Here is a 144,179-nt window from a genome sequence, read left to right as displayed (position 1 = left end):
AGTTAATATAAATTTTAAGTTCCAATATTATGAAAACTCATGATATTCCATTTTTAAGGTCACAACCAAGCCAAACACCAAATTCTTGTATGAGACCTCCTTGTTTGTGGGATAAGGGACTCAATATTATGAAAACTCATGATATTCCATTTTAGGTAATTAAAGGCCTCCCTATTCGCCGAAGTTCTGCTTACAACTATTATGGATCACAGAAGCCTCAATTCAATAATTGATTCCCTGCACGGGAAAGCCATTGCTTCTAAGGTTCATCATTTCGAACGGGCACGCTTGTAGGTCTCGAAGTTGAAGACAGATCTAGCTTTTCTTAAAAGATGCAAGGATTCCGCGGTTATCCCGGTCTTCGCTCATATTAGTCACCGCCTCCACACTCCTTCTAACCATGGGGTGTTCTTAAAAGCCAGTGTAGCGCTTTTGAGATTTGAGATTAATCGGGTCAGAAGAGACCTCGATCGATTCTCTCAGGAGCTTCTAAATGTGCACTTGGTTCTTTCGAACTTGGTCTCCCCCTCCCTGTGGGCCAGAATAGATGCATGCTCTGCACTAAAATCGTTACCTTTAGAGGAGATCAAGGGACAAAAAAAAGCTGCCAAGTTTCAGTTGTTAGCTCAGAAATCGGTGGGAGGTGGATCAGTGGATGAGGTTTCCCGTAGCCGCATTTCTATGTCTCAGAAATTGGCCCTCCATTCTTGGGCTTCTTCCATCCAGTCGATTGGATCGTCCTCCTCCCCCCTGCTTGTCTAGAGATCTCTGGGGATCGCTCTGCTGCACCCACGCCTTCTTTCAGGCAGCCTGCCCCCTATTGCAAAGGTAGGCCTGCCCCAGTGTCGGATTATGTTGCATAAGCTTCAGGTGATTCTAGCGTGCCCACGGTTTCTCCTAGTCCACCCTCAACCCAGCGTTTTGGCTCATCTGAGCCTCTCCATATGACTGACCAGGTTTCCTTGTCAGCAGACAAGGAGGTTTGTGCTTCGGCTCCCTCTTGTTCCCCGTGGCAGCATAAGAGCCAGAGCATTTCTGCTAACCTGCGTTTGATCTCTCCTTCCCTTGATCAGAATTCACAACATAGCCTCGCTCGTGGTTCTCCGATTCAGTCGGGGGACAATTGCTTGATTGCCAAGAGGAATTGCGTGACTGACCAGGGAGAAGGTGCGATTTCTCCATCAAACGCTCAGGGTTTGAGTTCAGAATATATGAGGCCGGCTGGTATCGTTTCTGAATCATCTGTTGATCAGAGCTCGCTGCTGATCAGTGCTCTCGGGATTCCTATTCAGCTGGAGAGCAGTTGCGCTGATACAATGAGGAGTAGCGCTGCGGTTTCTCCCTCAAGCGATCTTGGACGGTTCTCCACGTGCAGAAAACCAGCGGGTGTCACTCGTGAGTCTCTCGTTGGTTTTCATAGCGCGCGCTCGAATGGTTTCAATTTTAATACTATCAGTAAGAAGAGTAGGTATGAATTGAATGGTTTACATAATTATAACAATATTATCGTTAATAATGCTAGGGATGAGTTAGATAATAATAATGATACCATTATTAATAATAAGGATTTTTATAATTTTAATAATATTCACAAGAATAACCATTATAATAATAATATTAATATGATGTATACGAATAATAGGAATATTTGTAAGATTAATAATTATAATATTAATAATAATAAGATTAGTAATAAGAATTTATTTAAGCATAGTATTAAGCATAAGAATAATAACAATATTTTGGATAATATTAAGGTTAATTTATGTGACATTAATAATAATACTTTATACCCTAAGGACAAAGATTCTTTTAATAATAACATTGATGTTGGTATTAATATTAATAACCATAACATTGAGAATTTGATTTTGAATCAGGTTCATTCTCCCCCTTCTTCCCTGGATAAAAGAGTGGTTAACCTCTCTAGTTGTTCTTTTTCCCCTTCTGTTTTTAGTCTTTTAGGCAAAGGTTTAAACTTTGCCCTTGCCCCCAGAAGAATCCCGGTGGATGACATTATTTGCGACGTGGAATACGGGATTAGGGATCTTCCGGACAATATCAAGGACACTATTAGGCAGGATTGTGCTGTCATCCTTAGGAAGGCTAAGCCCCCTCGGAAGAACCTTAGCAAGGAGGAATTCTCTGCCCTTAAATCATTAAATTAGAACCAAGACATTGTCGTTCTGAAGGCTGACAAAGGAGGGGCTAGAGTCATCCTTAACAAGGATGATTACCGTAAGAAGATGTTAGATCATCTTTACAGTAGTGGCAGTTATACAAAACTGCCCAAGAACCCTCTTAAGAAAGTTTCTAGGACTGTGGCTCTTGCCATCAAGTCCAGTAGTTCTGTGGGCTCTCTAGGCCACAAACTCATTAAGAGCAGTCCCCTTACTCCTAGGATCTATGGGTTACCTAAGATTCACAAAGAAGGGGTCCCTCTGAGGCCTATCGTCAATACCATTGGTGGTCCGACCTACCTTCTAGCTAAGTTCCTCGCCCTGAAACTTAAGCCCCTGGTTGGCCGCACTGAGTCCTTCGTGAAAGACTCTGCATCCTTCATTAAGGAGCTTAAAGATATTAAACTTGACCCTGATGACATCCTGGTCAGCTTTGATGTGGTCTCCCTTTATACCTACATCCCTATAAAGGAGGCCTTGGAAGTGATCTATCGCCTAACGGATCCCGATACCGCGCATCTGGTTGAGATCTGTCTCACTTCCACTTTCTTCTGTTTCGAGGGTGAGTTCTTTGAACAGACTTGTGGTGTTGCCATGGGCTCCCCCCTTTCCCCTATTGTCGCCAATATCTTTATGGAAGATTTCGAAGCCAAAGCTCTAACCTTAGCTCGTCTCTTTCCTAAGCTTTGGAGAAGGTATGTAGATGACACTAATGTCATCTGGTCCCATGGCCAAGAGGAGCTGGATTGCTTCTTCAATCACCTCAACTGTCAGTCCTCTGCCATTAAGTTCACCACGGAAAAAGAGGTCAATGGTTGCCTCCCTTTCCTGGATATTCTTATTTCTAAGAGTATGGATGGCTCTCTCCCACTCAGTATTCCGAAAGAAAATGCATACTGAGCAGTATCTTCATGCAGATTCCCATCATTTCCCTACTCAAAAGATGGGTGTTCTTAACACCCTTGCTACTCGTGCCCTGAGGATTTCTGATAATAAGAGCTTTGATAAGGAGAGATCCCATCTCCTTAATGTCTTTGTGGAGAATCGCTATAGTAGGCGCCTAGATCAAAAGGCTTTCCTTAAAGCCTCTAAAAATGCGATAATTAATAAAGAACCGAAGGAGCGTCGACTAGGGGTCCATCTTCCCTATGTTCAAGGAACCACAAACAAAATTGCTCGGATCCTTAAGAGGAATGATATCCCCTCTACTTTTAGGCCCCTCAACACCATTCATAAATCCCTCCGATCGGTGAAAGATCCTGTTGACCCTATGGACATGAAGGGTGTCTACTTGATCCCTTGTTCATGTGGAACCCCCTATATCGGGGAAACAGGACGCTCCATCCATTAGAGGATAAGCGAACATGCAGCTGACCTAAGACATGGGAGAACCAAGTCTTCAACATTAGCAGAGCATGTGGAAAAGACCAAGCATCAGGTTTGTATTGAGGAGGCCAAGGTTGTTGCTAAGATTGCTCAATTCCATCATCGTAAATTCAGGGAAGCTATTGAGATTGAAAGAAGGCCTAACAATCTTAATAGAGATGACGGCTGGAAAATCAGTAGCTATTGGATCTCTGTCCTGTCGTCTTAGTCTTTCTCTTCCCCCCCCCTTTTTTTTGCTAGCTTTCTGTGTTCCCCCTGGAGCCTTCCTTCCTCCTGGGGTTGATCTATTTTGCTCTGTGGTTTCTATGGGTCTTTTTCCTGTCCCTCCCCCTTTTATTTTTTGTCGTTCTCTCTGTTTTATTTTTATTTATTTATTTATATACCTTATATTTACATGTATTTATTATTATTATTATATTTATTTATTATTATTATTATTATTTTTTAATATTTTAATTAATTGATTAATTTATTAAGTAATAAATAAATAAATAAATTATTATTATTATTTATTTATTTATCTATTTATTTTTTTTATTCCTTTTTCAACTATCTTTTACCTTACTTTTATTTTTTACCTAACTTTTATCTCGATAACCAAATATTATAACTTTAATATAATATTTCGTTATCAAGATAAAAGTTAGGTAAAAAATAAAAGTAAGGTAAAAGATAGTTGAAAAAGAATAAAAAAATAAATAGATAATTAATTAATTTTTTAATAATTAATTAAAAAAATATTTTTTTTGATAATTAATTATTATTATTATTTTTTTTATCTATTTTTTTTATTCCTTTTTCAACTATCTTTTACCTTACTTTTATTTTTTACCTAGCTTTTATCTTGATAACCAAATATTATAACTTTAATATAATATTTGGTTATCAAGATAATATTTTGACATTTACATCGATAAGCTCGAAGGCTATTTAGAGGAAGCAGGATGTGATGGCATGATCTTAGCTGGGATAGTCGTCATCCTTCTTCTTTATGCTGACGATATTGTTCTTTTGGCAAGGTGCCCATCTGATCTTAATAAGCAACTCAGGCTTCTTAAGGATTTCTGCTCTACCATGGGTATGACTGTTAACACTGACAAAACAAAAGTTATGATTATCAAATCCAAGAAGGACATTTACGCTAATTTTATGTATGACAATAATAACTTGGAGGAAGTGTATTCTTACAAGTACCTAGGAATTGATATTCATCACAAGCTGAACTGGAACCATAGCATTGAGAAAAGGATTAATGGGGGGTGGAAAGCTTACTTTGGTCTTGAAAATAATTGTAAAATAGCAAACCTAATGTGGGATAAAAAGAAGTTCCTCTTTGAAACTTTAGTCACTCCTGTTATCTTATATGGCTGTGAGGTTTGGGGTTGTAGCATCTCCAGAGAATCATGGAGAAAGATTGAGCAAGTCCAGAAGCGTTTTATAACTTATAACCTGAAAATTAAAAGTAATACACCCTATCCTATTCTCCTTATAGAAGCAGGTCTTTCCCCTATTGAAAGCCTAGCTATGCTTAGGTTTCTGTTGTACAAGCACAAAATCAGTAACATAGACGATCATAGACTTCCTAAGCTAGCTTTAAATTCTAGCCAAAACCACCTAAGGCTCAATCGATGGTGGCATAAAGACACAAGGGCCTGGTTAAACTATTGGGAGATCAACGAAAATGATGCATTGCAAAACATAAATAACATTAAAGAAATTGTTACTTCTAAGTTCAAAGAAAAAATGTGGTGTGAAAAAGACTTAGCGACTAAAAGAAAATTAAGTTATTATAAGAAGGTCATCAACCCCACCCTAGAAGATCAAAAGTATCTCTCTATTTTAACTAGCTCAAAGAAGAAAATTAATATAGCAACGATTAGAAGGAATTCTCATGAGCTCCATAGTGAAACAGGTCGTTGGGCAGTTCCTAAAACGCCATGGACGGAAAGGATCTGCCGTATATGTGAGAATAGGAACATCGAGGATGAAAACCACTTCCTCTTAGAGTGCCCCGCATATAACCACATTAGATCTCAGTTTCATAATCTTTGTTACAATACTGACCTTCCTAGCCTTTTAAAATGTCAAAATTATAGTGAGCTCGGGAGGCTTCTCTCCAAGCTTTTTGAGCATAGAAATAAAATCTTAAATCAAAATAGATAATTTGTTTCTTTAGGTCCGATAGACCATTATTTGGTCTCAGTGGACGTTAACCATCATCATCATCATCATCATCATATATATATATATATATATTTTGTTATTAATAAATTACTTTTTAAGATAACCATCGAAAATTTTTCTGTCCTTAACAACATATTATTATATATATTTATGTTTTATATTAACAATAATTAGTAAATAATTTAAATAAATAAGTGAATTATCTTCTTAAACTAACCACTATAAATATTTTAACAACCTAATATCATAACTTTAATATATATATATATATATATATATATATATATATATATTAATTAATTATTTTTTAAAACTAACCATTAAAAATAATTTATGTATTAATATTAAAAATAATAATAATATTAAATTAATGAATAGTAATTTGATCTGGGTCAGTAGGTCAAAATCAGCTGTTGGTCGATTTAGCCTTTGGAGTCTCTGACTATTTAACATGCTAAGCTGGATCTGTTTCTTCAACTTGTCCTGACGATGAACCACACTCGTTGGTTCGAAAGGCGTCGACAAAGGTCTTTCCTCATGTGATGCTCAGACTATTTAACATGCTAAGCTCGATCTATTTCTAGGTCTTTCCTCATGTGATGCTCAGACTATTTAACATGCTAAGCTGGATCTATTTCTTCAACTTGTCCTGACCATGAACCACATTGGTTGGTTCGAAACACGTCCACAAAGGTCTTTCCTCATGTGATTTTCGCCGAAGTTCTGCTTACAACTATTATGGATCACATAAGTCTCAATTCAATAAACTTTACTTGAGTAAGTTAATATAAATTTTAAGTTCCAATATTATGAAAACTCATGATATTCCATTTTAGGTTATTAAAGTAAACTTTACTTGATTAAGTTAATATAAATTTTAAGTTCCAATATTATGAAAACTCATGATATTTCATTTTAGGTAATTAAAGTAAACTTTACTTGATTAAGTTAATATAAATTTTAAGTTCCAATATTATGAAAACTCATGATATGATATTCCATTTTTGTTCTTTGGATGAGGGACCACTTTTAAGTCTACTAAGGCATACATACTCTACCCCTATAGTTTTGAACACCTGTGACCTTTTAGGAAGAAACACATGCTCTTAACCATTAAGCCCACTCACACTATAATATAACCATTAAACCATTACCCATAATATATACCAAATAAAAAAATTCAAATCTTAAGATAAATTTTTTTTTATATCCAAATTAGATCCTCTCTCGGCTAAATCTGGATTTTAAAATAAATGTAAACTAAGTTACTTCCAAACCTCGGCAAGTCCAACACCCGATCCCATAAAACAAACTAGCTCCCGCAAACCCTAAATCGGACACATCAAACCCTAGAGTATAGTGTAGTTGGTTAAAACCGAACGTATGCGTCGTTGGATTTCGTCATTATTTTAAAATCCTGGCTCCCACAAGCCGTAAACCCAAGCCCATCAAACCCTAACAAAAAACCCAGTTCCCGCAAACCCTTAAATCGACACATCAAATCCCTAGAGTATAGCCTAGCTCCTGCAAACCCTAAACGTGATCCAGCCAAATCTGAGAAATACGTTTAAAACGCACCCACGAAGTCAGTTTTTCCAGTGATTCATCAATGAGTAATGTGTCGCAGAGGCTGTTATGATCCTCAATATCGCCATAGGCTCTGCTGTTGTTTTCTGTTTCTGCACAGGTTGAAATGAATTGGAATTAAATGTAGATTATATAAACGGCCACCCCTATCAATGTTGACGGGGAATGCCAATTGTAGACGTTATATCATATGATCTCTGATTTAGAGTGGGTTTATCATGACTCTTTTCCTGTCTGTTGTGTAGTTTATCCTATGAATATGATAATGCTTTCTCCTTGTTAATCTGCGACTTAATTTTCTGTACATGCTTAAACGAAGTGAAATTTAGGTTCCGTCTTAGGGTTTGTCGCGATGAATGATGAATTGCGTGTGATGAGAAACTCTATAATGGGTAATTTGCGGCTGAATACCGTGATGCCACACCTTAGAGACCTGATGCCATCATTCCTTCTTTCATTTGAATTTTGCAGTCATCTCTTTCACTTTTACTGTGTTGTTTTACGCTTTATTCTGTGAAGTGTCACCTGCTGTGGTTGGGTTTTATGCGTATCTGTGGATCTGGAGGAGTGAAATGACGAGCAAATGATTCCCTATTGGTTTGATTGCCAGGATGATGGCATTCTCAGTTAGTAGTCTATCTGATCACTCTGCAGGCCGAGCATTCTATGCTTATTATTTATGGGTTTTCGTTTTAAAGGGTGCATTTAAATATTTGGGAGATTTCGGCCTCTCGTGAGTAATTTCTTTCAGGCATTTAAAGGGTGGTTTTTTACTGTGTGTTACGAAGACGGTGGATTGTGGGTAAACTCTTTCTTCAAAGCACGCAAGTATTCTGAATTAACATGTTGGAACCATCGGTTTTTATCTTTTTCCTCTGCTAAGAGGACGAGTTTGCTTGTTTTTCATGCTAGCTTTGATTTCATAGTCCATTTATTAAACGCTAAAGGTTCAGGAGGTTCTTTAGTTTATGTTTAGGCCTCCATATGTTCAGACCCAGTAATTGTTTTGGCGTTTATTGATTAAAACTATTCATATAACGAGGTAAAACTAATTTGCATTAAAGCTTTTGTGGAATGTCTCTTGCGAGAGATATTGTCGTACAGTCATAGGCTTAGTTTTACAGACTTATGAAAGGAACTCGTAGAATAAATACTCAATGATATGGTATGTGATGCAGTTGTGAAGAAATACGTTTTTACGTTTTTCTAGTTTCCAAAGCAACAATGTCCAGCCGTACATTGATATATAGATGCAGTTGTATGAAGAAATCCATTTTTTTTTTCCGAAGCAAGGTCACATTCCCTCACATGCATTTCAAGCCTGTAAAGCAGATTCAAAATATGCAGAACTGGTTCAATCATAAGCATTGGTTTTGTGGGAGCAAATAGAACCATATAACCGCCAGACCATACACTGACAAACGACAATGTCTTGCGATATTTGTCCAATGGCCTATTCATAGCCAATTAATAGCCAATTATCTATGTCTCATGGAAATGGTCATACGTTTGAATGACTTACTTAACGCAGTTGAATCCCAAAAATGATATCTAATATAATGCACTGTGTAAATCCCCATACTTAATATCTATGTCTTGTCATCTAATCTAATTTTGGGTAGATGTCTGCGGTATTCATGACCAGTCATAATTGGCGTGCAATCTTCTCCAATATACTGTTCACCAATGCCTTGTCATTTCATCTATTCATCTTATAAATGATACATACGGTTTCTTTATTGGGGATGACTTGAACTCATGGAGATGTTGCTATTGTAGGGGCAAATGTGGCAGAAACAAATTTCCTGCAATCTCACCCAATAGACGATTCCTACGGAGCAATTGATTTTTTCAAACATCTGCGCATTTTCAAACATGGTGCCCATTTTTTTTCCAGGGTAAAAATCTTCTGTTTTTCTTTATATTACAAACAGTTGTATATATATCCAGTTATCCACGAGAATGCGTCTGCCTGCCAGCAAGTCTTACTGCCTAAGCAGTTAAAAGTTTCTTTGAAGTACGAACAGTTGCATATTAATTCAGTTATATCCGCGCTAACCATAAACAAGACATCCTTTCAGGCCGCTAGCATCCTAATCCGAAACAAACAGAGTGTTTGGCCATCCTAAACACAAATGCGCAGGGTCCGTTCCTGGGGCAGAGCACAATTGAAATTAAGGCTACTGGAGGATCTGCATTAGGGGGCAAGGGAGGATACCTCGGTTCCCACAGCTTGTGATCCTCGGGCTTCCAAAGTGGGACTTTAGGTTACTGGGTTATATTTTTTCCATATTTAAGGGAAACAACACTGAAGTCTTTCTTAGTCTCATTCTTGATTAACATGCTAATGTCATTGAGTTCCTGTTCCTATTCAGAACATCCTTTCATCCTCCCTTCATCCACTCTTAAGGCCTTTGAGTTCCTATTCCTCCCTTCATCCACTCTCAATGCCTTTGAGTTTGCATAGGTTAGAATATACGGTAGCCTTGCCTTTGTGATAGATCATTGAGATTAGCTTAGGAGTTTATTATCCTTGCTTTGACAAGGACTACATGGAGAAGGTCCTCGGTATTCATTACCCGTCATAATTGGCTTGCGATCTTCTCCAATATACTGTTCACCAATGCCTTGTAATTTCATCTATTCATCTTATAGATGATTCATACGGTGTCTTTATTGGGGATGACTTGAACTCATGGAGATGTTGCTATTGTAGGGGCAAATGTGGCAGAAACTCATTTCCTGCCATCTCCCCCAATAGACGATTCCTATGGAGCAATTGATTTTTTCAAACATCTGCGCATTTTCATGTATGGTAGATATGGTGCCCATTTTTTTTTCCAGGGTAAAAATCTGTTGACTTTTTTTTTTTATGGTACAAACAGTTGTATATACATCCAGTTATATCCGTGAGAATGCGTATGCCGGCCAGCAAGTCTTCTTGCCTAAGTAGTTAAAAGTTTCGTTGAAGTACGAGTAGTTGCATATTCATTCAGTTATATCCGTGCTAACCATAAACAAGACATCATTTCAGGCTGTTAGCATCCTAATCCCAAACAAACAGAGTGTTTGGCCATCCTAAACAAAAATGCCCAGGGTCCGTTCCTGGGGCAGAGCACAACTGAAATCAAGGCTACTGGAGTATCTGCATTAGGGGGGTAAGAGAGGATACCTCGGTTCCCACAGCTTGTGATCTTCAGGCTTCCAAAGTGGGACTTCAGGTTACTGGGCTATATTTTTTCCATATTTAAGGAAAACAACACTGAAGTCTTTCTTAGTCTCATTCTTGATTAACATGCTCAGAATCCCTTCATCCATTTTTAATGCCATTGAGTGATATTCAGGACACCCTTTCATCCTCCCTTCATTCACTCTTAAGGCCTTTGAGTTCCTATTCCTCCCTTCATCTACTCTCAATGCGTTTAAGTTTGCACAGGTTAGAATATCCAGCAGCTTTCCCTTTGTGATGGATCGTTGAGATTAGCTTAGAAGTTTATTATTATTGCTTTGACAAGGACTACATGGAGGTAGTCCTCAGTATTCATAACCAGTGATAATTGGCTTACAATCTTCCCCAATATACTGTTCACCAATGCCTTGTAATTTCATCTTTATCTTATAGATGATTCATACGGTGTCTTTATCGGGGATGACTTGAACTCATGGAGATGTTGCTATTGGAGGGGCAAATGTGGCAGAAACGCATTTCCTGGGATCTCCTCCAATAGACGATTCTTATGGAGCAATTGTGTTTTTCAAACATCTGCGCATTTTCATGTATGGTTGGCGTGGCGTGGTGCCCATTTTTTTTCCAGTGTAAAAATCTTTTCTACTTTTCTTCATACTACAAACAGTTGTATATACATCCAGTTATATCCATGTGAATGCTTCTGCCGCCCAGCAAGTAGTGCCTAAGTAGTTAAATGTTTCTTAAATCTTTGAAGTACAAACAGTTGCATATTCATTCAGTTATATCCATGCTAACCATAAACACCACATTCTTTCAGGCTGTTAGCATCCTAATCCCAAACAGAGTGTTTGGCCATCCTAAACACAATCGCCCAGGTTCCATTCCTGGGGCAGAGCACAATTGAAATTAAGGCTACTGGAGGATCTGCATTAGGGGGCAAGGGAGTATACCTCAGTACCCACAGCTTGTGATCTTCAGGGTTCCAATGTGGGACTTAAGTTTATTGGGCTATATTTTTTCCATATTTAAGTCTCCTTCTTGATTAACATGCTCAGAATCTCTTCATCCACTTTTAATGCTATTAATTGATATTCAGGACATCCTTTCATCCTCCTTTCATCCACTCTTAAGGCCTTTGAGTTCCTATTCATCGGTTTATCCACTCTCAATGCCTTTGAGTTTGTACAGGTTAGAATATCCGGTAGCCTTGCCTTTGTGACGGGTCATTGAGATTAGCTTAGGAGTTTATTATTATTCCTTTGACAAGGACTAATTGGATGTAGTCCTCAGTATTCATAACCAGTCATAATTGGCTTGAAATATTCTCCAATATACTGTTCACCAATGCCTTGTAATTTCATCTATTCATCTTATAGATGATTCATACGTTGTCTTTATTGGGGATGACTTGAACTCATGCAGATGTTGCTATTGTAGGGTTAAATGTGGCAGAAACACATTCCCTGCAATCTCCCCTGATAGGCCATTCCGATGGAGCAATTGATTTTTTCAAACATTAGCAAATTTTCATGTGTGGTAGGTATGGTGCCCATTTTTTTTCCAGGGTAAAAATATTCTCTGTTTTTCTTTATAGTAGAAAAGTTGTATATACATCCAGTTATATCCATGAGAATGCGTCTGCCGGCCAGCAAGTCTTACTGCCTATTTAGTTAAAAGTTTTTTTTGAAGTACGAACAGTTGCATATTCATTCAGTTATATCCGTGCTAACCATAAACAAGACATTCTTTCAGTCTGTTAGAATCCTAATCCCAAAAAAACAGTGTTTGGCCATCCAAAACACAAATGCGCAGGGTCAGTTCCTGTGGCAGAGGGCAATTGAAATTAAGGCTACTAGAGGATCTGCATTAGGAGACAAGGGAGGATACCTCGGTTCCCACAGCTTGTGGTCTCCAGGCTTCCAAAGTGGGACTTCAGGTTACTGGGCTATATTTTTTTTCCATATTTAAGGAAAACAACGCTGAAATCTTTCTTAGTCTCATTCTTGATTAACATGCTGAGAATCCCTTCATCCACTTTTAATGCCATTGAGTGATATTCAGGACATCATTTCATCATCCCTTCATCCACTCTTAATGCCATTGAGTGATATTCAGGACATCATTTCATCATCCCTTCATCCACTCTTAAGGCCTTTGAGTTCCTATTCCTCCCTTCATCCACTCTCAATGCCTTTGAGTTTGCACAGGTTAGAATTTGTGATGGGTCATTGAGAATTTGAGATTAGCTTAGGAGTTTATTATTATTGCTTTGACAAGGACTACATTGAGGTAGTCCTCAGTGTTCATAACCAGTCATTGGCTTGCAATCTTCTCCAATACACTGTTCATCAATGCCTTCTAATTTCATCTATTCATCTTATAGATGATTCATACGGTGTCTCTATTGGGAATGACTTGAACACGTGGAGATGTTACTATTGTAGGGGCAAATGTGGCAGAAACACATTTCCTGCGATCTCCCCCAATAGACGATTCCTATGGAGCAATTGATTTTTTCAAACATCTGCCCATTTTCATGTATGGTAGGTATGGTGACCATTTTTTTCCAGGGTAAAAATCTTTTATGTTTTTCTTTATGGTACAAACAGTTGTATATATATCCAGTTATATCCGCGAGAATGCCATCAAGTCTTACTGCCTAAGTAGTTAAAAGTTTCTTTGAAGTAAGAACAGTTGCATATTTATTCAGTTATATCCGTGCTAACCATAAACAGGACATCCTTTCAGGCTGTTAGCATCCTAATCCCAAACAAACAGAGTGTTTGGCCATCCTAAACACAAACGCGCAGGTTCTTTTGGGGCAGAGCACAATTGAAATTAAGGCTACTGGAGGCTCTGCACTAGAGGGCAAGCGGCATTAGGGGGCAAGGAGGATACCTCGGTTCCCACAGCTTGTGATCTTCGGGTTTCCAAAGTGGGACTTCAGGTTACTGGGCTATATTTTTTCCATATTTAAGCAAAACAACACAGAAGTCTTTCTTAGTCTCATTCTTGATTAACATGCTCAGAATCCCTTCATCTAATTTTTATGCCATTCAGTGATATTCAGGACATCCTTTCATCCTCCCATCATCCTATTCCTCCCTTCATCCACTCTCAATGCCTTTGAGTTTGCACAGGTTAGAATATCTGGCAGCCTTGCCTTTGTGATGGGTCATTGAGATTAGCTTAGGAGTTTATTATTATTGCTTTGACAAGGACTATATGGAGGTAGTCCTCAGTATTCATAACCAGTCATAATTGGCTTGCAATCTTCTCCAATATACTGTTCACCAATGCCTTGTAATTTCATCTATTCATCTTAAAGATGATTCATACGGTGTCTTTATTGGGGATGACTTGAACTCATGGAGATGTTGCTATTGTAGGGGCAAATGTGGCAGAAACACATTTCCTGCCATCTCCCCCAATAGATGATTCCTATGGAGCAATTGATTTTTTCAAACATCTGCCCATTTTCATGTATGGTATTTATGGTGCCCATTTTTTTCCAGGGTAAAAATCTTTTCTGTTTTTCTTTATGGTACAAACAGTTGTATATACATCCAGTTATATCCACGAGAATGCCTTCAAGTCTTACTGCCTAAGTAGTTAAAAGTTTCTTTGAAGGAAGAACAGTTGCATATTTATTCAGTTATATAAGTTTTTTTGAAGGAAGAACAGTTGCATATTTATTCAGTTATATGCGTGCTAACCGCAAACAGGACATCCTTTCAGGCTATTAGCATCCTAATCCCAAACAAACAGAGTGTTTGGCCATCCTAAACACAGATGCACAGGGTCTGTTTCTGGGGCAGGGCACAATTGAAATGAAGGCCACTGGAGGCTCTGCATTAGAGGGCAAGCGGCATTAGGGGGCAAGGGAGGATACCTCGGTTCCCACAGCTTGTGATCTTTGGGTTTCCAAAGTGGGACTTCAGGTTACTGGGCTATATTTTTTCCATATTTAAGGAAAACAACACAAGTCTTTATTAGTCTCATTCTTGACTAACACCCTCAGAATCCCTTCATCTAATTTTGATGCCATTCAGTGATATTCAGGACATCCTTTCATCCTCCCATCATCCTTTTCCTCCCTTCATCCACTCTCAATGCCTTTGAGTTTGCACAGGTTAGAATATCCGGCAGCCTTGCCTTTGTGATGGGTCATTGAGATTAGCTTAGGAGTTTATTATTATTGCTTTGACAAGGACTACATGGAGGTAGTCCTTAGTATTCATAACCAGTCATAATTGGTTTGCAATCTTCTCCAATATACTGTTCACCAATGCCTTGTAATTTCATCTATTCATCTTATAGATGATTCATACGGTGTCTTTATTGGGGATGACTTGAACTCATGGAGATGTTGCTATTGTAGGGGCAAATGTGGCAGAAACACATTTCATCTTCCCCAATAGACGATTCCTATGGAGCAATTGATTTTTCAAACATCTGCACATTTTCATGTACTACTGTATGGTGCCCATTTTTTTTCCAGAGTAGAAATCTTTTCTGTTTTTCTTTATAGTACAAACAATTGTGTATACATCCAGTTATATCCATGAGAATATGTTTTGCTGACCAGCAAGTCTTACTGCCAAAGTAGTTAAAAGTTTCTTTGAAGTACGAACAGTGGCATATTCATTCAATTATATCTGTGCTAACCATAACAATACATCCTTTCAGACTGTTAGCATCCTAATCCCAAACAAACAGAGTGTTTGGCCCTCCTAAACACAAACGTGCAGGGTCCGTTCCTGGGGCAGAGCACAATTGAAATTAAGGCTACTGGAGGATCTGCATTAGGGGGCAAGGGAGGATACATTGGTACCCACAGCTTGTGATCTTCAGGCTTCCAAAGTGGGACTTCAGTTTACTGGGCTATAATTTTTCTATATTTAAGGAAAATAACACTGAAGTCTTTCTTAGTCTCATTCTTGATTAACATGCTCAGAATCCCTTCATCCACTTTTAATGCCATTAAATGATATTCAGGACATCCTTTCATCCTCCCTTCATCCCTTTTTAAGGCCTTTGAGTTCTTATTCCTCCCTTTATCCACTCTCATTGCCTTTGAGTTTGTACAGGTTAGAATATCCGGCAGCCTTGCCTTTGTGATGGGTCATTGAGATTAGCTTAGGAGTTTATTATTATTCCTTTGACAAGGACTACAAGGAGGTAGTCCTCAATATTCATAACCAGTCATAATTGGCTTAAAATATTCTCCAATACACTGTTCACCAATACCTTGTAATTTCATCTATTCATCTTATAGATGATTCATACGTTGACTTTATTGGGGATGACTTGAACTCATGCAGATGTTGCTATTGTAGGGTTAAATGTGGTAGAAACACATTTCTTGCAATCTTCCCCAATAGGTGATTCCTGTGGAGCAATTTATTTTTTCAAACATCAACACATTTTCATGTATGGTAGGTATGGTGCCCATTTTTTTTTCCGGGTAAAAATATTCTCTGTTTTTCTTTATAGTAGAAACAATTGTATATACATCCAGTTATATCCAAGAGAATGTGTCTGCTGGCCAGTAAGTCTTACTACCTAATTAGTTAAAAGTTTCTTTGAAGTACGAACAATTGCATATTCATTCAGTGTATATTCGTACTAACCATAAACAAGACATCCTTTCTGTTAATCCTAATCCCAAACAAACAATGTTTGGTTATCCTAAACATAAATGCGCAGGGTCTGTTCCTGTGGCAGAGCACAATTGAAATTAAGGCTGTTAGAGGATCTGCATTAGGAGGCAAGGGAGGATACCTCGGTTCCCACAGCGTGTGGTCTTTAGGATTCCGAAGTGGTACCTCAGTTATTGGGCTATATTTTTTCCATGTTTAAGGAAAACAATGCTGAAGTCTTTCTTAGTCTCATTCTTGATTAACATGCTGAGATCCCTTCATCCACTTTTAATGCCATTGAGTGATATTTAGGACATCCTTTCATCCTCCCTTTATCCAATCTTAAGGCCTTCGAGTTCCTATTCCTCCCTTCATCCACTCTCAATGCCTTTGAGTTTGCATAGGTTAGAATATCCGGCAGCCTTGTCTTTGTGATGAGTCATTGAGATTAGCTTAAGGGTTTATTATTATTGCTTTGACAAGAAGTACATGGAGGTAGTCCTAAGTATTCATAACCAGTCATAATTGGTTTGCAATCTTCTCCAATATACTATTCACTAATGCCTTGTAATTTCATCTATTCATTTTATAGATGATTCATACGGTATCTTTATTGGGGATGACTTTAACTCATGGAGATATTGCTATTGTAGGGCAAATGTGGCAGAAACACATTTCATTTGCCCCAATAGACGATTCGTATGGAGCAATTGATTTTTTCAAACATCTGCACATTTTCATGTACTATCGTATGGTGCTCATTTTTTTTCCAGGGTAAAAATCTTTTCTATTTTTCTTTATAGTTCAAACAATTGTATATACATCTAGTTATATCCATGAGATTGTGTTTTGTTGAACAACAAGTCTCACTGCTTGTTACGCCAGGCAGTAACTCCATAAGGCAAAAATGATTTGTGTGTTTAATTCCATCAGGTAGGTGTTTGTAATATCCATGAGATTGTGTTTTGTTGAACATCAAGTCTCACTGCCTGTCACGCCAGACAGTGACTCCATAAGGCAATGATTTGTGTGTTTAATTCCATCATATAGGTGTTCGTAATATACATGAGGGAGAGACCTGTTCAGTTCATCTCCTGATGACTGTTTATATTTCTAATTTATTTATTTACATAAATTCACCCAATCACAAGGATTAGGTGTCAACATTCCCCTCTTAATCTGAAGGGATGTTGGTGAGTCCAAGCATCATTTTGAATTGTTCAAGCTTTTCTCTTCCAAGCATCTTTGGTGAAGATGTTTGCAATTTACTCATTTGTGGAACAATGACGAAGATGGATTGTTTTGGCCTCAACATGATGTCGAATCAGATGATATTTAGTATTGATGTGTTTCGTTCGATCATGGAATTTTGGGTTTTTGGCAACTTTATTGTAGAGGTATTGTCAATCATGAGTGGAGTTGATTGTACTTGTTTTACCTGCAAATCTTCAAGAATTTTCTTAAGCCACAATTTCTTTTGTTGCTTTAGCTATTGCCACGTATTTTGCTTTTGTTGTGGAATTTGATGGAACTGATTGTTTGCATGATTTCTAGGAGACAACTCTTGATCCAAAACTCATAACATATTTTGAAGTTGATACCCTAGTTTCTTTGTCTCCATCGAAGTCTAAATCAGAGTATCCAATCAAGTTGAAGTCGTTCACCTGTGTATACTTGATTTCAAAGTCTTGAGTTCCCTTCAAGTACCTTAGAACTCTTTTTGCAGCAGATCAATGTCCCTCACAAGGTTTTTGCATAAACCTAGAGAGGATTCCAATAGCAAACGGAATGTCTGATCTGGTAGTAGTTAGGTAGTTGAGACTTCCTACAAGCTGTCTATACTTTGTTGCATCCTCAAATTCTTTTCTTTCAATAGATGTGAGCTTTAAGTTTTGTTCCATTGGAGTAGTAAGAGGATTGCACTCTGTCATGCCAAATTTGTTCCACAGATCTGCAATGTATTTTTTTTGAGAAAGAAATATGGACTTTGGATGTTGAGTTATTTCAATGCCAAGATAGTAATGAACATAGCCCAAATTAGTGATTTCAAAACTTTTCCCCAATTCCTTCTTTATGGATGGAATGTAGCTTTCATTGTTCCCCGTCATCAAAAGATCATCTACATATACCACAAGATATACAACTGTTTTGCCAACTTTCTTAACAAATAAAGTTGCATCATCAAGATCAAAATGTTTGAAATTGAGTTTCAGGAGATGCTCAGTTAGTTTTTCATACCAGGCTCGCGGTGCTTGTTTAAGGCCATACAAGGACTTCACAAGTTTTCTTACTTTATGTTTATGTCTTTTCACAACAAATCCTTCAGGCTCGGACATAAAAACATTCTCTTTTAGATCTCCATTCAAGAAAATCAGTTTTTACATCCATTTGATGGACTTTCCAACCGTTCTGCGCTGCTAGTGCAAAGAGTGTCCGGATGGTAGCTCATTTTTCTTTGGGGGCAAAAGTCTCCTCATAATTGACCCCATCTTTCTGTGCAAAACCTTTTGCCATAAGCCTAGCTTTGTGCTTGTCAAGTGAGCCATCAGTTTTATACTTGTTCTTGTAGACCCACTTGCAGCCACTTGGTTTGGTTCCTAATGGAGGATCAACCAGCTTCCAAGTGCTTTTCTTTATGAGGGCATCATACTCCTTTTGCATCGCTTCTTTCTATTCATCATGAGAAGCAACTTTTTTGAAGGAAGTTGGTTAAAAATTTGTAGACAAGTTCAATTCACAATCATAAGAAACATCCATATCAACAGGTGAATTAGAGCCATCTACATCACTTCCATTATGCCGGTTTGAATTTTTGGTTCTTGTCTTTCCAACTTCATTAGGATGAACACTTTCAAGTGTCTTTGTCAACCACTTTTGGGGACCTTTCTTAGATGGTCCAGGGAGTTGGCACTGAATCAAGATTGAATCTCACAATTTTATCAATCACATCATTTAAAGCATCATCTGTTGTTGGAGTTTCATGTGGGGAGAATGTTTCGGAAGAAAATTCCACATGTTGATTTAGTATAGGAATCCCTCTTTCAAGATGTGGAATCTGATTATCAAATTCTTGAAAGATTTTGTTTTTGCGAATCTATTTAAGCGATCAAGTTGTCACTTAACAACATTGTCAGTTTTGGATGATTCAAGAAAAATTACATCTCTAGATACAACAAACTTCTTATTTACTTCATCATAGAGTTGGTATGCTTTGAAGGTGTTTGAATACCCCACGAAGATACACTTACGACTTCTAGCACCAAGTTTGTTTATATGTACCTTTGGTATCAAGGCATAACAGGTGGAACCAAAGATCCTGAAATGCTTTACCGAAGGAACATGTCCATACCACATTTCATATGGAGTTTTGTTTCTTATAGCATTAGATGGACATCTATTCTTTATATATGCAGCACATAGAACAACATCAACCCAAAACATTATCTTTACATTTTTGAAGAAGAGCATGGATCGTACCATATTTAAGATTGTCCTATTCATTCTTTCAGCTACACCATTCTGTTGGGGATTATAAGGCACAGTTGTTTGATGTTTGATCCCATGTTGGCGAAGATATTTTTCAAATTCATTTGATGTGTATTATTTTCCATATCAGTGTGAATAGACCCAATATGAGATTGTGCATCATTTTCAATCCATTTATGAAAATTTTTGAATGTTTGAAAAGCCTCAGATTTGTTCTTCAATAAATAAATCCAACATATTCTGGTGTAGTCATCAATAAATGTCATGATATATTTATTTCCATTCGCAGAAGGAACATGGATTGGACCACATAAATCTGAATGAATGAGTACAAGTTTTCTATGTGCTCTTGGATGTCAATCATGAAAAAACTGTTTGCTATGCTTTCCTAGAATGCAAGCATCACATTGCTTAAGTTTCCTAGGAATTGTCGGCAAGCAGCAACACCATTTTTTTTCAACAAGCAGAGACTGTCATAGTTCAAATGTCCAAATCTAGCATGCCATAATAAACTTATGGAAGTGTACTTTCTTCATGATGAGAATTGTATGAAAAATGTTGTGCATGAGCAGAGGTTCCTTGCAGTTTGAGAAGCCTTTCTTCTTTTATTCCCCTCACGACAAGTGAGTGGTCAGATGCTTTTCTTACTCAAGCTTGCCATCAAACATATGAATGGAGTGACCTTGTTGGTGGATGTGGACCAAGGATAACAATTTTTTCTTGAGCTGTGGGAGATATAGAACATGATGCAGAAGAAAGTTTGGAAGACCATGCAGTTTAAGCCTGATTGTGCCAAGCCTCGATAGCTTGATTTTTGATTGATCTGCAAAGTATACTGCTCCATCAACCATTGTTAGTGAAATCTTCAAAAAAACCTTTTCTATGAGTCATGTGGCAGGTTGCTCCTGAATCATGTAACCAATCATTTTTCCAAGAAGCAAATGAAACATTAAATAAATCTTCATTTACTCCAATGTTACATTGTGTCTCAACATAGTGAACGGATTTAGGTGCTTTACCTTTGTCTGTATCATCAATTTTACCTTTCTGTTGGTTTCTTTTTTGCTCAATTTTGTCCCATGGTAACTTGCATGTAGAGGCATCATGTGATCTATTTATTTTGCAGCGTATGCAGTGCAAATTTGCCTTTTCTCCTTGAGAATGTCTGCCCCCTGCTTTTGAAATATTTTTCTCTTCCTTTTTGACCACCTCTTCCTCTTGTAGAATCTTGAGTAGGATGCTTTTCTTTATGAGCAAGGCACACAACCTCTTCAGAAGATTCAAGCGCTGTCTTCTTTCCAAAAGCTTTCTTTCTTTCAGCGAATTTTTTCACAAGAGAGTCAAAGGTTATTATATCTTTGAGATTTTCATTTTCTTGCAATGACTCAAGATAATTGGAGTAAGTAAGATAAAGTGCTTTGAGAAAAGAGATAAGATGAATATCTAATTCAACCTTAGTGGATTTGATATCATGCATTATAGACTTTACTTCGGATGCAAAAGCAAGAGGATCATCATTTTGCAGTTCAAGAGTGAAGAGTTTAATCATGAGTTGAACAACTTCAAGTGAAGAATGTGAGTCATAGAGTTCTTTCAACTTTTGTAAGGCTTCAAAGGCAGTTGAATATGACGAAATGTGGTGACTCACCTCTTCATTTACAGATGCTGTGATTAATGCATAAGCTTTGCTGTTTTTGTTTTCCCAAATGACGAGCTCTTTGCCTGAGGTAGGTTGTACTGGTTCATTGTCTCTGTCTCTGGCACACTTCTTTCCACAACTCATTGAAAATAAGGGTGTGTTTTATCATTCGGGACCATTCAGAATAGTTCTCCTTGCCAGTGAGAACTATTCCCACCATGGATATGATTGAATGCATTCTATAAAAATTATTTTTGCTAATAGAAAAATACTTCTGCTAGCAAGAAAAAAATTTGTGTACAAAAATACTTCTGCTGGCAAAAAATGTGCTTTTGTGGAAGAGATATTAGAGCAGATATCAAAGTGGGTTCGGGCCCCACGACGGTATTTACAAACAATATATTAAACACAGTGAATACACCTCCGTCTCCCCATACTACTATGTTCGTAGAATCTTTTGAATCAAGCAACGAAGAAATATTCATTGATAAAGAAAAAACTGGCGGTGAAGACCATGTTTACCTCTAAGCAATGGCTATTCCAAAACCAATTGCCTGTAGTACAACATGGGCATTGCATTGAAAATGAAGATAGTTGAGATCGACCACTATGCCAACTACAATTTTATGCCACATCGGCCAGCTCTATTACTACTGCGTATCCTTGATTTTCTTCAAAGCACCGACAAGGCTCACATTGGTCATGAAATCATGTTTTAATAGATGGGCATTGTGCTGTGAGGGGATTGTATGGTTAGAGTCCGAGCGGTGGTGGCCACACAACATTATATCCCAGGTATATGCAGAGGCATATTGGGTATATCAAAGTATGGGAATCTCTTCCTGGAGAGATAGCGGAAACCGATATTAAATCGTGGGAGAGTTTGGAAGTAAACCGTAGGAGAGTCGAGCGATATTACACGAGTAATGAACAACAGAGGCAGCGCGATATTAACCTGGAGTATTAACAACAAAGGTAGCGCGGTATTAATCTGGAGTGTGGTGAGGAGTGAATATTAACCTGGAGTATTAACAACAAAGGTAGCGCGGTATTAATCTGGAGTGTGGTGAGGAGTGATCGGACAGGACGCTGCGAGATTGATTACAATGGTGGTGTGGTGCTTAATGTTTGGAATATTTAAAAAAAATGCATATGATAGTGTAATGTGGTGAGTTATCACAGTAAAATGGAGCAAGAGAGGATATGTATGTTAACGCACAACACTTCTTTTATGAAACGTTTATGGACAGTCAGGACAATGCTTCTTTTATGAAACGTTCATGGACAGTCCAGACAGTGCAGGTAAACAACGTTTAGACCTGGTAGCGACTGTGGAGGGGCAGGTCTTTATAAATGGAATATGACAGACAAAGGGTGCAACTAATTGTATGGAGGAGCAGCGCAGGTATATGTGAGTAGACAAGGGACATAAGAGCTAAAAAAGGAGCTGGCTCTGATACCATGTCAGGCAGGCAGTAATTGCATAAAGCAAAAATGATTTGTGTTTAATTCCATCAGGGAGGTGTTCATTATATACATGAGGGAGAGACTGTTCAGTTCATCTCTTGATGGCTGTTCATATTTCTAATTTATTTATTTACATAAATTCACCCAATCGCAAGGATTAGGTGTCAACACTGCCAAAGTAGTTAAAAGTTTCTTTGAAGTACGAACATTGGCATATTCATTCAGTTAAATCCGTGCTAACCATAAACAAGACATCCTTTCAGACTATTAGCATCCTAATCCCAAACAAACAGAGTGCTTGGCCATCCTAAACACAAATGTGCAGGGTCCGTTCCTGTGGCAGAGCACAATTGAAATTAAGGCTATTGGAGGATCTGCATTAGGAGGCAAGGGAGGATACCCCGGTTCCCACAACTTGTGCTCTTAAGGCTTCCAAAGTGGTACTTAAGTTACTGGGCTATATTTTTTTCATATTTAAGGAAAACAACGCTAAAGTCTTTCTTAGTCTCATTCTTGATTAACATGTTGAGATTCCCTTCATCCACTTTTAATGCCATTAAGTGATATTCAGGACATCCTTTCATCCTCTCTTTATAAAGTCTTAAGGCCTTTGAGTTCCTATTCCCCCCTTCATCCACTCTCAATGCCTTTGAGTTTGCACAGGTTAGAATATCCGGTAGCCTTGCCTTTGTGATGGGTCATTAAGATTAGCTTAGGAGTTTATTATTATTGCTTTGACAAGGACTACATGGAGGTAGTCCTCAGTATTCATAACCAGTCATAATTGGCTTGCAATCTTCTCCAATATACTGTTCACCAATGCCTTGTAATTTCACCTATTCATCTTATAGATGATTCCTATGGTGTCTTTATTGGGGATGACTTGAACTCATGGAGATGTTGCTATTGTAGGGGCAAATGTGGCAGAAACACATTTCATCTCCCCCAATAGATGATTCCTATGGAGCAATTGATTTTTTCAAACATCTGTGCATTTTCATGTACTACTGTATGATGCCCATTTTTTTTCCAGGGTAAAAATATTTTTTGTTTTTCTTTATAGTACAAACAATTGTATATACATCCAGTTATATCCATGAGAATGTGTTTTTCCGACCAGCAAGTCTTAGTGCCAAAGTAGTTAAAAGTTTCTTTGAAGTACGAACAGTGGCATATTCATTCAGTTCTATCCGTGCTAACCATAAACAAGACATTCTTTCAGACTGGTAGCATCCTAATCCCAAACAAATAGAGTGTTTAGCCCTCCTAAACACAAATGCGCAGGGTCCGTTCCTGGGTCAGATCACAATTGAAATTAAAGCTACTGGAGGATCTGCATATGGGGTCAAGGGAGGATACATTGATACCCACAACTTGTGATCTTCAGGCTTCCAAAGTGGGACTTCAGTTCACTGGGTTATAATTTTTCCATATTTAAGGAAAACATCACTGAAGTCTTTCTTAGTCGCATTCTTGATTAACATGCTTAGAATCCCTTCATCCACTTTTAATGCCATTAAACGATATTCAGGACATCCTTTCATCCTCCCTTCATCCACTCTTAAGGCCTTTGAGTTCTTATTCCTCCCTTTATCCACTCTTAATGCCTTTGAGTTTGTACAGGTTAGAATATCCAGCAGCCTTGCCTTTGTGATGGGTCATTGAGATTAGCTTAGGAGTTTATTATTATTCCTTTGACAAGGACTACATGGAGGTAGTCCTCAATATCGATAACCAGTCATAATTGGCTTGAAATATTCACCAATATACTGTTCACCAATGCCTTGTAATTTCATCTATTCATCTTATAGATGATTCATACGTTCTCTTTATTGGGGATGACTTGAACTCATGCAGATGTTGTTATTGTAGGGTTAAATGTGGTAGAAACACATTTCCTGCAATCTCCCACAATAGGTGATTCCTATGGAGCAGTTGATTTTTTCAAACATTAGCACATTCTCATGTATGGTAGTTATGGTGCCCATTTTTTTTCTTGGGTAAAAATATTCTCTGTTTTCTTTATAGTACAAACAATTGTATATACATCCAGTTATATCCATGAGAATGTGTAGGCTGGCCAGCAAGTCTTACTGCCTAATTAGTTAAAAGTTTCTTTGAAGTACGAATAGTTGCATATTCATTCAGTGTATATCTGTGCTAACCATAAACAAGACATCCTTTTAGGCTGTTAGAATCCTAATCCCAAACAAACAGTGTTTGGCCATCCTAAACACAAATGTGCAGGGTCCATTCCTGTGGCAGAGCACAACTGAAATTAAGGCTATTAGAGGATCTACATTAGGAGGCAAGGGAGGATACCTCAGTTCCCACAGCTTGTGGGCTTCAGGGTTCCAAAGTGGTACTTCAGTTACACGGCTATATTTCTTCCATATTTAAGGAAAACAACGCTGAAGTCTTAGTCTCATTCTTGATTAACATGCTGAGAATCCCTTCATCCACTTTTAATACCATTGAATGATATTCAGGACATACTTTCATCCTCCCTTTATCCAGTCTTAAGGCCTTTGAGTTCCTATTCCTCCCTTCATCCACACTCAATGCTTTTGAGTTTGCACAGGTTAGAATATCCGGCAGCCTTGCCTTTGTGATGGGTCATTGATATTAGCTTAGGAGTTTATTATTATTGCTTTGACAAGGACTACATGGAGGTAGTCCTCAATATTCATAATCAGTCATAATTGGTTTGCAATCTTCTCCAATACACTGTTCACCAATGCCTTGTAATGTCATCTATTCATCTTCTAGATGATTCATATGATGTCTTTATTGGGGATGACTTGAACTCATGGAGATGTTGCTATTGTAGGGGCAAAAGTGGCAGAAACACATTTCATCTCCCCCAATAGACGATTCCTATGGAGCAATTGATTTTTTCAAACATATGCGCATTTTCATGTATGGTAGGTATGGTGCCCATTTCCTTTCAAGGGTAAAAATCTTTTATGTTTTTCTTTATAGTACAAACAATTGTATATACATCTTGTTATATCCATGAGGATGCGTTTTGCCGAACAACAAGTCTTATTGCCTAAGTAGTTAAAAGTTTCTTTGAAGTACGAACAATGACATATTCATTCAGTTATATCCGTGCTAACCATAAACAAGACATCCTTTTTGGCTATTAGCATCCTAATCCCAAACAGACAGAGTGTTTGGCCATCCTAAACACAAACGCGCAGGGTCCGTTCCTAGGGCGCATCTCAATTGAAATTAGGGCTACTAGAGGATCTACATTAGGGGGCAAGGGAGGACACCTCTGTTCCCATAGCTCGTGATCTTGAGGGTTCCAAAGTGGGACTTCAAGATACGAGTCTATATTTTTTCCATATTTAAGGAAAACAACATTGAAGTCTTTCTTAGTCTCATTCTTTATTTAACATGTTCTTGATTAACATGCTCAGAATCCCTTCATCCTTTCATCCTCCCTTCATCCACTCGTAAGGCCTTTGAGTTCCTATTCCTCCCTTCATCCACTCTCAATGGCTTTGAGTTTTCACAGGTTAGATTATCCAACAACCTTGCCTTTGTGATGGGTCATTGAGATTAGCTTAGGAGTTTATTATTATTGCTTTGACAAGGACTACATGGAGGTAGTCTTCAGTGTCCATAACCAGTCATAGTTGGCTTGCAATCTTCTCCAATACACTGTTCACCAATGCCTTGTAATTTCATCCATTCATCTTATAGATGATTCATACAGTGTTTTTATTGGGGATGACTTGAACTAATGGAGATTTTGCTATTGTAGGCGCAAATGTGGTAGAAGCACATTTCTTGCGATCTCCCCTAATAGATGATTCTTATGGAGCAATTGATTTTTTCAAACATTTGTGCATTTTCATGTATGCTATGTAGAAATTTCTCATTTCCCACCCTGGTTTTCAGTTTCTCCTTATTTTTCCCATATAGTTAAATGCCCTTTCCCATAACCATACATTTAACAAGCGAGAAAAAATAAATTTGCTGAAAAAAATTCTGGAAATTTTACAGCATGCTGGAAATTGCAGAAATAAAAATCTGCAGTAATAAACAGCGATTAAAACACATTTAATCACAGAGATTTTTGGTCAATGTGACCCTGGAAAAACCCCCTACAACTCTTGGGGAAAACCAGTTTGAGAGCTCTTCTTTATTTCTGGAAAATGTCTTTTTACAGTAAGAGAAATATTCAACAAAAATTAGCAAGCAAATTTTTACAACTTAGCTTAGCTTTGTTGAAACTCTGCTTTGCTGAAACTCCGCTGTACAGACTTGCTGAAACTCAGCCTTGCTGAAACTCCACCCTGCTGAAACTATGCTGTACAGACTTGCTGAAACTTCGCCCTGCTGAAACTACGCTGCTGATACTCCGCTGTTAAAACTTCGCTGCTGAAACTCCGTTGCTGATACTCCGCTGCTGAAACTCCACTGCTGATACTCCGCAGCTCACTGTCCAGAAATCTCCCTTGCTCTCTTGCTCTCCTTCTCTCAATCTGCTCATGAAAGAATTAATGACCTTTTCCTCATTTTCTTCCTTTAATCTAACTCCAAGTGACTTTTGGGTGATCCCTAAATCCAATGGCTGAAATAGATTGAGGTCTAAGGCTGAGATTAAATGCTCATTTAAATATCACTTTTTATTTTTTAATTCATCCCACTTTAATAAAGACCTACTTAGCCATTTATTTCCAAAGTCACTTTTCCTTTCTAATTTTTCATTGGCTTTATAAAAGTCACTTTAAAATTAGACTTAGTAACTTTATCACTTAAAGTTACTTTTAAATTAGTTTTAACTTTATAAAATTATAGTCACTTTAGGAGAAAAATTAAATTATTTTGGACACTTTTTTCTAGGCCAAAGATCAAAGCCTAAGGGAACCACTTGTTCTCCGGTACCAAATTTCAACACTCTCTCTTACCGAGGAAGGCGTTCCTCACCACACCCATCTTGTCTCTGAAGTAGACATGCTTGCTCCGTGGTAAGGCTTTGGTAAGAATATCTGCAACCTGCTCATCAGTGGAAATATACTCAAGCTTCACAGCTCCCTTTTGAACATAGTCTCTGATGAAATGATATTTGATCCCGATATGCTTTGACCTGTCATGAAATACTGGATTCTCCGTGAGTTTAATGCAACTCTGATTATCATACTTAATCACTGATGTCTCAACGGCTGACCAAATAAGCCAAACAACATCTTGCGAAGTCAGATAGCATCACAACTAGCTAGACTGGCTACCATATACTCTGCTTCTGCTGAACTCAGTGCTACTAACTGCTGCTTCTGGCTGAACATGACACTACTGCTGAACCCAACCCAAAACAACACCCTGAAGTGCTCTTCCTATCAGAAGCACAACCTGCTCAATCAGAATCAGTGTATACTGCCAATCTCACTCCATCTCCCTGCTTGTAGTCCAGACTATAATCCACTGTCCCCTGCAAGTACCGCAAAATGTGTTTTCCAGCCACCCAGTGAACCTTCCTAGGCTCACACATAAACTGACTCATCGTGTTGACTGCAAAATAGATATCTGGTCTAGTGTTGACCAAATACATCAAGGAACCAATCAGTTGCCTGTACAATGTGGGATCCACCAACTCGGAATCCGAAGCATGAAGCTTCTTCCAATTGGTGATCATCGGTGTCGACATGGGTCTACAATCCTCCATGTGGAATCTACTAAGGATGTCCACAATATACTTCCCCTGCCCCAGGAAGAAATGCCCCTCCTCCTGCTACACCTCCAAGCCCAAAAAGTAATGCATCAAGCCGATATCCTTCATCTCAATCTCCGTCACAAGATCTCTCTTGTAGTGCTCTATGAGTCTCTCTGCACCTGTAATGACCAAGTCATTCACATACAACACCAGAATGAGAGGCTCCTCACCAATCACAATAAAGTAAAGGTTCGGATCTGCCTCACTCTTTGTGAAACCCATCCCCTGTAAATATGTATCTATCCTGGAGTACCAAGCTCTAGGAGCTTGCTTCAGGCCATAAAGGGCCTTCTTCAGTCTGCACACATGGGATTCCTTCCCATGCACCTCAAAGCCCTGTGGCTGCTCAATGTACATCTCCTCCTGTATGAAGCCATTGAGAAATGCAGTCTTCACATCCATCTGGTGGACTTTCCAACCCATCTCTGCTGCTATCGATATAATGGAGCGGATCGAAGTATATCGAGCCACGAGAGCGAAGGTCTCCTCATAATCAACTCTCTCTACTTGGGAGAACCCTTTAGCCACAAACCTTGCTTTGAATTTCTCAATGCTGCCATCTGCAACATGCTTTACCTTGTAAAGCCATCTGGAAGTAACCACGGATTTTCCCTCAGGCCTCGACACCACCTCCAAAACATCATTCTTCATGATAATAGAATATTCCTCTTGCATGGCCTCTCTCCAGACCTGCTGACTAGCTGCCTCCTCATAGCTAGAAGGCTCAGAGTCAAGGATGCCGATAACCATCGCCATATAGCTACAAAACCTCTCAGGTGGTCTACTCTCTCTGACTGGCCTCTTCGGCTCAGCAACAGATGAGGCATCTCTCAAGGTGTCCTAAAGCCACTTGGGCTTCCTCTTCCCTGAGCGCACTTCTCCCACCGGAGAATGAAACTCCTCCTCCTCATCATCATCAGGAGCCTGAACTCCTGACTGTCTTTCTGCTGTCCTCCTGCCTGCACCTGAACCTGTAGAAGCTGAGGTACTGTGTGAACTGTCCATCAGTGGACTCCCTAGTGAACTGCTCTGTGAACTGCTTTGCATGCTGCCCGGAGCACCACCCCTCTGGCTCGGTGAGCCACTGCTCACTGACGGACCTGACATCCTCATAGATGTACCTCCTGATCCTTGCCCACTGGATCCCTATAACTGACTCAACTACTGCTGAGGGTTTGGCTGATCCAGATACTCTAACTCCCGTGACCTCCTAAAGGCCTTGTCCTCCTCGAACTTCACATCCCGTCTAATAACAACTCTCCTCTGTGCAGGAATGTAAATCCGAAAGGCCTTTGAGGTCTCACTGTAGTCCACAAAGATACCCTTATCTGCGGTGGGCTCTAGTTTGGTCCTCTTCTCCTTGGGTATATAGGAGTATGTAATGCATCCAAAGATATGAAGATGACCAATATCAGGCTTCTTCCCAGAGAAAGCCTCCTCCGGAGTCATGTGCCCCAAGGCACGATGCGGACTTCTGTTCTGCAAGTAAACAACTGTGTTGCAGGCCTCTACCCACAAGAACAATGGCAACCCCTGATCATGTAACATGGCTTTGGCAGCCCCTATGATGGATTTGTTCTTCCTCTCTGCAACCCCGTTCTGCTGGGGGTTGTAAGGAACAATGAATTCCTTCCTAATGCCTGCGTCCACACAATAGTCAACAAACTCTCCAGGGGTGTACTATCCTACATTGTCCGACCTCAGGGACTTGATCTTTCGACCTGTCTGTGTCTCCACAAGAGCTCTGAACTCTTGAAACCGTTTGAAGACCTCACTCTTGGTCTTCAAAAAATAAATCCAGGTCCTCCTGGAGTGATCATCAATGAGTAGAACATAGTACTCATATCCACTCAAGGAAACATGAGACATCCGACCGCTCACATCGGAATGAATCAAATCAAGTATCCCAGTCGCTCTGCTGTCACTGCTGGGAAAAGGGGATTTGACAAACTTGCCCATCGCACAACCTCTGCAAGTATCAAAGTGATCAGTACTGAAATCTGGCACACCTGTAGTGATCTCCCGCAATGTCTTCAAGGCTCCATGATACATGTCCCATCCTGCGGTGCCAAATCTCACACAGCTCAGAACTGCTAGCTCTGCTGTTGGTACTACTGCTCAATGCCAAAAGGGGCTGGAATGCAAACTTGTACACCTTTGCATGGCGTACACCTATCGCTCTAGTTGAATCAACTGGAGTGCCCCTGGGATACATCAACACCTGTCCTCCCCTGAACAGTACCTCATATCCTCTGTCCTCCAACGCTGAGACGGATATGAGGTTCTTCCTCATCCCTGGCACATAAAGAACATCTGACACTTTCAAGGGAGGTTTGAACTCCTTCTGAAATGTCAGTGTCCCCACCCCGACTGCTCTAACAACTCTGTCATCACCGAGTACTACCTCTATATCAGTGCCACTCTCTGAAAGCTCTGAGAAGTACTCACGGACTCCTGTCATGTGACGTGAAGCCCCACTGTCCACATATCAGATACTTGAAGATGCTCTGATAATCGAGGGAAAAACATGCTCCCTTTGAACCTGTGTGGCAGGTGATCCTGCACTAGAGGACTCACACGTAGTGAACGCAAACTCCTGGTCAAAACGACCTGCAAAGTCTTTAATCTTTGCTGAAGCTACCACGTCCTGGTTCTTCCCCTTCTTCTTCTTCTCCAGACACACAACTGCATAGTGCCCATCTTTTGACAATTCCAACACTTCACCTTGGAATAGTCCTTCTGTGTGTTCCCCTCTTTACTTTTACCTTTGCCTTTGCCCCCACCACTGCTTGTGGAATCCTGCTTCTTCCCTTTGCCTTTCTTGCCTCCTGCCACCAGTGCTACATCCTCATCCTGCTCAACTGGCTTGGCTGCCCCAAGTTGACCTTTCCTGATCTCTGTCTGAATGCAATCATCCCAAAACCTTTCTCATGTGGGAAGGGTCTCACGTGTACAAACCCCATCAGCGAAGTTCAACCATGAACGGGGGAGGCCATTCACTGTAATCTGCACCAACTCAGTGGGTGGAATGGCCTCTCCAATCGCTGCCAACTCATCTCTCACATTAGTAATCTTTGTGAGATATCCAGTTGCACTATCATTATCCATCTTAATGTTCTTCAACTTCTCCTTCAGGACCATCTTCCGGTTTTCATTAGTACTCTGGTAGAGATTGGACAATGCTTTCCACATCTCATGGGCATTGCTCTTTCCTCTCACATTAGGAATGCAATGGTCTTTGATTCCGTCTAGGATTAGCCTCTTACCCTTGTTGTTATTTTTATTATAAGCTATTAACTGAGTAGCATCAGTAGGCATAACAACAAGGTTCTGTGTGGTATGCACCATGATATCCCAGACTTCTGCCTCCTCAAAGATACTCTGCATTCTCTCCTTCCAAACGCTGTAATTTGTATGCCCATCCAGCCTATCCTTCACCCTCAATCCCAATGACATCTTGCTGTTCTAAAATTGAAAAATAGCACTGCTATAGTAAAGATAAAACTGTTGTTTATGAAAAAAATTAGCTTGCTGGAATTTTCTGAGTGAAAAATCAGCAGCTGTAATTTTTCCTTTGCTGTCCCAAACTGTCCTTCAGTGTTCAAGCTCTGATACCATGTAGAAATTTCTCATTTCCCACCCCGGTTTTCAGTTTCTCCTTATTTCTCCCATATAATTAAATGCCATTTCCTATAACCATACATTTAACAAGCTGGAAAAAATAGATTTCCTGAAAACACAAATTCTGGAAATTTTACAGAATGCTGGAAATTGCAGAAATAAAAATCAGCAGTAATAAACAGCCATTAAAACACATTTAAACACTGAGATTTTTGGTCAATGTGACCCTGGAAAAACCCCCTACAACTCTTGAGGAAAACCAGTGTGAGTGCTTTTCTTTATTTCTCGAAAATGCCTTTTTACAGTAAGAGAATTATTCAGCAAAAATCAGCAAGCAAACTTTTACAACTTATCTCAGCCTTGCTGAAACTCCGCCCTGCTGAAACTCTGCTGTACAGACTTGCTGAAACTCAGCCTTGCTAAAACTCCACCCTGCTGAAACTCCGCTGTACAGACTTGCTGAAACTCCGCCCTGCTGAAACTCCGTCGCTGATACTCTGCTGCTGAAATTTCGCTGGTGATACTCCGCTGCTGATACTCCGCAGCTCACTGTCCAGAAATCTCCCTTGCTCTCCTTCTCTCAATCTGCTCATGAAAAAATTAATGACTTTTTCCTCCTTTTCCTCCTTTAATCTAACCCCAAGTGACTTTCGGTGATCCCTAAATCCAATGGCTGAAATAGATTGAGATCTAAGGCTGAGATTAAATGCTCATTTAAATCTCACTTTTTATTTTTTAATTCACCCCACTTTAATAAAGACCTACTTAGTCATTTATTTCCAAAGTCACTTTTCCTTTCTAATTTTTCATTGACTTTATAAAAGTCACTTTAGAATTAAACTTAGTAACTTTATCACTTAAAGTCACTTTTAAATTAGATTTAACTTTATAAAATTATAAAGTCACTTTAAGAGAAAAATTGAATTCTTTTGGACACTTTTCCCTAGGCCAAAGATCAAAGCCTAAGGGAACCACCTGTCCTCCGGTACCAAATTTCAACATGCTAGGTATGGTGCCCATTTTTTTTCCAGGGTAAAAATATTTTTTGGTTTTTTTTATAGTACAAACAATTGTATATACATCCAGTTATATCTATTAGAATGCGTATGTCGACGAGCAAGTCTCACTACCTAAGTAGTTAAAAGTTTCTTTGAAGTTTGAACAATTGCATTTTCATTCAATTATATCTGCGCTAACCATAAACAATACATCCTTTTAGGTTGTTAGCATCCTAATCTCAAACAAACATAGTGTTTGGCCATCCTAAACATAAATGCATAGGGTTTGTTCCTGGGGCAGAGCACAATTGAAATTAAGGCTACCAGAGGATCTACATTAGGGGGCAAGAAAGGATACCTCAGTTCCTACAGCTTGTGATCTTCAGCCTTCCAAAGTGGGACTTAATGTAATTGGGCTATATATTTTCCATATTTAAGGAAAACAACACTGAAGTCTTTCTTAGTCTCGTTCTTGATTAACATGCTCAAAATCCCTCTTCCACTTTTAGTGCCATTGAGTGATATTCAGCACATCCTTTCATCCTCCCTTCATCCACTCTTAAGGCCTTTGATTTCCTATTCCTCCCTTCATCCACTCTCAATGCCTTTGAGTTTGCACAAGTTAGAATATTCAAAAACGTTGCGTTTGTGATGGGTCATTGAAATTAGCTTAGTAGTTTATTATTATTTCTTTGTCAAGGACTACATGGAGGTAATCTTTCGCCTATTGTCACAAGGAGGTTATGCTCTTAAAAGCAAACGATTGTTGGTGGGTAATGTATTTTTGGGTTTTTGTCATATGCTTCATTATATAGAGCTCTAATATATCTATGTTTGTTTATTATTTTTCATATCGAAACTAAAAAAAATTATTTAACTCTTGGGCCTCCCTTGGAGGCTCCATCAAGGGAGCCCTAGGATGTGCTCTACCTATGTTCGATGAAGTGGTAACATTGTCCTTGTACCTTTGTTTTCCTCCTAATACTTGCTTTTTGAAGTTCATCTTAGATATGTCTAATTAAGTGGAAAACTCAGGGATAAGATAAGATAATTATATTGTCTAACTATTGACCACAAAGAAGGTCAAATGGACTATTGAGTACAATGATGTCCGTACAATGCGGGAGAATCGAATGGTCTCCTATAAGAAAAAAGGCAATGCATGAATAAAAGGTACAACGCAAGAACATAAAAGATACAATATATGGAACGCTGTGATAGAGAAGTACCAAGAGCTAATGGGTTTGAGGATCAAAGTCATCTCTCTTAACATTTGAGGTTGATGAAGAACACAAAAGGAAACCTCACAAAGTCTGTTGTCTCGATGAAGTGCCAATGGAAAGTCTGGACTGTCCACTAAATTGTTGCTTGGGGGAGTTTGTCTAGCGTTGAGGTTTGGAGGACCTAGTTTGTCTCCTAGGAATGGATTTAAGACGAACTTGCTGTTGAAATATGATGTGGTGGGGTGAGGTCCCACGGATCCTCACTGATCTAGAGTCTGGATATGAACTAGTATCAATCAGTCTCTTGGTTCCCCTCTCTGAAGGTAGTGTCTTGAAAAATGTTGTGATCCTTTATGTGGGGTCTGGTCTGATGGGAGGTTGAAGAATATGGGCTCGCATACAAATTTCGGAGCCAACCTTGGATCCTGTGATTGATCGTCCTTGGTCACTTGTTCGTACGCTGATGATCTCAAGCTTCCCCCCGATCTTAAGAGTTGTTCATGCTCTCATATTTATGCAGCATGTGTCATCTTTGGGTGTAGGGATTGTTGTTTGTCATGTAAAGGGAAAGCATGTGCGCGTGATGTTCTATCATCACATAGACATGTTCCACACTCACTTCACTCACTCTTGTCACGAAGGTTGTTGCATCAAACAAATTATGTTTCATACATTTTGCATCAAACAAAGTAGTGTTGTTCAAGTTTCTTTGTCTGTCTTGCATTCATAAATTGCGTAGATGGGCCTCCTAGGGCCTCATTTCGGCAGCAGTCACTACCCGCTGAAACAACACTGATTTATCTCTCAGTGACAACATGAAAAGGCAACACGTTGATATCCATGCCAAGGAGTTGAGGAGAAGGACCAAGGAATACGTGATGGTAAAGGTGAGGACCACATGCAAACTTTGTAAGATGCATGATCATCTTGAGGGTAAGTATGGTAAGTAAAGAACACCTTTTGAAGTACAACTCTTAATTGAGTTTGTAGGATTGCTTGTTAGTGTCATATCATCAAGTCGTCCGAAGGTTTATTCGAAGTGTCACACTTGTCGCTTTCACCATTAGACAATTCCGTAGTTAGTTGCACTCAGACAAGTTCTTTTGTTGGTTTGAGGTGTTTTGTTGTAGAGTCATGTTGAGTGTGTGTTCACAAGGTCATGTATACATGAGTTCACTCGCTCACACACTTGGCCATTTTTCTGAAAATTTGTTGACCGAACCACCCTCTATCAGACGAACCTCCACTGAGATGCACTGCGTAGTCGCAATTCTTAGTGATCAAGCACTGTTGCCCAACACTGCGCAGAGCTTGAGGCTGCCCTCCAGGAAGTTTGCATTGTGCAATTCTGGAATCAACTCGACTACCTGTCACCTAGAACAATGCAAAAGTTGCCCAAGAAGCTATCTCAGTCTGCGCTTCCTACAAGCCTATCCATCAAGCCTCTCGCTGGTCAACCAGAGAATTTGACTTGGGCAATGACCCAGGGTTGCACTGCCAAAAATTGCATGGAAGTTTCCAGCTTGCCTGCTTGCATTGCATGAAGAAATTGCGCTAAAAATGGGACAAGCAACTATTTCTTGTCACTGCATTGTCTCTAGAAATTGCATGGTTTTGTCAGTGAGCCCCCTTACCAGAGTGCCTGCCACTCCTGAAAATTGCACAGTGTTCTTGGACAGTCTGCCTATTGCGGAACACCCCCTCAGCCCAAAAACTTTGCACACATGTCTTGCATGATTACCTCCCAAATATGCACAGTTTTGACCAACAAGCCCTCGTACCCTGCTCTTATCCTCCTCTGGAAATCTGCATAGTTTTCACTGCCAGTACCTCCTGTTGCTCGCACTGCCTTACTCGGAAAAACTGTGCAATTTTTCCTCCAAGTTGAGCCAAATCCCGAAGATGTCATTGCTGTCCCAGACTGCTCAACTCAGCCTCTTAGTGACCTTTGCGCAATTTTTCTCGACAGTGCTTCGGAGCCTTGCATCCTAGCATGACATGTGCTCTGCTCTGTTTCAGAGCCTTGTCCTCTCTCTCAGTTACCTGCACCCGGAAGAGAGGCAATGCACCATGCTAAACTAGGCGATTTTTGGATTTGATGTCATCTCGTTATGAGTGATTGGAGAAACATGTACATGGATAAGACATGACGCGACGACAAATGAGATGAACAAGAAGCACATGCTATAAGGCTTGCTCGTGGTTGGACAAATACATGAAGCATACCAAGTAGCAAGCGGAGGAGACAAATGTACATGCATGAACCATCAAATGGACACTAAGACCATTGAAGACTCCATGCACCTTGCCATGCAAAGGTGAAGCTATGGTACACCATGAGCACACTCATCACTCAACAGCACATCAACTCGACACGAACCACACAACCAACATGTGCATAACAGTAGTGTTATGTTGAGTTGTGTCATGAGTCGCCTCGGCCACATCATTACTTTGGGTCATAACTGTGTAATCAATGTAATGTAACGTGGAAGTCCAAGAGACCCACAAATGAAGTCAAAGTCATGTAAGTCGAACAATCACAAGGGTTAGTTTCACCCTTGGCTATATATACCCCTCATTTGTACATGCAAATGACTTTTTAGCTTAGTTCCTCCCACATAACCTTGAGAGCTTGTAGTCCTTTTCTTTAAGGAGCGAGCAATTGCTCCAACGCCCCGCTATTGGGCTTAGTGATGTATGGTGTAAGGATGTGTCTTGGAACTTTCGCTTAATTTAGAAGCCCGTTAACAGGCCAACACGTTTTCACACGTGTTGTATTCGTTTGTAAGGCTATTTTTTGGACGCTTGTAATACATGTGTTTTAACCTGTACTAAGATAGTTGAACTATTTCGGTTGTTTTAGTGCATATGCTGTTGGAAATGTGCTGTATCAGTTGTTAATGTTGTCTCGCCCGTGTGGACTATCTCGCTGGACACTCAACAAATTCATTCTTGTAAACTTGTTACAATCATCGCACTCGTGTGGATTATTTTGCTGGTTGTTGTACGCGCTATATGTTCAGTTTGTGTTTGCGTCTGCTGGATCCATGTGGACTACTCTGCAGGAAGCTGCACATGTCTTATCGTATTGTGTGTCTCTAACGGAGTTGGGACTATTCCCTTTCGACTTGAGACTCAATCTCACCCTCTCCCTCTGTAGTGAAAGAACTTAGACATAAGTTACACTAAGCACTCACTAGGCATACAAGCCTTGTTGTTTGAAGACTAAGTATACCACTCTCATATGCTGACAAGGAAGAGCTAAGGCATATGTTAGCTACCTATACCAATAGGTTTCATATTTCATGATTGGCAATGAAAAGGTCCAAATATGCTCTGCTTTGATGATGCAAAGATCACATATTTCCATAAGAATACAATCTATGCTTATAGCTTGGTATGGACTCAAATTTTGATGGATGGTCCAACAGTCTAATCTGGATCATATCATGTTTTAAATTTTCAGTTGTAGAATAGAGAAAGAAGTCTGTCCAAACTGTTTAAACTTGGTAGACAAGTAGTTCAGGTAGAGAAGAAAAGGCTCCCAACAGCTTAATCTGGGGCCTTGGAAGAAATAAGGGTAGAAGTAGATAGAAAAACAAAAGAAAAAGCCAAAGAAGAGAAAAGGCAAGTAAGGGTCTGCAAGCCTAAGTGCACCCTCCAAGAAGAAACAAAAAATGCTAGGCAAAATAGCTAGGTAAGTAGATGGGGTTGCAGAAGTGGTACTCATTTCAGATTTAACCTTGATGGTCAAGATGTGAAAAGAAAAACAAAGAAGCATGTCTAACTTCCCAATTATCCCTTTTCCCACTCATTACTAACATCCCCTCATCAATTGAATTGCTTAGAAAACTTGAGGTTTGATGGTGGTTTTATTCATTGAAAAGCCACATTTCTTGTCTAAAAATTCTTTTCATTTTGATCTACTCCCTGAACTAAGTAAGTTTCAAGTAAACTTAGTGATTTTTCCCCTTCATTCACATATTCCCCCATATTAACTCTAACTTTATTATGTAATTCCCCTATGTTACCCTTTCCCTAGTATTATTAACACCATGGTGTATAAACCCCCAAAGCATTCTATAAATATCCTCCTTTTAGCATTATAGCTAAATATGTCTGTCTAAAGGGAGACTTTAGTCCACCTGGGACTGTGGTCAACCCTGTCCTGGGGCTGCTCTAACCTCTGGTTATGAGCAACAACCTCTCCCCTAAGCTCTCACCTTCCCTCTGCTCAGAAAAAACCCAAAAATTCCCCAAAAAACCTTGCAAAAAACCCCTCCTACCCATAACCCCCTTTGAAATTATGAAATAACCCAAAAAACCCACCTTTTGGCACTTATCCAAAGTTTCGGCGCGTATATTTGATTTTTCAAAATACATTGAAAAACCTTACAAAACACCATACCCCGATGGTCTTCCGCTAAGCGCGCATCCCAAAAAATATATTTTTTAAAATCCCGACCCCTTCCGTATCGCTCGATCACTTCATCAACCCGTCAGCCGTCCGATCGAGCGCCTCTGATCGGACGGCCCTTATACATATCGGGTTGGTCCCCACGCCCGACAGTTAGCGCCCGAGAAAATGACGAAGGGTTACGTCAGTCCTCGGCCACGCGTCACCTTCTCAAGTCTCTCGGAGCGGCCTCTGACAAAACCGGGGCCGTATTGTAAGCGGTCTGAGAAAACCGTTACCACTATTGCACTTACTGCCCGGTTTGCTGGTCCCCTGTCACGCCCACGTCAGAGCCACGTCGCTGCCACCCCGCCGCCGCATCACCTCATTCGTCTGTCCCTTCGCTGACATGTCCGCCACTTCAGCGTGTCCATGGACCAACCAGGACCTGCCACATCACCCGGTGACGTCATGCTGACGTCATCCGACTCCGACCCCACTCGATGACGTCATGCTGATGTCATCCCAAAAAGGCGCCAATATAACAAAAATCTATTTTTAGGCCAAAATTTCGTGTTTTTTCTACTTTTGCTGAAAGAGACTGTTGTTATTCCTGCATGTATTTGACGACCATACCAGCGCCAACCTGCACCGTTCAACTCTGAAACCGCGGGCGCCTCCGCCGTACCTACATTTGCAACTATCAGTGACAATCCGCAAGGTATTTCTTGAAATTATTCTCTGCACCTGGTTTTTATCCAAATTTCTTCGAACAAACTGTTAAGGGAGTGTTAAAACACTGAATTCACCGTCTAGTATCCAGTAACCTGCACCTATTTCCCTCTGGCAAGACAACGAACAGTTTACGAAACCTGCATTTGACTGAAACAACCTGAATTCACAGGTAGCTCGCGCAATCGTGAGCTAGAAATCTCTGCTGGCTAAATTCACCATAGAAAAGTTCTGGTCAGCCCTGCTATTTGTCTTTATCAATCTGTTAAACAGTATTTCAATTGCTGTGTGCTCAATTCACCCTCTGGTCCCTAAAATTCACACTTTCATTGTAAGGAATCACCTCTGTGTTGTTCTGCTTACTTCAACCAGTTCACCTACAAGTCAGAAGCTTAATAGACCATGGAAACTCCAATTGCACTGAACATCAAGCCTCTCAATACCCCTCACAGGGAGTTAGAATGGAAAGCTCTGGGAGATATGGATTATCATATGTTAGATTGGTTTCCAATAGGCTCTAAATATAATATTCAGTTGCTAAATGAGTTGAAAGCCCAACACCTTAGTGGAGCTGATATCCTAGGGATTTGGGACTCAAACTTGCCCATGTACAACCTCCCCCAGGTAAATCCAATGCCAGAATTGATCCACAGATACTAGGAGTGCTATGATCCATGCCAAAGAGCTGTCCTCAGCCCCACGGGCTCAATTCTGTTCCATATCACCCCAGAGAGCATAAATGAGATGCTGCATTTCCACACTGCAAAACCATTGACCCCCCTCTACATGCAGAACTTGATAAAGAAGGGGACTAAGTTGTCAAATGACCAGATCATCAAAATCAATCAGCTGTTTATACAACCAGGATCTGAAGCCATCATAACTCCTCCTATTGGATATGCATACTTAAATGAATTGGGCAGAATGCTAGTGGATTTGATCAGCTATGTCCTAGGGTTCAGGGGAGTGGAGGATGTGGATCATAGTATAATGGCAATGCTGTCTATATTCTCTCCTGGGAAGCCTCCAGCTGTACATTATGACTATGCCACATATATTGCAGATAGGATCCATGGCCAGCGAATGAATCTGCAAAGGGAAAGACTGTTCAGATACACTTCGTACATTTACCATCTATTCTTGTTTTATCAACCAGGCAGCTTCCTCATTCCCCTGAAGCAAGTTAATGCCCAGGGGAATCCAAGGTCAGTTGTGTTTTGGACCTCTGTTTTTCATTGCACCTCTGTATCACCATACACATACTGTGAGTTCATAGACTTGTTCATTCATCCAGCTATGACATTATTGTATGGTGTTTCTCCTCCAAGGTTAACTGATGACATGAGGAGAATTCTCCATCTAAACAAAACCTACAACATTGGTAATTGGTACTTTTACCAAGACCACATAGTCATCAGAGTATATGGCTGTGAGTTGAAGCCTTATAGGCTGCCAAGGTATGTCCCTATGAGACTTTTTTCCCTAGAATACTTCAGGCAATTTGGGAATGCCGACTACCTCCACTTCCAAAGTAAGAACAAGAAGGCGCAGTTGAAGGTAAGGAGCCAGCTAGGCCCTTTCCTATATAACAAAAAAGAGGAGGGATGGAAAGAGACAAATAGTATCCTAGAGGCCCTCAAACTGCAAACTAGTTTTGAGTGGATACCCTATGACCCCAATCATTTTGTTTCCCTCAGGAGGATAAGATACAAATTGGGTACCTATTCACATATGAGGCTGTCTGAGATTGAGCAGTATGCCAATGCATTGAGCTGGAAAAAGGGCACCCTAGAAGAGGAAATTACTAGTGAAGAGCTGCTAGAAAGAGAGGCTAGAAATATTCAAAAAGAAGATGACTTAGAAACTTGTGGACGGGTCCCCCTCTCATATAAAAGACAACTTGGAGCAGCTGCCTCATCCTCAACAACACATCAACAAGCTGCCATGAATACTCCACAGACATCCAGCAAAGGCAAAGAAAAGCAGATGGAACAACCACCTCCTATGACTGAAGAGCAAATGGAAACACTAGTGCAGCAACAAGAAGAGATGGAGCAGCAGGGAGAAGTGCAGCAGCAAGAAGAACATCAACAACAGGAAGAACAAAGGCAGGAACAGCCTGTCCAACAAGAGCAAATAGTGGAAGCCCCTAAATCCATTGAACAAACTGTGCCTCAAAGGCAAGAAACTTCAGCTAAGGCATCAAGCCTCCAAACTCCACAAAAGGAGGATACAAGCAGGAAAAGGGACAGAGAGACTCCCCTTACAACATTAGCAACTCATGGGGAGAAAAGACAGAGAATCAATCCCTTCTCAGAGGAAGAAATGCCAATAGGACAGTCTTTTGGTATGGTCCCACCCAGCAGGGAAGCATCAGTAAGTTCCTTTCAACAGGAACAGGATAGAGAAATGGGAGGAGAAGTGAGTTCCTCAAATCAGCAAAGGGAAGGTGGACTCAGTATTAAACAACAGTTCATCGACATTAAGAGGAGAAATGAGCCCATCAAGATACAGCTGTATAACCATCTGTTAAACATGGCTCCCACCAATCAGCAAAGACTCATGTCTGCATATGATGTGCAGGAAGACAAAATGATCATGAGTCATTTTATGCCAACAGTAGTACAACCCCAATCTGCCTCTGACTACTTGAGGACTAACCTGGAGGTCCTTGCCAAGGATATCCACCCAATGGACAAAATAGAATTGCATAAGCAAACGGGAGAGATGGTCTATGCTTCCCTGGCAGACCAAACATTGGATAACTACAGGCTACAAAATAGCCTTAAAAACACAGCTGCTCAGCTTGAGTTGGAGAAAGCATCCTCTGAAGCAAAGGACAACAGAATTAGGTCCTTAGAAGACATCATCATAGAGATTGGGCATGATCCCAAAGATATCAAGGGCATACAAGAGATATTAAAATTGAGGGATGCAGACATGGCAGCCTTGAGGAGAAAGATCAAACTCCCAGCCACAATTCACCCTCAAACAGATGATGTTGCCCAGCAAAGACATGATCAAGAGGCCACAACCTTGTTGATATCTCTGTACAAGCAGCTAATCCAAACTCAAGAAAAGCTGGGAGAATCGGAGGCTGCAAAAGCAGCACTACAGGCAGCCTTGAAACAAAGAGAAGAAGGTCAAACCTCCCAGCCTCCTCCTGAAGTAATCAACCTTGAGGAAGCTGCTCCAACTACTGCTCCTCCTCCTCAGCAAACAGAACCTACAGCACCAACTACATCGACAGCTGCACCAACAACAGAGCAGACTCATAGTCTGGATATGCAGAAGCTTCAAAATGAAATTCAAGTCCTGGAAGCTCAAATGTTAGAGCTTAATCAAGCCAAAGAATCTTTGGCTAAAGTAAATGAAAGATATGATAAGAGCAAACAGAATGTGGCTGAGAAGGAAAGAGATATAAAAGCTCTCAAAAAGAGAATAACTGAGCTTGAGAAAGAGCTCACACTAGATAAGGTGACAGCAGAGCTCAAAACAGTCCTATGGGCCAATATTGGCCAGTCCATTACTGATCAGTGGCAGTTCATTGAGACCATAGATGAACAATCAACACTCATTACAAAGGCAAATAGGGAGATACACAGAGCAAGAGCAAGCCTTGGCAACATGCCTGATGCTGCCAATAGGATGATCAACATATTGAATAACAGGACAAGCTCTCAACTGACCACCATGGGAATTGCTCACAGGACTGAGACAATCTCAATGGTTAAAAGGGTCCTGACATTAAGAAACCTGGTTGGAACATTAGAAAGGAGAACCCAAGATATGCAGACCGAAATCAACAGGTTCATGGACAGGTTTCAGGTGTTACAAAACAGAGGCCTCCCCAGCATACTAAGCAGTGTGGGAAGACTGCTTACCCATGAAAATTATGCTAAAAGGGTCAATGCTTTTGTTGCAAGTCAAATTGCAGGACAACCCAACACTTCAGCAGAATCAGGGCCAGCATCAGGACAGACTCTTTACAATAGGGTGGAAAACCTGTTCTTCATCATGAATGAGATCAATCATCTGTTCGATGTACCTCCAAATTTCTATAAATATACAGAAGCAGATGAAACCATAGAGGCAATTGTGAAGCACCAATTGCCCACACAGGAAGTCTGGAACAGATTAACACAGCTAATATTATCAAGCCAGAACCTGTAATGTCAAATTTTTTCAAATTTATAAGTGATCATATACACGGAAAATTTTGGTAGATAAGCATACAAAGGAAGGATAAAAGGCTGAGCCAACTCAGCAGGGCTATTCGGTCACCACAGCAGCAAGCACAGTCACAGGTGGCAAGGCCGAGAAGATACAGCGCAACAAACGTAAAGGCACATTTTCCAGCATTAAAGCAAAGCGTTCCAACCGACTCAGTGACCTCCAAAGGTCAAAATATCCTCTGACAGACTTAAAGAGCAGTTATGCTGCATTCAAAGCTGTAATAACTTCTTTTCTACTTTTCTGTACGAAGTAATGAAGATATTTCTCTCTCAGATGACTCAATGCCTGAGATATTTTGTATAAACATTTCTATAAAGTCCCCTTCGCATGAGTTTGCAAGGGGTTGTTGTTGATTTCATTTCTATATTTCTGTTGCTGTACAACTCTCAGAGAAATAATACAAAATGTGGATGGAATTTCCAAAGCTCTATGTTCCTTGATGCACTGTGGTGGCTGGCTGATTGTTACAGGATTCCTGCATATTTCATAGCACAATAAGTCTTCTTTAAAACTCTGTGTTATATGTTTTCTAGTCTTTCACCTTCTTTCATGTTTATGAGTTTTTACACTTAATGGAAAAGTAAAAGAATAGTTCCAGGATTTAATCATAGATTACCCTGAACTCAATCTAAGCTGTTATAAATGTTTTCTTCAGATAGAGTAAATAAGGTGTAATTCTTAATTGCTACACTTTTCAAGCTATATCTCTCACTGTGATAAATATTTTCAGGAATTCAAGTTTGCTCCTGAGGCATCTATCTCCTTCTCACACCCCAGCTTAGTGGAAAATTCTTGAATGCTTTTCACTGGTTGTTCACATGTCGCCATCATAATCTAACTTTGTTATATGAAGTATTTAAATGGCCCTGTAATTTCAGCAAATCATCTCAAGGTTTCTAAACACTTGTAGCCACAGACTCCATTGCCCAATGAAATAAACTCATCTGTAGATTGCACACTTCAAGTACTGAAAGATATCCCTCAACCAAAGCATAAAACTAAGCACCCTCATTTCATAGCTAGCCTAAAATATCCACAGAACAGAGACAAATTATAAAGAGAGAGCCCTCTCTGATTACAGTGTGGCTAGGCACTGTAATACAAAGATTGGTTAGTGGTTACCCCGACCGTATTCCCTTAGAGTCAAAGGGAACAACCTGGGTGTTAACAACATATCTTTAAGATAATGACAATCAGACCATCGTACGAGATGGGACTCCTACACCAAACAGTGTGAGGTTTAGTTGGGCTTTCATACCAGGGAGATCCCTTGAATGTTGGCGGGTCCAGTACTGTCAACATTTATGACATTAGGAGGGCCAGATGACAAGTTGAGTCCTCATAATCTGTTTTGAATCTTCACACATCTATCATAGAGTTTGTTTTAGTTCATCCTCTAAAATGTTTGTCCAAAAGACATATATTTGATGTCGAGAAGAGTTCTGGGATGACTTGTCAAAAATTACGTATGATGGTGAAGGCGAAGTGGCTTGGATTGAGCACTTCGATGACTTCCATGCGCTCATGGAGAATGTGGATGGTTTTAATGAAACAAAGGTCTATACGCTGCTCACACACACACTTCACGACTACCCATTGCTATGGTGTAGCATATTGTCTCATTACTCTGTGCACTCATTCAAGCAGTTCAATGATCTAATAGATCTGTTTTTCACCATTTTGATCTTGAAGCACTTGATAAGAAAATGTTAAAACAACAAAAGACCCTGCATGAATCTCTAGTGCAATTTTGGGGTCACTTCCAGCGTCTCTCTTTTGAAGCTTCGAAAATTCAAATGAAATTCCAATATCTTATTGAAAGATACAATTTTACACATCACTTTGTCCAAAAATGAAGAAAAAGTTCAAACCTCGCTCAACATACTTCGGTGATGGAGCTGTGCAGTCACAAGCAGATACAATTGTTGTCACAAGTGATTGTTTGCCTTCCCCTCATCAAACAACTCCACCCCCACAGAGTGATGTGGGAGAGCGTGCACATAAGTCTGTTCAACTGTCACATCCTCCCACCCTCACTACTCAATTTCTGCGTAGATTTGGTTGGGGAGAGCATGGGTTGTCATATGCACTTGTTACCTCAACCACTGTCCCCACATTCTGTTGATCATCCAGATTGTACTGTCTTGTGTTCTTCCGTTCCAGAATCTACACTTGTTGTGAACGAGGATCAAGCTATCGACGGAGTTGATGTTGCACAACCAACCTGCATTGTCATTTACGAAGAGTGTGCCTGAGAATTTGAGCATGAACCCGCGGTGAAGGATGACCTCCTCTTGTCCGTGTCTCCTCCATTTTTTCCTGACATCTTTGATGATTTTGTTATCTATGATTTTCCTTGTGTAAATCCATCCATGGATGCATCTACTTCCGATCATTCACAGAACACCCATGATGTTAGTCCATCATTTGATAATGGAGAGGACAAATTTTTCATTGAGAATTGATTTGAGTTTTCATCTACTTGTTCTGGAAACGCAGAGGGTGAACATTCTTGTTTCTCATCTAACCCTCTGTACGATCCATCAAATCATGAGGATGCCAACAAACATCCCGAATTTTCTGATAATGGTTGCCGTTATCTTTGTACTTCATTTGATCACGATATTGATTCACTCGTTGTTAATGTTTCTAAGCCACAGGTCTCCGATGATCTATCTATTGACGAAGTGGAAATCCTGTAAGGTGTTGAGGCACTTCACCCTAAGCTGATGGTTATGTGAGGCCCTCAGTGCCCTAAGGTTGGTTCCACTTCTGATTATAATTTTTTAAACACCTAAGTCTCATCATCACTCTCTGTTTCACATTGAATATCAATATAAGACAAAGTTCACTTCCTCCACTCGAATCACATGATCTCATCACTCAGGCCTTGGGGAATCTTACACAACGAGCACGCTTGCAAAGCGCAAGTTGTTTGTCTTTCTCATGTTCACTTGTATGTCATAGTCCAAAGAGTGTATGTTTACTGTCTACATGCAGTGCGTCTCAATACCATGGTACGTCTGCAGAATGTTTGTTTTGTGTATTCACTCTTTTACTTTCTGTGGATGTTTAGAACTCAGAGTGAGTTAGTCTTCATTGATCTATCTTTCGTGTTCACTGGTTTAGATGTATATCTTTCTTGTTTATAATGCCTATGCCAACATTGGCCAACCAATGCACTGGTGGTTGCATCGAAAATATCACTTCACGTGAGTAGGCCCACACATTATTTAGCATAGGAGTAGGAGTAGTGTTTGCTTTCTTGCTTTACGTTGCTATCTGATTTGCATGTTTGTTTGCTTGCTTACTTGGTTTGGTTTTATTGCTTGCTTGTTTTGCTTATTTGTTCGCTTTCGGTTTACTTTTGCTTTTTGCTGTTTTCTTTCTTGGCTTGCTTGTATTTGTAGGTTAGCCTTACATGAAACCGTGTTTGGATCTCGAGACAAGCCAGACAAATCTAAAAGGACTTGTACAACTATCAACATTTGGTTATCTGTTGTCCTCTCTCTTTATGAAGAGCTTATTGTCTTCAGTTGTTGATGCCTTGATGGAAAATACATTATGTTTAGAGTGAATCTTGGTGAAAACACAATGCTTGCACAATTAACTAGTATTGCCTACTTTAATCGATTCTTTTGGGTTAACCCTTGTCAGCTCAGTGAAGTAGAGTAATGTGAGCGGGAAAACCTTAACAAGTATGGGTATATATAACATACTTCTTTGAAGGAAAAATCTATTTTTCTCTCAATAAGTCGGGATCCCTCTTCTGCCTCTGAAATAAATAAGTGCCTATGCACAGTTCTTGAAAAAATGTAAAAATGAAAATGAATAAGGTGAAAGAAGCGAAAGGCTTCTGCACAGAGAGGCGATGCAAGTAACTCTGTTGGGTACTGACCAGGCTTGTTGGCAACGAAGTGATGCTTGTGTTTCTGCGTGACTTCGTCGGGGGTACTATTCAGGCTTGTTGGGAGCGGAGCAACAACAGAGATGAAACTTAAACTCTAACAGTTATATTATTTGTGCACTAATGTACCTCTCATCCCCAGTTGAAACAACTAAGTTGACTTGGCTTGGAATGTGTGCTGACCGATCAAGAGAATGGCAGGGACTACATCTTTCACACAAGCTAGTGCAGAATGTTAGACTCGATTTCCATGGAACAAAATCCATACAGAGAGTTGGAGTTCTACCAGTGCATCGCGAATGTTGTAGTTGCTACAACCACCCTCCAAAATTTTGGCTCGCATGCAAATTTGAGAGCCTAAGTTGGATCCTGCGATCAATCGTCCTTGGTAACTTGTTGGTAAGCTGATGATCTCAAACTTCCCCTCCTTGATCTTAAGAGTTATTCCTGCTCTCATCTTTATGCAACGTGTGTCATCTTTGGGCATAGAGATTGTTGTTTGTCATGTAAAGAGAATGTTGTTTTGCTTCAAGGGAAAACATGCGCGCGTGAGTTGCTATCATCACATAGACATGCTTCACACTCACTTCACGCACTCGTCATGAATGTTGTTGCATCAATAAAGTATGCTTTATACATTCTGGATGGTCTATGCTGCATCACTAAGTGTTTGTGTGCGATCACAATAAAGTCTTATCGATGTTTACATACATTTCACTGATCTCACACTTAGCCATTTTCCTGAGCAACCTAACCTTATCTAGATTCCTAAAACTGGGCACTTTACTTCTACAACCCTCAAGCTTCCTCCCTTGCTTGCTGAAACCCCAAGTGCGTAGAGACCCCAACATCCCTTGTCATCCAAAATTGCGCAGTGACTTCATCCAGTGTTCTTTCTCAGTTGGAACCCGCAACCATTAGAAACTGCACAATATTGTCCCTTAGTGGCTCAGTGTGCCTTGCAACCTGAAACTGTGTAGATGTGTCCTCTCGGAACCCATCTCGTAGCAGTGCCTTGCATCTAGAAATTGCACAGTATTTCTTCCCAGCTACCCAGCTGCACTGCACTCAGAAATTGCATAGAGGTGTCCTCCCAGGACCCCCATCCCTCAACAGTGTCATGTGCCTCAAAAATGCGTAGTGTTGTCTAAGTTGCCTTGTCTATCTTGCATGCAGAAACTACGCAGATTGGCCTCCTAGGGCCTCATTCTGGCAACAAGCACTACCTGTTGAAACAACACTGATCTATCTCTTAGTGACAACATGAAAAGGTGACACGCTGATATCACTACCATGGAGTTGAGGAGAAGGACCAAGAAGACTAAGTGATGGTAAAGGTCAGGACCACATGCAAACTCCATCAGATGCATGATCATCTCGAGGGTGAGTATTGTAAGTAAATAACACCTTTCGAAGTACACCTCTTAGTTGAGTTTGTAACACTGCTTGTGAGTGTCATATCATCATGCCTTCAGTAACATGCATGTGTGCAAACACAAAAGTCATTTCATGTGTTTCCTCTACATGTCTTGCTTCCTTTTTGCTTGTTTGACCAATTATCGTCTTCAACATGTTGACTGCTATGTCATGCTTACGACCTTGTTCTGGTGATGTTAAGGTTTGTGTATGTGTTGGGTTCGCTACGTAAACATCTATCGCATTCACACATGATGTTGTAAGCACTATCACGCAAGTGTCGTCATGGTCATCTGAAGGTCTATCAGAAGTGTCACACTTGTCGCTTTCACTATTATATAATCTCGTAGTGAGTCACACTGAGACATGTTGTTTTGTTGGTTTGAGGTGTCTTGTTGTCGAGTCATGTTGAGTGTGTTCGCAAGGTCATGTATACACGAGTTCACTCGCTCACACAATTAGCCATTATTCTAAAAATCTGTCAATCGGACCACCCTCCATAAGTCGAACCTCCATTGAGCTGCATTGTGCAGTCTCAGTCCTTAGTGATCAAGCACTATTGCGCAGCACTGCGCAGAGGTTGAGGTTGCCCTCTAGGTAGTCTGCACTGTGCAATTATGGAATCAACTCGAATGACTGTCATCCAAAACAACGTAGAAGTTACCCAAGAAGCTATCTCAGTCTACTATTCCTACAAGCCTATACATCAAGCCTCCTGCTGGTCAACCATAGAATTTGAGTTGCGCAGTGACCTAGGGCTGCACTCCCAAAAATTGCACATAAGCTGCTAGTCGACTTGCTTGCATTACCTGAAGAAATTGCGCAGACAAGAGGGACATGCACCTGCTTCCTGTCACTGCACTATCTCTGGAAATTGCGTAGTTTTGTTAGTCAGTCCCCCTATTGTGTTGCCTGCCACTCCTCTAGAAAATTGCGTAGTTTTCTTGGACAATTTTCCTGCTGCCTGACACCCCGCTTAGCCTGGAAACTACACAGACATGTCTTGCATGAATGCCTCACAGATTTGCGTAGTTTTGGCTAGCCAGATCCCACAGTGCGTTCTTGTCCTCCTCTGGAAATTTGCGTAGTTTTCACTGCTAGTACCTCCTGTTGCCTACACTGCCTTCCCTGGAAAAACTACACAATTCTGGCTCCTAGCTGAGCCAGATCTTGCAGATGTGACTGCTGTCCTAGACTTCTCAACCCAACCTCTCATTGACCTCTACGTAGTTTTTTCGATAGTGCCTCGGAGCCTTGCATCCCGGCTTGACATGTGCTCTGCGCTATTTCAGAGCCGTCCTCTCTCCTGGTCATCTGCACTTGGAAACAAAAGGAAATGCACCATGGTAGACTAGGGGATTTCTGGATTTGATATCGTCTCATCATGAGTGATTGCAGGGACTGGTACATCGATAAGACATGGTGCGATGACAAATGGGATGAACAAGGATCACATGATAGAAGGCTTGCTCGCGGTTGGACAAACACACGAAGCCTACTAAGTAACAAGCGAGGGAGACTCATGCACATACATGAACCATCAAGCGAACACCTGACCATTGAAGACTTCGCACACCTTGCCATGTAGAGGTGAAGCTATGGTACACCACCAACGCACTCATCACTCAACAACACAACAACTCGACAAAAACAACACAACTAGCATGTGCATGCCAACAATGTCATGTCAAGTTGTGTCAGGAGTTGTTTTGGCCACATCACTATTTTGGGTCATCACTGTGTAATCAATGTAATGTAACGTGGAAGTGTAAGAGACCCATGGATGAAGTCAAAGAGTCATGTAAGTCGAATAGTGATGAGGGAAGTCAAACAATCACAAGGGTCAGTTTCACCCTTGGTGTAGGAATTTACAGGGTAAGTTCCTCAGACAGATCACCAGAGGACACCGCTCACAAACAGATCGCAAATCAATACACCAGTACTTTTGACGTGGTTAAAACCCTCAAAGAGGGAAACAGTCCACGGCCTGAGCCAACGCAGCCACTTCAGGCATTTTATTAATAAAAGAAGGAAAATTTACATAAGCTTCTCTCATGCACGGTTAACCTACAAATGACCCTCCATGCTCTTTAAATAGAGATCATGGACCAATCGGGTGTCAAGCCACAAATCAAGTGTCGGTAATACCGAGGAGAGAATGAACCGTCAGATCACTACATATCGTGACCGTCAGATTGTAAGTTACAAAATGTACATAGTAAAGAAACACACTTTACCTAACTCTATACCTAACTCTATACTAGACCAAGTTGTACTTAACTATTTCCTATGTGTCGGAATATCCTAACATCCTCCCTTAAGAACAACTTGGGATAGGATTGAAGGATTTACAAATATGACACAATAGGAGAAGGAAGGAGGCACTAGAGCCTATCCCCCCTTAGTGACAACTTCCTAAACTCCAACCATAAATCGAAGTTTAGTGAACTTCGCCTCTGTGAGAGCCTTTGTAAAGATGTCTACAACTTGATCATCTCTTGAACAATATTGCACTTCAAGAACATGGTCGTGAATGAGCTTTCTGATGAAGTGCATGTTCAGTTCAATGTGTTTGCTGCGTTGATGTTGGACTGGATCTTTGCATAGCTGAATGGCACTTTGATTATCACACCAAGGTGTAGTCGGATGCTGCTGCTGAAATCCAAACTCTGACAGGATCTGATGAAGCCACAAGGCTTCCTTACTAGCTTCTACAGCACCACGATACTCTGCTTCTGCTGAAGAAAGAGAAATGGCACCTTGTTTCTTGCAAGCCTATGTAATAGGTCCTGAACCAAGAGTGAACACATAACCTGCAGTAGACTTCCGATCCTCAGGGTCACAAGCCCAATCGGAATTAGTGAAACCAATCGATAGAGGAGCTGCTTTGGCACTGTAATGAATCCCAAATTGAACTATACCTCGAACATAACGAAGTATTCTTTAGCTGCTTTCCAATGACTTTCATGTGGGTTTTTCATAAACCGAGCAACAAGGCCAACGACAAAGGAAAGGTCAGGACGAGTATGGGTTAGATACAAAAGTTTTCCTACAAGTTGACGATATAAGGTAGCATCAACTTCAGGAGAAGTACAAGTGACCGAAAGTTTGACTCCAGAATGAAAGGGAGAAGGGGCTGGCTTACAGTCTTCCATGTGAAAATGGTGTAGAATATCACAGGCATACTTGGACTGAGAAAGGGAAATACCTTCCTTGGATTGCAAGACTTGAAGACCGAGAAAATAATGTAAGTGTCCTAAGTCTGTCATTTCAAACTTCCTTTTAAGGCTAGACTTCACATGGTTTATAAGGTTGGGATCACTACCAGTCAGGATAACATCATCAACATAAAGAACAAGAATGATAAGAGACTTGCCCACTTTCTTGGCGTAGACAGTATTGTCAGAATGACACCTAGAGAAGCCAGATTCTAAAAGAAAGTTATCCATTTTGGCATACCAAGCTCGAGGAGCTTGCTTGAGACCATAAAGGGATTTCTTAAGCCGACATACAAGGCTAGAGTCTGTTTGTATAAAGCCAATAGGTTGTTCCATATAGATTTCTTCATGCAAGTCCCCATGCAAGAAGGCGGATTTAACATCCATCTGATGGACTTCCCATTTGAAAGAGGCAGCAAGGGAAAGAACAAGGTGGATAGAGTTCATTTTGGCAACAGGGGAGAAGGTTTCAATATAGTCAATGCCTTCAACTTGTGAAAAACCCTTAGCAACAAGACGGGATTTATGTTTATCAACTTTCCCATCTGGTCCATACTTGGTTCTATAAACCCATTTGCATCTAACAAGTTTTCGTCCCATTGGTAGAGGAACAAGATCCCATGTATCATTTGCCAATAATGAATGATATTCTTCATTCATAGCTACTTCCCAATCTGGATGGCCTGAAGCTTCTGCAAAGGTGTCAGGATCATAATTCACTGAGGCTTGAGCCAGTAAAGAAGAGGCTCTCTAGAACTGAGAACGTGTACGTCGCTGATCTGTAGGATCATCGGCAAGATCACCTGCTGCATCGCCAGTAGCACGGACCCATTTTAGAAGCTGAGGAGCTGAAGGAGGATCCTGAGAAGGTGGGGGAGGATTTTCATCCTCGCTTTCATCATCTGAAGAAGAAATATTTTCAAAAGTAGAAGAGATAGGAAGAGGTGGCACATCCGCCGAACTAGGCTCGCAGGCCGATATATTTTCAGCAAACTTTACATCTCTTCTAATGATAACATTTTTGGACTTAAGTGGAATAAGTCTATATCCTTTGACATCTTCAGAATATCCAACAAAAATAAATTTTTCACTCTTAGGTTCTAAAGCTTTATGTTTCTCATTTGGAATATGGGCCCATGCTTCACTTCCAAAAACACGAAAGTGACTTACATCTAGTTTGATTGAGCTCCATGCTTCTTTTGGAGTGATATTCTTTAAAACCTTAGTAGGAGTGCGATTTATTATGTAATTTGCACAGTTAATTGCTTCTGCCCGATAATTAAGACTAAGTCCTTTAGATTGAAGCATACAATTAGCCATTTCCTTTAAGGTGCGATTCTTCCTTTCAGCTACACCATTTTGTTGTGGAGTATATGGAACAGTATGTTGCATTTGAATTCCATTCTCAATGCAAAAGTTAATGAATGTGTTTTTAACATATTCTCCGCCATTATCAGATCTTATCTTAAAAATTTGATGTCCAGATTGTTTTTCAAAAAAGGCCTTAAAGGCCAAGAGCATGTTAAATACTTCACTCTTGAGTTTTAAGAAGTATACCCAAGTGCGTCTGGAGAAATCATCAATGAAAGTTAAGAAATAATTGTAGCTAGAGAATGAAGCAACTGGAAGTGGACCGCATAAATCACTATGCACGAGCTGTAAAGGGGCTAAGGCATGCCAAGAGGCACGTTTTTCAAAACTGTCCCGATGATGTTTTCCGAGTACACATCCGGAATAAACACCATCTCTGCAAGATACCATTGGAAGACCTGTCACCATATTTTCTTTACATAGATTTTGAAGAGAGCGATAGTTTAAGTGACCAAATCGCTCATGCCAAAGTTTGCTCACTTCATCATTATGAGCAACAAATACTGAGGGAAGATTTGATGATCCAAAGTTGTGAAACTTATACAACCTTGTAGAATCATCAGCAATGTCAGTAGGTAAAATCTGTCTAGGATCTCTTAGGTCCTTAATTACAACATCGTGAGGTGAAAATTCAACGATTTTACCTTCACCTGAATGAGTTATCTGATATACAGATAGAAGGTTGGAGGATAAGGTTGGAACACATAATACATCATTAAACTAACCATTGTCTAGATGAACAGTTCCAGTCCCTACAACACTAAGAGATCTATCATCACCAACATATATATTTCTGGTGTTACAATCATTTAAAGAAGAAAACATGGCTTTGTTTTTGGCCATGTGATAAGAAGCTCCAGAATCAATGAGCCACTCATGAGAATGAGAAGAAGAAGATACATTTAGTGCATAGCCAGACCGAGATGCTTGACAACCACATGCAGAAAGTGCCATTCCTGAAGATGAAGTTGAAGTTGAAGATTGCTCCAAATGGATGTTATGCTTCTTCATTGCTGCTTCCAAGGCTTCCATCTTCTTAAAGCATTTGGATTCTAAGTGGCCATCTCGATTACAAAAGTTGCAATGTCTATCAGTCTTCTTCCCTTTGTTTTTATTTGTCTTATCATTTTGTTGAAATGATTTTTTATTTTGAGGCTGAAATTGCTTAGAACCCTTGTTTGGTTTAGGACCATTCTTTTTAGGATACAACTTCTTAGGATTCTTTGGATTTGGTTGTTTCTGGGCGGCTAACACTTTCTTAGAAGAGTTTCCAAGATGAAGAAGACCAAGGTGTAAGAGTTTTTCTTGTTCTCTTATTAAAGAATCACAAAAGGAATCAAAGGAAGGGGACTTGTAGGTTTGTCCTTGAGAAATGAAGGCTTCTCTTGTAGAATGGAAGGTGGAAACAAACACAGAATAGGCTGGTCCCAACTTAGTAAGAATGGAGTAGATAAGGCTACTATCTTCTTTCTTAACCTTAACACCTTCCAAGAGAAGTCTAAGGGTATTGAACTTGGACAAAAAATCTTCAATGCAAGAAAAATTATTGGGGTCCAATGTAAGCAATTCATTTTCAAGTTGATGGGCTTTAAGTTCATTTGTAATTCCAAAGACTTTAGTAATCTGTTTCATTGCTTCATCAGAAGTATCAAGTTCTGCAATATGGAATCTAAGATATGGAGAAATAGACATCCCTATCAACCCATGTGCTTGGTCTTGTCTATTTTCCCATTTAGCTGCCTTGTCTTCATCTTTCGGTTTGGTCTCTTGGCCTGTGGATATTCTGTAAAGACCTTTACTTCTAAATAAATCCACAATGTAGGACCACCATTGGAAGTAGTTGGTGCTGTCAATAATAACTTGGCATGGAATTTCCATTTAAAAAAAAACTGAAGCTATAGATGCTGAAACTAAGTGTTGCAATAGAAAGATCTCGAAAAGCTACGCTGTTTAAAAAAAAACGGTTCTGAAAACAGCTTCTGGATGAAGAAGTTATGGCTTTTTGAAGAAAATTTGATGAAGTTGCCGACGAAGTGCGGGAATGTGCGGAAATGAAAAATCCGCCCTCACAAAATGGAGACTTGAACTCAAGACCTCTACTCTCATAAATTAGCTTTGGACCAAGTGAACTATACAAAAAGTTTGAGAGAGAGAGAGAAGGGGGGTTGATGCTTTGGGTTGCGTGTGCGCGTGATGTTCTATCATCACATAGACATGTTTCACACTCACTTCACTCACTCTTGTCACGAAGGTTGTTGCGTCAAACAAATTATGTTTTATACATTTTGCATCAAACAAAGTAGTGTTGTTCAAGTTTCTTTGTCTGTCTTGCATGCATAAATTGCGTAGATGGGCCTCCTAGGGCCTCATTTCGGTAGTAGTCACTACCCGCCGAAACAACGCTGATTTATCTCTCAGTGACAACATGAAAAGGCAACATGCTGATATCCCTGCCAAGGAGTTGAGGAGAAGGACCAAGAAGAATAACTGATGGTAAAGGTGAGGACCACATGCAAACTCTGTAAGATGCATGATCATCTTGAGGGTAAGTATGGTAAGTAAAAAACACCTTTCGAAGTACACCTCTTAATTGAGTTTGTAGGATTGCTTGTTAGTGTCATATCATCAAGTCGTCCGAAGGTTTATTCGAAGTGTCACAATTGTCGCTTTCACCATTCGACAGTTCCGTAGTTAGTTGCACTTAGACAAGTTCTCTTGTTGGTTTGAGGTGTCTTGTTGTATAGTCATGTTGAGTGTGTGTTCACAAGGTCATATATACACGAGTTCACTCGCTCACACACTTGGCCATTTTTTTGAAATCTGTCAACTGAACCACCCTCTAATAGAGTTCAGGCTTCTGTGATCCATATCAAGTTAAGAAAGATTCTTCGGCGAAAATCACATGGAATATCATTTGTCGATGCGTTTCGAACCAACCAATGTGGTTCATCGTCAGGACAAGTTGAAGAAACAGATCAAGCTCATCATGTTAAATAGTCTAATCGGAGCCTCCAACAACTATCTTTTCTAACGGCTAGTTTGACCCAAGGACAGAGGTCAAAATTATTATATTCGTTTAATTTTGTTTAAAGACATAATTATTAAAAATTATTCTATTGAAGCATTCACCTTTTTCATAAGGTCATGTATTTAACTAATTTCCCTTAACTTATGATAGTTAGCCTTGATTTTTGAACTTAATTACCTTTTATCTATTAATAAAAATTTAAATAAAATTATTATTATTATTTTTATATTAATAAAATTTAAATAAAATTATTATTTTCTATATTAATTTTTAGGTACTCTATAAGGCCATTTATTCAACTGACTTTCCGTTATATTATTAATTATTTTTTAATAATTATGTCTTTAAACAAAATTAAACAAATATAATAATTTTTACCTCTGTCCTTGAGTCAAACTAGTCGTTAGAAAAGATAGCTGTTGGAGGCTCCGATTAGACTATTTAACATGATGAGCTTGATCTATTTCTTCAACTTGTCCTGAAGATGAACCACACTGGTTGGTTCGAAACGCGTCGAGAAATGATATCCCATGTGATTTTCGCCAAAGAATCTTTCTTAACTTGAACCACCCTCTATCAGACGAACCTCCACTGAGATGCACTACGTAGTCTCAATTCTTAGTGATCAAGCACTATTGCCCAGAACTGCGCAGAGCTTGAGGCTGCCCTCCAGGTAGTTTGCATTGTGTAATTCTGGAATCAACTCGACTACCTGTCACCCAGAACAATGCAAAAGTTGCCCAAGAAGCTATCTCAGTTTGCGCTTCCTACAAGCCTATCCATCAAGCCTCCCGCTAGTCAACCAGAGAATTTGACTTGGGCAATGACCCAGGGCTGCACTCCCAAAAATTGCATGGAAGTTGCCAGCTTGCCTGCTTGCATTGCATGAAGAAATTGCGCTGAAAAGAGGGACAAGCAACTGTTGCTTGTCACTGCATTGTCTCTAGAAATTGCATGGTTTTGTCACTGAACCCCCCTACTAGAGTGCTTGCCACTCCTGAAAATTGCACAGTGTTCTTGGACAGTTTGCCTATTGCTGAACACCCCACTCAGCCCAAAAACTGTGCACACATGTCCTGCATGATTACCTCCCAGATATGCGCAGTTTTGACCAACAAGCCCTCGTACCCTACTCTCAGCCTCCTCTGGAAATCTGCATAGTTTTCACTGCCAGTACCTCCTGTTGCTCGCACTGCCTTACTCGGAAAAACTGTGCAATTTTGCCTCCAAGTTGAGCCAAATCCCGAAGATGTCACTACTGTCCTAGACTGCTCAACTCAGCCTCTTAGTGACCTTTGCGTAGTTTTTCTCGACAGTGCCCCGGAGCCTTGCATCCTAGCATGACATGTGCTCTACTCTGTTTCAGAGCCTTGTCCTCTCTCTCAGTTACCTGCACCCGGAAGAGAGGCAATGCACCATGCTAAAGTAGGCAATTTTTGGATTTGATGTTATCTCATTATGAGTGATTGGAGAAACATGTACATGGATAAGACATGATGCGACGACAAATGAGATGAACAAGGAGCACATGCTATAAGGCTTGCTCGTGGTTGGACAAATACATGAAGCATACCAAGTAGCAAGCAAAGGAGACAAATGCACATGCATGAACCATCAAATGGACACTAAGACCATTGAAGACTCCACGCACCTTGCCATGGAGAGGTGAAGCTATGGTACACCATGAGCACACTCATCACTCAGCAGCACATCAACTCGACACGAACAACACAACCAACATGTGCATACCAGTAGTGTTATGTTGAGTTGTGTCACGAGTCGCCTCGGCCACATCACTACTTTGGGTCATAACTGTGTAATCAGTGTAATGTAACGTGGAAGTCCAAGAGACCCACAAATGAAGTCAAAGTCATGTAAGTCGAACAATCACAAGGGTCAGTTTCACCCTTGGCTATATACCCCTCATTTGTACATGCAAAGGACTTTTCAACTTAGCTCCTCCCACATAGCCTTGAGAGCTTGTAGTCCTTTTCTTTAAGGAGCGAGCAATTGCTCCAATGCCCCGCTGTTGGGCTTAGTGATGTATGGTGTATGGATGTGTCTTGGAACTTTCGCTTAATTCGGAATCCCGTTAACAGGCCAACACATTTTCACATGTGTTGTATTCATTTGTAAGGCTATTTTTTGGACGCTTGGAATACATGTGTTTTAACCTGTACTAAGATAGTTGCTATTTCGGTTGTTTTAGTGCAGACGCTGTTGGAAATGTGTTGTATCAGTTGTTAATGTTGTCTTGCCCGTGTGGACTATCTCGCTGGACACTTGACAAATTCATTCTTGTAAACTTGTTATAACAATCATCGCACTCGTGTGGACTATTCCGCTGGTTGTTGTACGCGCTATATGTTCACTTTGTGTTTGCGTATGCTAGATCCATGTGGACTACTCTGCAGGAAGCTGCACATGTCTTGTCATGTTGTGTGTCTCTAACAGAGTTGGGACTATTCCCTTTCGACTTGAGACTCACTCTCACCCTCTCCCTCTGTAGTGAAAGAACTTAGACATAAGTTACACTAAGAACTCACTAGGCATACAAGCCTCGTTGTTTGAAGACTAAGTATACCACTCTCATATGCTAACAAGCAAGAGATAAGGCATATCTTTAAGATAATGACAATTAGACCATCGTACCAAATGGGACTCCTACACCAAACAGTGTGAGGTTTAGTTGGGATTTCATACTAGGGAGATCCCCTGAATGTTGGCGGGTCCAGTACTGTCAACATTTCTGACGTTAGTAGGGCCAGATGACAAGCTGAGTCCTCATAATCTGTTTTAAATCTTCACACATCTATCATAGAGTTTTTTTTAGTTCATCCTCTAAAATGTTTGTCCAACAGACATATATTTGATGTCGAGAGGAGTTCTGAGATGACTTGTCAGAAATTACGTATAATGGTGAAGGTGAAGTGTCTTGGCTTGAGCACTTCGATGACTTCCATGCGCTCATGGAGAACGTGGAAGGTTTTAATGAAACAAAGGTCTATACACTTCTTGCACACACACTTCGCGACTACCCATTGCTATGGTGTAACATATTGTCTCATAACTCCGTGCACTCATTCAAGCAGTTCAATGATCTAATAGATCTGTTTTTCACCTTTTTGATCTTGAAGCACTTGATAAGAAAATGTTAAAACAATAGAAAACCCCGCATGAATCTCTAGTGCAATTTTGGGGTTGCTTCCATCGTCTCTCTTTTGAAGCTTCGAAAATTCAAATGAAATTCCAATATCTTATTGAAAGATACAAGTATGTCTTTTACACATCACTTTGTCCAAAAATGAAGAAAAATTTCAAACCTCGCTCAACATACTTCGGTGATGGAGCTGTGTAATCAAAAGTAGATACAATTGTTGTCACAAGTGACTGTTTTCCTTCCCCTCATCAAACAACTCCACCCCCACAGAGTGATGTGGGAGAGCATGCACATAAGTCTGTTCAACTGTCACATCCTCCCAAACTCACTACTCAATTTCTGCGTAGATTTGGTTGGGGAGCCCATGGGTTGTCATATGTACTTGTTACCTCAACCACTGTCCCCGCATTCTGCTGATTATCTGGATTGTACTGTCTTGTGTTCTTCCGTTCCAGAATCTACACTTGTTGTGAACAAGGATCAAGCTATCGACGGAGTTGATGTTGCACAACCAACCTGCATTATCATTTACGAAGAGTGTGACTGAGAATTTGAGCATGAATCCGCGGTGAAGGATGACCTCTTCTTGTTCGCGTCTCCTCCATTTTTTCCTGACATCTTTGATGATTTTGTTATCTTTGATTTTCCTTGTGTAAATTCAACCACGGATGCATCTACTTCCGATCATTCACATAACAAACTTGATGTTAGTCCATCATTTGATAGCGGAGAGGACAAATTTTTCATTGAGAATTGATTTGAATTTTCATCTACTTGTTCTGGAAACGTAGAGGGTGAACATTCTTGTTTCTCATCTACCCCTATGTACGATCCATCAAATCATGAGGATGCCAAAGAACATCCCGAATTTTCTGATAATGGTTTCCATGATCTTTGTACTTCATTTGATCACGATATTGATTCACTCGCTGTTAATATTTCTAAGCCACAGGTCTCCGATGATCTATCTATTGACGAAGTGGAAATCTTGTAAGGTGTTGAGGCACTTCAGGCTAAACTGATGGTTATGTGAGGCCCTCAATGCCCTGAGGTTAGTTCCACTTTTGATCATAATTTTTTAAACACCCAAGGCTCATCATGACTCTCTGCTTCACATTGAATATCAATATAAGACAAAGTTCACTTCCTCCACTCGAATCACATGATCTCATCACTCAGGCCTTGGGGAATCTTACACAACGAGCACGCTTGCAAAGCACAAGTTGTTTGTCTTTCTCATGTTCACTTGTATGTCATAGTCCAAAGAGTGTATGTTTACCGTCTACATGCAGTGCATCTCAATACCATGGTACGTCTGCAGAATTTTTGTTTTGTGTATTCACTCTTTTACTTTCTGTGGATGTTTAGAACTTAGAGCGTGTTGGTCTTCATTGATCTATCTTTCGTGTTCATTGGTTTAGATGTATATCTTTCTTGTTTATCATGCCTACGCCAACATTGGCCAACCAATGCGCTGGTGGTTGCATTGGAAATATCACTTCACGTGAGTAGGCCCAGGCACTATTTAGCATAGGAGTAGTACTGTTTGCTTTCTTGCTTTGCGTTGCTATCTGATTTGCATGTTTGTTTGCTTGCTTACTTGGTTTGGTTTTCTTGCTTGCTTGTTTTTCTTATTTGTTCACTTTCGCTTTACTTTTGCTTTTTGCTGTTTGCTTTCTTGGCTTGCTTGTATTTGTAGGTTAGCCTTACATGAAACTGTGTTTGGATCTCGAGACAAGCCAGACAAATCTAAAAGGAGTTGTACAACTATCAACATTTAATTATCTGTTGTCCTCTCTCTTTATGAAGAGCTTGTTGTCTTCAATTATTGATGCCTCGATGGAAAATACATTATGTTTAGAGTGAGTCTTGGTGAAAACACAATGCTTACACAATTAACTAGTAATGCCTACTTTAATCGATTCTTTTGGGTTAACCCTTGTCAGCTCAATGAAGTAGAGTAATGTGAGCGGGAAAACCTTAACAAGTATGGGTATTTATAACATACTTCTTTGAAGGAAAAATCTATTTTTCTCTCAATAAGTCGGGATCCCTCTTCTGCCTCTGAAATAAATAAGTGTCTATGCACAATTCTTGAAAAAATGAGAAAATGAAAAAATGAAAATGAATAAGGTGAAAAGTAGCGAAAGGCTTCTGCACAGAGAGGCGATGCAAGTAACTTTGTTGGGTACTAAACAGGCTCGTTGGCAACGAAGTAATGCTTGTGTTTCTACGTGACTTCGTCGGGGTACTGTTTAGGCCTATTGGGAGCGGAGCAACACCAGAGATGAAACTTAAACTCTGACATTTATATTATTTGTGCACTAATGTACCCCTCATCCCCAGTTGAAACAACTAAGTTGACTTGGCTTGGAATGTGTGCTGGCCGATCAAGAGAATGGCAGGGACTACATCTTTCACACAAGCTAGTGCAGAATGTTAGACTCGATTTCCACGGAACAAAATCCATACAGAGAGTTGGAGTTCTACCAGCGCGCAATGTTGTAGTTGCTACAACCACCGTCCAAAATTTTGGCTCGCATGCAAATTTGAGAGCCTACGTTGGATCCTGCGATTAATCGTCATTGGTCACTTGTTGGTAAGCTGATGATCTCAAACTTCCCCTCCTTGATCTTAAGAGTTATTCATGCTCTCATATTTATGCAACGTGTGTCATCTTTGGTCATAGGGATTGTTGTTTGTCATGTAAAGAGAATGTTGTTTTGCTTCAAGGGAAAACATGTGCGCGCGAGTTGCTATCATCACATAGACATGTTTCAAACTCACTTCATGCACTCGTCACGAAGTTTGTTGCATCAAACAAAGTATGCTTTGTACATTTTGGATGGTCTATGCCGCATCACTAAGTGTTTGTGTGCGATCACAATAAAGTCTTATCGATGTTTACATAGATTTCACTGATCTCACACTTAGCCATTTTCCTGAGCAACCTAACCTTATCTAGCTTCCTAAAACTGGGCACTTTACTTCTACAACCCTCAAGTTTCCTCCCTTGCCTGCTGAAACCCCAAGCGCGTAGAGACCCCAACATCCCTTGTAATCCAAAATTGCGCAGTGACTTCATGTAGTGTCCTTCCTCAGTTGGAACCCGCAACCATCAGAAACTGTGCAATATTGCCCTTAGTGGCTCAGTGTGTGTTATAGCTCCAAATCTCACTCTTATGGTTTGTGATGCTGTACTCATGGCCTAGGGCAACCCCTCCTTCCAGACCTAGTCCTAAAATTTAAAAAAACAGTGTTTTATTCCTTATACGCGACATTGCCCTGAGTTAAATGCGTGTATACGCGGGTCTGTGTATATCCAACCCGTGTGTATGTATTAAAACACTTAAAAAAATATAAAATTCCTTCTTTTTGGGCGGAGATTGCAGGTTTTACCTGCTGATCACCTGTTAGTGCCCGTGGCCCAACTGTTCCCAACCAACTCCTAACTAAAAAAACTACTTTGGAGATGGTATAAAAAGACCTCAAAGGGAAGGCCTAAGGGAGGAGAGAATAGAGAGAAAGGTTATTATGCTGAGATTTTTCCCTTGACCAGGTCTGAAGTCCCTTGTGCCTTCTGCACTTCCCCCATTTTTTGAAGGAAACCTTTGTTTCCTTGTGTGTTGATGTTCATCCACCATTTATGACATCATGGAGAGAGTCATGGAATGAGTTTTGTTAGAGGCTTGAGGCTGGAATGGATCCGGAAGGAAGCTTTGCTTGGAGCCTGCTGAAGGTGACTCAGGTGAACATATTATTTTTTATGTACTTTATTTGTCTATAATAAAAGAAACACATGTCTTGGTTCCCGAAGTGAATCTTCTTTATGTTAATGATATTCATGTTTAGAATTCATGTGTAAATGGTTGTTTGGATTTCATAACTAACTACCTTTCTTTATACATGAAGATGGTTTCTTTATAAGTTTTTGTCCATGTACTGCTGTGTTCTTTGAATTGTTTGTTTTGCAGGACAAAAGTGAAGAAGGGAACTCCAAGAAGGGTTTGGACCCTAAAGGCCTTCTCAAACGTAGGACCAAAGGTACGTACCCTTATCATAGAATTTGCTTATAATAGCATAATGGCTGTGTGAATGCATGTTTCTTTGAATAGATAACTTTCAGTCTGCTAGGGTTTCAACCCAAAAAACCCTAGGGGAGTAATTCCCTCTACCAGAATTGGCGACTCCGCTGGGGACAACACTCTTGTTGTTCCTAGTTTGGGTATTTTTCAAGCCAATCAGGGCTCAGCTGCCTTGTCTGCTTGCTGTTACTGTCTGGTCTGTTCTTGAACTTTAAGCTTTGCCAGTTTCTTCAGTTTGTCTTTTTTTTTTTTTTTTATTTATTTTTTTTTTCTTGAAGCTTTTCATATACGCTGTTTTTCTTAGATACAAAGGCGTATATACGCTTGTTTCTTTGAGTGAACCCGCGTATACGCAGGTTTCCTTAAACACAGTCGCGTATACACGCAATCTGTACTACAGTACAGTCACGTATATATTCCAATTTTCAAGATTTGTAAATCTTTTTTGCCTCTAAAGGTTTGTCTGGTGGTTTGAGTCAGTCTAAAACAGTCATTTTCCAGTATCAGTTATTTGTTTTACAGCGAGCATCTCGTTCCGAATTCTCTCTGATTATAAGGAGTATTGGTCTTGTTTTTGTTGATTGCAAGCGTCATCGTTTTTTGCTAAAGCACGCAAGATTTCTTGCTAGGAATCTTGGCTACTCTAATTCATCGGAGTAGGGAGATTGATCACAATATTTGTGTTAATCTTGCTTTTGGTGACTTTTTGTTTGCTTGACAAGATCGCTTTTTGTGACCATCCACTTCTTTCTTTCATGAAAGTTGTTGTTTGACACTTTCTTGGAATTTGTCTTTTTGATCTTTTGGTTTTCATTGCCAAAGCTTTCATTGCTGCTTTTGATTGTTAAGAGCGATTTTAAACACATTTATTTTTGTTGAGTTTTCATCCATTGAGTGATGTCAATTCGCAAAAGTGTTTGATTGCCTATTCTTCAATCACAAGTTTCAGTGTTGAGAGCATCTTTTGAAAAGACTCTTTTGTTTGTTGCTTTGAAGAAAATCTTTTGAAAATCTTAGTTTTGCTTTCTTGAACTTGCTTTTCATTTGGTTTCCTTTTAGTGAAGTGAAAGTGCTTTATGTTTGTCTTAGAACTTGTTTTTAGTGCTTAGACGAAATGGATGGTAACATCTCATATTCCATCTAGGCATTTTAAGTGGCAAGATAAAGATTGATAAGCAAGCAACTTTCATTTTTTGTTGCATCAGCATATATTTGTTGCATTAGGATAGATTTGCATATCTTTTTAGGCATCCATAGTTTTGTTAACTTTTGTGAGTGTGGAGTTCGAAAAAAAAAGGAAAATTTGTTTTATTAGAAGTACCTCTGAACCCTATAGAAATTGCTCTTCATCGAAAAACGAAAAAGTGCATGTGCATATAGTTAAGTTTTTTATTAATTTCTTTTGCATCAAAAAACACCACTAGTTTCACTTCCGTTACCTTGTGACCTAAAGAACAACATAATAAAATCAAGCGCTAACTAAAATTCACTAGAACTTTTTGTTTTGGTCAGTTACACCAACAAGATTAGGATTTTAGGGCCTTGGATTAGGCGAGTAGAGAGTTAACTCTCCAAGGCCATATAAACGTCAAACGTAGGAGTCTGAATAGCGAGAGAAAATCCAATAGCGTTAGGAAGACCAGGAAAGCTCCGGATCTGGGAGTTAAGCACGAGGGTCTGTGAAGACAGGGAAGAGAGATACCCCCTCTCCTACTTGTCTGAACTTACCTCAGGACTGTTCCGCCTGGCTTCTGCGACGAGTCGGTATCCATAGTTGCTACTCTTAGGGATCTACATAGGTGGCTGCGGATGGGAATCCCGTGGCACTTGAGGTCGACATTGCATCACTTTCAACAGTACTACTGGAGGGAACCCTTGCGAAGCTTGGGGGCTTGCACCGATGCAGGCTGTTGTCAGGAGGTCAGCGTAACTTCCTCTGATACCTTCGCTGATAGGACTGGGCCCTCATCATCCTAGACTATCTTCGGAAGGCCCCTTATTTCACTTTCTCGTATTTTGGTGTCCGGTCCTCATCACCCGGAGTGGAAATACTTGGAAGTTGTTTGACTGGCTAATATCTTTAGGGACTTTTTAGTGAGTGCTCTTTGCTCCTTGTATATAGTTGGCTTTAGGTATTTTTGTCTAGTCACGTTTGGAATTTGTGTTCTGAGTGACTGGCTTACCACTCTACCGATCTTGAAAGCCTTTTGGTCGTTCTTTCAGAAGTTGTGGAGTTGCCTCCTCAAGGGTAAAGGTTTTGATTGCTTATCCATATTCCTTGAAAAGTTATTTCTATATTCCCGTAAAGGAAGGGTCTTTGGAACAGTTAGATATGGCCAATATTCCTGTGGAAACCAACCAAGGTGCCCTCCCAAAAGGGGATCCTTGTGCTTTTCCTTTCTTTGGAAAGGTTGGTACTCCCTTGATGGCCACTTTGAATATTCCTGGGTTGAATGTTGGAATACCCGTTTGGCTGTGGTCAACTCCGAATATTCCAAATGCTCTTGAAGCTTCTCAATTGAATGCTTTATTTCAAGGGCATTACATGGGTGCTAATTGTTCATCTTATTTCAAAGAGAAATATGGGATTCCTTCTTCTCCTCCTTCTTGTAACAAGAAATCTAAAAAGAGGAGAAAGAGGAAGTCAAAGAAGAAGAATAATTCTATCCTTTCATCTTCAACCTCTGCGAGTCATGTTGGAGATGAGCCTTCAGCAACTGCTAGTCATGCTGGGGGCACAAGTCTAGTCACTGCAAGTCACACTAGCACTTCATCCTCAACCTCTGCCAGTCATGTTGGAGATGAGCCTTCAGCCACTGCTAGTCATGCTGGAGGCACAAGTCTAGTCACTGCAAGTCACACTAGCACTTCATCCTCAACCTCTGCCAGTCATGTTGAAGATGAGCCTTCAGCCACTACTAGTCATGCTGGGGGCACAAGTCTAGTCATTGCAAGTCACACTAGCACTTCATCCTCAACCTCTGCCAGTCATGTTGAAGATGAGTCTTCAGCTGCTGCTAGTCATGCTGGGGGCACAAGTCTAGTCACTGTGAGTCATACTAGCAAAGAGTCACCGACCTCTGCAAGTCATGTTCAAGACTCTTCGCAAACCACTGCAAGTCATGTTGGCAGAATGGAGATTGAGAAGAAGCCTGGACGTAGAAGTTTTAAACCTAAGTTCCCTTGTAAGATATGCAAGGGAGACCATCTTACTCATTTATGCCCTGGTATTCCAGAGGTTCAAAGGATATGGTCTGAGTCTGAAAGTACTTCTACTCCTAGATCTGATATGGTTTCTCATCAATCCCATCAACCATTGGTTGAAAATGTGGTAGCACCAGTGCAATCGCTGGCCGATTACACTCCTCTTTTGGGGGGTGAAGTGTCTAACAAAAGAGTCTGTTTGATCTCTAGTACAGAGTCTTCTAGTATAGGGGGAATTCTGGTTTCTTCGAATGTTCCTCCTCCAAGTCCTAAGAGTGTTTCCTTTGATTGGGATAGTCTTGTCGAGCCTCGTCTTCCTTCCACTGCACCTTTCCAAATAAAGGTTAGAGTTAATTCCACAAATGTCTACCGATGTATGGTGGATGAAGGATCCTCTGCAAGTATTATATCCTCTTTGACTTGGAAAGATTTGGGTTCCCCAAAGTTGTTGACAGCTTAGAGTCAGTTGTTAGCCTATGATAGAAGACCTGGTGAATCTATGGGTGTTCTTCCTCAATTGCCTATCTCTTTAGGTGGGAAGACTGTCTTAATCGATATGATGGTGGTTGATAGCCCTTTAGACTTTAATATGCTACTTGGGCGTGATTATGTCTATGCTATGAATGCTGTGGTGTCTTCACTCTTTCGAGTAATGTGCTTTCCTCATAATGGGAATATTGTCACTATTGATCAGCTTGCATCTGATAACCACCACCCTAATTCGACTTTACTGCAGAATGCCCCTTGGTTTGTTCCAAGTGTTCAAGTAGACTCTACCCTGCCACGGGTTAATTATGTGGCATTTAATCCTCAATTTTCAATCGCTTCTTAGAAGGATCCTTTGACTTATTATTCTCCTTCTTGGGACTTAGTCTCGGCAGTTGACCAAGAGATTCATCCTATAGGGACATGGGACCCTTTAAATCCCTCTTTTGATCCTTGTAGTTCTCATGATTTCTTAGAACTTGTTTTGCCTTCATAGGAGGAACTCTTTGAAGCCATGAGTTATGACTACCAAAGGAGCCCTTGGTCTGATCCCTGCAAGGGGTTTGTCCAAAAGAACTATTATACGTAGGCCGCAAGGTTGCGAGGTTCCTTGTACCATATTGTATATATAAGGTACAAATTTTCAATTTTTGTATTCTATAACACAAGATTTTATATGAAGTTTATATGTGGGATGCATTAAATTCTTGTCTAGTGTTCCTATTTATGTTTACAGAACTTGGAAGATTTCTCCTTTGGAAGTTTATGGTTGGTCCATTCTGACAGGTATTGGTTCTCGAAACTGACATATAGGTTAGGTTTTTTTTCCTGCATTGTGCACTTATCAGTTTCCTTTCCCATTTAGCCTTAGGATCGATCCCACCAAGTTATGATGCGGAACCTTCTCATTGCTTAGAAGTGTCATGACTTGTGTGGTAGAGCCTACCTTATCATGGGTGCCCTAGTTAGTACCTTGTTGTCACTTGGCACTCATGCAGATTTTTGTCCTTAGCTTCGGGAGTCCACTGTAGTCCCGCCATGACTTATGCGTTGAAGACTCATTCCTCTTAGCTTCTTTGCTTCGTTCTGGCCTTATACCCTAGAGGCTCCCTTGTGTTGAGTTGTACCATTGCATTGCATGTTGACCACTTGCACCTTTTGGCCTAGAGCCGGCTTCACTTGGACTTGTGTTTAAGCCAACTTTTGACCATGACGTCTGCAAAATCAACCTTGCATACCCTTGACTTCTGCAGCTTGACACACCTTGACCCGTGGAAAGAACATACCTTTGAGTGTCACTGACTAGTTTTCACCTCCCTGCATTGAGCATAGGAATGTTCCTTTCGTAGGAACTAGATCATCTGTTTCACCGACACTCGTTCTTTCCACTGTACCATAGCATACTTTTATTCTTTTTCCGGCTTAACAGGAAAAGACAAAAAAATTAAATATTCCAAAAAGAGCGGGAACGAGACATTATTTCCATTTATTGTTGGCAGCTAGAGTCAGCCGTGTTGCCCTTGAACAAAGCACTCCAAACAAAAGTCTCCTCCGCATGGGTGGGATTTAGTTTGACTTAGGTATGCCATAACCTTGTTATTGAGACAGTTCTCCCCCGATTGGTTATCTCTTCCAATCATATGGAGGGTTCGTTCGTGCCTCCTACATGGCGAACTTATACAGAGTCATCATATGCTGCCACACAGTCACATTGAGTCGTGCTTTTGTTCAAGGGAAGTTAGCCTGAGTCGGCCTCTCTGTGGTGTCTCTTGACTCATTTTTCAGTCGGCCATCCCTGGTTGTCAGTGTCATGTCTATCATCAGATTAGTTATATTGGTCCTTTACTCGTGCCGGTTTGAGAAGGTCCCCATTGACTTCTTGCTGGCAGCTCTTGTCCTTATCGACGACGACATCTTGCTCTGAGGACAGGCCTAGAGCTGCACCCTGGCCCTATTTTCATTATTGATAGGTCACCTTGTGCTCAGCATCGATCAGTATCATGGGTCTTTGACTGAGTGGCTTCCCTTGTGTTCGACATCAGCTTACATTATCACACATTGGGATTCGTGCAGTACCTTGGTTTCCATTTGACCCTATTGGTGGATACCTCGCCTCTGTGTCGGCTTTCATTATTGGTTGGTTCAGAGGGTTTCTGCCGTGCGCTAGCCACATCTTGTGTACGCCGGAAACGTACTTCGGTTGGGTTACTACATCTTTTTTCGTCCGATTCCTTCCACATTATTGGCCTACGGGTTACACTCGCGCTAGATTGATGGAGGATGCCTTAATGCCTTCCTTCTAGCGAATCTTTCCCTATCGACTCCGACTCATTGCTCTGGGGCAAAGATCTAGAGTCCATTTGGCAGTACCTTGGGGTTTGCAGTCATTAGTGGCAGATCCTTCGCTATCGACAGTGGGAAACCATCATTGTCTCCTGATCGATAGATTCTTACAGGTGTTCGACTCCAGCTCATTTATTCACATTTGTTAGATTGTACTGGGTGCCTTGATGCTCATTATCATTATCGGTGAGTATTCTCGCGTTTGTTAACGGTATACATCAATGACCGGTAATCAAACGATTTCTCACATGGTCGACTTCAGATCATTTATTCCCATGGTGTAGAAATGTACCACGACGGTCGGTGAAGACCTCAGGTTGTATCAGCATTCATTGGTTCACTTGACAGTTGCTCCTGTTGCTGCTAGTTGATACCACTCCACTTTATATGTTGCAGTCAGTTATGGCGACATTCTATATGCTGGCACCTAAGTTTGCAGTGTAGTACCATCCTATTCCATCATGTTCAGTTGGTACCTTTTGGGAGCAGTCTTTGATATCAGTGATCCGTTGCATCTTTCAGCATCATTGACAGTCTTATATGTGATATTCAGACATGTACTTGTTCATTATGATCAGATGATCCATTATGTATCTTTCAGTCATTTATACTTGTATACTTAGTGGATCCGCTTGTACTTGATATGCGGACATGCTTTACTTTTTCTGAGCATGGGTATGCCCGCCTCAGACAGTGTTTCTTTCTGATCTCCTTTGGTGGCTTGGCAGGCTGAATTCTGGTGAAGCCCTCCTCGGTTTTTGACAGACTTCCTTTCCATGTACTCACATAATATATTTCGGCCATCATGTACCCCTTCTGACCTCATATATTAGGGGGAATCTGTTATAGCTCCAAATCTCACTCTTATGGTTTGTGATACTGTACTCATGGCCTAGGGCAACCCCTCCTTCCAGACCTGGTCCTAAAATTAAAAAAAAAGTGTTTTATTCCTTATACGCGACATTGCCCTCAGTTAAACGCGTGTATACGCGGGTCTGTGTATATCCAACCCGCGTGTATGTATTAAAACACTTTAAAAAATATAAAATTCCTTCTTTTCAGGTGGAGATCGCGGGTTTTACCTGTTGATCACCTATTAGTGCCCGTGGCCCAACTGTTCCCAACCAACTCCTAACTAAAAAAACTACTTTGGAGTTGGTATACAAAGACCTCAAAGGGAAGGCCTAAGGGAGGAGAGAATAGAGAGAAAGGTTATTATGCTGAGATTTTTCCCTTGACCAGGTCTGAAGTCCCTTGTGCCTTCTGCACTTCCCCCATTTTGTGCAGGAAACCTTTGTTTCCTTGTGTGTTGATGTTCATCCACCATTTATGACATCATGGAGAGAGTCATGGAAGGAGTTTTGTTAGAGGCTTGAGGCTGGAACGGATCCGGAAGGAAGCTTTGCTTGGAGCCTGCTGAAGGTGACTCAGGTGAACATATTCCTTTTTATGTACTTTATTTGTCTATAATAAAAGAAACACGTGTCTTGGTTCCCGAAGTGAATCTTCTTTATGTTAATGATATTCATGTTTAGAATTCATGTGTAAATGGTTGTTTGGATTTCATAACTAACTACCTTTCTTTATACATGAAGATGGTTTCTTTATAAGTTTTTGTCCATGTACTGCTGTGTTCTTTGAATTGTTTGTTTTGCAGGACAAAAGTGAAGAAGGGAACTCCAAGAAGGGTTTGGACCCTAAAGGCCTTCTCAAACGTAGGACCAAAGGTACGTACCCTTATCATAGAATTTGCTTATAATAGCATAATGGCTGTGTGAATGCATGTTTCTTTGAATAAATAACTTTGAGTCTACTAGGGTTTCAACCCAAAAAACCCTAGGGGATTAATTCCCTCTACCAGTGTGCCTTGCAACCTGAAACTTCGTAGATGTGTCCTCTCGGAACCCATCTCGTAGCATTGCCTTGCATCTAGAAATTGCACAATATTTCCTCCCAGCTGCCTAGATGCACTCCACTCAGAAATTGCGTAGAGGTGTCCTCCCAGGACCCCCATCCCTCAACAGTGTCCTGTGCCTAAAAAATGCGTAGTGTTGTCTAAGCTGCCTTGTCTATCTTGCATGCAGAAACTATGCAGATTGGCCTCCTAGGGCCTCATTCCAGCAACAAGCACTACCTGTTGAAACAACATTGATCTATCTCTCAGTGACAACATGAAAAGGTGACACGCTGATATCACTACCAAGGAGTTGAGGAGAAGGACCAAGAAGACTAAGTGATGGTAAAGGTCAGGACCACATGCAAACTCCATCAAATGCATGATCATCTTGAGCGTAAGTATGGTAAGTAAAGAACACCTTCCGAAGTACACCTCTTAGTTGATTTTGTAACACTGCTTGTGAGTGTCATATCATCATGCCTTCAGTAACATGCATGTGTGCAAACAAAAAAGTCATTTCATGTGTTTCCTCTACATGTCTTGCTTCCTTTTTGCTTGTTTCACCAATTATCGTCTTCAACATGTTGACTACTATGTCATGCTTATGACCTTGTTCTGGTGATGTTAAGGTTTGTGTATGTGTTGGGTTCGCTACGTAAACATCTATCACATTCACACACGATGTTGTAAGCACTGTCACGCAAGTGTCGTCATGGTCATCTGAAGGTCTATTGGAAGTGTCACACTTGTTGCTTTCACTATTATATAGTCTCGTAGTGAGTCACACTGAGACATGTTGCTTTGTTGGTTTGAGGTGTCTTGTCGTCGAGTCATGTTGAGTGTGTTTGCAAGGTCATGTATACACAAGTTCACTCGCTCACACAATTAGCCATTATTCTAAAAATCTGTCAATCGGATCACCCTCCATAAGTCAAAACTCCATTGAGCTGCATTGTGCAATCTGAGCCCTTAGTGGTCAAGCATTATTGCCCAGAACTGCGCAGAGGTTGAGGTTACCCTCCAGGAAGTCTGCACTGTGCAATTATGGAATCAACTCGGCTGAATGTCATCCAAAACAACGTAGAAGTTAGCCAAGAAGCTATCTCAGTCTACTCTTCCTACAAGCCTATACATCAAGCGTCCTGCTGGTCAACCATAGAATTTGAGTTGCGCAGTGACCTAGGGTTGCACTCCCAAAAATTGTGCATATGCTGCTAGTCGACTTGCTTACATTGCCTGAAGAAATTGTGCAGACAAGTAAAACATGCATTTGCTTCTTGTCAGTGCACTATCTCTAGAAATTGCGCAGTTTTTTCAGTCAGTCCCCCTATTGGCCTGCCTGCCACTCCTCTAGAAAATTGTGTAGTTTTCTTGGACAATTTGCCTGCTGCCCGACACCCCGCTTAGCCTAGATACTACACAGACATGTCTTGCATGAATGCCTCACAGATTTGTGTAGTTTTGGCTAGCCAGATCCTGCAGCCCGCTCCTGTCCTCCTCTGGAAATTTGCGTAGTTTTTATTGCTAGTACCTCCCGTTGCCTGCACTGCCTTCCCTGGAAAAACTGCACAATTCTGGCTCCTAGCTAAGCCAGATCTTGCAGATGTGACTACTGTCCTAGACTGCTCAACCCAACCTCTCATTGACCTCTCCATAATTTTTTTTTACAGTGCCTCGGAGCCTTGCATCCCAGCTTGACATGTGCTCTGCGCTGTTTCAGAGGCTTGTCCTCTCTCCTAGTCATCTGCAATTGGAAACAAAAGGAAATGCACCATGGTAGACTGGGGGATTTTTGGATTTGATATCGTCTCATCATGAGTGATTGCAGGGACTGGTACATCGATAAGACATGGTGCGATGACAAATGGGATGAACAAGGATCACATGCTAGAAGGCTTGCTCACTGTTGGACAAACACACGAAGCGTACTAAGTAACAAGAAAGGGAGACACATGCACATACATAAACCATAAAGTGAACACCAAGACCATTGAAGACTTCGTGCACCTTGCCATGCGGAGGTGAAGCTATGGTACACCACCAACACACTCATCACTCAACAACACAACAACTCGACACGAACAACACAACTAGCATGTGCATGCCAACAATGTCATGTCAAGTTGTGTCAGGAGTTGTTTCGGCCACATCACTACTTTGGGTCATCACTGTGTAATCAATGTAATGTAACGTGGAAGTGCAAGACACCCATGGATGAAGTCAAAGAGTCATGTAAGTCAAACAGTGATGAGGGAAGTCGAACAATCACAAGGGTCAGTTTCACCCTTGGCTATATATATCCATCATTTTTACATGCAAAGGAATGTTCACTTTGGCTCCTCCCACATAGCCTTGAGAGTCTATAGTCTTTTCTCTTGGAGGAGCGAGCAGTGGCTCTAACACCCCGTTATTGGGGTTAGTGATGTATGGTGTACGAATGTGTCTTGGAACTTTCTCTTAATTCAAAATCCTATTAACATGCCATTACATTTTCACACATGTATTGTGTTAAAGTCCTATAATAATAGGAATCATAATTTTGAATTGGCTATGGTTAGTCTTGTAATATTGTACATATTTTTGCTTTCTGCAAAATGTGTTCCATATTAAAAAATTTAAAAATGTAAAGAGGGTATGTCCTAAAAGAATAATCAAAGGACAAAACGAATAAGAAAAGATAAAAAAATTGAAAAATATGAACCCCAAACAAAAATAAAATAGACTATGAAAGTGTGCAAATTCAAGTGACACTACTTTTTACTTTGTAAAATAATGGTTGTGTGTAGTTTGTCATAAATTTTATAGCCCATGATTGTCAAATAGCTTAATCTTGACTAAATTCATACTTTAAATTTCATGTTGATAAATAGAGAATAAAGACCTAGCCAAACTGTTTAACCTTGGGAGATCAGTAGTTAGGTAGAGAAATAAAAATGTGCTCATCAGCATAATCTGAGCCATTGGAAGTTATAAGGGTAGACTTAGATAGTTTGCTTGTCAAAAGAAAAGGAAAGAAAGGGTCTGCGACCTCAAATGCACCAAATAAAGTGAAGAAAAATGTCAGGATAAATAAAGAATAGGTAGAAGAAAGGTTGCAGATATACAAGGTTGTTAAATCATAAGCACATTTATCATGCTTAATCCTATGTTTCAGTGTGCAGAAGCATTTATAAGAGTGAAAGGAAGTTCACAAGATTATTTGATTAACTTCCCCTCATTTCATTTCACCCCGACATACACACTTACTAATTTCCCCATTATCCCTTCATTTCTTATTAAATATTCTTTTACCCCTCATTTTGACCTTTACCCCTTGGTTTCACACTTTCCCCTAGTGATTACCCTCCGAAGGTCACCTTTCTACCAAAAAACCCCTTTTTCCTTAGTGTGAAACCCATTCCCCTTTGCAAAAATCACTTCCCCTTTATTAATTTCTTTATTTTCCCTTCAAAACAAATAAAAAACACATTTTCCTAAGTTTTACCTCCCCATATTATTTAATTAATTCTATGAATTCATATTTTCCCAAAAAACCCTTTTAACCTACCACCTTGGGTGCGGTTAAGAAAACCCTGCCACAATAAACCTGGTCCCACTCCATCAACCCACGCTTATATTTAATCCCCCCTTTGTTTGTTAATTAATTACAATTAGTTGTAATTAACCTCCCGGGCCCCGCAAATCCTAGTCTCGATCCCCTCTGTGTAGTTTGACCACGTGACAGCCATATGATCTTCCACCCCAGATTCGATGGCACACATCCATATCACGCTCATTCCCTCTCCGACCTTTACTAGCCCGAGAGCACGCAATATTCGCGGTTTTTCTTGGGTCCTATTATGCGACGTGGCAGCCCTAGGCGAGATCGCGTGCTCTCAACGAAATATCGCCAGCCAGCCAAATGTGATGTGATGGACGCTAAAAGCGTCTCCCCGTCAAAATCCAAAACCATCCACTGTTCGTTTATGGATTCTGTGCCAAATTCTAACTGTCGCCAGTTAAAAGCTCGAAGATTAGATCATTTTGAAATTATTCAATTGCAGTCCATTTTTATCATATTAGTGACGTCCAGATCAAAAATAATAAAGATCATTCTAAAAACTAGTAAAAATACCTTTTTACTTCTTTTTAGTTGACACAAGTTAAAACCCTGTACCAGGATGATCCACAGGGAAGAGCCGGGATAGCTCAGTTGGTAGAGCAAAGGACTGAAAATCCTCGTGTTTGCACTGTGAATTCTGCTCAAGTCTTCCTACACCACCCTGAGCCTCTGTGACCGAAATTCACCACTGTCTATCACCCGAAGAAGCTCTAGACACCCAATTTGAGCATCCAGTGCATAGCTAAAGCAACCGTACCCTCTAAAGTCACTATTAAAAACAGTTTGCAGCCTATACCACCAATTTCCAGGTATTTTTGAGAAAAAAGCAGAACGACCCTCTCAATTTGGAAACATACAGTCAATTTAAAGATTAATTAATTGAATTAGTTGATACAATTGCATAATTGAACAGTAGTTCACCTAAAAACCCAAAGCCTTTCTTTTGCAAAGTGTGAAAACCCTCTCACTGTACCAGAATTCTCAAACCTCACTTCTACAACCTATACAAGCCTAATTCACACATTTCCTCCTAAAAATCACTTCCCAGACCTCTCTGGATGTGAGACCTATGTCAACCCCTTACCTGGATATCGACCATTTGGCACTAGCAAACTAGGATTTTTAGATAAATGATACTGCTACCACAGCCTACCTTCTGAAGCTCCACTGCTGGAGTAATGACGATTCCCTAACCATACCGATGACATCCACCTTTAGGAATCCAATTTACCCAAATATATATTCCCAAAAGTTCACCCGTTCCCTGATATCTTACATTTTTGTCATGCCTGCTATATTTCTTTCCAAAGGGCTATTGTTGCCCCTAACCAACTTTTGTTATTCACCATTACTCCAGAGTCCGTCAATCAAATTCTGCAAGTACAATCTAGCCCTAATGATACCCCACTATCCATTGGAGTCCCATTGTACCTGTATATCACACTAGACCTGGTTAAGATAAGACAAATCTTCCAGACTTTCATCATTGAAGACTGCCATATTCGTACAAATACTCCACCTTATGTTGCTACCATTTTTTCAGAGACATGCAGGCATATAATCACCATGCTCTCTTGCATCCTAGGATATACCACAAATGAGCATGTGGATGGGGTCATCCTGGCATTCTTGTCCATTTTTACCCCAGGCAAGCCTCCTGCTATCATGTACAATTATGCTTAGTTCATTGCAGACAGGATGCATGAACAATTCACAAGGCTGTGCACTGAAAGAGTTTTCAAGTACTTTTAAGTGTTATTTCACATGTTTTTGTATTACTAGGTAGATAAGTTCCTTGTAAGCATCTATAAGTTGGATACCAAGGGAAAAGAGATATCAGTGGTCTACTGGACACCCTTGATTCATAGATTCATTTGTCTACTCAATCATGAACATGTTGACTAGTAACACTCAACCTAGAAATCAAGAGGGTGTTACAGTTGGCTAAGAACAACAAGGTGGGAGACCGATACCTGTAACAGAACCACACTGAAATAAGGGTTTATTGCTGCCAACTAGCCCCTTATAAGTTTCCTAAATACCTCCCTATGAGGATATTTGCACTTGAGTATTTTAGACAAATCATAAACTCTAATGAGGTCACCTTCCTATCCGCTAGGAAAAAGACCCATTTTAAAATGAAAATCCAATTTGGCCCATTCATTTGCAATAACAGAGAGGTTGGACCAAAGGTTGACAAGATACTACAATAGATGAAATTCAGCAGCAACTTCATGTGGCAGTATGACCCTCATGGGGTCATAAACAAACTAAGACTCGAGGTCAAATTGGGACTTTTCATCCACCACCCAAGACATGACATTGAACAGTTTGCCAACCAATCCGAGTGGTTGGAAAATACATTAATTGACATGGATAACACAGTTGTGGATGTTGAAAACACACTCATTGATCTAGGAAAGCGAATTGACCAGAGTTCTTTCCTACAGGTTGTAGAACTAGGGGAACCAATGAATATTCCTCCTGTATTACAGACCCCAACCAATGAGAAGAACATTCCGAAGAGGAACAGGGAAGAGGGTTCCAGTTTTGCCATGGATACTACAAATGAACTTTTTGAGCTCAGAAAAAGGCCCAAGTTGAATCCTGTGTCTGAACAGGAAGAAAACATTGAATCAGTGGAAATAACTGACACTGAAACAATGGGGTAGAGAAGCAAAGACACATTTGTTTCAGGTGAAACACATTAGCCATCAACCTCCAACACTCAAATGATTGAGAGACAACAAACTGTTGAGGTATCTTCCGTTGTCAAGCTAGCTGACAGAGAAAACGATATCAAAGACAGGTACAAGGAAATAAAAATGAGAAATGAGAAGTTGAAGGCAAAGACATATGCCCAATACTTCAAACATACAACAGCCAACTAGAGCAGGTTGATGTCAACCTTTGACATCAAATCATGGGAGATGCAAGTCTCATTTTCGCAGCCCACTGTTTAGCATCCAAAGATCTCAGCTGATTACAAGAACACTGATTTTGAGGTATTGGTCAGGGATGTTCATCCCATCGACCAGATAGAGTTTCATAAGTAGGCTGGAGAGACGATTTACTCCACCCTAACAGGAAAAGCCCTGGCTGAACATAGGCTGCATTGTTCACTCGCTAATGTAACAACCCAGTATAAATTGGAGAAGGCCCCTTCATAGGCCAAAGACAACAGGATCAAGTCATTGGAGGACTTGGTCATTGAGCTGGGCCATGATCCAAGTGATATCAAGGCTGCTGAAAAGATGATCAAAAAGAAAAATGAGGATATAGTAGCTCTCAAGAAACAATTAAAGATGCCTCATTTAGAACACCCATAGACAAAAGAGGTCCTGGAGAGCCTAACCAATCATGAAGATAGGATGGACCTAGTGCTACAACTGAATGATCAATTAAAGGAGATGGACAAAGAATTGGATAGCTTGATACAGTTGAACAAGCTAATCTTGAGATTGCCACTGAAAATGTCATCCCAACAGTTACTACTGCAGTGCCTTCTACTTTGGTAGCATCCTTAGCTCCCACAACTCCGATGGCCACAACACTACCAGCATCTACACCAACTACATCAGCAACAAGGTCAACAACAACAAGGTGTACATGTGATGAGGCAAATAGGTTGGTCAACACAATGGAAGAAATGTCTATTCAGACTACTGAAATGAAAAAACTCAAGGAGAAGGTGACTAGCCTGGAAACAGATTAGAAACTTGCCAAAATCATTCACAAAGAAGAACAACAAAAGTCTACAAGGATGAATGAAGGAATAAAAGGCCTGGAGAAGGAGATAACATTGAATGAACCCCTAGGTCAGGCTAAAGAACAACTGCGGACCAGTATCATTGACTTTGTTAATGATATTTGGCCATCCATCCAGGTTATTTTTGAACAGATTGATTTAATAAAGCAGGTTACAAAAGCCATACAAAGAGTCAAAGCAGAACTTGGATACATGCCAGAGGAAGCTGTAAGAATCATGCACTTCCTCAACTCCATGAACTAGTATGAGTTGTAGGAATTAGAGATACTTGTATAACTTTGGAAGTTAAAAGAGTCCTCACCAAGATGAATTTGATGTTGAACCTAGAGGATAAGTGCCAAACCATGCAACTGGCCATTGACAAATTCATGGTTTTTGAAATTTTGAGGCAAAATGGTTTACCAAATCACTTGGTTATAAACGACAAGTTAATGACACAAGAGGACTATAATAAGAAGATCAGAGAAGTGGCCAGAGATCAGGTGAATACTTCATCCATGAAGGGCATACCTACTCGAAAAGTATTATATCAAAATTTTGAAAATTTGTTTTACCTCCATCACGAGGTAAAACACTTTTTTGTCAATAAGCCTACTTTTGCCAAGTATACAGAGGCAGATGAGATATACAGAAAGATGCTCAATATCTAATTACCAGATGTTGAGACATGGGAGAAACTAAATGATTTACTGTAGAAATACACAGTAAAAATATAAAATGTACAGTAAAAGTAAAAGGGCACAGTAAAAGGATATTGACAGGTCAACCAGGTGAAAGTGTATCAAATGAAAGTGGATCAGATGAAATGTCAGAGTAAATAGAGCATTCAGCGTGAAGACCAAACTTAAAGGGCAAAAGATCAAAGTTAGCAGAACCTAAATAATAGGGACATCAAACAACAGTTCAATAGTTGTCTCTATCTTCTTGCATGAAGATATTTCTTTCTCCTAGATTAGTTCCCAAGACAGTTTGGGATATTTTGTAAATTATTTTTGAATAAATACTTCACAATTCGAAGTATTGAGCGTGGATTGCTATACATTTTTAGAGTTATTTTGATCTTAAACGTAAGGGTTATTATACCAATTTCCAAGTCAACATACTGGAGCAAGTAATAAAAAGATTGCATTACAAGATTCATGAGATGAGATATTGCAATGAAGTATTTTCTTTGTCTGATTTTTTTACTTTCTTATGTGTTTCATAAACTTAAATGTTATCTAAATTTGAATGAATTAACTAGAAATTTAACTCAGAATTTGTTTAAGTACACTCTATTTTGCACACTTAATCATTTCTATGTTTTCCTCTGATATCTAGATTTCAGAACCCTTAATTTCTCTCCATCCTGGTTGACCTCTTTCATTCTCTTCATAATCTAGCCTAAGGAACCCTTAATTGCTCCCTGGATCCGATTGGAAACCACTTCACCATCCAACTTTTGAAATCTATAGTAACTAATCTATATTACACTGTAGACACTACTTTTAGAACTTGATCCAATCTTGTTTGTCTAACATTTGACCCCATAGCCCAATGGTAAAAGCAACCCTCCGTTAATCTAAGTAAGTGATCCCACCACTCAAATCCAAATCAAAACCCAAGTGCAAAAATAACTAGCCTAAAATCAATTAACTAAAACAAAGTTAAATCATAAAGAGAGAGCCCTCTCTCAGCATTAGGAAGGCTAGATCCTAATCTCCAAAGTAGGTTTGTGGTTACCTCTGTCATTTCTTTCTTCAATAACTTCTAAAGAAATTTTGGAGTGATAACATATTGTATTCGTTTGTAAGACTACGCTTCTAATGCATGTTTCTTTAACTTGTACTAGGATAGTTGAACTATTTCGGTTGTTTTAGTGCATACATTGTTGGAAATGTGTTGTATCAGTTGTTAACCCTGTCTCTCCCATGTGGACTATCCCGCAGGACACTCGACAGATTCATTCTTGTAAACTTGTTATAACAATTGTCGCACTCATGTGGACTATTTCATTGGGTTTTGTACATGCTATCTATTCACTTTGTGTTTGTGGCTACTGCATTCGTGTGGACTACTCGATTGGAAGTTGCACATGTCCTGCTGTGTTGTGTGTCTCTAACAAAGTTGGGACTATTCCCTTTCGACTTGAGACTCACTCTAACCCTCTCCCTTTGCGGTAAAAGAACTTAGACACAAGTTACATTGTTAGGTCCCTATAATACTAGTGATTACCCCATTACTATTGTAGTTGTATCCCTTATTAATATTGTTGTGCCCCTATTGTCCCCATATTGTTATTACTGTGCCCCATAGAATCCCTCTATTATTATTTTTGTGACTTTATATTATTATTGTTAGGCCGGCTGAATTATATTGTGACTCCTTAGACTCCTATATATAGAAAGGAGGTTTTGTCATTTGAAGCATCCAAGAATTGTTCATTTATCTAATGTAAAGGAGGTTGCCCCCTCAAAGAGGCTGAATTCTAAGGTGTTGATCTATCCATTCTATCTTTTTTTGAGCTGGTTTCATAACATTTGGTATCAGAGGTTTGGATTCTAGGGTTTTGCTGCTCCAAATAGGTGATCGTGGCATTTTCGCTATAAATTTTTTTCTGCGATGTTTCAAAAGCTAAAAAAAAACCCCATTTTAGAAGAAATCGCACTGAACATTGGGTCCGAATTTCAGAGCTTTTCACACTATATTTGCAGAGATATGATTTGAGGAAGTTGGTCTTTTTGCAGACTCTTGAATTACATTCCAAACAGGTGACCTAGGGAAAATAGTCATAACTTTCTCTCTGAGCATCAAATTGAAATTTTGTAAAAAGGTACAAAAAGAGGATGGACTGTAGTTTTTTTTATATATTTTTCAGAGAAAAAGGTGGAAAAAATGACTCATGGAACATCGTACAAGTTTGCTCTACTGAACTAGTCTATAATCAGGTCACTGTGGGAGATTTGGCATAACTCTTCCTTGGAGAATCCAATTTGGATCAGACTGGTGGCATTGGAAAGAGGACACAGAGGACTACTGCAGGTTGCAGTTTTAGCACTGGATAATTCGAAATTACAGAGATACATCAGAGGCAATATCGAGCTCCTACAAAGTGAAAAAAGGTGTGTAGATTCTTTTTTAAATTTTTCTTAAGCTTGGTTTGAAAAATTATTTTGAAGAATTCAAAGGGCATAGTAGAGCATTATTATCGGTAACTGATGCCCCGAGGAAAGAAAATGCAAACACCTAGTAAGCAACTTGAAAGCCCTAGCATGGCTCATGAAGAAGAAGAATAAATGCTACATGATATATCAAAATTACAAGACCAAGTGCAACAAATGTCACTCTCACAAAAGCTAATAAAAGTTAAGATAAATGGCGTGGAATCTAAGATAAAAGGCATGGAAGATAAGATGAATGGCATGGAAGCTAAGATGGATGATTTGAAGATAGATTTGAAGACAAACATAGAATATTTGAAGACAGACATATAATATTTGAAGACAGATTTGACAAAGTTTCTACAAGAAATGCTTACTAATGTTGAAAGGGCAGTAAAGGAAACTCATGATGAGAAAAAAATAAATGTTAATCATGATTTCATAGACTCTAATGTTGGAACGAAGACTCACCATATTCCAAAAATCGATATGAGGAAGTTTGATGGCAAGGATCCTGCAACATGGATATTACAAATGGAGCAATTTTTCGATCTCAATAATGTGCAAAACACACAAAAGGTACGTATTGCAACTTTATATTTGGAACCAAATTAGTTTGTATGGTATCAAAGGGTTCAATAATGGTGCAAAAGAAGGATGGATCATGGCTCATGTGTTTGGATTATAAGGAGCTCAACAAGCTCACCATTAAAGATAAGTTTCCCATTCCTGTCTTTGATGAATTACTGGATGAATTGCATGGATCAATTTACTTCACCAAGTTGGATTTTCATTCAGGATATCATCAAATCAGAATGAAGACTGAAGACATTCTGAAAACATCATTTAGAACTCATGAGGGTCATTATGAATTTTTGGTCATGCCTTTTGGTCTTACCAATGCACCTTCTACATTTCAAGGTTTGATGAATTCCATTTTTAAACCCTTCCTTAGAAAATTTGTGTTAGTATTTTTTGATGATACACTAATCTACAGCAAGTCTTGGAAAGATCATGTTGAACATGTTGACAAGGTGCTACAACTATTGGAGGAGAAACAATTATATGCAAAAAGATCCAAATGCTTCTTTGGAGTACAAGAGGTGGAATATCTGGGTCATATTGTATCTCATGAAGGAATTAAGGTAGACTCTAGCAAAATTAAAGCCATTAAGGAAGGGAAAATCCCTACATCCATAAAGCATCTGCGAGGATTTCTCGGGTTGACACGGTATTATCGGAAGTTTGTTAAGAATTATGGGAGAATAGCAGCACCTCTAACAACATTATTGAAGAAAGATGCATTTTCATGGACTCCAGAAGCAAAAAAGGCCTTCGAACATCCTAAAGAGGCAATGTGCCAAGCACCGGTCTTAGCTACACCGGACTTCACAAAAACCTTTATTGTGGAATGTGATGATTCAGGAAATGGAATTGGTGCTATTTTAATGCAAGATGAAAGACCCATTGCTTTTGAAAGTCGTCCAATCAAGGGAAAGTTTTTACACAAAGCTATTTATGAGAAGGAAATGTTGGCAATACACCATGCACTTAAGAAATGGCGACCCTACCTAATGGGAAGACACTTCAAGGTAAAAACAGATCATGATAGCCTTAAACACTTTTTAGAACAAAGATTATCCTCTGAAGAGCAACAAAAGTGGGTCACAAAGATGTTGGGTTATGACTTTGAAATCATCTAGAAAAAAGGGAAGCAAAATGTGGTGGTAAATGCACTCTCAAGAAAGGATGAGGATGTGGAAGCATTGTTGTGCGCCATTTCTATTATCCAACCAGATTGGATAAATGAAGCAAGGAAGGAATGGAAGAATGATGAAGAATTGTGGACACTTATTCGAAAGTTACAACAAGATTCCAATACATCTGATACATTTCACTGGAAAAATGATTCGTTATGGTACAAAGATTGCTTATACCTTTGTAAGAATTCCCAACTAAAAAAAAAGATTCTTATGGAATTGCACACTTCTCCCTTAGGAGGGCACTCAGGATTTTTAAAAACTTACCATAGGGTTAAGAAAGAATTTTTTTGGGATGGCCTTTAATCGGATATTCAAAAGTTTATGGTGGAATGTTTGGTTTGCCAACAAAATAAAGTTGAAACAATTAAGACACCGAGTTTATTACAACCTTTATCCATTCCAAGCCAATATTGGGAGGAGGTTTCAATGGATTTTATCACAGGTTTACCCGAGTCTGAGGGAAAGAGTGTCATCATGGTGGTAGTTGACAGACTTACCAAGTATGCACACTTTTGTGCATTATCACATCCATTTAAAGCAAGTACAGTTTCTACTACATTTATGGAAACAATTCAAAAGCTACATGGAAACTCAAAGATTATTGTAAGTGACAGAGATCCCATTTTCACTGGAAATTTTTGGACAGAGTTATTTTCTTGTCTTGGTACTTAGTTAGCTCATATCTCATCTTATCATCCTCAATCTGATGGGCAAACTGAGATAGTAAACAAATGTTTGGAAGGATATCTTCGTTGCTTTGTATCTGATAAACAGACACAATGGGTCAAATGGTTGCCTCTGGCTGAATGGTGGTATAACACTTCCTTCCATACAGCAACAAAAATGACCCCATTTATGGCAATTTATGGATATCAGCCACCATCCATCACATCATATTTAAGAGAAAATTTGAAATTTCAAGCAGTGGAACATCACATCGAACATCAAAAACAAGTCCTCCAACTCTTAAAGGATAACCTCGTGTTGGCACATAATAGAATGAAACAACAGGAAGATCAACATCGCAACGAAAGAAGTTTTGATGTAGGTGATTGGGTATTCCTACGGCTACAACCATATAAGAAAATGTCCCTCAAGCAAGCTAAGAAGGATAATAAATTATCAAAAAAGTATTATGGTCCGTACAAGGTGTTGCAAAAGATTGGTACTATGGCTTACAAATTGGAGCTTCCCGCAACTTCTTGATTGCACCCAGTTTTCCATGTTTCATGTTTAAAGAAGGTTATAGGTGACAAGCTCCCAGTTAAAACAATATTGCCAGAACTTGACGAGGAAGGAAAAATTATATTGGAATCGGAAGCAGTCATAGAAACAAGAACCCGACAGCTACGAAATCGATCAATTTCGGAGTATCTGATTAAGTGGAAGAACTTATCCATTGAAGATTCCACATGGGAGGATGAAAATTTTATACAAAAGCATCCATAACTACTCAAGAATTGAGGACAACACTTTTTTGAAGGAGAGGGGCATGTTAGGTCCCTATAATACTAGTGATTACCCCATTACTATTGTAGTTGTATCCCTTATTAATATTGTTGTGCCCCTATTGTCCTCATATTGTTATTACTGTGCCCCATAGAATCCCTCTATTGTTATTTTTGTGGCTTTATATATTATTGTTAGGTTGGCTGGGTTATATTGTGACTCCTTAGACTCCTATATACAAAAAGGAGGTTTTTTCATTTGAAGCATCCAAGAATTGTTCATTTATGTAATGTAAAGGAGGTTGCCCCCTCGAAGAGGCTGAATTCTAAGGCGTTGATCTATCCATTCTATCTTTTTTTGAGCTGGTTTCATAACATACACTAAGCACTCATCAGGCACACGAACCTCGCTATTTGAAGACGAAGTATACCACTCTCATTTGTTGACAAGCAAGAGCTAAGGCATATCTTTAAGATAATGGCAACTGGGCCATCATTCCAGATGAGACTCCTACACCAAATGGTGTGAGGTCTAGTTGGGATTTCATACCAGGAAGATCTTTTGAATGTTGGCGGGTCCAGTGCCATCAACAAGATCTAAAGCTTCTCTAAACCAACATCTAGCCCGACCTAAGGGGGTATAATGGGAAATAGTCTTAGAAGAGCAATATGTCAAGTAAGGATATCAATCCCTACTCTTTATCGAGTCTGCAAAGCCTCAAACACAATGCAAGAATGAGACCAATTTGAAGATCGTCTCAAGCCGAAAGGGTTGAGCTCCAAAATTTGAAAATATAAAACCCACCTAAAATTATTTATTCATACCAAAGTGCTCAAAAAAACTTCAAGCAATCTTCAACCGATCGTTGAGGGTATAATACGAGAAGCCTCTTTCCATCTAACTAGGGGAGACATGAACCATGATACATTGCAGATTTTTGGAAGCATGTTTCACACCATTTGAGGGAGACATTGTTAAAAGTATAATGAATAGCATTGTTTTTTCAAAAGTATAGTTTGGATGGTCATATGGAGGAAGTAAATTTTTATTTGTGTGTTTTAAGTATTGAAGGGGACATCATAAAAGTGTAATGAATAACATTATAGGTCAAAAGAGTGTAGTTTGGATGGTCATATGGAAGAAGTAAGCTCTTTTTTATTTAACTACTTTAATTATATGGTTAAAAATAAGATAATATATTGTAAATGATTAACTATCATTATTTACATGTTTTAATTATTTAAAAGAAAATAAAATGATATATCATAAATGTTTAACCATAATTACTGAAAGAAAGTTATTTGATTTCTTCCTATGATATTTTGATTAGAAAAAATTATTATTATTTTATTAAATGACCACTACTCTGATTTTCAAATGGACTCTGTATTATTTAGTTAGAAGACTAATATTAATCTTCCGAATAAGGCTTTGGAATACATAATTAGTAATAAGGTTGAGACACTACAAAGGCTTAGGTAGAAACATAGCCCTAAAAGCTACATCAAAGCTTGCATTCATCGACTCTTTTAAGTTGCAGGAATCTCCAATAATGGAATTTATGCAAAATTTATCTTTAAAGATATGCATTAAATTCTTTTGAAGGTTCATAAGTGAAGCCTTGGATTGCAACATAGGTATTAAGTCATGTTATATTTTTCTATATTAATTTTTCATGAATAAAAACAATTTAATTACAACATGGGTATTAGGTCATGTTATATTTTTATATATTAATTTTTTAGGGATAGAAATAATTTAAATGCAACATGGGTGTTAGATCATGTTATATTTTTATATATTATTTTTTCAAGAATAAAAACAATTTAGGTTAGTTAGGGATGAATTAGGGATGAACCACCCTTCTATTTACCAATCATTAAAGAATTTTGCTTTTCTAGATTAAGACAAGTGATTGGGTTATAGATATAAACAAAGAAGGTGCTTTAAGTTTTTGGATCCATGGATTTTTTTTTGGATTGCTGGAATTTATAATAATTATTATTATTTTTTAATACTCATTTCTTCTTATTTTTCAAATTAATTTAAATAAAGTAACATCATAAAATCTCTCTATATTAAAAAATGATTCTTTAGATGGAGAATAATAATAAGTATAGAGGAAGATGTTACCGTGTTCTTACCTTTATTGCAAATAACTTCAAAATGATTTATATTATAACTTTTCTTTAATCTAATTTATTTCATTTTTTTTAATGAAATCGATATGAAGATTTATATTAAAAAAGAGATTTGGGATCCGACTTGGGATCAATGTAATTAGTTGTAATGGAAAATATTAATCGACACTATTTTGTGACTTTTATTTGAGTTGATTTATTTAGCCATCCTAATGGGTAAGGTCTTGGACGATTCGGTGTCTCCAAACCCAAATTCTTAACTAAATATTCAAATATTAAATTTTCCTGTGATCCAATGTCAAACATTGTATCTATCTTTGTGTGCTTAGAAGTTATCCTTTTGTTAAATAATTCAACTCTTTTATCCTCATTCGAAGGATTTATGTTTGGTGAAGATGTAATAGTATTCAAAGTTGAACTAGTGTAAGAAATTTTACCTGTTGAAACTATGGTAGTTATCCTCCTTTCATCACCTGAATCAGAACCTAGATCTTGCTGGACTGCTGCAATTGCTTTCTTTTCATCCTTCTCTTTAAGGAACATTTTGGGCTTAAGTTCTGGATGAATTTTCCAACACAGATTCATCATGACCAATTCTCTGGCAATGAGAACAAGTTGGTCTTTCCTTCTGAGCTGTCACTGATTTCTTTGTCTTCAAATTGTTCTTCCTTTTACTGTCATTGGAATCTTTGATTTCCAACTCTTTGTATGCTTGCGGTGAAAACTTGAATGGTCTGCTACCTGATTCAATATGTATGGCTTGGATTCACACTTCATCAAAATCATTAGAATTAAACATCAATAATGTATACAACAAATATGAATGTAAACTGCCGATTTGTTTTAATAAAGTTTCATGTGTATCCAATGAAATACCAAGTGCCAATACTTTCTTTCTGAACTCCCAAGTAAACTCCTAAACACTCTTCCCTTTTCCTTGCCTCAAATGCTGCCAATCAATAACAACTTGCTACATGTATCCTAAAGGATAATTCTTTCCTAAGAGCTTTTAAAAACTTATATCATGAAGAGATGAATTTTCGTTTTCTCTTTACATCTATTTGAGTTTTACTTTCCCACCAGATTAAATATGTTCCCCCCATTCTAAGTGTAGCTAACTGAATTTTCGTTTTATCGGCAGAGATATTTTGAATACAACAATACACTTCTAACTGATTAATCCAGTTATATAACTTTTCAGGATTCATTTCACCATCATAAATATGTAACTCAAATTTTACATCAGGTTTTAAAAGAGATGTTTTCTTAGGTTTCTTTTCTATTTCAGATTCTGCACTGGAAGAAGAAGAAGAAGAAGAAGAAGAAGAATAATAAGATGATGATGGAGATGATGGAGGTGAAGGTGGTTTATCAACCTTGCCTTTACCTTTGTCCTTCTTTTATGTCTTTGAAGAAGAAGCTGCATCTATCACCTTATTATCTTTGTAAAGTTCTCCCAACATCTGTTACATAGTCAAGAATGCTTGCTAAAACTGTTCATCACTCATCTTAGTTTCAGGATTTTCAGATCCTGTCATGGTTGATTTATGAACCACTTTTCACTTTCCAATCTCTGGATCAATCTGCTCGAGGATTACTTCTCCACGTTGCGACTTTGACCTGGTTAACATTCATTCACAGATTCTACAGACGCAACCTACTCTGAAATGATCTGAAATGATCATATGTTAAAACCGAAGTAGAATTGATTATGCCAACAGTGAAATGAATGTTAACTTATAGTGCTGAAACCGTGAGAAATGCTTTAGAAGAAATACTTTATGATAGGTGGAAAAACATAAGCAAGATGCAAAACAAAAGTGAAAACAACAAATACACAATGATACCAGACAACAAGATTGATTACAGAGGTCGTCCCTGATGGACTATGTCTCCAGGTCCGCTTTCAAGATGGGTGACTGCTTTATTAGGATTGAATCTGAGGAGGTCAATTACACAGAAAATTAACCAAATTGAATGTGCACACAAGAAATTCTAGTCACTGTCATAAGAAATCTCTTTGAACCATCTTTCCAACACTTGTCACGGTTACCAATTCTGACTCCAGATGCTCCTGTTACACTTAAAAAAAAAAAACCTATATTCTCCAGAACATGCAAATAAAACTCAAAACCACTCCTCCCCTATTCATGAGTAAAAGGATGAATTTATAGGCTCAGTAGGTTTATTCGAACTCCTTTTGACTAAAATTGGTAAGAATGGCTAGCAAAAGGGTTCATGAGTCTCAGTCATATCATGGTTTGACACCTAGGGATTAGGTTCCATGGTAGTTTAATTAAATATCCCAAAACTCCAACAAAAAACCCAAAATAGACCTTAGGATAAGAGAAAACCGTAGGTGGTTTGCTGACTGGGCGGAGGAGGAAGGCTGTTACATGTGACCATCCGTGGTCTAACTGCAGGTTGCCACACGATGATAGTTTCCGATGGTTTCGGCTAATGGTCAGCGACCATTTTAACATGTGACCTGACTAACCGGCAGTCTCGGCTGACGGTGTGACTTACCCCCAATGGTTGTGGTCAACTCTGACTGTTGTATTAACACTGCTCACATGCCAACTTCAACTTGGCGGTTATAGTTAGCTGGATTCCCATTGCGGTTTTAGGACTAAGAGTTATGTAAACCCCGATGGCTAAACCTTTATTCGGTCACATGCATCAAGTTCCGACGCGGTCTAAAACCCCATAGTTAGGGACTGATATTTGTATTTTGCAATGTTTATAATACATGGTTTTGTTTGTAATACAATAGCCTGAGAGGGTTTTAGTCATATATTTATATGTCTAGTTGTTTGTAACTTAGGTTTTTTAACATGGTTTGGAAATGTATCATGGTCCAAGAGGGTATATAGTTTAGGGAATAGTATTTTAATGTATGGTTTGAGGTTTTAGATGTAGATTTAGGGTTTTAGATCTTAAGTTAGGGTTTTGTCATTTCAATACATGAATTTTGTTGACAAGTGCCCATGTACACCTCTTCGTCGCAAAGCGACATTGTCAATGTCGTATGACGAGAAACCCATGTCGACGACTAGACCCTAAAGAAACTGATGACAATCACATGTCAACACCTAGGTATCAAAACATATCACCATGAAAACCATATACATTACCAGACAACCTGAACCATAAAAATCATTGTCGAAGCTGACTTACCCAGACACTCAATGCTGACGATGAAACTAAACCTGTGTAACTGATCTGACGAGATCCTCCTGGATCAGGGAGAAACAAGTTGGTCTAGTTCCTTTGTTCAATGAAACACGCTATGAATTTTGGAAAGGTAGAATGGAAGCCTATTTGGGAGCTCTTGGATATGATGTATGGTGTTCAATTATATATGGAAATATATCTACCAATGAGTCAAAGAGGTACAATACAAAAGCAATGAATGTCATTCTAAGTGCTTTACTAGACTCTATGAGATCCAATGTAGGTCAATGCTCATCAACTAAATAACTTTGGGAGAAGCTTCAAAATATTTACTTAAAAAAGCGTGGAAGTAAAGATGAAGATGATGATGATACTCAAAGAAAAGATACTAGTGACAATTAAGAGAGCGCAGAAGTGGACATGGAGATAGAATTGACCAATGCCTTAAGTGATCTTAACAAAACAAGGAAGAAAAATCAAATACTTGAAGCTAAAGTTATTCAAAAACAAAAGGAACTTGATGAAACTCTAGCATAAATAAACATGATTATAAAGGAAAATGAATGGAAAAAGGAACAAATGAAGGATTTTGATAAAGCAACAAAAGAAGTTTCCCTCCTAAGACTTCAAATTGAGGAAGCAAAAAAGACAGACAAAATATTAACAAGCAAGTTGAAGGAAACTGTTTTGAAGTATGAAGTGTAAGTTACTCAAAAGAAAGATGAGCTTATTTTGAAAATTCAAGATGTTGAAAAGAGGAATTGTGTCATTAATAAAAAGGATCAATAAATTGCTTGCTTAAAGATGACGAAAAAAGAAGCACGTGAAGCTCCATGAAATGAAGGCACAAGTTCCAAGCCCCCATAAAGCAAGATAAAAGAAAATATTGAAAGCAAAATCCTTCAAAGGCCAAATCGAAGTGAAGAATAGAAGAAGATTGAAAGTGTTGCTGCTCCAAGAAGTAATCCACCTCCAAGAAAGAATGTATTTAGAAGATCATCAAGGCAAGAAATTTCAACTAGGTACACTCATATATTTTATGGGTATTGGTTTCATGTACTAACTTTGGACATAAGGCTAGATATTGCAAAGCTTATGATAGGGATGGATCAAGGTTATTATCAAAACCTTAGAAGCAAGTTTGTAGGAACATAAGACATATATCCAAATTGCATCATGAATAGAGAATATACGTTAGTTGTTTCTTCATCTAGGTACCACATTGAATGCTTCAATTTCCATAACTATAGACATATATCTTGTGATTGCAGATACATGATGGGATCTTACATGAAGGACAAATCTAATATTAGGTACAAGAAAATTTGGAGAAGAAAACAAAAGCAAGAAGGTTAGATGAATGGAGGAATCTTAGAAGTCATGTTCTCATGATTTGTAAAGTCACAAGACCATGATGAATCTACAAGAACAAAGGAAGATTTCAAGGCTCAAAGTGATCTTGTAACAAAGCAAGTTAATATATCATTTTAAACAATCTGACTTGGAGACTCCAAGTGCCATTAATGTTGAATAGTGGGAGTCTCTATAAAAACAATTGAAAATTTGAAGATCTATTAGGAAGTTTGTTTTGGAAAGGAAATATCACGTTGATTGGATGATGGTTTATGGAATATCTCGTGTCACATTGATTGATTACTTTAAGGTGGAAACAAAATGACAAGTTGTGTGAGGCATAAAAATACATAGGGAGATAAACTATCCGAGAGAAAGAAAAATTGCAGGAAGACAAAGGGAGATACTTCATCAAGGTAAGTTACTCTTTGTCATTGATGTCAAAGGGGAGAGAAATTAGGAGAGGAATATTGGAAGCATGGAGACAGAGGGAGAAATAATTGCAAGGAAAAAGGGGGAGTTTACTTAATGGTGCTGTCATTGGTTCCAACATCAATATTTGAATGCTCTTAGTATACACCAATGGATTGCATTAATTGGAAGTTCTAATGGAAAAGAAGCCCTTTAAGGAGGAGAAGGAACACCACTAGTTTAAAAGCCCCATGCGTTGTGATCATGATGTCCCACATTTGATGAGGTGTTTGAATGATAAGATCAATGAAATCACAAGTAAGACCACCATCATTATATTCCTAGTCATGCCAATTCCAAAGGTAGGTGACACGCCACATAACTCCTCACAGTTGAGGAGATATGTTCCTTCAAAGACGATGCCCCAAATGTGTGGCGAGGAATCCCAAAATCAATGATAACATACAATCTTATAATTGGGTAAAAATGAAAATTTATATTTAAGAAAATTTTATTAAATTGAGTGGGTATTTGGTTGATTAATCAACCCTAAAATTGAGGAATATTCTTTGTCAAATTGACTTCCAAAGGAGGATTTAGTCACCCCCTAAAAATAATTTTAATTGTGGAAATTATTCTAACTTGGATATAAGGTTGGTTCAATCAAAAAATGATTTTAATTGGGCATGAATTAAGGTCAGCTCCATGACTTCTAGGGCTAGTCAACCCCCCTTCTAGACCCCTCCTTCATCTCTATATGAGGGCATTTATCTCCCTTCAGGATGTATCAATCAATGATGAATTAGCTAATGTATTTACACTAAATTTTTTTTTGAGGCCTAGGAAATCACGAAGATATGTTGGAGCTCAAGTTTCTATGGGTTAAGGGCTTCATAGTTTTATCTTTCTTATGACAATTTTTCAATGGACAAAGATCATTATCTGAAGCAAAGTTTTTTGCTGTATCAATTGTATTATTGGTTGCCTTAGAAGATGAGCTTTGGCCCCCCTCTTGAGGCTATACTCCTGAGACATGTTAACACCCAGGTTGTTCCCTATGACTCCCAAGGGAATATGGCCAGGGTAACCACTAACCAAGCTTTGGATTACAGGTCCTAGCCTACCTGTAATCAGAGAGGGCTCTCTCTTTAAGTTTTAGATTTGTTTTGTAAAGATGTTAGGCTAGTTATGGGTTTAGTTTTCTGTTTAAAGTTTTGGTTGTGAACTGTTGTTGTGAGAAGGGCATGAAATGTTTGGGAGATGTCAATCCATTGGGCATATGGAGTCAGAGATTTGGGACAGTCCTGGTGCCTGTAATGGAGAAAGTTTTACTGCAAGGCTAGATAACTATTCTTGATATAAATTCTGATTAGTGAGTGAAACAGTGGGAGATGGAATTACAGACAGTGTGATAACAATTTGAAAAGCAATTTCTACTTAGTAGCATACATGAATTACTAAATAGAAACTGTGAAAGATTCAGAGTATATTGGAGCAGTTAAGAATTCCAATTAAACAGCTGAGCCTGTAGAAAACATTTATAGCGAAGACAGATTGAAATCAGGGTGTCTCCATGGACAAATCCTGAGCTATTCTTTTTCTTTCCTCCTAAGTTTAGATTGACATGTGAAAGATATGAGTTAAACTGAAAATAAACATGAAAAGAGATAGAGAAAACTTATTATATCAAGACACAGCACTAGAATCCTGTAGCATTCAGTAGTTCCAAGACAGCAAGCATCAGTAAGACCAATTTCTGCAAACCCCAAAGCTTTTCTGTATTATTTCTCCAGAGATTACAACCGAGTTCTCTTTCTTCAAGAACAGTAGTAAACAACAACCCCCAAGTGAACTGCGTGGGGAGATTTTATACAAAAATATCAAGTAAAATATCTAGAATGATAGTTATTGAGCAATAACTATCTCTACTAACTTTGTACAGTGAAGTTATTACAAAATTTAAAGCCTGTAGTAAAGGTATAACAACTGTTTGTTGTTAGTCGGTTGGAGATGACTTTTGGGCCCAAGGGCCGGCTGCATTAATTCTTGGACGGCTTCTGCTGACAACGGCTGCTGTAGATGACACGTTGTGGCTCTGATGCTTTTGGGATGCTGACCTGTAATCTTTGACCTGTGATTGCTGATCTGTGATTTCTTTATTGATTTTCTGCTTGCTGTAAAATGCATTTGATTAAACTAATTTAACAAATCACAACAAAGTCCTTATCATATCTGTCCACCATTGATCAGTGGGCATCTGATGCCTTCGCATCTTGAGGAGTGTCTCATCTGCATCTGTATATTTATAGTAGTTAGGGGGGACTTCAAACAGATGATTGATTTCATGTTCTATATAGAACAGATTTTCCAGTTTATCATACAGCTCTTGTCCTGTGAGCGGCCCAGTTCCTTCTGAAGTGCTAGATGAGGTAGTCAACTGATCAGCGATGTAGTTGTTGACTCTTTTTGCATATTGCTCATGAGAAGACAACCTTCCTGTGCTGTTTAGTAAACTGGGGAGTCCCCTGTCATATAATGCTGTGATCTTGGCACCAAAAGCATTCACCTCTGCTTGAATATCCTGACATTTTCTGTCTAGTGCATGTACATAATTCCTGAGGGTGAGTACCCTTTTGATCAGCAGGATTGTGTCAGTTCTATCTCTGATACCCAGGTTTTCTAACTGTATGCCAGTTTTATTGTTCAACGCATTGATCATTCTAGTAGCTATATCTGGCATGCTTCCTAGAGAAGCTCTGGATTTTTGGCTTTCTGCATAAGCCTTGCCCAACAAATCCATTTGCTCATGGATGGTCTCTATATATTGCCATTGGTCTGTGATTGATTGACCAATCTTTAACCATACGATTTTCTTGAGCTCTGTTATTGCTTTTCCCATGTTCATCTCTTTTTCTAGCTCTTTGATTTTCGTTTCCAAGGTCCTTACTTCCCTTGTCTTTTCTGCCACCTGTTGCTTGGATTTATCATGTTTCTAATTAAGGGTGACTAATTTCTCCTTGGCTTCATTCAGCTCTACCATCTGGGATTCTAGGACTTGAATCTCATTCATCAACTTCTGCATGTCGAGGCTTGGAGCCTGCTCTGATGTTGGTGCTAGTGCCGATGTTGATGGAGCTGTCTCAATTGTTTGTACTGTAGGAGGAGTGACAATTTGAGGGGGTTCCTCAAGGTCGATTACTTGCTGAGGGGGCTGAGATGTTTGGCCTCCTTCTTTCTGCTGTAGGGCATCCTGCAGTGCAGCCTCTGTTTCTACCAGTTTTCCCTCTGTCTGGGCAAGTTGTGTATGGAGTGATACCAGCATGGCTACTACATCTTGGTCCTACCTTTGCTGGGCAACCTCTTCTGTTTGAGGGTGAAGGGTTGCTGGGATCTTCATCGTCTTTCTTAAGGCTGCAATGTCTGCATCCATTATCTTCAGTAGCTCCTTTATAGCTTTGGGGTCCTTTGGATCATGCCCAAGCTCTATGATTATATCCTCCAAAGACTTTATCCTGTTGTCTTTAGCCTGGGAGGATGCCTTCTCTAACTCCAATTGTGTAGTGGTATTATTCAACGAATTCTGCAATATATAATTTGCCAGTGTTTTGTCTGCTAGGGTAGCATACACCATCTCACCCGTCTGTTTATGCAATTCAATTTGGTCCATTGGGTGGATGTCCTTGGACAAGATTTCTAAGTTTGTTCTTATGTAATCAGCTGCAGACTGTGGCTGCAGCACTGTGGGCATGAAATGGCTCATTATCATTTTGCCCTCTTGCACATCGTATGCAGACATCAACCTCTGCTGGTTTGTAGGAGCCATTTTCAGCAAGAGGTTGTACAGCTGTAACCTCACTGGCTCATTTCTGGTCTTGATGTCTATGAATTGTTTCTTTATGCTAGACTCACCCTTTCTTTGTTGCTCTGAGGAGCTGACCTCTCCTCCAAGTATTCTTTGCTGCTCTTGCTGTAGTGAGCTAGCTGATACCTCTGTGCTGGGGGGACCCATCTGTGTTTGACCCAAAAGCATCTCATCCTCTGAAAAAGGATTGATCCTTTGTCTCTTTTCCCCTTGTTGTGATGTTGAGGTACTAAGGGGAGTCTGTTCCTCTCTATCTCTCTTCTTACCCCTCTCTTCATTGATAGGGGTTTGGAGCACCGAAGTGTCCATTGTAACATTCTGCACTGGGGCCTCCTTATCTTGCATTTGCTCTTCATTAGGACCAGGAGCCTCTGCCATTTCTTCCTGCTGTTCAGGATGATTTTCAGGCCGTTCTTCTTGGACTGATCTCTGCTCTTCAGGGGCCTTTTGCTGTTCTGTTTCCGTGCCTTTATCCTTGGCTGAAGTCTCTGCTGTAATTGGGGCTTGGGCTGCCTTTTGTGGAGCTGTGGATGATGAGGCAGCTGCTCCCACTTGAGTGTTTGGAAGAGGAAGTACCTGTGAACAAAGCTCCAAGTCAGCCAACTTTTGGAGATTTCTTATTCCTCTTTGAGCTAATTCTTCTTGTGTGGTAGCCTCTTCTAAGGTGCCTTCCTTCCATTCTAGTTGATTTGCATATTTTTCTATGTGAGGCAACCTTATGTGATCATAACTGGCCAGCCTATATCTGACCCTTCTTAAGCTTATGAAATGATTGGGGTCGTAGGGTTCCCAAAGGAAGCTGGTCTGTAAGCCAAGGCCATTCAGCATTCTATCTGCCTCTTGCCAAGCTTCCTCCCTTTTATTGTAGATGAAGGGGCCTAATTGGTTTCTGACTTTAAGCTGTGTTTTCTTACCCTTGCTTGAGAAATGGAGTACATCAGCATTCCCAAATTTCCTGAAATACTCAAGGGAAAACAATCTCATAGGCACATATCTAGGCAATCTGTATGGGGCCAACTCACACCCATATATTCTGATAACTGTGTGGTTTTGGTAAAAGTACCAATCCCCAATGCTGTATATTTTGGACAACTGAAGAATTCTCTGCATCTCATCAGTTAGTCTTGGAGGAGGTGAGCTCAGAAGCAGAGACATGGCTGGGTGGATGAAGAGGTCTATAAACTCACAATAAGTGTAAGGGGAATAAGTCCTACGGTGGAAAACAGAGGACCAATAGACCACTGACCTTGGATTGCCTTGTGCATCCATTCTTTTTACAGGAAAAGGAAATTTCTCATGCTGATAGTATAGGATTAGATGATAGATATAGGAGGTGTATCTGAACACCCTCTCTCTTTCCAAGTCCATCAATTGCTCATGTATTTTATTGGAGATGTAAGTGGCATAGTCATAACAGATTGGGGGCTTGCCAGGGGAAAACATGGCCATCATCACCAGCACAGTTTCATCAACAATTTCTATTGAATTATAGCCCAATATGGGACTAATCATGTCTGCAAGGTCTGTGCCCAATTGATTCAGGTATACATAATGGATGGGAGGGTACATCATGGTCTCAGAGGTAGGCTTCACGAACATTTGATTTATCTTGGTGACTTGAGCATCTGTCAGTTTAGCTCCTTGTTTTATCAGATCCATTAATGATAAAGGAACTAATTTCTTATCAGTCTGGAAGTTGAGCATCTCTCTAATGGCTGCAGGGGTGACATAAAAAACAACTGAGCCTGAAGGGTCAAGCACAGCCCTCTGAGTGGGGTCATAACAGGTAGCACACCGATGGATTAGGTCAGGAAACACAGTGACCTGAGGGAGCTTGAAGATGGGGAGGAAAGAGTCCCAGATTCCCAATACATCAGTTCCACTATTATGTTTCATTTTCAACTCATTTAGCAAGTGAATGTGGTACTTGCTATGCATTAGCATTTCCTCTGATATTTGGTAATCTTTGTCTGCTAATGGTTTCCACTCCAACTCTCTCTGAGGGGCATTCAATGGAGCAATATTCAGGGAAACGGGTGCCACTGGTGTATCCATGTTTTATAACTGACTTTTGGTTAAATTTCAACTATTTTTTTTTGGGAGAAATACCGTCCTGCGTGGTAGGTGAGTAATTTGCTGAATTACAGCCCATTTCAGAGCAACAGGGGTGTAATTGGGCACAATTGGCCGGTTAAAAAACTGATGGGATTGGTTTTGAGGCCTAGGAGGCCTATTTCTCTGGGGAAAATGGTCACATTCAATGGTTTTTTAACAATGCAGGACGAAACAGAGCGCGCAGCTGGGAAATTGACAAATACCTGGTTCAATGGCGGTATTTGAGCTTGGTTGCAGTTGAATTCTGGGCGGCAGCAGCTCTGAACGGTCTTGGCAAGGTGCAGCAGCAAAGGACGTGAAAAGTATATGCAGGAGGCAGAGCAGAATAACATAGAAAAATGCGCAAAAATGGCAAATTTCGGCCAAATATGGACTTTTTGTGGTTGGCGCGAAAATTTGGGTGACGTCAGCATGACGTCATCAGGTGGGGTCAGGGTCGGGTGACATCAGCATGACGTCATCGGGTGACGTGGCGGCCTGTGAGTGGTCCACAGGGACTGCATGGGTGGCGTGACAGCTCGGAGCGATGGCGGGCGGGGGCGCTGATGCGGCGGTGAGGTGGCGTGACGTTGGCAGGACTGGTCAGCGGGAAACCGGGAATGGTTAGCGGTTTCATATCGCACCGATATTCATACAGAAGCGGGATTGTCAGAGGGTCACCCGATCCAGTGCTATAGCGACGCGTGCCCCCGTGTATACGTCAGCGGACGTCAAATTTCGGAAGCTAACGCCAGTACATCGGGGCCGCTCCGAAATTGATGAGGGCCGTCGGATGGGAAAGCCCAGATCCGACGACTGGCGGGAGGCAGAGTTGGCCGGACGATACGGAAGGGCGGGTATAATAAAATAATCTTATTTCCTGAAATATGCGCCCGACGGAACATTGGAAAAGTGGGTTTTGCAGATTTTTTATCAGTGTTACGGGTCAAAAAGGGGTCATTTGGGTTTTCAAAGGTTTATTTACAAAATAAAGTGGGTAGATCATTTCAGAGGGTTTGTGGAAGGAAAAAAGGGGTAGGGCTTAGGCTTTTAAACTGACCAGAGGTCAATTTAATCCCTAACTTTGGACATATGGCTATAGTACCAAGGGGAAGGGAATATATATATTGCTGGGGTTTTATACACCATGGTGTTATAGTAATAGGGAAAGGGAACCATATGGAATTAAGTAATAAGAAATTAGGAGTTAATATGAGTGGGAAAGGTGGATGTGGGGGAAAACACTAAGTTTATATGAAATCAACTTAGTTTAGGAAGTAGATCAAAATGAAAAGAATTTTTAGACAAGAAATGTGGCTTTTAAAGAAGTAAGAACCAACACAACTTTGACTTTTTCCATGAGCATAGGTAGTATTGGGATGTTAGTAATGAGTTTAATGGGGGTAATGAGGGGGTTAGACATGCTCCATTGTATTGCTGCAAAACTGTTGAATGAGAGGCCTGCACTGGCGCTATGTTTTTCCTTGGCTTGGGCCAGTGATTATAAAAGAAATCATGTTTCTGCAACCCCATCTACCTACCCATCTACTTGCCTAGCATTTTTTGTTTCTTCATAAAGGGTGCACTTGGACTAGCAAACCCTGAATTGTTCTTTTCTTTTTTTTTTTGCTTTTTTCCTTGCCTTTCTATCTACAACTAACCTTATTACTTCCAAGGCCCCAGAATAAACAATTGGGAACCTTAATTCTCTACCTAACTACTGGCCTGCCAAGATTAAGCAGTTTGGACAGGCTTCTTTCTCTATCCTTATGACAAGAAATTGAAATATGGCATGATCTAGATTAGGCTGTTGGACCATCCATCAAAATTCAGTCAACACCAAGCTATGTACACATATTGCCTTCTCTTGGAAATATGGGATCTTTGTATCACCAAAGCAGAGCATATTTGGAACTTTCTTTGCCAATCATGAAATATGAAACCTATTGGTATAGGTATCTAACAGTGGCTCCACATGGTGATGGTTTTTCCATTTGAAAGACCAAGATTAATAGGTTAGAATGCCTTGGCCCTTGACTTCTTTTACCAGAACTTGGAATTTTCCTCCTTGAAATCTCAGAATTGTGCCCTTCCCATCTTGGTAGATCTCTGAACTTATATGCCTTCTGCTGATTACTTACAAAACTTGAGAATCTGCATTTTATACATGTTAACAGAAAGTAATATATACACCATATAATGTACAAGGGAGAGTCAAACTATGTGCATGAGAAGTAGTCAAAATAGTGTTTCAACATCCTGCCATTCACAGGACCTTCATCCAAGTCAGTTTCATCCAGATTTTTTAGGAAGTAAGTGTTGTTTCCTTGCATTGCTTGGATAACAAATGGTCCTCTCCAAAGAGAATCAAATTTTCCATGTTTTCCTTTATCTTCCCTTCTTGAATCCCACTTGAGGACTTTGTCACCAATGTTGAAATCTTCAGCTTTAGTCCTTCTATCAAAAGCTTTCTTTAACTTTTCTTGTAAAACTTGAACTCTGCTATAAATTTGGTCTCTAGTTTGCTGCAAACATATTATTTGATTAATCCTTCTTTGCATGTCATTTGGCTCAGCTTGACTTTCTTGAAGTAGTTTCATAATAGGAACCCCTAGTGATGAAGGAAATTTGGCTTCTAATCCATAGACTAACTCGTATGGGCTGACCCCAATGGATCTCTTGGTTGTTAGTCTATCTGCCCATAAGGCATTCAAAAGCTTCTTATGCCAATTCTTCTTATTTTCTTCCAATACCTTCTTTATGATATTTACAAGGCTTTTATTTGATGATTCGGCTAGGCCATTTCCTTGAGGGTAGTATGCAGTGGAATGGCCCAAAGTAATATGGAATTTGTGGCAGAAGTTCACCATCTTCTTGGATCTAAAAGCAGCAACATTGTCTATTATTATCTTGTTGGGGCAACCGAATATAGACAATATGTTATTTTCCAAAAACTGAATGATAGTTGAATCATTTGCCTATCTACACGGGATGGCCTCAATCCATTTGGTGAAGTAATCTGTAGCTGTGAGGATCCATCTATGTTGGCCTGAAGATGAGGGATGAATTTCACCAATGAAATATAAGCCCCATTGTTGAAAAGGTCTCTCTGTTGCAATAGGCCTCAAAGGAAGTGGCAGTAACTTTCTCTTTCCCTCAAACATTTGACACTTATGGCATGAGGTAGTGAAATTTTTAACATCAGAGAACAAAGTGGGCCAATAGTAACCAACCCTTAGTATCTTATCCACAGTGGACTTCCAATACAAGTGTCCACCACAGTCACCTGCATGAAATTCTTTCATGACACTGTTAGTCTCATTCTCAATTAAGCAGTTTAACAATATACCCTCATGGTTTTTCCAAAGAAAATTGCCATCCATGACACAAAATCTTGCAGCTTTCATTTTTAGGAACCTACATTTAGTTCTGGACAATCCTAGGGGAGCACACAGGTTTTGAAACACATAACATATATCAGAATACCAAGAGGATTGTTCAAAGGCTACATTGATCTTTGGAGTCGCCAGCTCCGGTTCATTGTCCATTTGATTTATGTCTAGGGTTTGGAAATTTGTTTTAGACATTAGTTTGGCCAAACCTTGGCCCTTTATCAGTTTTGTAGGTCTTATCTCAATGTCAAATTCTAAGATGTTTGCAATCCATTTTCCTCTTCTACCTTCTAAATTTTCTTGAGTCAAAATATCCTTGACAATAGCATTTGGTACATAGGCAATGACATGAGAGTATAGGATGTAAATTCTGAAATATTTGATGGCCTTTACTAAAGCATAAGCTTGTTTTTCCATGATCTGGTATTTGAGAGGTGCATCTCTTAGTGCTCTGCTGAAGAAAGCAATAGGTTTTTCATTCCCATGATCATCTTTTTGTAACAAGACAGCAACAATTGTGTGTTGGGAGGCAAAGGAAAATATAATGAAGTCTCTATCAAATTGAGGGTTTGTCAGGACTGGGGTTTGGGTGAGGGCTAGTTTGATTCCTTCAAACGCCTGATTTGCTTCCACAGTCCACTTTACCTTAGAATCCTTTTTAAGCATGTTATTAAGCAATCTGATCAGTTCTGCCAAGTTTGGGATAAATCTCCTTAGGAAGTTGATCTTACCCAAGAAGGCTTGCAATTCTTTTACATTTCTTGGATGGGGCATTTGCAAGATGGCTTGTATTCTGTCTGGATCAATTCTAATACCATCCTTTGAAATGATGTGACCTAAAAGCTTACCCTCTTCCAAACCAAACAGGGATTTCTTTGGATTTAAGGAAATTCCATATTTCCTACATGTTATGAAGATCTGCCTTAGATGTTTCAAATGTTCAGAGTCAGATTTTGAAAATGGTGTAAGGTCATCTAGGTAAACCACAAGGAAATCATGAATCTCCTTGGCAAAAGCAATATCCATTGCTCTTTGAAAGGTAGCTCCTGCATTTTTCAACCCAAAAGGCATTTTGACATATTTGAAGGTTCCCCATGGGGTTGTGAATGCTGTTTTGTCCTGATCATCAGGGTGAACTAGGATCTGGTTGAAACCTGAGAATCCATCAAGTAAAGAAATTCTTGAGGCCCCCACTACTCTTTGCAAGATGTGATCCATCTTGGGTAAGGGGTAGTTATCTTTTAGGGACGCTTGATTCAAGTTCCTTAGATCAACACAAAGCCTTATTTCACCAGTTTTCTTTCTTGTAGGGACCAAATTTGAAATCCAATCAGAAAACCTGATTGGTGCTATGATGCCAGCTTTAAACATTTTTTGTACCTCTTGCTCCATTAATGGGAGAAGCATAGGATTGATTCTCCTCAATTTTTGTTTAAAGGGTTTTTGATTTGGTTTGAGGGGGATAGTATGTTGAATGACAGAGGTGTCATATGATTTCAAATCCTCATAACTCCATGCAAAGACATCTTGGAATTCTTTGAAAAGGTCAACATATTTGGGCTTTTGGTCAGGAGGTAAGGAAGCAGATAATTTTATTATTTTGGGTTGTTCAACAGTTCCAATGTTACATTCTTCTATGGCAACATTGAGGGGCTGCATTTTTGGCTTCCTACGAATATCGTTTGAGTCAAAAATGTCTTCCAGAGGAGTGAGGCCTGTTGGAAGAAAATTGTCTTTCAATTGTATAACTTCAGCTTCAGCATCAACTATTTCCTCACAACTGATTTGTTTAAGTTCTTGTATGTTTTCTTTGTTAAAAATTGTTGGATGTAGCATTTGGTTTGCTGTTTTGGGTGAAATATTTGTTTGGTGCTGTTCACCTAGTGTTTGTGAGTCACTTGCAGGCTCTGTATCAATGTTTAGTCCCGAAAATTCTTGCTGCAAAGTCAAGAAATTATTTATTTGTGTATCATCCTCAAACACTTGCCAATCCTCTACATTGTTTGGGACAGAAGGTCTATGTTTAATCTCAGCAGTAAAGCAATGCTTGGGTTCAAAAGGTAGTTTACAAGTGCTTGCAAATGTGGCCAAACTATGAGCATGAAGATTATGGGTTCTAGAAATTTTGGTAATTTGAAATTCAGTGAAGGAATTTAGTATTTCAGCAGCAGCAGACCTATAAGATCTTAGTATTTTGTCATTGGTGACAAAATTCCCCTTTACTTGTTGGATAATTAGGTCTGAGTCTCCTAGGATTGAAACTTTTGTGGCTTGTAAGGATTTCACTAGCTTGAGGCCTAGTAAAAGAGCTTCATATTCTGCCATATTGTTGGTGCACCTGAAGTTTAACCTATAGGCTCGGCCCTCTGCATGACTGTTTTGTTTGTTATGTATCCAAACTCCTGCTCCTGCCCCTAATTTGTTGACTGACCCATCAAATTCAAGAAACCAGAGGACTTCTCGGCTAAGGGAAGAACTGTCAACTATTATGGCAGTTGGCATCAACAACTTGAGATCTTGGTTTACACTTGGTTTTTCTTCTTGAACAATTTTGTTTATTGATTGCTCATCCATTATTTCTAGAGCAGCAGTTTGTTCATTTATATGTTGTTCTTGTTTGAGTGTCTTGGTTTCATCATCATTTGTAGGGCCTGTATTATAATTGAAGAGAATATAGGAGTCTATGTCAAAATGGACAGCATATATGGGAAAGTTTTGAGGTTTTTCTTCAGTACTGACCATGTATTTCATGAGTGTTTCTTTGTATAGTCCCTTTGGTTGCCCAAAGACAGAGATGGTGGCATAGGACATGTCTAATTGAAGGAGCCTTGAAGTTTAGCACCCCATGATCTTGATAATAACATACCATATTTTGGTGGGATATCAGCAACCACCACATCCATTAAAATTGTTTTATTTGGATATTGAACCAAGGAAACACATAAATCCTTTATCAAACCTAAACACTTAACTTGGCTAGAGTCAAATGAAAATAGGTCCTTTTATGGCCTTGTTATGTCTAAATTCAGTCTCTCCACCACAGATTTGGGCATAAGGTTATGGGATGCCCCAGAATCAAACATGGCATTGTGTAGTATCTTGTCATGGATATGCAGGCTGACATAAAAAGGTAAAATTCCATTACCTGCTGTTTTTCCATCAACCTCAGGGCCAAAAAGTAGTTCTGGGGTATCATCCAGCACATTAACATCATCTTTATTGTTTGTCAATTGAAGGGACTTTTTAATTTGTTGTTTGTAAATGTCATGCTTGGCCAATTCTGCCAGGGGTATGGCTATTTTCAATTTACCAATTTCAGGCTCAAAGTCAAAAGTTTTTTCAGTTTGAATTTTAGCACTTTGGTTGACCATTTTTTCTTTTTCATTTGACCTTTTAGAGGGATCCTCTTGGTTCTATGTCTGATTTTGGGATTTGTCCTTTTTACTCATCTTTTGAGGAGGGTTGTTTGGATCAATATGTAAAGGAAGTGCAACTGATGGCTGTTGATTTGAGGCGTATGTTTCAGTGATATCCTCCACTGTGACTTTATCAGTGATAGGATCAGATTTGTCTTTGGATTCTGAAATGGTAGCTTTCTTAGATTGCTGGTCATCTTTTACTTTTTCAGGCTGTGACACATTTATGGTTCTACTTCTTAATTTGTACTGTTTATGAACTTCAAAAACAGCTGTATCATATCCTTGCTTAAAGTCAAAAGACTCACCTGATTTTGTTTGAAATTGCTTTACTTCATCATCTTCCTGATCTTCTTGAGTCAGGAAAACTTGCTGTTCATTGTTCAAACCCATCAAATTGATGTGGGTGTCATCTGTTTTCTCATTGGAAGTAGATGTCTCAGCATAATTTTCTTGGAAAGGAGGCCTAACATGCTGGTCAGGATCAGTCCTACCAACATTAGGATTCTGATTCTTTCTGAAGTTTGGGTTTCTAATATTGCTTGTTTGACCTTCCCATGATGATTTTCTTTCTATGGTTTCTACCCTGTCCCCAAGCCTATCCATCCCTTTGATGATTGCATCAAGCTTTTGCTCAAATGATGAAGGTTCTTCTTTGAAAGTAGTCCTCCTTTCAGTTTTGGCCCGGTTTCTTTTGGCAATTAGATTTGCCTCTACACTAACAACTATGTTTTGCATGTCTGCTAGAGTTGCAGGGGCTCTTTCTCTCAGTTGATATGCCATATCAACATCAAAGCCATCAGGGAATTTAATCAGTGCTAGATCAGGTGGAGGTCTAAGGTTTTGAGGTATGGCATTATAGATGGTGTTGAATCTAGTGCAATAGTCCAGGACAGTTTCTTGAGAGCCTCTTCTTATGGTGTCATATTCCGATAGAATGTGCAGAGGGTCCTTTTTCTTTTCCCATCGGTTTAAGAAGGACTAATAAAGGGCACCCGAATCAGCTATCGAATTTGGGGTCAGGGCCCTGAACCAGGTTCTTACTTCACCAGTCAAACTTTGGACAAAAATTTTCATCCTTACATCATCATCATCTATCTCATAGTTCTCAAAGTAATCTTGCATTTTCCTAGTATGCTGTAGAGCAGTGTATGTACCGGTCCCATCAAAATAAGTAACCTTGCTTTGGTAGTCCTGAGGCATAGCCCCAGGATTGCCAGGTAACTGAAGTGGTGCATAACGGTTAGCCATATTTGGGAGAATAAGTGGGACAATAGGGATAACAACAACAGTCTGTGTGTTGGGTGTGGACAATATGCTCTGTGAAGTGGATGATGAAGAGGGTGAAGAATGAATTGTATGAAGGTGAATACATGGCTTAGCGGGGGTTGGAATAAAACTCTGCTGACCTGCCTCAGGGCTAGTTTCAGGAGATTGTTCTGTTTCCTTTTGGTTCCTAAGAGTTTTAGGGATGAGATTTGGATTGTCAAAAACAGGTGGGGGATTTGGGTCAGGATTTGACTTGGTGTGCCTAGTTCTTTTCTTAGGAGCCAACTTCTGAACTTGTTTTTGGTATTTTTTGAGGCTTTTTTTATAACTGTTTTAAAGGGATTGTTTAAGCTTCTGGAACCACTGTCTAAGAACAGATAGCAGCTGAAAATATGCTCTTCCCCAGTGGAGTCGCCAATTATGTTAACACCCAGGTTGTTCCCTATGACTCCCAAGGGAATACAGTCGGGGTAACCACTAACCAAGCTTTGGATTACAGGTCCTAGCCTACCTGTAATCAGAGAGGGATCTATCTTTAAGTTTTAGCTTTGTTTTGTAAAGATGTTAGGCTAGTTATGGGTTTAGTTTTATGTTTAAAGTTTTGGTTGTGAACTGTTGTTGTGAGAAGGGCATGAAATGTTTGGGAGATGTCAATCCATTAGGCATATGGAGTCAGAGATTTGGGACAGTCCTGGTTCCTGTAATGGAGAAAGTTTTACTGCAAGGCTAGATAACTATTCTTCATATAAATTCTGATTAGTGAGTGAAACAGTGGGAGATGGAATTACAGATAGTGTGATAACAATTTGAAAAACAATTTCTACTTAGTAGCATACATGAATTACTAAATAGAAACTGTGAAAGATTCAAAGTATATTGGAGCAGTTAAGAATTCCAATTAAACAGCTGAGCCTGTAGAAAACATTTATAGCGAAGACAAATTGAAATCAGGGTGTCTCCATAGACAAATCTTGAGCTATTCTTTTTCTTTCCTCCTAAGTTTAGATTGACATGTGAAAGATATGAGTTAAACTGAAAATAAACATGAAAAGAGATAGAGAAAACTTATTATATCAAGACACAACACTAGAATCCTGTAGCATTCAGTAGTTCCAAGACAGCAAGCATCAGTAAGACCAATTTCTGCAAACCCCAAAGCTTTTCTGTATTATTTCTCCAGAGATTACAGCCGAGTTCTCTTTCTTCAAGAACAGTAGTAAACAACAACCCCCAAATGAACTACGTGGGGAGATTTTATACAAAAATATCAAGTAAAATATCTAGAATGATAGTTATTGAGCAATAACTATCTCTACTAACTTTGTACAGTGAAGTTATTACAAAATTTAAAGCCTGTAGTAAAGGTATAACAACTGTTTGTTGTTAGTCGGTTGGAGATGACTTTTGGGCCCAAGGGCCGGCTGCATTAATTCTTGGATGGCTTCTGCTGACAATTGCTGCTGTAGATGACACGTTGTGGCTCTGATGCTTTTGGGATGCTGACCTGTAATATTTGACCTGTGATTGCTGATCTGTGATTTCTTTATTGATTTTCTGCTTGTTGTAAAATGCATTTGATTAAACTAATTTAACAAATCACATCAAAGTCCTTATCATATCTGTCCACCATTGATCAGTGGGCATTTGATGCCTTCACATCTTGAGGAGTGTCTCATCTGCATCTGTATATTTATAGTAGTTAGGGGGGACTTCAAACAGATGATTGATTTCATGTTCTATATAGAACAAATTTTCCAGTTTATCATAAAGCTCTTGACCTATGAGCGGCCCAGTTCCTTCTGAAGTGCTAGATGAGGTAGTCAACTGATCAGCGATGTAGTTGTTGACTCTTTTTGCATATTTCTCATAAGAAGACAACCTTCCTGCGCTGTTTAGTAAACTGGGGAGTCCCCTGTCATATAATGCTATGATCTTGGCACCAAAAGCATTCACCTCTTCTTGAATATCCTGACATTTTCTGTCTAGTGCCTGTACATAATTCCTGAGGGTGAGTACCCTTTTGATCAGCAGGATTGTATCAGTTCTATCTCTGATACCCAGGTTTTCTAACAGTATGCCAGTTTTATTGTTCAACACATTGATCATTCTAGTAGCTATATCTGGCATGCTTCCTAGAGAAGCTCTGGATTTTTGGCTTTCTGCATAAGCCTTTCCCAACAAATCCATTTGCTCATGGATGGTCTCTATATATTGCCATTGGTCTGTGATTGATTGACCAATATTTAACTATACGATTTTCTTGAGCTCTGTTATTTCTTTTCCCATGTTCATCTCTTTTTCTAGCTCTTTGATTTTCCTTTCCAAGGTCCTTACTTCCCTTGTCTTTTCTGCCACCTGTTGCTTGGATTTATCATGTTTCTAATTAAGGGTGACCAATTTCTCCTTGGCTTCATTCAGCTCTACCATCTGGGATTCTAGGACTTGAATCTCATTCATCAACTTCTGCATGTCCAGGCTTGGAGCCTGCTCTGATGTTGGTGCTGTAGGAGGAGTGACAATTTGAGGGGGTTCCTCAAGGTCGATTACTTGCTGAGGGGGCTGAGATGTTTGGCCTCCTTCTTTCTGCTGTAGGGCATCCTGCAGTGCAGCCTCTGTTTCTACCAGTTTTCCCTCTGTCTGGGCAAGTTGTGTATGGAGTGATACCAGCATGGCTACTACATCTTGGTCCTGCCTTTGCTGGGCAACCTCTTCTGTTTGAGGGTGAAGGGTTGCTGGGATCTTCATCGTCTTTCTTAAGGCTGCAATGTCTGCATCCCTTATCTTCAGCAGCTCCTTTATAGCTTTGGGGTCCTTTGGATCATGCCCAAGCTCTATGATTATATCCTCCAAAGACTTTATCCTGTTGTCTTTAGCCTGGGAGGATGCCTTCTCTAACTCCAATTGTGCAGTGGTATTATTCAACGAATTCTGCAATCTATAATTTACCAGTGTTTTGTCTGCTAGGGTAGCATACACCATCTCACCCGTCTGTTTATGCAATTCAATTTGGTCCATTGGGTGGATGTCCTTGGACAAGATTTCTAAGTTTGTTCTTATGTAATCAGCTGCAGACTGTGGCTGTAGCACTGTGGGCATGAAATGGCTCATTATCATTTTGCCCTCTTGCACATCATATGCAGACATCAACCTCTGCTGGTTTGTAGGAGCCATTTTCAACAAGAGGTTGTACAGCTGTAACCTCACTGGCTCATTTCTGGTCTTGATGTCTATGAACTGTTTCTTTATGCTAGACTCACCCTTTCTTTGTTGCTCTGAGGAGCTGACCTCTCCTCCAACTATTCTTTGCTGCCCTTGTTGTAATGAGCTAGCTGATACCTCTGTGCTGGGGGGACCCATCTGTGTTTGACCCAAAAGCATCTCATCCTCTGAAAAAGGATTGGTCCTTTGTCTCTTTTCCCCTTGCTGTGATGTTGAGGTACTAAGGGGAGTCTGTTCCTCTCTATCTCTCTTCTTACCCCTCTCTTCATTGATAGGGGTTTGGAGCACCGAAGTGTCCACTGTAACATTCTGCACTGGGGCCTCCTTATCTTGCATTTGCTCTTCATTAGGACCAGGAGCCTCTGCCATTTCTTCCTGCTGTTCAGGATGATTTTCAGGCCGTTCTTCTTGGACTGATCTCTGCTCTTCAGGGGCCTTTTGCTGTTCTGTTTCCGTGCCTTTATCCTTGGCTGAAGTCTTTGCTGTAATTGGGGCTTGGGCTGCCTTTTGTGGAGCTGTGGATGATGAGGCAGCTGCTCCCAATTGAGTGTTTGGAAGAGGAAGTACATGTGAACAAAGCTCCAAGTCAGCCAACTTTTGGAGATTTCTTATTCCTCTTTGAGCTAATTCTTCTTGTGTGGTAGTCTCTTCTAAGGTGCCTTCCTTCCATTCTAGTTGATTTGCATATTTTTCTATGTGAGGCAACCTTATGTGATCATAAATGGCCAACCTATATCTGACCCTTCTTAAGCTTATGAAATGATTGGGGTCGTAGGGTTCCCAAAGGAAGCTGGTCTGTAAGCCAAGGCCATTCAGCATTCTATCTGCCTCTTGCCAAGCTTCCTCCCTTTTATTGTAGATGAAGGGGCCTAATTGGTTTTTGACTTTAAGCTGTGCTTTCTTTCCCTTGCTTGAGAAATGGAGTACATCAGCATTCCCAAATTGCCTGAAATACTCAAGGGCAAACAATCTCATAGGCACATATTTGGGCAATCTGTATGGGGCCAACTCACACCCATATATTCTGATAACTGTGTGGTTTTGGTAAAAGTACCAATCCCCAATGCTGTATATTTTGGACAGCTGAAGGATTCTCTGCATCTCATCAGTTAGTCTTGGAGGAGGTGAGCTCAGAAGCAGAGACATGGCTGGGTGGATGAAGAGGTCTATAGACTCGCAATAAGTGTAAGGGGAATAAGTCCTACGGTGGAAAACAAAGGACCAATAGACCACTGACCTTGGATTGCCTTGTGCATCCATTATTTTTACAAGAAAAGGAAATTTCTCATGCTGATAGTATAGGATTAGATGATAGATATAGGAGGTGTATCTGAACACCCTATCTCTTTCCAAGTCCATCAATTGCTCATGTATTTTATTGGAGATGTAAGTGGCATAGTCATAACAGATTGGGGGCTTGTCAGGGGAAAACATGGCCATCATCACCAGCACAGTTTCATCAACAATTTCTTTTGAATTATAGCCCAATATGGGACTAATAATGTCTGCAAGGTCTGTGCCCAATTGATTCAGGTATACATAATGGATGGGAGGGTACATCATGGTCTCAGAGGTAGGCTTCACGAACATTTGATTTATCTTGGTGACTTGAGCATCTGTCAGTTTAGCTCCTTGTTTTATCAGATCCATTAATGATAAAGGAACTAATTTCTTATCAGTCTGGAAGTTGAGCATCTCTCTAATGGCTGCAGGGGTGACATAAAAAACAACTGAGCCTGAAGGGTCAAGCACAACCCTCTGAGTGGGGTCATAGCAGGCAGCACACCGATGGATTAGGTCAGGAAACACAGTGACCTGAGGGAGCTTGAAGATGGGGAGGAAAGAGTCCCAAATGCCCAATACATCAGTTCCACTATTATGTTTCATTTTCAACTCATTTAGCAAGTGAATGTGGTACTTGCTATGCATTAGCATTTCCTCTGATATTTGGTAATCTTTGTCTGCTAATGGTTTCCACTCCAACTCTCTCTGAGGGGCATTTAATGGAGCAATATTCAGGGCAATGGGTGTCACTGGTGTATCCATGTTTTATAAGTGACTTTTGGTTAAATTTCAACTTTTTTTTTTGGGAGAAATACCGTCCTGCGCGGTAGGTGATTAATTTGCTGAATTACAACCCGTTTCAGAGCAACAAGGGTGTAATTGGGCACAATTGGCCGGTCAAAAACTGATGGGATTGGTTTTAAGGCTTAGTAGGCCTATTTTTCTGGAGAAAATGGTCAAATTCAATGGTTTTTAACAATGTAGGATGAAACAGAGCGCGCAACTGGGAAATTGACAAATACCTGGTTCAATGGCGGTATTTTGACTTTGGTTGCAGTTTAATTCTGGGTGGAAGCAGCTCTGAACGGTCTTGGCAAGGTACGACAACAAAGGACGTGAAAAGTATATGCAGGAGGCAGAGCAGAATAATATAGAAAAATACGCAAAAATGGCGAATTTCGGCCAAATATGGACTTTTTGTGGTTGGCGCGAAAATTTGGGTGATGTCAGCATGACGTCATCAGGTGGGGTCAGGGTCAGGTGACGTTAGCATGGCGTCATCAGGTGATGTGGCGGCCTGTGAGTGGTCCACAGGGACTGCATGGGTGGCGTGACAGCTCGGAGCGATGGCGGGCGGGGGCGCTGATGCGGCGGTGAGGTGGCGTGACGTTGGCAGGACTGGTCAGCGGGAAACCAGGAATGGTTAGCGGTTTCATATCGCACCGCTATTCATACGGAAGCGGGATTGTCAGAGGGCCGCCCGATCCAGTGCTATAGCGATGCGTGCCCCCGTGTGTACGTCAGCGGACGTCAAATTTCAGAGGCTAACGGCACTACGTCGCGGCCGCTCCGAAATTGATGAGGGCCGTCGGATGGGAAAGCCCAGATCCGACGGCTGGCGGGAGGCAGAGTTGGCCGGACGATACGGAAGGGCGGGTATAATAAAATAATCTTATTTCCTGAAATATGCGCCCGGCGGAACATTGGAAAAGTGGGTTTTGCGGATTTTTTATCAGTGTTATGGGTTAAAAAGGGGTCTTTTGGGTTTTTCAAAGGTTTATTTACAAAATAAAGTGGGTAGATCATTTCAGGGGGTTTGTGGAAGGAAAAAAGGGGTAGGGCTTAGGCTATTAAACTGACCAGAGGTCAATTTAATCCCTGACTTTGGACATATGGCTATAGTGCCAAGGGGAAGGGAATATACATATTGCTGGGGTTTTATACACCATGGTGTTATAGTAATAGGGAAAGGGAACCATAGGGAATTAAGTAGTAAGAAATTAGGAGTTAATATGAGTGGGAAAGGTGGATGTGGGGGGGGAAAACACTAAGTTTATATGAAATCAACTTAGTTTAGGAAGTAGATCAAAATGAAAAGAATTTTTAGACAAGAAATGTGGCTTTTAAAGAAGTAAGAACCAACAAAACTTTGACTTCTTCCATGAGCATAGGTAGTATTGGGATGTTAGTAATGAGTGTAATGGGGGTGATCAGGAGGTTAGACATGCTCCATTGTATTGCTGCAAAACTGCTGAATGAGAGGCCTGCACTGGCGCTATGTTTTTCCTTGGCTTGGGCCAGTGATTATAAAAGAAATCATGTTTCTGCAACCCCATCTACCTACCCATCTACTTGCCTAGCATTTTTTGTTTCTTCATAAAGGGTGCACTTGGACTAGCAAACCCTGAATTGTTCTTTTCTTTTCTTTTTGCTTTTTTCTTTGCTTTTCTATCTACAACTAACCTTATTACTTCCAAGGCCCCAGATTAAACAGTTGGGAACCTTAATTCTCTACCTAACTACTGGCCTGCCAAGATTAAGCAGTTTGGACAGGCTTCTTTCTCTATCCTTATGACAAGAAATTGAAATATGGCATGATCCAGATTAGGCTGTTGGACCATCCATCAAAATTCAGTCAACACCAAGCTATGTACACATATTGCATTCTCTTGGAAATATGGGATCTTTGTATCACCAAAGCAGAGCATATTTGGAACTTTCTTTGCCAATCATGAAATATAAAACCTATTGGTATAGGTATCTAACAAGACAAAGGTTTGATTTTCTAAGTCAAATTTTCTTTCACCTTTTCGACCAATTTCTATGTGAGCATTTCAAAATTTGAAGGAAAATCGGGGGCTACTTCAAAGTCACAACTGAGGCATAATTTCGATTTTGTTAGAGGCTTATCAAGGTCATAATTAGGGTTGAATTTTGGAGTTCTCTCAAGATCCTTTTTTATCCCTCCCCATGGCATACCATCGGTGCATGACATTGGTCCTCTTGAAGATTAAACTAAGCCTTGTTTGAGGTTCAAGGGAATTTCAAAGGCTAATTCAAATTTGCAATATAAATAGCGATTGAATTTAAAAGAAACAAAGGAAGTATGATAAGAAGAAGTCCAAGGTAGAATCTTAATTGAAGGTATTAAGGAATACACAATCATGATAGAGGTTAAGGGTTGACAAGTGGCATCTCCAAGGAAAGAACACTTGAAAAATTCTGAAGCAACCAATGGTAGAAAGAAGCACACCTCTCATTAACAAACTTAATTGAGGTATGAGACAAGAGTTTGTAAATTGTTCAATTTGTGTTTGAACTGAATGTTGAAGCAAGATTTGGTTAAAATATTTGTAGGAAGACCTTCGATAATGTACACGAAGCAAATTTGAAGTTGATTTACATTAAATCATTGCAAACCTGACATACATCAACAAATACAACAATAAGGGTTATTTGGACATCATTGTAAGCGGGTAATTGTCCCTAGTATGAGAGCCTATATTTACTTTTATATATTTTATCTTCATGGTGGTTAGGTGGTGCATGAAGGAGACTAAAGATTCCTTCAGGTTGGAGTCTGAGAACATCTTCAATCTTCAGGGTTGTAGGGTGGTGCAGGGTGGACATTGAAGTCTACCTCAGGTTGGAGCCTGAAAAATACTTCAGGGTGACATGGTGGTGCTAAGGCAAGTTGGAGCTTATAAGGGGTTGGATCTTCCTTCTAGTTGGAGTTGGGTAAATCGGGGTGTTGGAGCATCCTTTCAATTGGAGATGATAAAACTAGGAGAATTACAACACAAGAATAATTGAGATGATGCTGGTAGTCCCTTCTCCTACGGAAATAATTCAATATTTTATTGCAAGTGACAGGACTTTAGTTAAGTCAATGGAGAGCTAGAGTGGAAGCTAAATCAAAGAATTAGAGCAAAGCCACTTATAAAAATGAATGCATTAAGCGAAATTTCAAGACAAACATAATTTTTTCAAGGATCACATATAATTGTAGGTCTTACTATTCCAAGATTTTTGGTATCCATTGATCATGAAAACAACAAACTCAATTTATTAGTTCTATAAATCACCCTCATAGGTATTATAAATAGGATATAAAGCTACATTTTTGCAAGCTGAATCAAATAAAATCAAACATTAAAGATATGATTTTATGATGTAGGGAAACTAGAGAGATGGTTTTGATAAAATTGATTCAATCAATGGTTAATGTAAAGAAGTTGGAAACTTTGTTCAAGAAATTGGATACTTGATTGAAGCATGAAAAAATAATTAATAGATCTAGAACAACCAAGATTGATGCAACACATAGCATAAGGAGTGTTAAAGTTTCTTGGAATCCAAAGGTACTGAGATAAATATTTTGAAACCTAAATCGAAGATGCCTTAAATTGAGCTTGTTGAACCAAAGGAGATAATCAGTGCTTGTGAGGAAGATGTTGTTTTAACATTGGAAAATGGTAGCTTGAGAGATCAAAACTCTCAATTTTCAAATGAATCAATGAATTGATGCAAGAAAGAAGCTTACTAATGAACATATGCTTGAGTAACAAAATTTGAGTAGGAGCTTGTTGAAAAAGCTTCTTAGAACATGCCACTATCATAAATATTTTAAATAACTAAAGTCCTAAATGAAAATGAGAGAATTATGAACATATCCAAAAATGAAGACAATGTTGATGTCATAATTGAGAAGTAGAATCATACAATGTTAATTTTAGGTATGTCTATGCTAGAGCAAATTGTTTCAATTTTCATAGTTAGCTCATTATCTTTTCCAGATTAGCAATCACATCAGCATTAAAGTAAACTGTAGATAGAACATAAATATAAATCGCAAAATACAAGCCAAGACAAGAGGATACAAGATGTGGCGCTAGCCAGGGACAAACCCCACAATGTGGGGAAACCATTGATCAATTCTTCTTTTATGTTCTTCAAAGTTCAGCAGAGAAAGAGAGAGAGAGAGATAATACATTTACAATAGAAGTCCATACTTTACTTTTGATATCGCATGAGATTAGTTGAAGACATATTGCTTCAACTGATTCTCTAAGGTGACTCCTTCACCTATCTTAGTGCTGCATATCGTCCCTTTGCTGCACATAACCGTGTGTCACCATTCTGTACTGTCACATGTGTTGAACCTTGATGACTGAGATGCTGCTCATCATGTTGCATCTTTCATGGTCTTATTCATCATCAAGCTGCCCATGCTCATGATCTCATTCATCATCATGCTGCCCATGCTCAAATCATCATGCATCATTATGTTGCTCGTGATATCGTTTATCATCATGATCTCATTTTAATGCCGCTGTAGGATTTCGTAGATCCTCTTGCCATAGGAATATGTTGATGATACATGTGCCAAAGATTTCCTCATCGAATCCTTATCTCATCATTGAGTCATAGTAAGACAGTAATATGAACTTGACTGTGACTCCATTTTATTTGCTTGATTGCTGTTTCATGTCTTTGCTGTGGCTCCATTACTAGGAATGCGGCTTTGACAACCTTTACTGCGGCTCCACTACTATGACTGCGGCTTTGACAACCTTGCCTGTAGCTTCATTATTATGACTGCGGCTTTGACAACCTAGCCTGCAACTTCATTCCCTTGACTGTGTGATCATCATAGTGGACAAACTTCCGACATTCATCTTGTAACTGCTCACTGTAATTTTCCTTGAGATTTCAGAGGCATCTGATATCCTAAACCTCATTGCAAATATGTCTGGACTGTATGCGTATAAATTTCTTTATTACCAACGTATACGTGTCTCTATGACCTGTGCATAAGAGTCTCCATGAACTACCTATAACTGCGTATAGGGTCTCCATTGCTGCGTATGACTTGCGTATTAATAACAACGTGTAGAGTCTTCGTTGTTGGATCAATGTTCATGACCACGTTGGTTCATGACTGCGTTTGATCAGTCTTTATGACTGCGTTTTGATTTTTCCATGGCTACATAGATCATCATGAACAACATATAAATCCTAGCGTATAAGGTCTCCATGGACTGGTATACATGCCTCCTTTACTGCATAAGAACCTTTGTTGGTTGTGGCCTAGGGCACCCTTAAATGCAGTGGTTAGGTCTCTCCTTTAGGATTGTGTATGGAGCCTTCACCTTCACTGCGTTTAGGGCATCATCCAATGTATATTTTAAGTGTCCCTCCTTCTCCGAAAACCCAAGATGTGGAGAGGAGGAAAACACATGAAGAATATGTGTGTTATAAATGATTTCAAGTCCTCTATATTTATACTAAAACATAGATGATAAATAGACACGACTATTGGGCTTCTGAGCCTACTCAAATTGCTGGTCAGTTTGATAATAATTCCATAATCAAAATTAATATATATCTCCATAAATACTTATCGGAATCGGATGATATTTAGATCAATCCTACACCTCTTGATGAGAGGGGTCCAATAAAAATATTAGCTACCATAAATAAGCTAATCCACATGGAGTTTGGTCCTAGTTTCCAATTTTATCACTCCCTCTCAACTAGGGAGAACTCCATCCGCTGATCCATATGTTCGACTGTACTGTCTCTGCCATCAGTGCCCTGCACTGCTATGCTTGGCTCTGCTCAACTCTTCTTAGCTCAGCTCAACTCTGCTAGCTCTGCTGTCTCTGCTATGCTCTACTTAGCTCTGTTAGCTCTACTTAGCTCTATTGGCTCTGCTCAACTCTGCTGGCTCTGCTCAACTTTGTTGGCTATGCTTAGCTTTGCTAGCTTTGCTCTACTCTGCTAAACCATGAAGAAGAAGAATTAACCGAGAATGTGTCATACCATTCTCCACTGACCCGAAGTCAGTCTCAGAGTGTGTAACACTGGTCCCAGACTAGTCTCAACTGACCCAATGTCAGCGTCATAGTGGGTACCACTCCTACCACTGGTTCCAAACTAGTATCATCAGTCTCAAAGTGTGTACCACTGGTCCTGACCAGTCTCAACCGACCCGAAGTCAACATTATAGTATGTACCACTCTCACTAGTCCCAGACCAGTCCTTCACTGACCCGAAGTCAGTCTCAGAGTATGTACAATTGGTCCTAGACCAGTCCTCAATCGACCCGAAATCAGTGTCATAGTAGGTAAAACTCCTATCATTGGTTCTAGACCAGTACTCTACTAACTTGAAGTCAGTCTTAGAGTATGTACCACTAGTCCCAGACCAGTCCTCAACCAACCCGAAGTCAGTGTCATAGTGGGTACAACTCCTACCACTGGTCCCAGACCAATATCATTGATCCCAGATCAATGAAGGTCATCCTAGCATAGGAAGTACGGTGGATACAACGATGTGTCCATCGGTACTACTATGGTACCTATCCTCATTTCCCTCCTCATTAATTAGATGAGAGGTAGTTCCCATGAGTCCCAGACTGCATGGGTAGGATGCCTCGACAATAGACCTTAATCAATCCTGTCCTCACAGGAGAACTTATCATCCTGCTACACAATCGCCATGGAGAACACATCATCTAGGCCTCACAGGAGAGCTAATCATCCTACTACATAATCGTCATCGAGAACAAATCATCCAAACCTCACAGGAGAACTAATCATCCTACTATATAATCATCATGGACAACACATCATCCAGACCTCACAGGAGAACTAATCATCCTGCTACATAATCATCATGGAGAACACATCATCCAGACCTCACATGAGAACTAATCATCCTGCTACATAATCGTCATGGAGAACACATCATCCATACCTCACAGGAGAACTAATCATCCTATTACATAATCATCATGGAGAACACATCATCCAGACCTCATAGGAGAACTAATCATCCAACTACATAATCGTATCCAAATAGCTCACTTAAGAGCTTTCGTAACCAGATTGCCTCTTAGGTAGTCATGCTAGCAATATACTCTGCCTCAACAGTCATCAAAGCCACCGACTTCTGTTTCCTACTCGTCCAGGATATCTAAGCAGATCCCAAGGAGAACTAGCACTGAGAAGTGCTCTAGTGATCCTCCACACTGCCTACCCACTCAACATTTGAAATATTTTGGCAGTGTTTCTCAATCCATGAGAGATTGTGCCTAGAAGATATCTCAGAAGATTCTAGGAGCCAATCTAGTGAAGCTCAACCAAATATGAGCTCACCCTACTAACTACAAAACATATGTCCGGACGGAGGTTCACCAAGAACATCAATGCGAATGAGTTTATGAAACTCAAAGGCATTTCCCAAATCTAGTCCGACATCACTACCATATAACTTCTGAAAGTTAAGATCCTCGAGGTAGCCATAGGCTTGCAATTTATCTTTCCACATTCAGAATCCAACTCCCTTTGTCTTCTACAAATGAGAGGGTCTGCACCTGTCAGACACAGGTGCCGGTATGAGAGGTCTATCATCCACAACCTTTGAGTAATGGTTTGGATCAGTTCCACTCCTCAAGAATCTCAGCTTCATCAGATATCTATCAATCCTCTCATATTACGCTTGAGGTGTTTTACTTTAAGCCATAGAGGGCTTTCTTCCACTTGCATACATGAGATTCCCGATCATGAATCTCAAACTCCACAGGTTGTTCCAAACCTGTGGACTTGCTGCATGAGGGGAATGGTCCCCCTCATAAGATTTTCCTTCGGTACATTTCAGACATGTACCTTCATGCTATTTTTGAATTCAGGCATCCCTTTCCATCGATTAGTGCCACCTTGTAACCTTTGACTTCCATTGCTAAAATGGACACTAGGTTCTTCTTGCGATCAGGTACATAAAAGAAATTTTGTAAATGAATTGAGTTACCCCTATTTAGTTTAGGGATAACATTCCCAACATCCTTTCTGGGATAGGTGGCATAGGCTCCAAGTATAATACCGTGGTTGTTTCCATCTCTACCAAATTAGAGAGTGCACCCTTCTATCCGATGAAATGCCTTGAAGCACTACAATCAATAAGCCAAATTTCCAAAGAATCTGGGGTTCCTTGCTTTCTTTGAAGAGTCGGCCGTGTCCTTGATGACCTGCATCTCTTCCATTTAGACAGTCCTTCGCATAAGGGCCAAAATTATAACCAAGGCATCTGCCTTTCCTTCCACCCTTAGATCCGAACTAACGACTATACTTTAGGTAGGCCATCAGAAATTCCGCTGCGCCATTCTGATAATATTCTCTGCTTCAACTTCACCCTTAGTGAATTAGAATAGGGATGAGGAACCCATTGATCCTTTTGTCCTATCCCAACTGTCTTTGGTGATTGCTCTTTCACTCTTTCTTGGGCATTGTCTTCACCTCAGCTCTGATACCATGTTAATTTTAGGTATGTTCTATGCTAGAGCAATTTATTTCAATTTTCACAGTTAGCTCATTATATTTTCCAGATTAGCAATCACATCAACATTAAAGTAAACTGTGGATAAAACATAAATATAAATCGTAGAAGACAAGCCAAGACAAGTGGACACAAGATGTGGCGCTAGCGAGGGACAAACCCCACAATGTGGGGAAACTCTCGATCAATTCTTCTTTTATGTTCTTCAAAGTTCAGTAGAGAAAGAGATAGAGAGAGATAATACATTTACAATAGAAGTCCATACTTGACTTTTAATATCACATGAGATTAGTTGAAGACATATTGCTTCAACCGATTCTCTAAGGTGACTCCTTCACCTATCTTAGTGCTGCATCTTGTCCATTTGCTGCACATAACTGTGTGACACCATGCTGTACTATCACATGTGTTGAACCTTGATGAATGAGCTGCTGCTCATCATGCTGCATCTTCCATGGTCTTATTCATCATCATCCTACCCATGCTCATGATCTCATTCATCATAATGCTGCCCATGCTTATCATCATGCATCATTATGCTGCTCATGATCTCGTTTATCATCATCATCATCTCATTTTAATGCTGCTGTAGGATTTCGTAGATCCTCTTGCCACATGAATATGTTGATGATACATGTGCCTAGGATTTCCTCATCGAATCCTTATCTCATCATTGAGTCATAACAAGACAGTAATATGAACTTGACTGTGACTCCATTTGATTTGCTTGATTTCTGTTTCATGTCTTTGCTAAGGCTCCATTACTAGGACTACGACTTTGAAAACCTTGACTGTGCCTCCACTACTGTGACTGTGGCTTTGACAACCTTGCTTGCAACTTCATTATTATGACCACGACTTTGACAACCTAGCTTGCAACTTCATTCCCTTGATTGTGTGATCATCATAGTGGACAAAATTCCAAAATTCATCCTGTAATTGCTCACTGTAATTTTCCTTGAGATTTCAGAGGCATCTGAGATCCTAAACCTCATTGCAAAGATGTCTGAATTGTATGCGTATAAATGTCTTTATTACCAGCGTATAAGTGTCTCTACGACCTGTGCATAAGAGTCTCCATGAACTGCATATAACTGCGTATAGGGTGACTACGTATAGGGTCTCCATTGCTGCGTATGACTTGCGTTTTCATAACAACGTGTAGAGTATTCATTGTTGGATTAGTCTTCATGACTGCGTCGGTTCATGAATGCGTTTGATCAGTCTTTATGACTGCGTTTCGATGTTTCCATGGCTGCATATAGATCATCATGAACATCGTATAAATCCCAGCGTATAAGGTCTCCATGGACTGTGTATATGTGCCTCCTTTACTGCATAAGAACCTTTGTTGGTTGTGGCCTAGGGCACCCTTAAATGCGGTGGTTAGGTCTCTCCTTTAGGACTGCATATGGAGCCTTCACCTTCACTGCATTTAGGGCATCATCCAACGTATATTTTAGGTGTCCCTCCTCCAAAAACCCAAGACGTGGAGAGGAGGAGAACACATGAAGAGGATGTGTGTTACAAATGATTTCAAGTCCTCTATATTTATACTAAAATGTAGATGATGAATAGACACGAATATTGGGCTTCTGAGCCTACTCAAATTGCTGGTTGGCTTGATAATAATTCCATAATCAAAATTAATTCATATCTCCACAAATACTTATCAGAATCGAATGAAATTTATATCAATCCTACACCTCTCGATGAGAGGGATCCAATAAAAATATCAACTACCATAAATAAGCTGACCCACATGGATTTTGGCCCTAGTTTCCAATTTTAACATACAATACTTAGGTCTATGAGTTATCTAATAAGATTGAAAATATAAAGCTTTAAAATAAAGAGAAATTGGCTTACTTGAATGTTGTGTTAATTATTATTATTATTATTTAGAAACTATAGTCATAGGTTATCCAAAAAGATACAAATAGTGAATCATTGTTAAAGGCCTAGGAAAACCCTGAAGTATTTTTATAAGTCACTCTTGATCATTCTCCATACAACATTTAATTGATTTGAAGCGAAGGATTTGAGACAAAATCATCAATCAAATGAACAAGTTTAAGCCATTCTTTGAGATTAATGGTTGAAGAAGGAGGAAAAATTGTTTAGTTTAATTTTTTTTTTCATAAGAATCATTGGAAGCTATATGAACGAAAGATTTAACTACTTTGATTATTGACATAGAAAATGTAAATGATAAAAATGAATCGATTCTTACAATTTAGGATAAGACAACAAAGGTGAAGAAGGTGGAAAGGGGATTCAATAGCCAATTTTATCCAATTTCAAATTTATTTTACCTTATCCATGGACAACCGAAATTCAGAGTGGTAAAAATATTATCATGGGGTTTGGGACACATGACCAATAACTAGGAAAAAATGCATGGCCTGTTGCAAGGTTTAGTTCTGGTCAAAACCATACGAGTGACCACTATTAACATCTTGTGGAATTTTCTCATTACTATTCAACATTTACATAAAGGAACTTGGTTAAGAGACAAACACTTGGAGAATATTCTAAAGAGAATAATACAACTTATGGATGAATTTTCTCATTTTTTTCCACATCCTAAGAAGCCAAAATATAAAAGCTAACCAGAGTTCCAACCACATATGCCCTGGGTAATTAGAAACCAATTAAGAATTGGGGTGGTGGAACTCGACATAACCCAAAAGTCTGTATGAAACTAAGTAAGGCTCCATGGCCTATGTCCAAAAACTAATATTCATTACCAAGGGGTATACCAAAATTAGATCATAATGTTTACAAGGAACATTAAGAAAAATAAGGATGGGGCCCCAACTGCTATCGTGGTATCTCAATGTATTTGAAGCATGAAAATGAGGCAACCCCAAATCTATTGGAATGAAAGAGTACATTCCAGTGGGCATAGTACAAGTGTAGAGAAGGATGCCCGCTTCAAGTGATGATTACATACCGTAGACATGATTTTATGAAGAGAGATGCAACCATTACTCTCCTTGCATGTGGGATAGAGAGGTGGGGTCATAAATATATCAAGAAATAAGCTCATAGGAAGAGAGGACTTTCCAATTTGATCTTTTGTTTGGTGATAAAATGTTAAAGATTGTGGAAAATTATGTTGAATTATGATAATGCACGTGACTGTTACATAATTGGATGGCATTCGAGTAGTTCCTAATTTATGATCCTTTGGCAAGATGAGGAGGGATTTATTCCAATTGGGCCTAGGATTGACCTCTAGAACGATGAACTGGGGCAAAATTCAAAGAAAACGACATTGGTAATGTCATAGATAGGCTAAATTAGGTGGCGTTGAATGCAATTGCACACTTTTGTTCACCAGATCCTATGACTCAACCACTTGCAAATCAACATGACCTTGTAACTAACTTGACAAGACTTTGTGTCCATGGGACGAACTTTCGTCAATCAATGAGGAGAAAAAGAACCTGTTCCTTCAGGGAGTCGAAGCTTACAATTCATATTGTTTCTCACATCAATAGGGATAAAGGACACATTAGAGGGTCATAATTATATGATGCTAAGAGGAGGGAAGAAATCATAATGTGGAGAGGCCAAGAATGATTAGTACTTTAGAGGAATTTCAAGGTATAAAATGTTTCTCTTGAAGAAAATAATAAAAAAAATAGTAAAAATTCTAAAATAAGAGTAAGGAAAAGAAAGAAGACTACTTTTTTATTATATTTTCGACTTATATCCTTATAGGATTACTTAAATTTCAAGTGTGGGCACTTCTTGGGCACGTAATTTAGTTACGTATCCATTAGATTGTTAATTTGGTAGCTCATAGATAAATTCCCTCCTTTGGACAATCTTCCTCATCATGAAAGACCCCTCCTAGCCCTTGGAAGAATTTAATTTGGTTAAGGAAAAATGTATTTTTAATATGGAAACCCACATGTACACGAAAGGGAAAGTCGGCCCTAATGAGAAATTGGACACCCTTGGAATCCTATTAATACAAGTGAAGTGAACCTCATTTGGACATGATAATCAAACATCTTCTTCTTCTCCCTTTTTTGGATTGGATCACACAGGTCTGAGGTTGTTTTGTGGAATTGGTTCATACATGTTCAAAATTGCAGGGTATGAGCTCACATGTGTGAAGTATGGTTTTTGGTTTGTAGCTGCACAGTTGGAACATGGAATTTTTGGTTTCAAGCACTTGCCTACAATATGCTCCTTGTGGCTGGAGCATTCTAGCCACACTGATGATCAGTAGCCCCTTGCGATTGTGACCTAAGGTTTTGATAATAGTTAACTGTAGACTGGAAAAATATGATATGAAGCATATATGTCTATTGGGATCTTCTGTCAGATATTATTTGGTTGGTTTTACTAGATAATATTGTGATTGTTGAACTGGAATATTGTACTCTCTCTTTACTGAACATTTTATGACAATCTAATAAGAAGAATAATTTTAAATGGTTTCCCCCTCGTGGGGTTTTTCCGTGTCAAGGATGGACCCTTCACTAGATGGATGTAAATACGTCATTTCTTCATGTCATGTTACAATAATAAGTGTATGTTGAGAAACCTCATGGATTTGAAGTACAAGACAAGAATACTCATGTTTGCAGATTGAAGAAGGCATTATATAGTTTGAAGCAAGCTCCCAGGGCTTCCTATTCACACATTAATGGTTACCTGGTGAAGCTTGGAGTCACAAGAAGTAGTGCTGACTCCAATATCTACTTCAAAGTGGTCAAGGGTATGCGTTTTATTTTAGTTTTATATGTTGATGATCTAGTCTTAACAGGTAGTGAGCCTTTGATTATCGAGTGTGAGAGAGATCTAGCCTCAGGGTTTGATATGAAGGATATTGACATGATGTATTACTTTATGGGATTATAAGTTTGGCAAAGACTCAGATAAATCTTCATTTCTTAAGTAAAATATATAGTAAAGTTATTGGTGAGATTTTGAATGACTAAATGCAAGTCCTTAGCCACCTCGATGGAAAATAATTTCAAGAAGTTATATGGAGATGCTGCTGGACCTGACTTGGCTAACCATTCTAAGTATCATCTTGATTGGAGCATTGATGTTACTTGTGAACACCTGTTTAGATATATTCTTTCTAGTGAAAATTTTGAGTCAATCCATGACTGAGCCCCTTCATGCACATTGGGTTGCTGCCAGACACAGTGTGAGTTATTTGCATGGGACAATCAATCTTGGTTTGAGATAGACTTCCAAATATGTGAGACTACATGGATACACTGATGCTGACTGGTATGGAAATGTTATTGACAGGAAAACACATTTGGGTGCTACTTTAGCTTGGGATCTGCGATGGTATCTTGGATGAGCAAGAAATAGAAGTCCGTAGCTTTAAACACAACCGAGGTAGAGTACATTGTTGCTAACATAGCTAGCTATGATGCAGTTTTCTTAAGGAAGTTCTTTGGAGAGCTATTTGAGAAGGTTATTGATATTAAAATGATATATTGTGACAACAAGAGTGGGATCCCATTGGAAAATAATCTTGTATCTAGCTGGAACAAAGATATCTTCATTTATTAAGACAATGTTGTTGTATGAGACAAGAGTAGGCTTGTGGTTGATGCTTCCGTGAGAGGGAGAAAGGATGAATATTGTATCCTTTTATGACATGTATTTGTTCCAACATAATATTTATTTCATGTCTTGTATGAATAAGAAAATAGGGGATTGATGCTCAAAATTACTGCATAAAGCAATGTGAATAAACCCTTCAGTGAATTGTTTGAGTCGATACTAAAAATGACCATTTTGATATGTTTATGATCTTTAGAGAGAAACATGGATTGATGGATGTGATATGACTAGGCAAGTGTTTGGAATAATCGAGGACATTGAGCTATGCTCTTCACCCTTGTTTGAGCTTCCAAGGTGAGGAATTGAGCCTTAGAGCTCTTGGCATCCGTCTTTTCCACCCATTTGGCTGATGGGTGTTGGCTTGTTGTGTTAGGCACAATCCTTACCATTTATAGGATGGGCATGATCCTTACCATTTATAGGATGGGTGTTGGCTTCTTGCGTTAGGTGCAATCCTTACTCTTGAGGGTCAAGTTGGGAATATCAATAAATGATAGGATGGGCATGATCTTTGCCATTTTTGGTAAGTGTTATAACTCCTATTATCACCATCCTGTGGGATGTGAACAACCATTACCTCATAAGGTAAGTGGAATCCCTCCTATTTTCTGTTGATTCCTGTGTTATAGAATCGACTCATCGATGGCAGATGGCTCTCGGGTTGTAGCTTTGGCTCCCCACTGGAAGATGATTCCCATAATGTAGCATTGACTCCATGCTGAGAGATGATTCCTGAGTTGTAGAATTGGCTCCTCGCTGGAAGATAATTCATGGGTTGTAGAATTGGCTGCTATTGGAAAATGATTCCCGGGTTGTAGCATTGGCTCCCTGGTAGATGATTCCCTCGTTGTAGCGTCAAATTCCCATTGGTAGATGATTCCCAGAATGTAGCATTGGCTCCCCACTAGCAATGATTCCCATGTTATAGCATCAACTCCCTATTGGAAGATGATTCCAAGGTTATAACATCATCTCCCTGTTGGCAGATGGTTCTTAGGTTGTAGCATTAGCTCCTCGCTGATAGTGATTCCGGGTAGTAGCATTGTCTCTATGTGGTAGCTTGAGCTCCCACATGATGTCAAATTCTTGTTCTTTTAGATTCGAGAGTGTTCAAAGCATGATTCCAGTTCCACTTTCAAGATGGGCAACTACTTTATTAGGATCAAATCCGAGGAGGTGAATTATGCAGAAAATTGACCAAACTGAAAGTGCACGTAGGCACTTTTGGCCACTGTCATAAGAAATATATCTAAACCAGCTTTTCAATGCCTGTCATGGTTTCCAATTCTGACTCCAGTTGCTCCTATTACACTAAAAACAAAACAACTTATATCCTCCAGAACCTGCACATAAAACTCAAAACCACTCCTCCCCTCTTCATGAGTAAAAGAATGAATTTATAGGCTCAGTAGGTTCATTCCAACTCCTTTTGACTAAACTTGGCATGAATGGCTAGCAAAAGGGTTCATGAGTCTTGGTCATATCATGGTTTGACACCTAGGGATTAGGTTCCATGGTAGTTTAATTAAATATCCCAAAACTCCAACAAAAAACCCAAAATAGAACTCAGGATAAGAGAAAACTGTAGGTGGTTTTCTGACCGGGTGGAGGAGGAAGACCGTTACATGTGACCAACTGTGGTCTAACCGCAGGTTTCCACCTGGTGTTAGTTTCCGATGGTTCCAGCTAACAGTCAGCGACCATGTCAACATGTGACTTGACTTCCTGATGGTCTTGGCTGACGGTGCGGCTTACCCCTAATGGTTGTGGTCAACTCCCACTGTTGTGTTAACCTTGTTGACATGCCGACTGCGACCTGGTGGTTATGGTTAGGTGGATTCCTGCTCTGGTTCTAGGACTGAGTGTTATGTAAATTCCAATGGCTAAACCTTTATCCAATCACATGCATACGGTTCCGACGTGGTCTAAAACCTCGCGGTTAGGGACTAACATTTGTATTTTGCAATGTTTTTAATACATGGTTTTCTTTATAATACAATAGCCCGAGAGGGTTTTAGTCATAGATTTATATGTCTAAGTGTTTGTAACTTAGGTTTTTTAACATGGTTTGGAAATGTATCATGGTCCAAGAGGGTATATAGTTTAGGGAATAGTATTTTAATGTATGGTTTGAGGTTTTAGATGTAGATTTAGGGTTTTAGATCTTAGGTTAGGGTTTTGTCATTTCAATACATGAATTTTGTTGAAAAGTACCCATGTACACCTCTTTGTCACAAAGCAACATTGTCAACGTCGCATGACGAAAAACCCATGTCGACGACTAGACCCTGGCGAAATTGATGACAATCACAGGTCGACACCTAGGTATCAAACCATATCACCATGAGAACCATATATGTTACCAGACAACCTGAACCATAAACATCATTGTCGAAGATGATGACATCAGACACTGAATGCTGAAGAAGAAACTAAACCTGTGTAACTGATCTTAAAATATCCTCCTGGATCAATCCTCTCCACTTGAAAGCTTTTGGACCACAAAAGTTTGACTTAAACAGATAGTTGATGAGGGTAGAGCTCCCTCACTCTCCACCTTCCTCTGATGATGTACCAATACATTCGATCAACCACCTGAAAGTGATGACCATGATGATGCTGACCATAGCACATGTTGAATCTATGAACTGTTCCACCCATCTGCAGTATTCACAACTTGCGAAGATGGTATAACAACCTATTATGAACATGGGAATTAACTTATTTGCCCGAAATACCATGAGTTAGTGACTCATAATCATCTTTGAAAATAATCTCTACAAGATATTGTTCAATACTATTAACATGTATTAACAATCTATATTGCAGAATGATAGAGACAATCAAAGACATTATTGACATCAAACCAGCTACTTGACTTGATATACTTTCCTGATTCCTAATTACTAAGTGAACTTGCTGCAATAAACCCATCAAACTGTAAGGTGAAAATTGCTGCAACTTAGTTTGATTTTGAAAGTATTGAAATGGATGTTGATTTGTTTGAATCACTGTTTCTTTATTCATTAAATGATGTTTTCATTGATTAGCACTTTCCCCTGATGCATAAGTTTCCCTTAGATGTATTGGATACTTTGATACTGCTTTAGAAAAGGCTTTGATATGAAAACAAATAGGCTTCCTCTCCACTTGAAAAGAGGCTTCCAAACTATTTGAAACATGAAATGGTGACACAATACAAGAGAAATTTAACACTGACTTTCCCCAATACTGACCTACATCCCTGTAACTTATAACTTCCAAACTTGGATTGAAATAATTCATTCTGACATTAGGAAGAGGAGCTTTAGGCATCAACTATAATTCATGTTGTATTCCCTGCTTATGAGTAAGATGTTTGGTTTCTTTAAATAGAACTGGAAAAGTTCCTACCTCTTCAACCAAACTATCTTTAAGCTGAGACTCATAACTTGAACAAACATCATGTTGATTATTATGTTGTTCCTTTACACGCATGATTACAAATCTCTTATTTTAACTAATTAATCACTTCATCTGATTAGAAACAACTAAATTCAAGTGATTTTTACTTTGATGTGCTCTGACAATAAATTCAACTTCATCTTTCTTAAGGTGATATTTATGCTCTCTTCTATAAAATAATGCATCACGATCATAAAGATAAGGACTTCCTAAGACAACTCCACATATGTCTACTGGAACCACATCTAATTCCACTCCATCAATGTAATTAGTTGTATTGGAAAATCTTAATCAACACTATTTTGTGACTTTTATCTGAGTTGATTTATTTAGCCATCCTAATGGGTAAGGTCTTGGATGATTCCGTGTCTCCAAACCCAAATTATTAACTAAATATTCAAATTAAATTTGCGTGTGATCCACTGTCAAACATTGTATTTATCTTTGTGTTCTTATAAGTTATCATTATGTTAAATAATTCAACTTTTTTATCCTCATTCGAAGGATTTATGTTTGATGAAGATGCAAAAGTATTCGAACTTGAACTAGTGTCAGAAATTTTACCTATTGAAACTATGGCAATTATCCTCCTTTCATCACCTAAATTGAAACCTAGATCTTGCTGGACTACTGCAATTGCTTTCTTTTCATCCTTCTCTTTAAGGAAATTTTCGGGCTTAAGTTCTGGATGAAGTTTTCAACACTTAGATTCATCATGACTGATTCTCTGGCAATGAGAACAAGTAGGCCTTTCCCTCTGAGATGTCGCTGATTTATTTCTCTTCGAATTGTTCTTCCCTTTAATGTCATTGGAATATTTGATTTCAAACTCTTTGGATGCTTGTGGTGAAACTTGAATGGTCTGCCACCTAATTCAATATGTATGGCTTGAACACACACTTCATCAAAATCATTATGATTAGACATCAATAATGTATGCTGCAAATACGAATGTAAACTATCGATGTATTTTAATAAAGTTTCACCTGTATCCAATGAAATACCAAGCGCCAATGCTTTCTTTCTGAACTCCCGAGTAAAATCCTGAACAATCTGCCCTTTACCTTGCCTCAAATGCTGCAAATCAATAACAGCTTGCTGCATGTATCCTAAAGGATAGAATTGTTTCCTAAGAGCTTTTAAAAACTTAGACCATGAATAGATGACTTTTCATTTTCGCTTTACATCTATTTGAGTTTTACTTTCCCACCAGATTAAAGCTATTCCCCCCATTGTAAGTGTAGCTAACTGAATTTTCGTTTTATCATCAGAGATGTTCTAAATATGACAATACACTTCTAACTGCTTAATCCAGTTATCTAACTTTTTAGGATTCATTTCACCATCATAAATAGGTAACTAAAAATTTACATCATGTTTTAAAAGAGATGTTTTCTTAGGTTTCTTTTCTATTTCATATTCTGCACTGGAAGAAGAAGAAGAAGAAGAAGAAGAAGAAGAAGATGATGTAGTTCGAGAAGAGGACTTAAAAGAATGTAGAACTTACTTTAAATGCAAGCTTATTCTATAATGCAAGAAAAAAGAAACTAATTTTAATCCCATCTCAATTGGGCAGATATAAATCTAACCCAACCAAGAACAAGATATTTAAAATATTGGGATTTAAATATGTCTTGTTTATAATGAATATCAAATTAATGAAGTAGTTTAATTAACTGACATTATGGATACCAAAACACATCCTATTGGGACCTATTAACTGAAATAATCAATCAACAACACTTAGGAAGAAATTCACAAAAATGATATTGATTGTCAAATTAGTAAATCCAATAATTAAATAATAATATGCAGAAATAGTTCACAGCATATTACTATTTATTAAATCAGATTTCTGAGTAAGTAATTACTCAGAAATCAAAATTTAATCCATAAGAACAAAGATACATAATAACAACATCGAGACAAATTACCCATATTGACAAAAGTGCACAAACATGAATAAAATGACACATTCTTGTTATCATAAAAATGAAACTAGTATTTGAAATACCAATTTATTGCATCCATTTCTCTGACCTTGGTCTCTAACAGTCCTTTACATTGCTTGAACTTCTGCTTTCAAAACTAGAGCCACAATAGTGCAAACTTTTCCCCTCATACATAATTCAAGATACAAAAGACAAATCCTCAATAATCCTCAGATCTGGGATTTTCTCGCCTCTCTCCTACAACTCTAAATTCGTATTACAGAAATGCTTTAGAAGTTCAAAATTGCAGAGGAGAGCAACCCCTTATTACATTCTGCAATCTGCTATTTATAATATTTGCAAAGAAATTCTTGAGATTAAAGTTTGTTGAAGAGAAATCTGCCCAATCCAATTTTACTTGCTCAAAACTCCAATATTTAGTTGCTGGAGCATTCTCATTGATTGAGATCGTTTTCTCCATATATCTTCTACTATTTTCCTATAAAAGGAAATAAAAAATGAATTAAGATGCAATTATAAAATCAGAATATCATTTCTGGCATTAAAACAAATCCAATCAAATGCAATTAATTAAATAATTGAAAATAAAATATAAGTTTTCTATTGATGTCTGGGCTGATTTAATTGGCCAAGGATATTATTGATGAATGGATTTGCATTGAGAAGAGGCTTGGACAAATGAAAATGCATAAAATAAAACTCAGAAAATTGATTTTGTTTTAAAAATTCGTAGCTTGATCTTCTGCCTGATTTTTGACCCAATAAAGGACCAAATCTATTAGTGAAACCCCCTCAGAAATGTTTTCCTTGATTTTATCTTTCCAATTAGCCATCCTAGGCCTCATTTGTCCAAGTAAAACTCAATCTGAGCTTCCAAAGTTGATGAGTCAAATGTGACATAATTATAGAATTTTCTGTTGCTGGGCTAAAAAATCATAATTTTAATTAAAAATTTAATTCTAAATTAAAATTTTAATTATCTAATAATTATTTCTAATTTATAATTAACTAAACTAATTATTTAATAAACTATTATTAATTAATCTTAATCTAACATATTAAATATTTAACTATTTATAAACTAATTAATCTAAATAATAATTAAATTTTATATATTAATTAATATAAAATGTTAAAATTAATACTAAATGTTAAATATAATATTATATTAACACTACCCTACCATATTTCATTTGCTCCACTCACATATGAGTGAGTTTTAGAACCCAAACGAATGGATTATTAAACTTTGGTTAATGACCTTTGACTATGATCGAGAGATTGGCATGAGGGAGTATGTCTTTTAGTAATCGGGAGATCGAGGATTTTAAGGTATTCGGGGTTTTTTTTAAAGTTCTGATCAAAAGCCCCGATCCAATCAAATTGTTTTTTCATTATATATATATATATATTTTTTTTATTTTATCTTATATATATTTTATGTATTAAATTTTAATTTAATTTAATTGATTATATTTTATATATGAGTTAATCTAATTAATTTAAAATTTAATATTAAACATTTTTTTTTATTTTGGTTTTATTTTCATGAAATTTTGTTTCTAAACCATAGCTATTTCGATGTTCTGGGTTTTTAAGATTAGTAATTGATTTGGAAATTGGAGTAAATTTCTAAAATCTCAATGTTTCATGATTTGGCTGTATAAGTAAAAGAATGAAAAATGTTAGTAATAACTAACTATGGGTTAATACTTTAAAAAAAATGTATTATTGAACTAATTTAATTACAAAATGCAATATTGTACATTTATGCATTTTTAACCAAGGCTAGATAAATGATGAGACTTCAAAGGAGTACCATTTTCAAACCAATTGACCAAATGAGGCGAAACGAATGTTAATGGAAAACCTATAAAAAAAAGCAATCAAAAAATTAATCCAAAGAAAATGAAAAATTAACAGAAGCGTAGGATAATCAACTAATTAAAATTCTAAAAGGTGTTTAGTTGAATTTTTTTATAGAAAGGGTCCCCATTACTTGAAGTGAACAAGTAAAAAATGGGGGGTTGTGTTTTACCTCAACAATGGTGACACACGGGAGAAGAACCAATTATCTTTGTTTAAGATGAATGAGGTTTCCCAAAAAATCAAGTAAAAATAATTAAAGAAGAGAAAATTATTCTGTGGAATGCTTGATTAGGTTCATTAATTTGAATAAAAACAAGAATCATCTAACTATAATTTTTCTTAAAAATCCTCATAAATTAAAATATTTCAAAACTCTATATCAGTTCTTAATTAGTTGTAGAGATAAAGGAGGGGTCACTTTACAACTTAGTTTTTAAATATACTCATTTGTCACATGTAGAGCCACTGCTGCTAGCAAACATCTATAGTCTCGACAGGGTTACCTTTTAATAATCATTGATTCAAAATCCCATCTCTTTAAGAATTATTGACCTAGAGATAAATCCATTTATATATGTTTATATATATATATATATATATATATATATATAGTTCTTAAAAGTCATTGTCCTAGTTTGGTGGCCATATAGTTGACAATGCCATTCACTGGTTATAATTGGACTGAACAAGCTGGCTCGTGATGAGACCCCTTGCGTTATAATTGTTTGCAATCATAAGCCATTACCCTGGTTTGTTTAGCAGTGTTGGTAATGTTAGACTATTTTTCTTCTATGATCATGGTAAGCAGACTTATGATGAGACCTCTTATCTTTTAAGTTTAAATATATCTCTGGATTATACTCTAGAAAAAATAAGACCTTTTGGGACAGGGAGAATCATTGAATCCTTAAGAGTTAAGAATGACAATTTCAGAGTTAAAGGTGCTTTGCTGTAAAGTGTCTTTACTAGGTTAAAAATAACTTTTTTGACTGATAATAAAATTTTGAAAGATCTTAATAAAATATTGAAATTTCAAAATGATTACAATTTTGATGAAAAAGAAATTTCTCCAGATTTTATGATACTTTACCAACTTTCTTGTTTTATAATCTCTTCCTTAAGTATGTCTACCTTTATAATAAGAAAAACAAATTTTACTAAGAGATTTAAGAAAAAGCTAATATGTGACTATTAACAATTTTTCCCTATATATGTCGACCATTGTTAGGTAACAAGAAGGCCTTCCATATAAATCATGGCAAAGTCACGAAAATTAAAACTGAAGTCAAAGAAAAATAATTCTTAAGCCAAAGTGAGAAAATAAATCAACAAACAAAAATAAAAATGAAGAAATTTGAAAAGTGAAAGGAAAATCCAAGTTTCGTAAGATAAACTCAAACAAGAATGTTTATACCAATGTCTCAACAATATGAAGAAAAGAGAAAATAATCGCGTAACCATTCCTTCTTATGTCGACATTTAAAAAAATCATACCTTGCAGGGTTGTAAGTGTTTTAGGCTTTTTGGATAGCAGTGACGATAAAATTCAGCCACAATAAAAAATTTCTGTCTGATTCCAATCTTCTTGTTTCAAAGCATCATCTTAATCATTTTCTAATAAAAGGAATGATTAAATAAATAAACTAAAGGTTTAGAAACTTCCTGTTGTAGCTGTTTCAATGAAGATTATCGTTGCTTATTGAAATAAAACCAGGAGAAGAGTATAGGATTTCCAAAATACGATCTAGCAGAGGATTGAAAGCTTTTATGAAGAGCTACAAAATAGATTTTTTGTATCAACATACTTTAAAAACAAAACTAAAGTAATGAAATGGAAATTAATGAAAGTGGGTACATGGATCTTACCATTGGACGATTGCATTTGATCTTACCTGAAAGGTATCGATTTTTCCAATACTAGCTAACTTTTTATTTTAGTTAAAATTAAAACATGAAGAAGGCAAACTAAGCAAAATCCTATAACCAAAATTCATTATTTATTTTATTTAAATTAAAGCATGCAGTAAAATGTAAAAATGGAATGCTTAATGTTCAAGGGAATCGAAATTAAAATAAATGCATCAGAAATGAGAATGAGAATTTGCAGTAATGAATGCTTTTCAAAATATTATAAGTTTCATATAAAATCCATGATTTTTATAAATTGTCCAGAATCAAGACCAAATCTAAGATAATAAAATTTAAATATAAAGATAGAGAGGTTTTGAATTCCATATTTAATTATGGAGTTATATATTTAAAACTGAAATATATGAGAAATCGAAATGATTTAAATGTGCTACAAATTGGTCATTAACTACTTTCTCACCATAGTGGTTACCCAAGCTCGCTTTTAAAATAATACATCGCCATATTGAAGGATTTGCATTACATGTAGAGGCATGCATTGGAGTTTATCACATCGGAGGTTACAATAGTAAATTGTCGATGAGAACATGTGCAATGAAATGAAGCGATCACATCATTAAAGAAATATTATATTGGGGATCGGGTAATATTTACATTGTACTTCCCACATTGCACATCGCACATCGCAGATTCAGAGATGTGATGTGAGCATAAATAAAAAAGCGATGAAGTGATTGCGATATCTACGATTGACGAACTTTTGGTACCCGATGTAACACAATATGATTCTTGCAATGCCGATATGCGATGAATGATTTGGCTAATCAGTGATCGCGATTGGAAATCTTAAGCACATGATGTAACAATTCTCGATACGCTGATATGCGATGAAGAGTGGACCCGATAATTTTATGTTGAAAATTTAATAACATATCGGATCCGAGACATCGGCCCTTTAAAATTATGCCCCTACTTTTATTGTGATTGAATGGACGCGATATTTTATAAACTTGATTTGAATTTCATATCGGGTCTGGAATTATGTGGTCATCGCAATATCGGTAAAGTCGTTTATCGGAGATCGACGATTCATGATAATGGAAGTATATTCAACTGCAAACCTCCGATATGTGAAATGCGATATGACATATGAGCGAGGTAATACATCGGAGATCTTTTATGAACAATTTGTTATCAAAAATGCTAAAAGCTACTTCCAATGAAATATTTCGCTACAAATGGTTGTGAAGTGGATGATGTGATATTGGAATGAAATTATTGACGAAGATGAGTGGGATGGTAGTATTGCGAATATGTATTCACTGTAGTATCAACAATATGAAAATCAAATTGAAATGATGAATGAAAAAAAATTTAAAAAATGCTCAAATTCTAATGAATCACAAATAAAATTTCCCTGAACCTGTTGCAAATTTGAAATGGGTTTGCTTCTTACTTCAAGTTTTTGAAAACAAATGAAAACATGTAAATAAAACAAAACAAAAATAAAAAATAAACTAAGGAAAAGAGAAACTAATAATAGATGAGAATTAACTTGTGAATGCGTACCTGGAAGGAAATTCTCTATAGTTTTTACCTCATGAATCTTCAAATTCTTCCTTAAATTTATCAAAATTGCCTTTGTTCAAAATCATCTCATTATTTATTCTAAATCGGAGTGAGCAAGCAACCTTAATAAGGAAATATAAAATTTACCAGAAATAAATATAAAAATAGTCTCCCCTTTTGAATTGAAACAACAATTTATTACCTATGCTTATTCCAAATAACTTGAGAAGAATCTGTGTTGTTATAGTGAGTGTTCAATAATGCCTTTAGTAAATGAATATGATGTGTATTACAACATCAGATAATAAACTAAAGATCTAAATGGGATAAAGCCACTAATTGTGGAAGAATGTCAACACAGATTTAAATGTGTGCTAGGTGCATACTCAATTAAATTCTGTTAATACATTATTGGAAATTTCGAAATAGGCAGAGATGTATTCATGGGTAGAGGTATTGCTGCAAGAAATTTTTAAAAAGGAAAACAAGAAAAAAAGGAAAACAAGAATTAAAACTTTCTGATAGAAAGAAAATGTTTCATTGAACATGTATGAGGAGGGCTGATGGCTTTGTTTTATTTTTTAATCTCCAAAATTGTTGAAATAAAAATAAATAAATAAACTAAATTAATTCTATTGCTATTCTAACCATATACATGAAAATGGCTAGCTATAGTCATATTTCCAGTGTAACCATTCTCTCATTTCAATTCTTGCATATATGTTTAGTTCAAATGTTACTAATAAAAATACAAATCTAATTAAACTAAGAAAATTAAATATGAAATCAGAATGTACAGTTATTGTTAGCAGCTTAATTAAAATCTCATTCTCTTGAAATTTCCTTTCGAGTTCAATACCAATTGGATCATAGAAATCTGGATGGATTTCCATTAATGGTTGCGAAATGTTCAAAAGAGGAGAATTTTATATTGCTGGGCTAAAATTTTTATGTTGGCGGGCTTAAAAATTTAATCCTAAATTAGAATTCTAATTATCTAATAATTAATTTTAATTTATTATTAACTAAACTAATTATTTAATAAACTATTATTAATTAATCTTAATCTAACATATTAAATATTTAACTATTTATAAACTAATTAATCTAAATAATAATTAATTTTTAATTTAATTAACTTAATTAAATTTTACATATTAATTAAATTAATTAATATAAAATTAATTATTATAAAATATTAATATTAATATTAAATATTAAATATAATATTATATTAACACTACCCTACCATACTTCATTTTCTCCACTCACATATGACTGAATTTTAGAACCCAAACGAATGGATTGTTAAACTTTGGTTAATGCCCTTTGACTATGATAAGGAGATCAGCGTCTGGGAGTATGTGGGAGTATGTCTTTTCGCAATCAGGAGATCGGGGATTTTAAGGTCTTCGGGTTTTTTTTTTAAAGTTTTGATCAAAAAATTGTTTGTTTTTGTTTGTTTGTTGGTTTTTTTTTTTTTTATATACATTTTATGTATTAAATTTTAATTTAATTAAATTGATTATATTTTATATATCAATTAATTTAATTAATTTAAAATTTAATATTAAACATTATTTTTTATTTTGGTTTTATTTTCATGAAATTTAGTTTCTAAACTACAACCACTTCGATGTTTTGGGTTTTTAAGATTAGTAATTGATTTGGAAATTGGAGTAAATTTCTAAAATCCCGATGCTTCATGATTTGGCTTTATAAGTAAAAGAATGAAAAATGTTAGTAATAACTAACTAGGGGTTAATATTTAAAACAAATGCATTATTGAACTAATTTAATTACAAAATTCAATATTGTACATTTTATGCATTTTTAACCGAGGCTAGATAAATGATGAGACTTCAAAGGAGTACCATTTTCAAACCAGTTGACCAAATGAGACAAAACAAATGTCGATAGGAAGCTTATAAAAATCGATTTCAACAAAGCAATCAAAACATTAATCCAAAGAAAATGAAAAATTAACAAAAGCATAGGATAATCAACTAATTAAAATCCTAAAAGGTGTTTAGCCAATTTTTTTTATAGAAAGGGTCCCCACTATTTGAAGTCGAAAATGGGGGGGGGGGGGGTTGTGTTCTACCTCAATAGGTCCAAGAGGGTATATAGTTTAGGGAATAATATTTTAATGTACGGTTTGAGGTTTTAGATGTAGATTTAGGGTTTTATATCTTAGGTTAGGGTTTTGCCATTTTAATACATGAATTTTGTTGACAAGTACCCATGTACACCTCTTTATCACAAAGCGACATTTTCAATGTCGCATCACAAAAAACCCATGTCGATGACGAGACCGTGATGAAATTGATGACAATCACATGTCGACACCTAGGTATCAAACCATATCACCATGAAAACCATATACATTACCAGACAACCTGAACCATAAACATCATTGTCGAAGCTGACGACACTGGACACTGAATGCTGACGATGAAACTGAACCTGTGTAACTGATCTGACGAGATCCTCCTGGATCAAAGAGAAACAAGTTGGTCCAGTTCCTTTGTTCAATGAAACAAGCTATGAATTTTGGAAAGGTAGAATGGAAGCCTATTTGGGAGCTCTTGGATATGATGTATGGTGTTCAATTATTTATGGAAACATATCTACCAATGAGTCAAGGAGGTACAATACAAAAGAAATGAATGTCATTCTAAGTGCTTTACGAGACTCTATGAGATCTAATGTAGGTCAATGCTCATCAACTAAATAACTTTGGGAGAAGCTTCAAAATATTTACTTAAAAAAGCATGCAAGTAAAGATGAAGATGATGATGATACTCAAAGAAAAGATCCTAGTGATAATTAAGAAAAATAAGAAGTGGACATGGAGATAGAATTGATCAATGCCTTAAGTGATCTTAACAAAACAAGGAAGAAAAATAAAATACTTGAAGTTGAAGTTATTCAAAAGCAAAAGGAACTTGATGAAACTCTAGCAAAAATAAACATGATTAGAAAGGAAAATGAATGGAAGAAGGAACAAATGAAGAATTTTGACAAAGCAACAAAAGAAGTTTCCCTCATAAGACTTCAAATTGAGGAAGCAGAAAAGACAGACAAAATATTAACAAGCAAGTTGAAGGAAACTATTTTGAAGTATGAAGTGTAAGTTTCTCAAAAGAAACATGAGCTTATTTTGAAAATGCAAGATGTTGAAAAAATGAATTGTGTCATTAATAAAAAGGATAATTAAATTGCTTGCTTAAATATGAAAACAAAAGAAGCAGGTGAAGCTCCATGTAATGAAGGAACAAGTTCCAAGCCCCATAAAGCAAGATTAAAGAAAAGATTGAAAACAAAATTCTTCAAAGGCCAAATCGAAGTGAAGGATAGAAGAAGACTAAAAGTGTTGCTGCTCCAAGAAGTAATCCACCTCCAAGAAAGAATGTATTCAGAAGATCATCAAGGCAGGAAATTTCAACTAGGTACACTCATATATTTTATGGGCATTGGTTTCATGTACTAACTTTGGACATAAGGCTAGGTATTGCAAAGCTTATGATAGGGATGTACAAGGTTATTATCAAAACCTTAGAAGCAATTTTGTAGGAACATAAGACATATATCCAAATTGCATCATAATAGAGAATATATGTTAGTTGTTTTGTCATCTAGGTACCACATTGAATGCTTCAATTTCCATAACTATGGACATATAGCTTGTGATTACAGATACATGATGGGATGTTCCATGAAGGACAAATCGAATATTAGGTACAAGAAAATTTGGAGAAGAAAATAAAAGCAAGAAGATTAAATGAATGGAGAAATCTTAGAAGTCATGCTCTCATGATTTATAAAGTCATAAGACCATGATGAATCTATAGGAACAAAGGAAGATTTCAATGCTCAAAGTGATCTTGCAATAAAGAAAGTTCGTATATAATTTTAAACAATCTGACTTGGAGAATCCCAGTACTGTGAATGTTGAATAGGGGAGTCTCTATAAGAACAATTCCAAATTTGAAGATCTATGAGGAAGTTTGTTTTCGAAAGGAAATATCACATTGATTGGATGATAGTTTATGGAATACCTCATGTCACACTGATTGATTTCTTCAAGGTGGAATCAAAATGATAAGTTGTGTGAGGCACAAAAAGACATAGGGAGATAAACTATCAGAGAGAAAGAAAAATTGCAGGAAGACATAGGGAGATACTTCATCAGGGTAAGTTACCCCTTGTCATTGATGTCAAAGGGGAGAGAAATTAGGAGAGGAATATTAGAAGCATGGAGACAAGGGGAGAAATAATCGCATGGAGAGTAAGTGTGTTGCCATCAATGACAAAGGAGGAGATTACTTAATGGTACTGTCATTGATTCCAACATCAATATTTGAGCGCTCTTAATATACACCAATGGATTGCATTAATTGAAAGTTCTAATGGAAAATAATCCCTTGAAGGAGGTGACGGAACCCCACTAGTTTAAAAGCCCCATGCGTTGTGATCATGATGTCCCACATTTGATGAGGTGTTTGAATGATAAGATCAATGAAATCACAAGTAAGACCACCATCATTGTATTCCTAGTCATGCCAATTCCAATGGTAGGTGACACACCACATAACTCCTCACGGTTGAGGAGAATGTTCCTTCAAAGACGATGCCCCAAATGTGTGGTGAGGAAGCCCAAAATCAATGATAACATACAATCTTATAATTGGGTAAAAATGAGAATTTATATTAAGAAATTTTTATTAACTTGAGTGGGTCTTTGGTTGATTAATCAACCCTAAAATTGAGGAATATTCTTTCTCAAATCGACTTCCAAAGGAGGATTTAGTCATCCCCTAAAAATAATTTTAATTGTGGAAATTATTCTAACTTGGAAGTAAGGTTGGCTCAATCAAAAAATGATTTTAATTGGGCATGAATTAAGGCCAACTCCATGAATTCTAGGGCTAGTCGACCCCCTTCTAGACCCCTCCTTCCTCTCTATATGAGGGCATTTAGCTCCCTTCAGGATGTATCAATCAATCATGAATTATCTAATGTATTTACACTAAAATTTGTTTTGAGGCCTAGGAAATCACGAAGATATGTTGGAGCTCAAGTTTCTATGGGTTAAGGGCTTCATAGTTTTATCTTCCTTATGACGGTTTTTTCACTCGACATAGATCATTGGTCTGAAGCAAAGTTTTTCGCTGTATCAATTGTATTATTGGCTGCCTTAGAATCAGAACTTAGAACCCCCTCTTTAGGCTATACTCCTGAGACAAAGGTTTGATTTTCTAAGTCATCTTTTTTGTCACCTTTTCGACCAATTTCTTTGTGAGCATTTAAAATTTTTAAGGAAAATCTGCGGCTACTTCAAAGTCACAACTGAGGCATAATTCCTGTTCTGTTGGAGGCTTATCAAGTTCATAATTATGGTTTAGTTTTGGAGTTCTTTCAAGATATTTTTTTATCCCTCCCCATGGCATAACATCGGTGCATGACATTGGTCCTCTTGAAGATTAAACTAAACCTTATTTGAGGTTCAATGTTAGGCCCCTATACTACTAGTGTAACCCATTATTGTTATTATTACAACCCCCTTATTATATTGTTGCACCCATGTAGTCCACGTATTGTTACTATTGTGTCCCATAGAAGCCCACTATTGCTATTATTGTGCCCTTACATTATTATTGTTATGTCGACTCTCATTATATTATGGCTCCTTAGACTCCTATATATAGAAAGGAGGTCTTGTAATTTGTATCATCCAAGAATTGTTCATTTGTGTAATGTAAAGGAGGTTTCCCCCTTGAAGAGGCTGAATTCTAAGGCATTCAACTATATTTTCTATCTTTTTGTGAGCTGGTTTCATAACATTTGGTATCAGAGCTTTGGATTCTAGGGTTTCACTACTCCAAATAGGTCATCGTGGCATTTTTGCTATAACATTTTTGTTTGCGAGGTTTCAGAAGTGAAAAAAAACCCATTTGAGAAGAAATCGCATTGAACCTTGGGTCTGAATTTCAGAGCTTTTTGCACTATATTTGCGGAGATATGATCTGAGGAAGTTGGTCATTTTGCACACTCCTGAATTACATTCCAAATAGGTGACCTGGGGAAAATCGTCATAACTTTCTCTCTATGCATCAGATTGAAATTTTGTAAGAAGGTATAGAAATAGGACAGACTATAGTTTCCTGTATATAGTTTTTAGAGCCACAGGTCAAAACAGTGACTTGTGGCATGTCATACAAGTTAAATCTACTGAACTAGTCTATAATCAGGTCATTGTGGGAGATTTAGCATAACTCTTCCTTGGAGAATCCAATTTGGATCAGACTAGTGGCATTGGAAAGAGGACACAAAGGGCTACTGCAGGTCGAAATTTGAGAATTGGAAGAATCGTAATTACAGAGCTATATTCGTTTCAAGATCGAGCTCCTAAGATCAAGAAAATGCGATATGAGAAAGTTTGATGGCAAGGATCCGATAAATTGGATACTTCAGATGGAGCAATATTTTGATCTACATGGTGTACCACTGTTACAAAAGGTATTTATTGCATCTTCATATTTAGAACCGGATCAATTTCTATGGTATAAAGGGCTTTGTTCTCGTAAACAACTAGTTACGTGGTCAATTTTCACGGAAGAAATGATAGCACATTATGAGGATACACAGAGCAACACATTCTTTAGAGCAACACCATAACAATTAGAAAGAGTAAAAGATATTTGTTACATAGTGGAAAGTAAAATTATGGCAACAAGGAAGTCTACCCCTCACAACTATAATAATGGAAGTGTTGTTTCTCCTAGCGTTCCACAATCTACAAGGGTTACACCACAACAATTGGAAGAGTAAAGAGGAAAAGGGCTTTATTACAATTGTGATAGCAAATGCACTAAAGGTCATAAGTGTGTTGAGAAGAAATTATTTTACAGAGATTATGAAGAGGAGGAAGAAAAAGATCAAGAAACATCAAAAGAAGAGTATATACACCAGGAACCAACCCCAAAGAAAGAAGAAATGAATCTGACCATATCTTGTAAAGGATTGGCAAGAATTACCACTACTAAAACTCTCAAGATAGAAGAACATATCAAGAAGAAAAAGGTTCAAGAAGTGAAAGATCACATCGAGAAAGAAGAAATGAATCCAACCGTATCTTGTAATGCATTGGCCAGAATTACCACTCCTCAAATTATTAAGATAGAAGGACATATCAAGAAGAAAAATGTTCAAGAAGTGAAAGATCACATCGAGCATCAAGAAATGAATCTGACCATATCTTGTAAACCATTGGAAGAAATTACCACTCCTCAAACTCTCAAGATAGAAGGACATATCAAGAAGAAAAAGGTTCAAGCAGTGAAATATCACATCGAGTATCAACAACAAGTTCTCCAAATT

At 38.7% G+C, this 144,179-nt stretch overlaps 2 non-coding genes across 2 annotated transcripts; both read left to right on the top strand.

Moving 5' to 3' along the window:
- Nucleotides 1–7,698: 7,698 nt before the first annotated feature.
- Nucleotides 7,699–7,782, top strand: LOC149164383 (small nucleolar RNA Z101). The gene has a single exon (XR_016261034.1). It is a non-coding gene; the product is annotated as a small nucleolar RNA Z101 (small nucleolar RNA).
- A 120-nt stretch (nucleotides 7,783–7,902) lies between these two features.
- On the top strand, nucleotides 7,903–7,986 carry LOC149164382 (small nucleolar RNA Z102/R77). Its single transcript, XR_016261043.1, has one exon. It is a non-coding gene; the product is annotated as a small nucleolar RNA Z102/R77 (small nucleolar RNA).
- The last annotated feature ends 136,193 nt before the right edge of the window (nucleotides 7,987–144,179 follow it).

This window comes from Pinus tabuliformis, chromosome 5_1 (assembly GCF_031772625.1).
Source record: "Pinus tabuliformis cultivar Carrire ecotype Pingquan chromosome 5_1, CPIR1, whole genome shotgun sequence".
Classification (NCBI taxonomy): domain Eukaryota; kingdom Viridiplantae; phylum Streptophyta; class Pinopsida; order Pinales; family Pinaceae; genus Pinus; species Pinus tabuliformis.
Note: the sequence above shows the minus strand (reverse complement) of the source record. Positions and strands in the feature narration are given on the sequence as shown.